The sequence below is a fragment of the Cydia splendana genome, chromosome Z, assembly GCF_910591565.1.
Source record: "Cydia splendana chromosome Z, ilCydSple1.2, whole genome shotgun sequence".
Taxonomy (NCBI): Eukaryota; Metazoa; Arthropoda; class Insecta; order Lepidoptera; family Tortricidae; genus Cydia; species Cydia splendana.
In genome coordinates this window covers 14,022,001-14,143,896 of record NC_085987.1, presented here as the reverse complement: position 1 = coordinate 14,143,896, position 121,896 = coordinate 14,022,001, and the positions used below count along the sequence as shown (strand labels likewise).

At 36.4% G+C, this 121,896-nt stretch overlaps 2 protein-coding genes across 2 annotated transcripts; both read right to left on the bottom strand.

Annotated features, from left to right (window-relative positions):
- Positions 1-374: 374 nt before the first annotated feature.
- On the bottom strand, positions 375-86,230 carry LOC134804435 (diuretic hormone 41-like). Its single transcript, XM_063777477.1, has 6 exons — positions 85,810-86,230; positions 36,506-36,553; positions 11,294-11,413; positions 9,906-9,998; positions 945-1,101; positions 375-674 (listed from the first exon to the last, which is right to left on the bottom strand). The coding sequence occupies exons 2-6, from the start codon at positions 36,506-36,508 to the stop codon at positions 631-633; spliced, it is 417 nt and encodes a 138-aa protein (XP_063633547.1). The 5' UTR covers positions 36,509-36,553; positions 85,810-86,230; the 3' UTR covers positions 375-630.
- A 31,778-nt stretch (positions 86,231-118,008) lies between these two features.
- LOC134804609 (uncharacterized) lies at positions 118,009-119,663 on the bottom strand. The gene is made up of 2 exons (XM_063777714.1): positions 119,241-119,663; positions 118,009-119,154 (listed from the first exon to the last, which is right to left on the bottom strand). The coding sequence occupies exons 1-2, from the start codon at positions 119,639-119,641 to the stop codon at positions 118,686-118,688; spliced, it is 870 nt and encodes a 289-aa protein (XP_063633784.1). The 5' UTR covers positions 119,642-119,663; the 3' UTR covers positions 118,009-118,685.
- Positions 119,664-121,896: the final 2,233 nt, after the last annotated feature.

Here is a 121,896-nt window from a genome sequence, read left to right as displayed (position 1 = left end):
GCGCCACGCGCAGCTTATAACTAGCCACCAAAATTGGTGTGGAACGGATGTACTTTTAGCTACCTGTAGCAAAGCGACGAAATCGCGGAGTGAGCCACACCTGCTGTTTCATACATTTTGGCTGGTCCATTTTCTATGCGAGGGTAATTTTTTTTTCGCTATTTCGGGGTTGGGCCCATATTCAAAGTTGCTCAGTATAATCCCAAAACCTCCCTGGGAACAGGAATACAGTTATTTGTTAGCCACCCTGTATATAGATAAAATTATTTACAATCGTAAACAGTTTCTTTAATTTAAATGAGTCAAATCGTTACGAGTATACTTTTTTATACAGTATAACATGTTGTACGACATTGTAGGACAATTATGAATTTTAAAATATATTCATAACTACTATACCTATCAGAACTTATAATCTTGTGATCAGAAGGAAGATCAAAGAAGTATTAAATAATTAAGTCATTATTAATTAAATTTACAATTAATGTTTCTGACATGCGACGCTACATTATTGATGTTAGGTAAAGGTTAATTTGGTTGGTTATACAATACAGTAATATTTCCAATGTACTTCAAAAATACCAGAATTGACAATACATTTCTGTATCTACGACGGCCAGAATTTATAATCTAGTAATACTTCTGCAATTCCAGAGATGAGTCCCATTGAAAACCTGCAACAGAAAATAATTTACGTTATTTTTGTTTATGGTCTGTTTAAATAAAAAAGATCAATGTCATTTTCCAAGATTATTTCGAAAACCATCCTTATTTTTCCTAATGACTATTTATTGTACACAGATACTACGACACTACCTAACTGAATATTGCTAGTTCACTGTTAGCAAAATAAAACGAGCCAACGAAAAACTTTTTTGCTTGTTTTATTTCCATTGTCATAGAGCCGCTGTACGGTACAGTGAAATTGAAGTTCTGTTGCTCACCTCGTTTGCCGATCTCGTTCAGAAAGCTCCTGTTTTCGGCGGCCCGCAGCGCCTGCGCCTTGCGCGCCTGCTCCAGGCCCAGCTTGTGGCGCAGCACCGCCATGGGCAGGTCGATGGACAGCGTGGGCGCGCGGCGCTTGCTGCGCCCGCTCCACTCCTTCATTGCACCGCGATCATTAGTCAAACCATAATTATACTGGGATGGGCAGGTCAAGTCATTTTAATTTGTACTTTTATTTTTTCTTTAATCACATCGGACTTTGTTCTGCCTTTCTAACAGTTTTTTTCATGAGTAATAAAATTATTGGTTGTTGTTAAGGTTAATAGCATTTTTTGTACCTATATATAAATGTAAACTTGTGCTTAATTTTACATGATAATGCGAACATGATCTAAATTCAGCTTAATTTTTTCAAATAGGTATGATCAGTGATATTGAGACAGGAACCAATTGGTTTATCAGCACGTTCATTAGACGGTGGGCGCGAAATAAACCCGCACATCAAAACAAGTCAATCTTGTTTAATATCCGAAACATTATATAATGCTAAAATTTATCTCAACCTGAAAGTGAACAAACTAGCAAGGATTATTTTAGTTTTTTTTTATCTTGACCTGCATCTTCCCTTGACTCTATTTGGTTTTTCTAGAGAGGATGCTTAATATAAAAATAAGCTTAAGGTAGGTATCTATAGATGGTCAAGCAAATCTTGTCAGTAGAAAAAGGCGGCAAATTTAAAAAATGTAGGCGCGAACGGTTATCGTTCTTAGAAAATTTAAATTTCGCGCCTTTTTCTACTCACAAGATTTGCTTGACCAACTATAGTTAATAATATATTGTATACCTACACTAGCTGTTGCCCGCGACTTCGTACCTATGCGTGGATTTGTAAGTTGATGGTTATCACTAATCCAGTAGGGACGGTTAATCATTTGTTAAATTATGCAACGCATGAAATTTGTCTTTCACAAACTACGAAGTTTAAACCTCCAAGTTAGACCAAGAAAAGTCTGCAGAGATTTTGATAGCCCACGCAGTGCAAGTGTTGTAACAGTCAAACTTCTATGAATTTATAACGTATAAATGAGTCGCTTAACTTCAAACTCGGGTTAATCCATAATACAAACTTTTCAAAAACGGTGTAATCAGTTTTCATCTATTTTAATATAATGCCCTTTTACCAAGTTTCAAGTTCCTCGCTTAAAAGATACCACATACATATATAAACTTACATCCCCTTTTTAACCCTTTTTAACGTTGAAATAACTTTTTTGTAATTTTATACAATGCCTTTCTAAGAAGTTTAAAAGCATGTGTAATGGATTCAAACTTTCAACCCCCTTTTAACCCTGTTGAAGAAGGCTGAATTTAAGAAAAAAAATTGTGTTCCAGTAATACGCCCTTTTAAAATCCAGCCCTCGAATATTTTTTTGATATCCATACACGACTGATAATATTTTGGAAGCTCAGGACCGGGGACAAGGTACTATACTCACATTATTGGACTTCTCCACAGCTTTTGATACTATCGACCTTTCGCTCTTGTTGTCAAAGCTATCATATTACGGTTTCGAAACTGATACCTTGAAATGGTTTGTAAGTTACCTCAGTAATCGGAGCCAGCTAGTTGAACTTCAAGCATCTAATGGTAAGAAAGTCGTATCTGAAATACTTTCGGTAACTAGAGGCGTGCCACAAGGTTCCATTTTAGGTCCAATATTATTCATATTGTACAGCAGTGACATAATTAATGTAATCAAACACTGTAATTACCATATTTATGCTGACGACTTACAGTTTCGTGCAGTTCGAGTAACGTGGACTCAGGAATACGTAAGTTAAACGATGATCTCGAGCGCATTGCTGGATGGTCACAAGCAAACGCACTTGCACTAAACCCTACAAAGTCCAAGGTTATGTTACTGGGTACAAAAAAACAAATAAACAGACTTTCTATGTGCAATTTCGAAGTGTTCATAAACGACACCATTCTTGAACATGTTAAAGAGGTTAGAAACTTGGGGCTGGTTATGGACGGGGAACTGAGGTTTGAAAAACATTTACTTAGCACAGTTCGAAATTGCTTTTACAGGTTAAAATTACTTTATAAAATAAGATATTTCCTTAGTGTTGAACTTAGGGTGAGGTTATGCGATGCACTTGTCCTCTCACGGTTTGATTACTGTGACACAGTCTACGGGCCACGCCTCCTGGCGAGTACCCAGAGGTTAATACAGAGAGTGCAAAATGCCTGTGCACGCTTTTGCTTTGATATCCCTCCCCGCTCGCACGTAACACCATACTTGAATAAAAACCACGTTATGAAAATGTCCACGCGTCAAAAGGTCCATTTAGCGTCGCTTATGTTTGGCATTGTGCACTACCGGGTGCCTTCGTACCTTTACGATAAGCTAACCTGGGCTCATAACTCCAGATCCTCAGATGTCAGATCATCCAGGTATCTGCAACTTGTTTGCCCTCGTTACCATTCTACGGCCATTCGCGGCAGTTTTCGGTACGCTGCCACGAAGTGTTGGAATGACCTGCCTCCACCAATCCGTTCGCTGAAGTCGTTGAGTGGCTTCAAGTCAAAATGTCGTTCTCACTTATTACAAACACAAATTGAAACATCACTGCAATATAAGTAACACACGTAGACGTTAACCACTTTATCTCTCTGGAGACGTATGTAGCTGTTTGCGATTTGATACCGTCATTCTATTAAAATAACGATAATTTGTTTGTGGGTAGTTTTTAAGTTTTTAGGTTACAGTTTTTCTTTTTCTTTTTAATATTTTTAAATTTGATGTATATTTTATAATTCAGTGTGGTTTTTTTATATGTTTCTTAGTATGTTTTTTTTTTGTTTTCCTTTTCTTTCGTTGTTGTTCAGTATGTATACATTTTAGTGTCTCTCTCTTTTTTATGTCTGTTTTTTGTGTGTCGCTGGCGTATGTGTTGTCGTCTCATAGTTTTAAGTCAGGTCCCCACTGAAAACCAGCGCCACGGATTGCCGCGGCATTATGCTGAGTGGGGTCCTATTTTAGCGTCCAATGTTTTTTATGTTTGTATGTCTTTGTTTTCTAGATGTAATATGTTGTGGCGTTAAATAAATGTATTTTCTTTCTTTCTTTCTTTCTTTCTTTCTATACAAACATACAACCCCTTTTTCAACACACACGAAGTTTAAAAAGGCCTAGCTTAAATAAAATTTGAACCCCGTACAAACTTTCATCCCCTTTTTAACCCCTTTAGGGGTGGAATTTCTCAAAATCGCTTCTTATCTCTTGTACACTTTATAAATGCAACCTAGAGTACTAATTTCAACTTTCTAGCTTTTGTAGTTTCGGCGCCGCGTTGATGAATCAGTCAGTCAGTTAGTCAGGACACACGCATTTATATATAATATAATATATATATAAATAATATGTGTATATATATATAAATATGTGTATATATATATATAGAAGATATTATATATTATTGATTATTACAATAACACTTCAACTAACTAACATTGTATTCTTGTTTGTATGTATCAGTGTTTCTATATTACGAAATAAAGTCTATATTTATTCAAGTTTTGGCATACTAATTTTTACTAAACTTATTAGGTGTGATAAATAAGGAGGCAATACATAATGAACTAGTTTTTTTTTATATCGGTCTTATATTTACAGTAAATATTTTAGCACAATAATATAATAATTTTAGATCCATTACTAATTAAGAGGGGGCGTAAAGCCAGGGAATTGCGAGTATACTTGAGGTAGGTAACAAAAGATATACCTACCTATAGCGCCGCGTGACACTTGCGACGGAAAATATGGCTGTAATGTTTATAACTCTGAAAATATATTTTTGCTTGCTTACAATTTTTCTCATCACCTCCCTCGGCTGTTACTACAAAAAAATTAAAAATGTCAAATGTAGTGGATAATTGTTTTCCATCGTATTTTCTCGGAAACGTTCGTATTTGTCATGCTACTTCAGTCAACCTCAGTACTTTTTGTACCGAGACTGACTGAAAAAGCTATCTTATACTGAAATTATATACTGTTGTGAAATGCAAGAACATATAATTGAAATGAAATGAAAATTAGACATGTTTTCTTTATTTTTCTTATGTTATAAGAGACCAAAAAGCAGACAAATGTCCTAATAATAAGCGATTACCTTTGCCCATTCGCACAACACCTACAACAAGGGTTGTAAGTGCAAGCCAACTTTAACATAGTGAGGAGTTGGTGGGAGACAGCCCATGCAAATATAATCTTATTTCCGTGAGATTTTTTAACCTTTAAATATTAAAACTACAATTTTGCATTAGCCCCCTCTTAAACAAATACATAAAGTGCGCACAATACATATTATATACACAGAATAAATAAACTACATCGCTGTGCATCTCGCCAGGCAGTTTATTTGACTATAAGTAGAGAGGCGTGTTTGGACGGCAGCTGAGCATGTTTGCGTTTAAGTTTACTTTCCGAATGTTTTCTTAAAGCAATCTTCAGGACCACTCCAGGGGTCTGTAAAATGAGAAAACATTTACTGTATATTATGAAATGTGTTTAAAATTTCGATTAGATAGGTAGTATAGCATAGCAATTACAATAAAAAGTATTATAGATCTTACCTCGCTTGCCTACGCATTTAAGGAGTTCCCTGTTGGCGTGCGTGAGGTGTAGGCGCCGCGCCTTGTCGGCGTAGGCGTCCGTCAGGAGATCCACGGCCGGGTTCACGGAGAAGTCGCGGCGCGCGCGCACACTTGTCACCTTGATTACATGTATACTTGGTTGTAGACCACATTTATATTGACACAACGGTAGATCGAACAAGCCAATGCTAACATCCGTTCATCCAATTTAGTCAGAATTTGGGCAGCTGCAGCCTAGACGCCTACTATTGCTATATATTACACGCTTGACCTGTATATGCGCTACATACATCGTTGCCAGTACCCACCCAAAACACATGCCTTATTGAGCTTACTGTGGCTACTTAGAGTAAGAATGGCTATAATATTTATTTATTGAAAGTGAAGGTTGATCTCGCGCTGTATTGAAGCCCTAAACTCACTCGGCACACAGATGCAAGCACTAGAATATAATTATTTTCTTTATGTTTGGGACAGTAGGTAAACGTACCGTAAGGTTGGGCCACAGTAAGTTAACACAATTTAACCTGTTATTCAAAATACCAGGTGACTTAATGCATTTTCTTGGAAAACATTCGATAATACGCTTAAAGCTAAAAGAATCTCATAAACTGTAGAAACTGTTTCTGTTTAGGGTTTGCAATACATATTTTTAGACAAGGTAAGTATTACACTAGGTTTAAAAGTTGAGCATTAACAAAATATCAAAGTTATTATCAATATATTTGACCCGTATTAAAAACCCGGCACAACGCAAGGAAGATGATTTATTAGTAAAATTATCGTAGGTATAGTATAACGAGTATGTTGTATTGTAAAATGACGAGAAAAGTTTGTTTCAAACGATAACAATAATTTTATCAAAATAGATTTCAACAATGAAATGGGTTCTACCACTCGAAGAAGCAATTGAAATTAATTTCAATAAGCTCTCACAGAATACAAAGTCTCAAGTTGACACTGTAATTTGTTCACTTAATTACTGTCTCCTAACTTTTACTCCAAGTCAAAACGAAAAGGGTATGGCCAAAGTAAATACCGGTTTATAATAAATAAAGTAAATTATAGAACTCGGTATTCATCAATTCCCATCACTCCATTGTATGATGATTTGTAGCCGAAAGAATATTAACATCACTCATTGTCTAACTTAGTTTCTTTAAGTATCATTCTTTTTTAATTATCTATAGACTACTTAAGTCCCTAAGGCTTCTTATGTTTAAATAGGTACTTACCTACAGACGGATATTATGCTTCAGTTAGAGTACCTAAGTAGGTACTGATTTACATACTTAACTAGTCACAGTTCTGTTACGGAAGTTTAAAACCGCGCCTTTTCACCTTATCCTCATAGGTAGTGAGGTAGTGACATAGTTAATTTTAAAAAATCCTCTTCAAATTCATTCATGTGCCTATAATATATTGCTGCATATATATACCGTGTTGCATGTAACACGAACAAATAATTAAAATATATATTATACTCCTCCTACAATAAAACTTTTGTCAAACAACTTTTTGTCATACAAAATAAATATTGCCTTCAATGTACGCTGTCATCAGTGTGTTTGACGTTGCTTGGCACGCTTTAAACATAACAAAATTTGCAATACATTGCGTCTTACAATAAACTTTTCACCACACCAGCTCGGAAAGGCTTACTTTGCACTTCAAAAACTGATAGCAAAGTTGCATTTTATTCACATGTGAGGCAAAGTAATAAAACGCAAATTTTGAGTTGTTTTCTTATCTTTGCTGGTAGAATTGACTTTTAAATGATGATTTTGGATGATACATATTTAATAACATTCATTTGGATTTGATTTGGTTTGATTTTGTTTGATATTTTACATTTAATATTTGCTTCGGGTTGGTGTGGTGAAAAATTTTGTGTTTCACTCGGAGGCAAATTTTGTTTAACCCTCGTGCTTTGAAACCCTCGCAACGCTCAAGATTCAATTTTTCTAACCACTCGCTACGCTCGTGGTTCAATTTTGCAATCTTTCGCTTGCTCGGGTATCAATATTAGCACGAGCGGTTAAACAACAACTTTGCCCCCTTGTAAAACAAATAACTATTAAAGTGTAATAAAAATCAAAACATAAGTTATTTTTAAAGTAAAGTAAAAGTTGCTAAACAAGTGTTGATCAGTGTGAGGAGTATAGCCTATTTACTGTTTAATTTATTGCTCCTGTTACAGGAAACATCCGGTATTCTATTCATTCGGGGTTGAAATCAATCCAGTTATCAACCTTATTCAAATATTTGGAAAGACTCTGATACGATCAACACTGAATTTGGATCAAATGGACCCCTATGTAACACAATAATGCATGATTTAATTTTAACATGTATAGGTACGTAATTTTATTTCCTTTTTTAACAAAGTTGTATTAAATTATTTCATTATTTCAGTAGACGTATTCATTGATTAAAGTTTAATTAGTGCACATTCCTAGACGCCGAGCGTAGCCTGCGGCATTGGTAAATAAACATCATTCTTAGTGGCTATTCAAACTATTCATACAGTAGGCAAGTAGTATATGAGCAAAAAATTAAACTGTAAGCTCTACTCCTCATACTGACCAACATTTGTTCAGCAACTTTTAAAATAACTTGTGGTTTGATTTTTAATACACTTTAAAGTTTATTCTAAGACGCAATGTATTGCGAGTTTTGTTATGTTTAAGGCGTGACAAGCAACGTCAATCACAATGATATGACGTGGCGATGGCGTCCATTGAAGATAATATTTATTTTGTATGAAAAATAGCGAGTCTAAATACTTCATAATTTTTTAAAGTTGTTGAACAAAAGTGTCACCGTTTGAGGAGTACAATCTATGTTTTAATTATTTGCTCGTGTTACAGGCCACACCCGGTATAGTAGGCATATTCAGACAGAAGTCTTTTTGGCAAAATAAAGTCATTGACAAAATAAAATATCGACATGTCTGTTATCGATGTTACCTTCACGTTATACTTATATATTTATTACATATATTTTATAAGAAGATAGCTACCGAGAAATACACAACACATTCGATATCTTCTTCTCTTTTGATATATTGTTGGTTTTCTATTATTTTGGTACTGTATACCTACTACAGTTTACGTTTTAATTTTTAAGTGCTAAATATATGTAATAAAGAAATTATGTACCGGTTTGTAATTGATTTCCACTATTGAAATTTCTCTGTAATTTACCTACAGCAAGTAGAAGTTACATATTTTAAATATTAATCTACCTATGACTTATCGATAACAGATTTATCAATGTTTCATTTTCTCAAACACTCGTTTTTGCCACAAAAACTTCTATGTCTGGGCATATTTCATTTTTTATACTAATCTGAATATATGTATATACAATCCTGAATCATGCTTCATTGTCATATAGAGTTAGACAAAGATAAGTCTGCGACGATTTTGATAGCACACGCAGTGCAAGTGTTATTTTATACGTCATAATTTCATAGAAGTTTGACGTTTAAATAACACTTGCACTGCGTGTGCTATCAAAATCGTTGCAGACTTGTCTTGGTCTAACTCTATTACTCTAAACTTTATATAGGTACAGTGTGTAAATCCAATACGGGCGATAAATTAAACTAGATATAGAATTTATCCTTGTAATCATTAATTAAGATATTTTTTTTATTACACTTAGGTAATTAGATATGGTTACCCCGTAATTAATTTATTGAAAATTTACCGAGCAGCAATGTACTGCAAACATTACGAGACATAACATGACCAGGGAAACTTCTCTCTTCGGGCGAACTTGGCTCCGTTCTGGTCTAAGATCCCACATATATGGTCGACCTTCACCAATACGTCTGACGGATGAAACTTATATTTTATGAAAGAAAATATGTTTCAGAACATAAATAAATAGGGTTGCCTAAAGAAATATGGTCAAGGCTATTTTTAATAAATTTTTGAAAAAAATCTTATTCGTCAAATTTCACCGATTTGTCTGACGAACGAAATAAGTTTCAATGGAAAGTATACAACTTGTACAACATAAATCAACTAGGTTGCCTATCTTTTTCCGGTCACTATTATGTGGTTGCCGTGTTTAAAGAGGTGATTTTACATCGTTAATTGCACTCATCTGTCTGACGCTTGAATTATACATCAAAATGATGGTAATTTTATTGCAAATACAATGGTATAGGGTTGCCTGCAAAAATCCGGTCCGTATTGACATTACACGCTGTATAATAATGAAGTTGATTGTTCTTGAAATAAAAATAATCATGGGAAAATACTGATGAGAGTGACGATTGATGAAATACCTGCGCGTCGCGGGACATGTCGGGCAGTAGGTAGACCAGCGGCGCGGACGCAGCGTAGCGACCTGCCGGCCCCGCGTAGCTCATCAGGCTCTCCTGCCAATAACACAGAAAGATTATACGTTCTTATAATAGTTGAAAATGTACTGAGGTACGAAATTTTTTCGGCTCATACCTTAATATGTTAAACAAAGAGCATTGTTTATTTTATGCAGTGCGGCTAGCTACCCAAAATGCCTTCCACACCAATTTACCTCACGAGTGAAAAGAACGAGCCCGCTTATACCTAAATAAAACAATTTTACAGTTAGAACTGTATACCTATTAGTAGAACTAGAGTTCTACTTACATGGTTCAAATTCATGTAACAGCTTATTCGGAGATAACAAGTTAAGAAGATATAAGTTTAGGAAAATACATATTGACCTAGTAAAACAAAAAAAAAACAGATTAAGTTAGTGTTACCGCGATTGAACACCTTAGTTTTCTACACGCCCTACACGGATCTAAAATTAAAGCTACTATGATGAACTACCTACTTACGTATTGAAGATATATTGGAATATGGTAAAAAACTTCGATCAGCATTCAAACGGCGGAGAGAAGTGCCACTTCATGAGCTCCGTAGGTATGTAAGTACACAACAGAGCCCGTACGAAATGTACGAATAGCCGGAAAATATTTCAACAAACTCCAATTTAACCTAGTGGCCCCTCTTGTCAATTGGTACAGCTAACTATATGCTCGCTAAGCTACCTACTATACAATTGAAGCACTTTTGATGTTAACATTTAACAAAACAACATCGACTTCCGAATTTTACTTTTTTTAGTCGGAATCACGAGGAATATCGATTTAAAAAGGAGAAAGTGTCCGAAAAAGGTGACAGGTGTGTGACGCATTTTCATATACATTTTGTATGAAGCGTCACAAAAGTGACTCCCAAAATTTGCATTAAACAACTGACCAAAACACTTTTATTCTTTCTTTTAATCAACAGTCCTCGTCATTCTGAGTCGAAGTAGGTATTATGTAACCCAACAATTGTTAGCTTTTCGAAAAAAAGTTAATGGTACACTTTTTTCTGAAAATCTACCAAATGTCAATGTTTATCAAGCCAAGCAGTGTTTGGTGTGGAAGGCATTTTTGCAGTTTACGGTAATCTAATATGAATACTAATAATAATAACACTCCACAATTTAGAAGCACAGAAGATTGTTTTTACCATGTGATTAGCGTGACTAATATAAGAATAACATAATATGCCTGTATTTTATAAGGTGATTGTTAATGCCAAGTTTCATGTAATTTAATAAAGTTTTTTGGGTATATTTATACCAAATAAGGCCAATAAAATAAAATAATAATATGCCTTAGAACATTTAACTCACGTCGTCAGGCGTAAGGGAATCGATCTGTGGCAGGTCGAGCGCGAGGGGCGCTAGCGCGTCGGCGGCTGGCGCGGCAGCGGCTCCGGCCACCACCGCAGCACACCATATTGCCCACCACATCTGCAACAATACATAATGTATTTTTTAATACAGTTGCTCAAAAAGTGCTACTTTACGTAGCTGTTTAGCGTTCGCAAAGTTGTTTTGACATTGGAAATGTGTTGGTAGGTTGCTATGAAACCGTTGTTGTTGTAATGTCTGTACAATCAACCGTCAGTCATCTGATTTTATGTATCAAATATATTCCTCGATATTCCACTGCGACTTATTATTCTTCAGGTCATGTCCCAGTTTACAAAATTTTCTGTTACCAAATTAAACGGATTAGAAGATTATACGTCATGGAAGTTCGCAATTAAAATGCTACTCGTTCGCGAAAAATGTTTCAAGTACACGTCAACGCTACCGAAGCAACTAGATACTGCAGAAATAGAAAAGGATCAGGAGGCTTTCACGTTAATATGTCTACACCTGGAGCCGCATCTGTACCCGTATGTGCAAAATCTATCTTACGCTAAGGAGGTGTGGGACGCGTTGGCAGCTATATTCGAAGATAAAGGTATTAACCGGCGGATATCTTTGATGAATAATCTCTTGGATGAAAAGCTAGAAAATCACAAGTCTATGCATGAATATGTTGCATCCGTGATGAGCCACGCTCAAAAGCTGAAAGAGATTAATCAGAGCTTTGATGACGATCTGATAGCCGTAGTGTTATTGAGAGGTCTACCTGATGAGTATAGACCATTGCGAATGGCATTAGAACACTCAGGTATGAAGCTTACCTCTGAAAATGTCCGTCAGAAGCTGTTACAAGAGGATTCCGGCCAGAGTTCTTCGAATGATTCCTCAGTTGCGAATTCGGCGTTAGTAGCAAAGGAACAAGGTCAACATTCAGTATTAAAGCTCAAATGCTTCAGATGTGGCAAGAAAGGTCATAAGAAGTCAGATTGCCCGAAGCTGGTAAAGGAAATGGATGGTGAAGGCGTATCAACGGTTTCTTCAAAGTCGAAGAAAGTTGCTTTACACTGTTCACTGTCGGTACACGATTCCTTCAGCCCCTCGGCATTTTATCTGGACAGCGGTGCGTCGAACCACATGAGTTTTAAGAAGCACTGGTTTAGAGACTTTATGATAACTGATAAGAATGTTGTGACATGTGCGAATGATGACAAAATGTCAAGTGAGGGTAAGGGTGACATTATGGTAAGTCTAAAAGGAGTATTGTTTCCCGTAAAAGATTGTTACTATGTACCCGACTTGAAAGTTAATCTTTTATCGATATCGAAGTTGGTAAAGAATGGGTGGAAGGTTATATTTGATTATAATGGTTGTAGGATGATTCACCAGTCGATAGGCCAAATTACGAGTAAACTTGTGGTGACTGCTAGTGAAGTCTCAGGTATCTATAAGTTGGATGATTGTTTTCCTGTTGTAGAAGGGGCTTTGGCTACAGTTCAAGTTGAGGACTCGTTGGCGCTTTGGCATCGGAGGCTTGGGCACGTGAATCTGAGCGATTTACGGAAGCTTCTACAGATCGAGCTTGGAGGTAAAAGCGTAATGGAACCTTGTGTCGCTTGTATAAGAGGTAAGGCACATAGATTACCTTTTCCAAAGGGTGAAGCAGGACGAGCTGATGACAAACTCGGCTTATTACACGCCGATTTGTGTGGACCAATGTCGGAACGTTCTTACGGGGGTGCTCATTACATGTTTGTCATTGTGGATGATTTCACTAGGAAAATGTTTGCTTATTTTCTTAAGGAAAAGTCGCAAACTTTAAGCTTCTTTAAGGATTTTGTGACGCATGTGGAGAATGAGACAGGTTTGACAGTTAAACAACTGAGAACGGACAATGGTACCGAATTCGTTAATAAAGATTTTAATGCATTTCTTTCCAGCAAGGGAATAAGGCACCAGTTGACAGTTCCCTACACGGCAGAACAGAACGGAGTCGCGGAAAGGTCCCTGCGTTCGATTACGGAGATGGCACGGACCATGCTTATGGACAAAGGCTTAAATAAGAAGTTTTGGGCGGAAGCTTGTAACACAGCGGGTAACAAGTGGGTCTACAAGTACAAGTATGACGCCGATGGAAACCTGACATACAAAGCCAGACTTGTCGCAAAAGGCTTCACGCAGTCATACGGTGTGGATTATTTTGAAACGTTTTCACCCGTCGTAAGAAGATCAACTTTAAGGTTATTGCTAGCGTTGGCTGCAGAAAATGATTTACAGGTACATCATTTTGATGTAAATACCGCTTTTCTGAATGGGGATTTACAAGAAATAGTTTATATGCGACTACCGGAAGGATTTGACAGCGAAGGTCAGTATAAAAAGGTTTGTCTATTGAAAAAGGCAATATATGGCCTCAAACAAGCAAGTCGCTCGTGGTACGAAAAAGTCAATGATGTTTTGCTGTCAACAATGTCATTTCAACGTTCTGAATATGATAATTGTCTATATTTCAAAGATGATATTTTCATTTGCTTGTATGTAGATGATTTCATAATATTTTTTGAAAATATGAAAAGCAAAGTGGCATTGTTGAATGGGTTGCGAAAATTCTTCAAAGTTAAGGATTTGAAACAAGCGCGCCAATGTTTAGGCATGACTTTAGAACGAGGAAAAGAAGGTACGTTTTTCCTACATCAGAGGAAGTTTATTGAAACCGTTCTAAAGGATCATGGTATGGATCAATGCAAACCAGCGAAAACTCCGCTAGAACTGGATCTGGATGCTGTATACCAATTTGCCGATGATACGTGCTTGGTCACATACGGCAGAAACATCAGTGAGGCACAGGAAATGATGCAATACAATTTTGATACTCTGTGTAAGTGGGCTCACGACGTAGGCTTAGTTATAAATGCCAACAAAACAAAACTTTTACACATACGCTCCCCATACGCAAAAAGTGTCAACCCTATAGTTATAGCTCATGCGCACCCCTGCTGGCACGACCCGCGCGCGTGCGCGTGCGAGCCGCTCCAGCTGGTGGACCAACACACCTACCTGGGCCTTGTCATCGACAAACACCTCAACTGGAAGCCTCACATTGAACATGTATGTGACAAATTACGGTCTCTGCGTTCCCAAATGAACATACTTAAATATAAACTCCCTTATAATATATTACGATTACTATACCTGTCTCTGGCAGACACGGTCATAAGTTATGGGCTAAGTAGCTACGGACGAACATATAAAACATACATAGATAACATATATAAACTACAACTTAGCATACTTAAAACTATTTTACCAACATACTTAAATAGATTTGATAACGAATGTGATATTTTTAAACACTGTAAAGTAATGTCTATCTTTGACAAAATCAACATGTCGATAGTTCTCGATGAATATGATAAAATAAAACTACTAGAAATGAAATACAGACATAAAAAATTACGTAGCACAGTTGTTCAATCTAGATATATTCTCCCAAAGTACGTAAACGTGTATGGCAGGAGGACGTGGAAATATATGCTATCTAGCATACTAAATAATATACCAGAAGAAATATATAAAAATACCCTCGAAAATAAAACTAAATGTAAAAACGCTTTTAAGAAATATTACAGATGACAGGTGTTACCTGATACTTGTTTACTTACGAACTTAGTTTTTCCTTTATGTGTCTAGTATATAAGTACCATATACAAAAAAAGCATAGGTATATAAACATTACACATGCAGTTTGAGCGTAGTGATGCATTTGCACCACGCATAAACTTTCACAAGGTTCTGTGGCGCATCTTAGTTTTAAGTTGTTTGTATTATGTTTTTGTGATGTGTAAATAAATTAAAAAAAAAAAAAAAAAAAAGCATAAGGTTTTGGCAGATGGGGGTGGTGAGGAGATGAATCGTCAAGAACAATTACGATACCAGTCTTTGGTTGGTGCATTGAAATACCTAGCATGCAACACGAGGCCCGATATCTCGGCGGCTGTGAGCTTTTTGGCTCAATATAATTCATGTTGCCGATCTGTACACATGAAGGCGGCTAAGCGTGTTCTACGTTACATAAAGGGAACGTGTGACTTAGGCCTTCTATTTCAGAAGTCAAAAGGTGAACGTAACGATCATTTAATTACAGGTTACGTTGATGCTGACTGGGGAGGCGACATTAGAGACAGAAAGTCTTATTCGGGGTATATGTTCAAAGTTGGACCGAATATGATATCCTGGGAGTGCAGAAAGCAGAGCTGCGTGTCACTTTCTTCAAGTGAATCAGAATTCGTCGCATTGTCTGAAGCATCCAAGGAAGCTGTATACCTCCAGAGGTTAGTGAGTCACGTATTCAAAAAGGGGAATTCTAAGAATGTCAAGTTGTTTGTAGACAACCAGAGCGCCATGGCGTTGGCGAACAATCCTGTTTCTCACCGGCGGACGAAGCATATCGACATTAGGTACAATTTCGTTCGTCATTGCGTCAATGAGGGGTTGATTCAGTTGGAGTACATCCCGACTGAAGATAACTTGGCCGATGTCTTAACTAAGCCATTGCCCCGCGTTAAGTTTGAAAGGTGTGTGACTGGTTTAGGTTTAGACTTGAGTGCTTGATGATGCTGTGAGTGTTCAAATGATGATGGATGGTTGCTTGAGAGGAAGTGTTGGTAGGTTGCTATGAAACCGTTGTTGTTATAATGTCTGTACAATCAACCGTCAGTCTTCTGATTTTATGTATCAAATATATTCCTCGATATTCCACTGCGACTTATTATTCTTCAAAATGTCTTTTCGTTCGCTCCAGTATAGGGTCCGATTTCACGAAAAAGTGCGATCCCCTTATATCTCGGAAAGTTGTGAAGATATGATATTAAAAAAAGGCTCAAAAGACGCATAATCACGAGTGCTGTAAGGTGCAAAAATAATTATTCGAGAAAGTCAAAAACGAAAAAAGTTATTGTCGAAATAGTGAAAATAAAATCCAATTATTCTGAATTTTTGATTTTGGTGCTCGATAATTTGGAAACGAAGAATGATATCAAAAATTTGAGAAAAACGGCTCTGGACAATTTAGTCAGCTATAATTTGAGCCTAAAACAAAGACGATCGGGTTAAGGGTTTGCCCTGTAGCCTAACCTTAAAATAGTCAAAAAGTCAGAACGACATTTTTCACATGACATTTATGACTTCATGTTTCGCAGAGTTCGTTATCGGTGTTTGTTGTGAATTATCGGGATTATGACGGCAGAATAACACTTGCACTGCGTGGGCTATCAAAATCGCTGCAGATTTTTCTTGGTCTAACTCTATCTATTCTCTTTGAGACGGGCGTAGATAACGCATTATTCGACAATCTATGCATTCTTGTGGAGGTGGAAATAGAAATAGAGGTAGAGGTAGAGGTAGAAGTAGAGGTAGAAATAGAGGTAAAGGTAGAGGTAGAGGTAGAGGTAGAGGTAGAGGTAGAGGTAGAGGTAGAGGTAGAGGTAGAGGTAGAGGTAGAGGTAGAGGTAGAGGTAGAGGTAGAGGTAGAGGTAGAGGTAGAGGTAGAGGTAGAGGTAGAGGTAGAGGTAGAGGTAGAGGTAGAGGTAGAGGTAGAGGTAGAGGTAGAGGTAGAGGTAGAGGTAGAGGTAGAGGTAGAGGTAGAGGTAGAGGTAGAGGTAGAGGTAGAGGTAGAGGTAGAGGTAGAGGTAGAGGTAGAGGTAGAGGTAGAGGTAGAGGTAGAGGTAGAGGTAGAGGTAGAGGTAGAGGTAGAGGTAGAGGTAGAGGTAGAGGTAGAGGTAGAGGTAGAGGTAGAGGTAGAGGTAGAGGTAGAGGTAGAGGTAGAGGTAGAGGTAGAGGTAGAGGTAGAGGTAGAGGTAGAGGTAGAGGTAGAGGTAGAGGTAGAGGTAGAGGTAGAGGTAGAGGTAGAGGTAGAGGTAGAGGTAGAGGTAGAGGTAGAGGTAGGGGTAGAGGTAGAGGTAGAGGTAGAGATAGAAATAGAAATAGAAATAATTTTATTCGTGAGCACAAACACAAAATAAAAACTTATACAGAGAAACTTAAAAAAGAAAAAGTGCCACGAAATGGTCTCACCTCAGCATGTTGCTGGCGGCTGCTAGCAGATAGCTGATGCTGAACCCTGGCAGTACCTAGTGGAGCTCGGATTTAATACAACATAAGCACACGCTGTTTTGGTCATCGGACTCGTCTCGATGAGCACTTAGGAGAGTAGTACCCAAGATAGAGCTGATGCTGAACCGTGGCTGTACTTACCTAAAGGAACTCAGGTTTGTTGCAACATAGGCACACGCTGTTTTGGTCATCCGACTCGTCTTGATGAGCACTTAGGAGAGTAGTACCCAAGGTAGAGCTGATGCTGAACCCTGGTTGTACCTAGCGGAACTCAGGTTTGGTGCAACATAGGCACGCGCTGTTTTGGACATCCGATTCGTCATGATGATCACATGGTAGAGCATTACCCAAGATAGCTGATGCTGAACCCTGGTAGTACCTATTGGAACTCATGTTTGGTGCAACATAGACAAACGCTGTTATGGTCATCTCTCGTCGCGTCAAACTGCTGTCAAGAAAATTTCATATCTTGCAGCAAATGGGCCGCTGCCGATCAAGACTCGAGTGACGATAACTGCGATGTGGCTACCACTTCTCGAGTTGGCTACGGATTTGCCGTGTAATAATTTTCTTGTACTATGAACATTAATATATCCTGCTTATTAATCCAAAAATTACATATGTACCTATACTTATGCGCCACGGCGACAATTATTCAAACTTCGATACGCGTGTGGAAATTTTGCAATTTGTTTGTTCACATGCGTTATGTCCAGGATACTTGTGTTAATCTAAGAATAAAATAATTATCATTCAACGTTGTAGTTTTATTTTGTAACTTTTTCCTTATCCAGACTTTCTCGTCGCTCAGCGACAATATTTTTTCGAATTCCGTAGATTCATTTCCAATGTGCTCGATAGTCGTGTGAGGCACGAAATCTGTGAATTTTTTGCGAACTAGTGCTTTTTACTTTTCTAGCTTTTTTAAATTTAATTCTGACCTTAAGAGGGCGTAGAGGAGGGTAAATTTTCAGATTCTGTCAAATTACCCCATTTCACACACAAACGCAGCTCACGCACACTACCTCAATTTACTGGGACAGGTCAGTGACCCCTGATGTTTTTTTAAAGGTGCTGTTTCGAGTTTAGTGTTAACGAGGTGTTAACTATTGACCTCCTTTGAGGAATTCAAACTGTCAAAGTTTCCTTTGTGAGAACGCAGAGAAAAAACATTTTATATATAGCTTTCCTTGTTTGTTCAAGTCATGTCATAGGTATGTGACGTATTAGGTAATTAATTATTTTCATTGTTGACTTTTGTATTAAGATAGGTACAAACGGCGACGCTCTTAACTGTCCATCGGTGGACCTTATGCCTTTTGTAATAAGGTTTACGAACTGTCAGTTAACAGTGTGGTGGTGGGCGATGCACAGTGTTCGATTTCCCTCAAAAAATTTCCCTATGCTGTTTATTGCATAAATCAATCAAGGAATGCATTTGAAATGCAAGACTAGAACACCCAGAAGTCTATTTCAAATACTTTTTTTTATAAAAAATAAATTATATTTCATGAGCTTGACATAGAAAAATTACTAAATAAATTCTACAAAAGTATCTGATGAAGAAGTCGCTTTTTAATCAATGTAGTTTGATAAAGAAGCCTTTGGCGCATATTTTCTAGTTCTTAGTTTTGGAATTTACCCTCTGCTTACCGAGTTATTCATATAAATACAAATTTTTTATTTCATTTTTTTTCTCCTGAAAAACTCAAAAGTGCGACTTGTAACTAGCACTGAAAGATGGCTCTTAACTAGGTCTACCACTGGTAAAAAAATCAAGTTCCACTATCGCGGCGTTTGGGAGTTACGTATAAAGGTCAAATTATACTTTTTAGGGTTGTTACTTAAAGGTCAAACAAATATGAAAGGTCGGAGTAATTAAAAAATCTGATTAAATTAAATTAAGGAACAACATAAGAAACTTTATTTATATTTATTTATTTAACCTTTATTGCACAATACAAGAAATTACAAATGGCAGACTTGCCAAAAGGCATTCTCTACCAGTCAACCATTGGGCCACGCAGAAACTTTTAAGTGCAGTGCACTTTGTTAAACAATAAAGTCATTAAATTCAGAAAAGAAAGAAAGAAATTCAGAAGTCAAGTTATAGTTTCTTTTCGCAAGTTGGTCTCAGATTTTATGTATTTTGTGGCTCATACAAATCATTTTTCATTTTCGAGAACTAACGTGCAGTCGTCAACATGGGATGGATTTTCATCACCGTCTATTAACGAAGATCCATCATTAGCTAGATCTTCATCATCGACTTCAGCCTCTTGTAAGTTTTCTTCATGAATCGGCTTCAGAAGTTCACGAACTGCTTCTGGTAGACTAATCCTACTGGACGATTTTTGTAAGTATAAATGAAAGAGGTTTGCACACAATTAAATGTATTCAAACTAAGCCATTTTGATAATGATGGATAAAATTGTTTTTTACTATTAGTCGATTTTTAATTAATCACTAGCACTGGTGCACTTTTGCCCCCGTCAATCCAGTGTTCCTGTATTTTTATTTATGTAAGTACCTGGAGTATGTCTAAACAATATACAGTTTTGTAATAGAGGAAAATTTTGATTTAATTCTGACTAAAAATTAAAGGTCAAGTTGAGGGTCAACCCTAACACTGTATTTTTAAATTCGATAACTCCCAAACGCCGCGATAGTGGAACGTGATTTTTTTACCAGTGGTTGACCTAGTTAAGAGCAATCTGTCAGTGCTAGTCACAAGTCGCACTTTTGAGTTATTTAGGAGAAAAAAATGAAATAAAAAATCGCTATTTATATGAATTACTCGGTAACCAGAGGGTAAATTCCAAAACTAAGAACTAGAAAATATGCGCCAAAGGCTTCTTTATCGAACTACATTGATTAAAAAGCGACTTCTTCATCAGATACTTTTGTAGAATTTATTTAGTAATTTTTCGATGTCAAGGTCATGAAATATAATTTATTTTTTATTAAAAAAAGTATTTGAAATAGACTTCTGGGTGTTCTAGTCTTGCATTTCAAATGCATTCCTTGATTGATTTATGCAATTAACAGCATAGGGAAATTTTTTGAGGGAAATCGAACACTGTGCGATGGTATGCGGTTTGTAACATAGACCGAATTAAACCTAGGAGTGTTTTATTAAAGATATAAGAAATCGTCTATTTTACCTAATCGAAAGAAGTGGACTATATCTAAAATTATCCCTTCATTAGTTATAGGTCTTGTAACATATTTTTACAACTAAAGACGCTTATTATATTTCACTTCTAACTTAATTTTTAAAGCTCTATTGATAATAAATAATAAGGCTTTAAAAACATCTAATAAAATTCAGGTTGTACTACACTTATACTTTTGTAAGTCAGTAAGTGATGCTTACTCAAAACTTATCGAGAAATCAAAGAACTCATAATTACCTAAATTAAAATATTTAAATTTACTATTTCATCTCATACGTTCAATAAGGCCCGGGACCGGGCCTTGTCACCCGCACTGACAGAGGGCCTTTTTAGCCCTACATAATATTAAAGAACTGTGTCCCGGATAGTATGGGTTCTGGTCTATGATGCGTCCCGAAGTAACTTATACAGGGTGTAATCGAAGTGTAGCCAGGCTTTAATTCCGTAAATATAACAGATATCAGAAATCTTCAAATTGATATCAAAAGTGCGTTACCCAATGAGTAAAATTACATTTTGCGATAATAAACTGTAATAAAATAATAAAACTACCGTTTATGAAATAATAAATCTAACATTTATTATTTTATCATCATTAGATAGTTCATAGCCTATTTCGATAGAATATATCGTTTATATGAGCGTATTTGGTGGGCATACTTTGTTAGCAAAAAAGTCTACTGCTTTATAATAGGGTAGCACTGGTGGCAGAAACACATTTTATTTATAAAATTATCGCCTTTAATTTATCTGTAAAATATTAAAACATTGTATTCACACTTTTCAAATGCCAGATTCAGTTTTGTTTTTTACATTTTTAATGTTTGTCTTTGGCCATAATTCAATTTAAATAGAAATCATCACCGCCACGCGCTACTAATTATTATTCACTAAAAATATATGAGTGCCTAAATTATACAAAAATGATACATAACTTGCGCTAGTTGCTAAGAGAATGAAGAAATATAGCATAGATTGGACCTGGGGAGCCCGACCATTTCCCCTCTTCCCTTCTTTTGGTACACGGTACGATCTCGTTGCTACCGGGCCAAATCAGCCCATTATTTGGTAATAAGGGTATGCAAGGTATCTAACACAACTAATAAAACCTCCATGAACAGAAATGGGAGACATATTTTATAAGATTTTACAGTATCCATGAAAAATCTTCAGATTTATAAACGGCAACTAAGCCGCCAGTATTGGGTTGCCTATAATCATATGCCCACTTCAATTATCAATGAAACTATTCTTCCGTGAATGTACTCGTAAACCCCTATCCGTTAGTATGCGATTCATTAATGGACGCACCATGGCCCAAATCGGGACATGGTTCTTTAACACGTAATGTTAATAATCAGTGAACATCATTAATTTTATTACGCTCAAATGCTTAAGTTTCAGTACAGGTAAAAGTACATATGACCTGTAGTTTTAATTGTTAGTACAATCGGCATCAAATAGATAGTGACGGCTAAAGTGACCAAATATAGCTATAGGATCTAAATGTGAACGAATAAGGTCAGGTGAGGCATATAAGGCCCACCTTTATTTTAAATGAAATAGTTTAATAAATAATCAGGATATGATTACCAATTGAATTCAATATAGGTTTCTCATTTGTTCATGTTTCTTCATATACCAAAATAGTCATAAAAATATTCCGGCGCTTTTGAAAAATACACGTTTTATAAAAAAAACATACCATGTTGGTTCGGAACCGGGCCTTGTTACTTGCACTGACAGTGGGCCTTCTTAGTCATAGTACAAGTTCAAGAATAACAGAGAATATTACCGGGCCTTATTACCTTTTATCATGAATTAATTTCATCTTCAATTTAAAATGGTCTATAGTAAAATAAGGCCTACATGAGTAATGGAAAAACAAATTGTATTTTATTTAGAAAGTACCTATATGTTGTTCATAATCTTCAGTAAGCTGACCTCTAGATAAGAGTCTATCTATTATAATTAATGTAGATTGACAGTTTACTTAGCAAATTGTACTTTTACCTTTAAGTTTTATGTCGGAAATATCTCACCCAATTTGTACTGAAACATAAGCATTTGAGCGTAATTAATGATGTTTACTGATTGTTAATCTTAAATATACCTACTTAATATTATGTAGGGCACTTAAACTCGCTAAGACTGCAGGTCGAGTCTTGATTTCAATTTTTTGATGATATATTCGTATCATTGAATTAACTTTCAAAGCACGTGATAGCTCTTAGAATAGCAACAAAACTGGTTGAAACTACGAATATGATTGCTGAAATTATGTGAACAACATTGCTTCGTCTCTTCATAAATAAAATTTTAATAATTTATATTGTATACGTTAAAATGTGATGAATTTTGTTGATAAATTGTCTATCTAGTATATTGACATTATGTCATATATGTTTTTAAAATGACGTAATATGAATACCAGCACAATGAAAATTTATTCCAATAAGAAATAACAAATCTTCAAACTTTTTCATTTAAAGTGAATTAGGAAGAAGCTAATTACACTGATTTGGTTGTATTCATATATTTTATTAAATAATTTGTTATATTTTTTAAGTATTATGACTTGTGAATAAAAATAAATCGAAATTTTAATGACTTTATATCTCCGTGTGACGTTATTTATTTACCCTATTTATTTTGAACACAGTTTTTCACTGGTATCATCATTCGTATACGGACATGAATTTCTGTCAATATATATGCCAATCCGAAATGTCAAACTGGGACGTAGAAGTACGCGACCGCTCCGGATGAGCCCCAGCGGGCATCTGATTAAAAGGAGAATTTGACAGATATGGCGGATGTATGGAAATTTTACGAAAGTTTACGTTTACGATTGAATTTCTCTGTTGCCTTTAAGAGAAAAAATAGGAAAAGCCTGATTCGTTGTAGTCCAGTTATCTGGCTTTCGAAATCACTCGGTTTTATAGCTTGAGCATCGATTTTATTATATAAATTTTACTAAACGGTGACACTCGTTCATCTCATTTTAGGTACAACTTTGCATAAGTGTATTTATTATATTGTAAAAGATTTCAGATTTTCAAGGGTAATTCGTTGTAAACACACTCTTTGGGATAATAATGACATTTATTATTTTTTTTTATCAAGAGATGTGAACGCTATAGCGACTAAACGGTGACTGCCTTTTTCGCTGATTTTGCTCGATACGTCCACACCAAAGAGTTTGGATGTTCAAAAACTTTATATATTTTTATTATAAATGTCTAATGAGACATTTATTACGTACAAAAAGTATTGTTACACGATGTAAAGTAAATATTTATTTTTTATTATATAAATAAAACGTTATAAAATACGATAATTCACTAAAAAAAATATTATTATTTGGCTGAATGGAACTATCATTGCCACGTTGGCTGACGTTAACAAAAAAAATTAAAAATTAAAAAATAAAACCGGCGCCCGCCATTTTCACTTGAAATTTATTAGTTGTATCAAAATAATCGAACGAGCGAGCGAAGCGAACGAAGTTCTTAAAATAGACTTGGGACACGCGGCTGGCTAGGGGCACGTCCCGGCATTTCGATGTTTTTAAGCTGAACTATCAGAGGATAGTTTGATACTCAAGAACTTAAGTAAATTTGTTCTAATTTAAATGAAATTGGGTAAACGTATAGTTGAGGGCATTATATTTTAGTCATTAAATTATGAGCAGGCTCGATCAAGGGGTTATTGAGCTAGAAGAGCTTAGAAGACTAAAAAGCTATTTGTGAGGGGTCTTGCTATTCTGGTCATCTTTTTGCAAGAAAGTATGGTCGAGTTTGGTATCAAATGAAAGTGCTCGGCTTGCACTTTTATAATATCGTTTTTAAATTTACCATTTTGAAATAATTAGCAAGATAAAAATAAACATAATATTGGTATGTATTTGACATTTGACAGGCAATATTTCGGCTTACCACAGATACAGTGTCAGTTAAGGGCTCCACAGACCTTGTAATATATCCACGCGATTTTTGATCGATTGCCGCCTAAAGTGGGACATAAAATAGTAGAAATTAAATAAAATGGAACTCTAAAATTTCCATACTATAGTCGGTCAAACAAGTTTGTCAGTAGAAAAAGGCGCGATGTTCAAATTTTCTATGGGACGATAACCCTTCGCGCCTACATTTTTTAGCCGCTTTTTTCTACTGACGAAAATGGCTTGACAGACTATAAATTGTTGCCATGTGTAAGCATTTTACGTCAAAAGTTTGACAGCTACGTAGAAAGTGGCGCCCTCATTTATTAACCGACTTCCAAATCTCAAAAGGAGGAGATTCGATTGTGATTTTTTTATGTTTGTTACTCCATCCATATCTCCGTCATTACTGGACCGCTTTTGAAAATTATTTTTTTGAGTGTATGTATATGCATACAGATTGGTCCCGTTTTTGTCAAAACCCAGTTCTGATGATGGGATCCATGAGGAATCGAGGGAACTCCTCAAATCTTAAAGACATACATATAGTGATTTATGTGTTTTATCCACAAATTAAGCATATACATTCAAAAAAGTGACATTTGATGAAGTGGAACTGCTGATGATGATCAGAACGGAACTCTTCAACGAAGCATAGTTCACGTTTGGCGATTTGTCCTCTTCGTTATGTTTGTTAAGTTTTTGTCAAGCTCGAGTTCTGATGATGGGATCCATGAGGGATCGAGGGAACTCCTCAAATCTTAAAGGCATGCATATAGAGATTTTTGTATTTTCATTTCGGGGCGAACTACTAGTTATCTTAAATTGCAACTGTAAGAGTGTTTTTCTATGAAATGAGTTAATGTGATTAATTTTGGCAATGTAAATCAACGCTGAACGTAGTTTATAGTGCTGAATATACAATATCATTCAAGTTCAAGGGAAAATTCGTAACTGTAAGTGCAATGTTCATGTTACCAATATTTGTGTTCTTGTGATTTTTTCGCAAATGTATTAAAAAACGTCGTTCAATGTACGTGTGAAGGTGTTATTATTTACTTGTCCCGTGTCTTTTATTCGCCTACGGCTCATAAAAGACATCTCGGGACGCGTAAATAATAACATACTTTCCCCACTTGCATTGAAATGTACTATATTAACACGCCAACAATACATGGCTACGTGATGCCATGCCAACCCTAGAACATAGAAAAGATAGTTGTTGAAGGGATACAGAAACCAAAATTCACCAGTAAGATGAACCGGTAAACCGATGGTACGATTGAAAATAATTTAGGTATCCTAAAGCATCTGTTATTTTCTATCCAATTTACGCTTTAAACAGTACTTACTTTTAGCGACACCGCTACTAAAAGTAAGTATGTATATAATTATTAATTCTGAATCCCAACCGCGATTCATTTCTGCGCGTAGGATAGCTGACTGTTCAGGAGGACCCCATCAGGTAACACCCAAAACCAAAGCGTTGCTCTTCCCGCTCTGCATAGGCTCCTGACACATGCTTTCAGTTACCTCATTTCGTACCTACACATGTCAAAGTTGATCTACAGTAACGAGTTTCGTGTGTGATGTTCAAAGTTAACAACTCCAAACCACGGACTGAAATTAAGTTTAATTCTAAGTAGGTACGAAGTTATAGGACCGCATGAAAGCCTTGCCGCTATATTAGAGTAAGGGAATTATATTAATATTTACGATTGTAATATTCATATTGCAGTTGTTGAAACAAACATCTCGTTGAAATTCGTTCGAACAAATGTTTACCAGCTTGATAAGCAATAAACTCCGTTATACAGGTAAATAGTTGAATTATTAAATCTTACATTTTGCTTAAAACGTCTATGTCGTCCTTTCGTAAATAATATAAAATAGATCCCTGAGCGTAGTGAGGGATTCAACGCCTAAGGTAGAAATAATTTAATCTATCATGTAACACATACTGCTTTTCACACCTACGAGGAAATTACTATGTTTCAAAATAATATGCACGTAATGGATTATAAAAAAATTGTAATCGACTATTTTCTTATTTTATTATGTTAATATTTTATATTGGCAATAAAATGGCCTAAAACAGTAAATTGCCACTTTGATGATCCCTCTTCGCAGGGAAGAAAAAGCCCATTTCCGAACAGATGATGTGAAAAATAATAACACATAATTTATTGTATATTCACCATAGCTATTGTCCTTTCGTTTGACTATTTTCGAATTTTTGTTTAGGCATTATAAGAATAATAAATAAAAACAGAATCCATTTATTTAAAAAAAAAACAACGGGTTGCACTTCGGGAGTGCCGACAGAAGTGAAAACTCAATGACTAGTCCAAAATGTCTGCAGCACTATCTATGTATAATTGACCCATCCTCATTTCTATTGAAAAACTTTTTCAAAAATTGCTGGCCAGTGAGCTTAAATGTGTAGCATTAATTGTTTAAAATTCGAATATAAATTGTAAAGTTATCTTGCAGACCTCGCATCTAAATATATTTGGTTATGATATTTTGAGTTTTATTCACCAATACTAGAGTTCACTTTTATTAGCGATTTCATCAAGATGTAGCTTTATTGAATTATATTTGAGTGATATAAAGTTAGAATGTAACTGTGAGATCCTCGTATTTCAGCCCGTACAAGATTAGAACATTGAGCTTTATTGCTTAATATAAAAGTCCAGTTTTAAATAATTGCCCTGATTAAGATACGTTATGACTAAAGTTCTTTGGTGAATAACATTGTCCGTGACACATGACGTCAGCGTTACGTTACGCGTTACGCATTACGCTGAATCGAGTTTATCATTTTTTCCCCACCTCAAAAAGTGCTCAGCGCCGCTAAAGAAGTTTTCACTTCAAAAAACTCCTAACTCAGACATTAATTAAAAAAATTAAAGACAATCTACGAAACGAACAAGCATAGCTACAGGTAGGTACCTACCTAATATCTGACAAACACAAAATGCGATTTTTTCCAGAGATAAAACCTAGCTAGATCGATTTTGCGTCCCCAAAAACCCCCATATAGAAAATTTCATCGAAATCGTTAGAGCCGTTTCCGAGAAGCTCGAAATACATATACTTTTACATAAATATATATTTATGTATACTATACAAGAATTGCTCGTTCAAAGGTATAACATACATCAGATTGTGTAAAAATATTATCCAATATATCAATATCCAGAGGGGAAAGGGGGCATACGCGCGCGCGAAATTTGCTTTGCATCTTGAGGTTCTTTTTCTTCGCTTGCAGCAACCGTTCTTCAGCCACGTGGAAACAAATCGATTGCCGTCTATGACTTTGATGACTATGGATCGGCCTCAAAGCGCCGTGTGCATTTTTATAAGGTGATCCTATAAATATTCATAAGATCTCTTTTATTCTGATCGTGTTCCCGCTCGACATTCTCGGTGAATTTTCGTATAACCGCGGTGTTTGCTTTTATCGTCCGTTTGTATGGATCGGCGTGTCTGTCTAATAATGAATACGAACAAAATTCTTAGATATTTATTAGGGATAAACCTATTTATTTCGTGTTTGAAGGAAAATGTTATTCTTAGCTACAGCCTGGCAAAAAAGAGTAGAAATAAATAAGTGGCAACACTGTACTGTTGTCCCTTTCAAATCAATTTATATAAGAGAACGGGACGAAACTACAGTGCTGCCACTTTTTAATTTCTACTCTTTTTTGCCAGGCTGTAAGTAGTATCTTCATTTTGGATGCCTCACGCCGCTTCGGTATGATAGCAAGACATCGCAGTATAATAGAGTTATACCAAGAAAAGTCTGCAGCGATTTTGATAGCCCACGCAGTGGAAGTGTTATTTTAAACGTCAAACTTCTATGAAATGATGACGCGTATAAATAACACGTGCATTGCGTGGGCTATCAAAATCGCTGCAGACTTTTCTTGGTCTAACTCTAGTACACATTCATAGCCCTGTCTCACTTTATACTCACTGGAGCAGTATGCGAATCCACAACAGTGCATATTAACCGCGTAAAATTCCGTATAGTAGGTATCTCAAATATCTCAATCACATTATAAAATGAATGCGCCCAAATTCGTATGTCACAATGTCATATGTCCAAACGTCTTATAAATTATAAGATTCTGGTGAATTTTTGAGTAACCACAAACTACGCACTTCGCGACTTAGGTATTTTTTAACCGGCAAAGTCGACTTCGCCGTCCATTTTTGAGAAAAAGAATTTTAATATTTAACTGTCTCGGGCGTTACTAACAGAACCTACAAAGAGTATCCTTATTGCGTAAAAAAATAAATATCAGCCATCGTGCAATATTGTGAGAACCCACAAATAAACAGTAAACACCCTCGATATTAAGAATGTTCACTGAAATCAAAATGGCATTAGAGTAATTGATTCCCAATATGACTACCATATGTCGAGATCAGTTACATGTATTAATGTTTCTGTCCGTTTTCATTTTATGGGCATGGGATTAATTGACATTAACTTAGAAAGTAAGATGATCCAAAGCTAGATTTTCTTGTAGATATTTTCATTATCGGGCCCTACGAGACGATAGGTAGGTATATTAGGTATTTATTTAGAAGGTGGGCAAGCGAGTCTTGCCCGGCAGAGCCGACAAGACGACAGGTTTTGCGCCGCGCGTCGGATATTCGTCGCCTATGGGATTACTAGTGGCAATTCGCAGACTGCTCTTTTATGAAAATCCATTTGCAATTTACGAGTACCTACTTAGCCTCGAAGTTGTTAACAAAAGTTATTAGTAAAAAAATCAGAAAGGGATGGGAAGGTTTAGAAAACTGAGTGATATGAGTAAAAATAAATTATTAAATTATTATCCACTTATGTGATATTAGCATAAATTTAATTTATGTAGGAATGTGTTCATTAAATCATAGACGGATATACTCTGACCTATACAGTGTGTAAATTCAATACAGGTATTTAAAATGCAATCATATTTAACGCTCAATATTTTTGAGCGTCGAATTCCAAATGGCTTTAATTAGTTTAACTATTAGGGTCAGGAGTATTTAAAGCAGTTCTGGTTTAAATTTAAATCTAACAGCTACATCGTAGCTAGCATTATCTTTTCCAAACATTTACTACATGTAATAAGTAAATCGGCGTTTCGGTTAGGATGTGGGCTCAAAACAAATCGACGGAAGTGCGTTCGTAGTAAAATGTCTATTTGCCCAAGCCGAGGGCTATTAGGGTTCGTATAGTTTCTTTGGTGAGTGAACGATTCTAACGAGAGAGCTGTTTACTCAGGACCCTCTTTATGTTACTCGACAAACTTTCGTTGTTTATGTGTCGCCCGTCTGTTGTCGTTGTCGGCGAGTGTCGAGTCGCGCAGGAACGCGCGCGTCTCCCGGTAGCCATGCAATAACTACGGCACGACACCTCCTCGAGTCCTCTATGCGGAGGAATGTCTCACACTCGATTAATCCTTTACTCCCGTGTGACACTGAGCTCCGTTCAAATACCTTTCACATTACCATATGCAGATATATTTAGACCGCTGTCAATATTGATTTAAACATTTCAAATATGTAGTAAGTAGCTTTACTAAGTATTTGAAGTCAATATTCACAGCATATCAAAATTATGACTTTAGTTTACAAACAACTAGATCAAGAGGTGAATTAATTCAGCTTGCTAAAGTGTCCACCAGAATAAGATTAATTTTAATTCTTAAATTATGATCAAGAAGGTTTGGGCTATATGTAGTTCTCTACGTTGGCCCAGTTCGGGTTGGGATATTCATATTTAAAGATTTCGTCATTAATGTGGCCAACTATTTACCTTCTCACCTAACGTGTAAAAAAAGTTATGATAAAAAATAATTGAATGCGCGTGGATCGACGAAGTGAAGTTCACCTTTGAACTTCTTCGCAGATGTAGGTTTCCTCACGATATTCTACTTTTCCAGAAAGCTATTGGTAAGAAAAGATGTTCCGTACATAAGTTCTGAAAAACTCATTGATAAAACCCAGAATTTCAACCCGCGACCTTAGGGTTGAAAGTTGGGCGTCGGTATCACTCGGCCTCCACCGATTTTTTTAAATAATAAATTTAATAACGCGATAAGTAAGTAGGTAGTGGGCCACGTAAATGACGAACCATTTAAAACTGTATTAAAATACTATTATATAATCTGTGACATAATAGAGAGATTATTACCTTTACATACTTAGTCTATAACTTCCTCTTTCAAAATTTAACCAATGCGTTTCGTTATTAACTATTAAGATTTGTTTGGAGAATAAATTATAATAGTATTTACACTTGTTACACGCGACATGGGCAACATTTTCAACAAGAATATCAAATACAAAATCCGAAGGTACAACCTCACCCGCCGCGGGCAGCAGGATTTCTCGATATTTGGACGAAAATTAAAATGAGACTAGCAGAGTCGGCGCGGCATCAGGCATTAAATAGCAACCAGATTTATTTGTAAAAGGTAGAGCAATCGGCAAATCCCTTATTGTTAAGCTATCTCGGTCTCATCACTACCTCTTTTCAATTTTGATAAATTTATAATGCAATATGCTTTTTAGAACCTGATTTTCTCATTTCGCGCATCTTTACCGGCGGCGTTCCTTCATATAGAACCTAAATAAGCAAGTAAGCCTTTAAAAAAAGACCACTTTTGTACTTTACCAACCAATGTAGGGGCACGCGCAAGGGGCCGATTTTTGAATTTCGACCGCTCGATTTCGTGTATTTCGTTAAATAATAAATCCACTACTAGGCATTTAAATTCTACTAATAGAATTGAAATCGAGTGGTCAATACCACTTGATTCCAAATTTCGATCGCTCGTATTTCAAAAATTTGCATTTTACCGTTTTCCACCGGTTTTAGAGTGACGAAATCGAGCGATCGAAATTCAAAAATCGGCCCCCAGATCCCGAATATTTGTCATTGCAACTGATGGACCACGTAAGGCATTCCCATATTATTTAATCATTTATTTACCATTAATTAAAAAAAGGTTATGAAAATGTGGAAAAGCTTTACATTCTTTTCAAGAGTTTTATTAGCAAATAAAAGTTCCGGCCGTAGCCAATACTTATAAATAATGAGCATTACCTAAAGACGATGAAGTAGAAGCGAGATTCAATTGAAATGTAATTCATCCAGCCATGGCGGCAACACGAAAACATAAAGAAAATAAAGTTTCAGGAACATAAATGTTTCAGAACCTTTGTTGCAATCATTTAAATTTATAAATGGATTCTTAAAGCCGTAGCAACTTGAGTTTCGTTTTTTGGAAATACCTCGGAATACCACTCCATGGTTTTGCGAATTTCAATTATTGTGATAGTGATACTCGTATCATTTCAATTAAATAAATTAGACTAAATTAAGTAGAATACTTCAGCTTATACATATAAACCTTAATTATTATTACATTTGTACTATTTTTAGAACTCAATGCTTACTTGAATTGTTTTTTGATCCTAATTATATAAATTACGCTACCTTCCCATTTCCGTCATCGGGGAATATAAAACTGTTTTGAATATAAAATTGGCGGAGCGGTATCGAGGGGTACCTACTCTAATTGGTAATCTACTTTTAAAGGGCTACATCAATCATTTGATGGATCCATCTATTGCTACCTTCGGCGGGACGTCGAAACATCACGATAGGTGCGAAGCTGTCCGCCGTGCTGTGATGGATGACCTACTCGATAGCTTACAATAACTTTTATTCACTTTAAAGGCTTCTTTTGTATCCCTACTGATTATATAGTATATATACCCATTTTTCATTGTTGCAACATTTAAAAACTAAAGGCCGGTTGCACACGGTAACTCGGGAGAGACCTGTGAAACTTTCCATAGACCAGGTACAAGCAACTAGCAATACGTAGGAACTTAGGTACCTATTTAATATTAGACCTTTTCCTGACAAAAACGAGTTATTGGCAAAATAAAACTTCGAGATATCTGTTACCTTTTAACGTCATAGAATAAAAGCTGAAGTTTTAAACTGTAATACTCTTACGGTAGATGTGTTATGGTGTGATATGGTGCATAGAAATAGTCGCTGCCCTTGAATGAGGTCTCAGTAGCTAAGTCGGCAGAGAAATGGGCTAGTGATCCAGAGACACGAGTTCGAGCCTCGCCCTAGGCAGTGAGTTTTGACACTTTACATTTTTTTTTGCAGCAGTTTCTGCTTAGTTTAATATAAAATTAATTTTTAAAAGGTTATATTATTAAATAAGTTAGCTACCGTAAACCGCTACAGAACAGCTTTTTTAATGTAGGTACTTAATAGCAGTTTACATAGACGTTAAGACAGGGATTCCCAAACTGTGCGCCGCGGCGCTCTGGTGCGCCGTAGACAATAAGGGACGCTGTGAGGCAATTCTCCTCACCATGTTACCTGTCTATTTCGAATAGCCTGCGTTAGTGTAATGTAAGTATGTATTGATATGTATTGATTAATGTATGTAATATGTAGGAATAGAATTGAGTTCCTTAAGAAAGACCAAAACATGTGATTTGCATTGCAGTTTTTAATTACTGCATGAGTTACAGAACATTACCTAGCTATGATATTTCCTATTTCATATATTTGTCTTTGACCTTAAGGGGCCGTAGGTTCAGAGAACGGAGTTTTTTTAAATATCGTAGTGCTTTTATAGATCACAATGAGGTTGCTGAACATTTTATTAGCAATTTTGAGGCCTACTCTAAATAGTAAATTTATCGATTCTGATCCTGACTTTTTGATTTTCGCTCAATAGAAAAAAATCTAGAACATAGGTCTAAAATTAAACTTACATTTGTTAAAAAAAATTGCTTCATGGTTTAAAATGTGAAAGTTGCTTCTAAACATGAGCAATATTAAGTTTGCTCGAAATCATTTATTACTTTTTTCACTTCTCATACTCAAAAAGTGCACCTTTATGTCGTGCGTAGACGACATAAAATCGCATTTTATGCTCTAGACCTAGAGCATAAAAGTAAAATTTTCTTCTAAGACTAAGGTAATCGGTCTCAACAGCCAAACAGTTAAAACATATTGCACAATTGTACTGAGCAATAAAATTGTGTAGATGACAAAACTTATTATATTATTTTATTTTTGCTACAATTTATTAGAAATCCGTATTTTCTGTCATTAAATTTAGTAAATCACGTAAAATAGGAGTCGATTATCGTTCAAAAATGCTCCGAAATGTTTGACTTGGCAGAAAACCAAGCGTCTGAAACTCTAATCACATGTTGAAAATAAAAAAATAAAAAATAAAAAGTTAGTTGGCGGGAATTGCTTATGTATTACTTACGCTTTACGACAAGTTCGTGGTGTAAATTGCCGTGAAAATGTGTTTTATTTTCCTCGCAATCGAAGTGAAAAGCAGAGTGTACAACAAGGGCATAAATTTAAATTTTGACCCTCGCCTACTATTTTGGTCTTCGCTACGCTCAGACCAAAAAATTGCCTCGGGTAATAATGGGTCACTTTATGCCCTTGTTGTACAATGTACTATTTATTTATTTAAACTTACATAAAATTAAAATTCTAAAACATCATTTCCGCGAAGTCGGGCACGCACATTGTCGCACACGCTCACGATGACGACGATACGATAATTAGGTATAGACGGTAACTAATATTATAGATGGTAGTACCTATTATAAATGCGATAATAACTCTGTCTGTTTTTTTTAGAAAAAGGGTAGGTAAACAATCTTGGCGTGTCTTTTTTAGTCCCTGATGTATATACGGCAAATTATGGTGATGGAATTTCCTTTTGCAAAGTTGCTCCTTTTGACTCACAGATTGATTTAGGAAGAGAAGCCAACCGAATTTTTGATGCAAAGTTTTAACTTAAAAGCATTTATTCGGAAAAAAATAAAATGGCTTATTTTATTTTTCATTTTTTTTATTATTTATATGAAACGGTATAAGTTAAATATCAGAAATAAATTTAGCATCCTTGATTTACCCGAAAATGATACCAAACTTGAGCACATAGTAAAACTTTATTTTTTACAAATTTCAGGGGACACCCCTTAAGTCGAATTTTGCATCAATAATTCGGTTGGCTCCCCTTTCTAGTCTGTGAGTCAAAAGCAGATACTGTGCAAAAGGAAATTCCATCATCATCATTTCCCGTAAATCGCACTTTTTTGTCGAGAACATCACGGACTATTTATTGAAAAACGCTTAAAAAAAACAAGTTCAGTAAAAATTTGGTACGAAGCCAATTTGGGGCCCTGGAGAAGGTCCTAAGGAAAATCCTCATTCTACGCAGTCGAAGTCGCGGGCAGAAACTAACAATAAGTAGTAGGTAAGTAAATTATATAATTTTAAAACGGATACGAGTATCTACGCCCGTTGTAAAAAAAATCTCATTGGAACTGACGTAACGCGCAGCAGTAGTAAGAAATTAGCAGAAGCACAAAAACATAAACCTATCGTAATTGCAATGCAACAGGTGCTCTCCCCGGCGCGTGTCGGAAGCGGGCAAATATTGGCTCCGCTGATCCCTCCGGATACACCCCGGCGGCGGGCGCCAGCTCATCGCGACACTGGGAATCTGTGATACGGCGGCCGATACACAGAACGGTATTTAGCGTTATAAGCATGCTGCAAGTTAGAGTAGCAATAAATATTCCCTTCACATTTTTGTGGTTCTGCGTCTCTCTTATTTTCACTTGGTACTGATGGAGAGACGCAATACGAATATTTAGATAATAATGCTGATTGCCGCCATTAGATTCATTATTTCGTCATACCATTGGATAAAAAAACCTGAATGAGCGCAATTTGCAATTAATAAAGACTTAGAATTAGCTTCATTAAGCCTCATATCTTATTCTTAAATAGTATTCCTTTAAACGAGCAATTCTTGTATATATTCAAATATTTCGGGGAGATCCCCGAAATAACAACTAGTAGGTAGAGATCTACCTACTAGTGGTTATTTCTCGGAAACCGCGCATTTTTTAGTTTTTATGTTTTTCGAGCAAAGCTCGGTCTTCCAGATATTTGACGTTATGTTATTTGTTATCAGCAGATTATTGGAACAATCGGGTAACAGATGCAGATGTGAATATCCAATAAGATATATGTAGGTGTCTCTAAAACAGTACCTTCATAAATTTCATAATATTATTACCTTGGAGCCTAGTTCCATAAAACCGACGACCGCGACCAAAAATACTATTTTCCTCTTTTTCGCTATTATAATGATTGGGTAAAAGAGCGATACTGAAATGTATGAGTACCTATTCACCTTCTAGGCTTTATTATTCTAAGGGCATATATTTGCAGTATCAAATGTAGATAAGTAATAAGTACCAATTATCAAATCACCCCCCTCATTTTCATACAATTTTCAACAAATCAATAACCGCGATGAGTCTAGCTAAGGTTGCACCGACACGGACCGCCACTTGGCGTGCAGACTTAGCATTGATGATCTCTATGACCTTATTAAAATGGCAGTTTTTAAACTTTCAGAGTCAACAATTCAAAGAGTTTTTCATCACACTTGCCCGAAAAAGACCTTATTTCATGCAGGACAGGCCTTTGTCCTGTATTGTTCCAGCGGGAGTTATGGATTGTGAAAAATAAAGCTATACCTAACTCCCTAGGGGTTTATAGCTTTTATTTATTATGTCACTAATTTATACGAACCATGTAGGTTATAAGTAAAATACTTTGTTGAGAGACTTATAGACCTCGCTTACAAAATCTCACTTACCCCCCACGTTGCACAAAGTACTATTTCGAATGACGGTGCTTACAGAGGTTGGACAGATGGACAGACAATCTGGACGACACTATATGGGTTCAGTTTTTGAAATATTGGCTACAATTAAGGACTGCTAGGTACATGTTTTTGAGACAATAATGGCCTTAATAGTGGAAAGACACACGAGTGTGACACAACACGGAACTATCGTTATTCTTACCATTTTGTAGGTAGAGTGTCGGGGGATGCTCGAAGAATCCAAAATAATCTGAAAAAAAGAATAAATTCGGTTATTATGAGTAAATGTAACCTGCAGTTGCAGGCGTCCATAGGCTACGGTGACTGCTTACCATCAGGCGGGCCGTATGCTTGTTTGTCACCGATGTGGTATTAAAAAATGCCCATTTAACAACATACTTGTGAAGTATCCCATTTTCACATCTCTAAAGTGTGTATGATAACACATTTAATTAACGTCGGTTTAGATATTGCCCAACAAGTTATGAAATTATTTGGGTCAACGTTTTCAATCATGGCCGCTAAGGGTGGACTAGCGCTTAATTGATCTCGGTTAGCCCATTGAAGGTTCAAGTCCTTCCATACAAGAACGCACTTCAACATGAGATTGTCATGACTAATAGTCCACAAGATTCGTGTCATAGGATTGGAGGTAGGTACCAGCCAGCCTAGCCAAGGTGCCAATCGCTATCGCTTCGACAACGAAACGCTTTGTGTCTCTCTATCAATCTTCCATATTAGTGCGACAGTGACAGTTGCGTTTCGATCGCTACGGAGCGTAAGCGATTGGCATGTTGGCTACGCGACCTGTTCTACTATCAGGTTTACGAGTGAACACGTGTGTTCTGTCTAGGTACCTATTAATGTAGGTAACTACTTAATTAGGTATTTCTAGTATCGGCCATTTTATGATCTATCCAGCCGGCCTAGCCAAGGTTACAATCGCTGTCGCTTCGACAACGAAAAGCTTTATGTCTCTCTATCACTCTTCCATATTAGTGCGACAGTGACAGTTGCGTTTCGATCACTACGGAGCGTGAGCGATTGGCATCTTGGCTACGCGGCCTGGTTTATAAGAAAAGTAGGCAGTTCGTTCTAACTAAAAGGCCACATTATAATCTTAATCTGATTGGTCTGATTAATAAATTAGCGTATAAAAAATAGCTTCGCTCGGCGACAAACAGTTTATTATGTGGGTGAAATTATAGTGAAATATAGCGATATATGTACTAACTACGTACACGAAACTCTTTTTAAGTATTTAAAGACCATGCTCCAACTTGTAATCGGCAATAGGCAGGTAACTACGTATCATCGGCCTACTTCATGTTAAAGTTAAATTGTATGTAAATGTTTTTCAAACACTGTTAGAAGTAAGGTCTTACTTGCCTAACAGCCTTTCGAGAAGAAGGGAAACTTTCACTCCGGTTGTCGTTTACTTGTTTTCATCAGACTAGAGGTCAGTCTTTTTAAATCAGGAGATTTAACACAATAATGTTACGTTGATAAGAAAACAAAAGTGTAAGGTACCTAATAGTGATTTATTGGTTACGAAGGTATGCTAGATCATTAGGCAAATATTCTAAACGGAGGTTTCATGGGGAAATTCCACATTTTGACATACTTCATGCCATATCTAAATGCCAGTCGATGATTTGATTGGATCCGTGATATAAATTACATAACTTCGACTAATCCGCTTGGTTCACAAACTAATCTAATCACTCAATAATTAATATGTAACAAACAGTGAAAATTGCCGCCATTCAAGGCAATACAATCTTGATGATAGGGATGGTACGTGCTGGTCGAGCGCACCAGAACAGAGCCGGTCTAAATTCATCGCACTAATCCAATCTGCATCGATATTCTGTATATCTAACTGATTTACCAACCTACTGTTGTGAATAATTTGAATTATAGCCGCCAATTCTGATTAATTTACATTAATGAACTGATTGGCAAGTAAACCGCATTACGACGTGAGCTGATTACAGTCACAGCCACAAACAAGAAATTACGTTATTTACGTGTAGCATGTAGGTACCTACCTACCTATTTATGTCCATGGTAGGTATCTAAACGCATATAAAAATGGAGTTACCTTGGAATCCAATAAACCAAAGGCTGCATGCTAAATGCTAACAAAGATAATTTGAAATAGATGTATATTGTCAAAGTGTCAATTATGTAGTCAGTAAATTTACTGCCATCTTTCGACACAAATGATTAACAATTTTAGAACGACATTTGACTTTGATCCTTATTATTTCACTGATATGTGTTAAATTTGTTAAATGTCAAAAAGTATCGCCATCTACTCGAGAGTATAGGCTAAAGGTATGGCCGGTATGGCGCCATCGCTCGAAAAGATGGCAATATTCCTCTAGTCTAAATTCTCTTTGATGCTAAGTTCCTTGTCATCCTTGTCCATTTCTAGTAAGTATATGGATTATAACCAAACCACAGAATAAATAATAGTACTGAGTACAGAAGACTCACTCTCTAACAAAACGCGTCTGTTACGATTAGCACAGATATGGCCGCTAGGTGGCGACAGCGCCACGCGCGGCTTATGGCAAACCCCAAAATTGGGGCCGAACGTACTTCCGAATGTACTTTTAGCTACCTGTAGCAAAGCGACGAAATCGCGGAGTGAGACACGCCTGACCAAACCTAATTTATCATAATACAGAATATACTACGTAAAACACCGTGTACCCAAAATATGCAATACCAATAGATCTACGGTATACAAAAAAAATGAAGTTGAGGAGTAAATTTTATGCTTTTTCACATTGTCCGATCCGATATCGGCTCTACAGCCGATATCTTACATCCGCGTAGTCAGGCCACGGGGCCGCCCGCTTTAGCGGTCACGCACACAAGGTCCGACAACTGACGGGGGCTCCGACATGGCTGAAATTATCGGAAGCGCCTTTCCGGTATCGGATGTCAGAAGGCGCTTATGAGAAAAACGGCTGCAGGAGAATGAATAAATAAAAACCGAAAATCACATAATTATGTCTTAAATTTTACTTCCATCCGACATCCAATATCGGATCGGGCAATATGAAGTCTCTTAAGAAGGCCACTTTTAAAAATTGGTATGTATGTGATTATGATTATGCCTGATCACAGTAAATGTCATGTAACTGCTGTTATTATTTACCTACTTAACACGCTACATATACGAAGCTATTGATCAAATGATCATTGTACAAATTGGTATGTTTAGGCATATTTGCTTATTTTATGACGTAAGTACAAGGTACAAGACATGGTTTAACGGCCCGATTCGAACAATACTTAGGTATAAGATGAATGTACGTTATTTGCCTGTTATATTTAATTTGTATTCCCTTTTCCTGCATTCATTTTATCGCTCTGTGCATTCTCTTTATGGGCAAGAGAGCGTAAAGATATGTGCCACATTGTATAATAATGTACACTGTACAGGCGTTTATAGTGCATAACAGTAGTCATCATATTTAATTATATCAAAGCTCGCTTTTGTAGATACTCGACAAGCCGGATAATGTACATATATGTAGGTTTGAAAAGTTAAATTAACTTTTGCATTTCGGTTTGATGCATGTTACCTGTATACCTGAAACTTACTATTGAATCATATTACCATTTCAGGTTTACAGTATATGTTACTGAGACATACGATCAAATGAATATAATATATCATATTTTTTCGTTATAGTCATATTTCCAAGTTTTCCAACTCATTCTTATAAAACGAATCCCAAGCTTAACACCGCGCTGCGCGACCGTGAATAAGGCTAGATATTATTTCAGAAGAGTAATCTCAATAATGATACTGCAAATGTAGCCTGCTCTGAGTAGGAGGCCATTTGAACATACATTTTGACATCAAAATGCTATCTTAATGATGTCATTTAGTTGTCTTTCGCTTCGTACTTCGTACTTGGCCGTACCTATTGTCAGCGTGTCTCACTCCGCGATTTCGTCGCTTTGCTACAGGTAGCTAAAAGTACATCCGTTCGGCCCCAATTTTGGGGTTTGCCATAAGCCGCGCGTGGCGCTGTCGTCACCTAGCGGCCATATCTGTGCTGATCGTAACAGAAGCGTTTTGTTAGAGAGTGAGTCTTCTGTACTTAGTACTATTATTTATTCTGTGCTATTGTTCGTTTTTAGGGTTCCGTACCCAATGGGTAAAACGGGACCCTATTACTAAGACTCTGCTGTCCGTCCGTCCGTCCGTCCGTCCGTCCGTCCGTCCGTCTGTCTGTCACCAGGCTGTATCTCACGAACCGTGATAGCTAGACAGTTGAAATTTTTGACTTTCAACTGTCTTGTGATGTATTTCTGTTGCCGCTATAACAACAAATACTAAAAAGAGAATAAAATAAAGATTTAAGTGGGGCTCCCATACAACAAACGTGATTTTTGACCGAAGTTAAGCAACGTCGGGCGGGGTCAGTACTTGGATGGGTGACCGTTTTTTTTTGCCGTTTTTTGCATTATGGTACGGAACCCTTCGTGCGCGAGTCCGACTCGCACTTGCCCGGTTTTTTAGTGTTCCGTACAAAACTTTGTTCACGGAACACTTATAGGACCACTTCGGTCTTGAAAATCAGTTAAATGCGTTTTTCTCAGAGACCGTTTGACGTAGATACCTAAAATTTGGAACAGTTATAGCAATTACCACCACTCATATTGTAAATAATTCAAAACTGCTTTTTTTTTATTTAAGGGGGAAATTTAGGGGGTTGAGAGGGGTAGGCTGAAATTTTTTTTACTTGTAAGAATCGTGTGTTAGAAAGCTTGCAAAAAATTGAGTCGATGGACTGATTTTGACTTCATTTTAGAGTGCAATAGTTTCGATAAAAAATGCATTTACTTAACGTTGCAAGTTTTCATACAAAAATGTTCACCTCTGTCCTGGCAATTTTCGCGAAAACTATAGCCAACAGGCAGCTGACCAGTCAATACCCAACTTAAAGAAGCATGGAGACGGCGGGAAAATTATCAGCTTAACTTTATCTTTATTAGTTTTTCAACTGCTGCCTGATCTTTGGTTGCTTAGGGCTAGCTAACTGATGCTTACACTGGTCATTTCATATTAGGAAGTAGTTTTTGCGAGAAAGATCCTTAGTAAAACTTTGTCATTGAAATTTATGACTTATGTCTTTGACACAAAGTTTAATTCTGCTTGCTTATTTTTGTGGGATATATAATTTTATCTGAATCATCATCATCATCATCATCATTCTAGCCTTCAGTCGCCCACTGCTGAGCATAGGCCTCTCTTCGTGTACGCCACTTATCCCGGTCCTGGGCTAGTCTTATCCAAAAGTGCCCCGCGATTTTCCGAATGTCATCCACCCAACGAATAATAAGTATGAGAGAGATCTACAAAATACAACCTTATTATATTGCAAATAAGTTTAAATTTCGAACGGGCTTTCCTAGTAGGGTTAGTAAGTAGACAAATATATGGAAGTGCATGCATTTTAGTCTCAGACGATGCCGCTTGGCACGAGTGTTCCTTAGGTCAAACAAAGTTGATCTGGCCCGGTAGCCAGGAGATCGTACCATGCAGACCCCCTAAAAAGGGGGGGTGGGGTGAAAGGGTCGGCTCCCCAGGTCTAATCTATGCTATATTCCATCCTAGTCTTAGCAACTAGGGCAAGTTATATATAATTTTCGTATATTATTTTGAAATAATTACTATACCTTCTCATACAAAAAAAAATGGTTTTTGTAGAAGAAATGAAAATGTTATGTAATTATTTGTGACTATATTGGATGTTACAATCACAGTGTGGCGATTTGCACTAAATAAAAAATTGGACGATGTAGCCCATGTATTCTTTATTCTGAAAAATATCACTTTATAGTAGGCATTCATACATTTTTTCGTAATAAAAAAAATATTTATAGCGCGCGGTAGTAACGCTTTCCATACAAATGGAATTATGTCCAAAGTCAAAGATTAAAAATGTTTACAAAAACACTGAATTTGGCATTTTAAAAGTTTAAATATAATGTTTTAATATTTTTTCCATGCGTTTTTGCCCTTTTTGGTACAAATTTGTTGATTTTATTTTTCTTCCACACAAACTTTCTGCCCCCTATTCCCCCCCCCCCCCCCTTAAGGGTTGATTTTATAAAATTTTATTTTATCTCAAACTTAAACCTGTTGCATTTAATTGATGTTGAAAATTTCAGCTTCATATCTTCAGGGGTTTAGATTGTATGACGTCTGGAAGTAAGCAGAATTTCGTTAGATATTATAATGTATGGGATATTATGAAATAAAATGTCTTTAGCTCAAACACATGTAGATCCTAAACTACTAAACATTTTAACCTGAAAATTTGAACATCGATTAATTAAAAAAGATATAAGTTAGTAATAAAAACTAATTTAAAACTATCTACCCTTAAGGGGGGGGGAATAGGGGAGAGAAAGTTTGTATGGAAGAAAAATAAAAACAACAAATTTGTACCAAAAAGGGCACAAAACGCATGAAAAAAAAATTAAAACATTATATTTAAACTTTTAAAATGCCAAATTCAGTGTTTTAGTAAACATTTTTAATCTTTGACTTTGGGCATAGTTCCATTTGTATGGAAATCGTTACCACCATGCGCTATAAATTATTTTTTTATTACGAAAAAATGTATGCATGCCTACTTTAAAGTGATATTTTCCAGAATAAAGAATACATGGGCTACATCGTCCATATTTTTATTTAGTGCAAATCGCCACACTGTGATTGTAACATCCAAAGTTGTCACAAAAAATTACATAACATTTTCATTTTTGTACACAATTTTTTTTTTGTATGGAGTGGTGGAAATGATATATAACTTGCCATAGTTGCTAAGACTAGGAAGGAATATAGCATAGATTGGACCTGGGGAGCCGACCCTTTCACCCCCCCTTTTTGGGGGGTCTGCATGGTACGATCTCCTGGCTACCGGGCCAAATCAACTTTGTTTGACCTAAGGAACAATGGTGCCAAGCGGCATCGCCTGAGACTAAAGTGCATGCTAAATGACCTTACTAACCCTACTATTCCAACCAATGGACTATTTCAATGTACATGTGCTCAGTAAGAATCATATTTATTATTGCAGTTTATCTGAAAAAATCAAATTAAGAATTCCGTTCTTCACTGTCCTTGTGTTTTTTTTTTCTTCACAATAGGACACATTAGAGTTAATAAGGCGTATAGAGATAATAAAGTAATTTAATATTTATTAACAGCTATGGCCTCATCTATAGATTTTATTGAGAGTATCTGATTCGTCGAAACAATATACACAATATTCCTTTTCAATAAGTACCATTACACTTATGTATTATTTGTATATGTCACCGTTAAATTGTAAAAGGCGTTAGTTTATAATCTAACTAGGGAGATTGTAAACTGTCGAAATATTGTGTACCATAACATACTGCTTACAATTTAACGCTTTATTTTTCGGTAGATTATAATCTATCGAAGTGAAACCGTCATATTGTGAACTGGCGTACGAAGGAACGCGCCTCGAACGCTGATTGGTTGAACGTCGTGAGCCGTGCGCCGCCATATTTTAGTGTTAATAAATACATAGATCTGTTGTCGAATGTAAACAGTGTTTTGATTACTTTAAATTGATTTCGTGTTGGAAATTACTAAATACCAACTTTAAAATTAGTTACATGATATGTTGCAGAACTAAAATTAATATCTGATTAACCAAAGAAATGATATGATATGATATGAAATGATAATAAAGAGGGGAAATATTGCTGCGTTTCTGATTTTTTATTTTACGTATTGTTACGTTTATGAGTCCATATAGTCTTGTTGTAGCGGTGGTGGCCAAGTGGAAATGACGTCCGACTTACAATCTGGAGGTCGGGGGTTCAAATCCTGGCTCGTACGAATGAGTTTTTCAGAACTTATGTACGAGTACTAAATATCATTTGATATTTACCACTAGCTTTTCGGTGAAGGAAAACATCGCGAGGAAATGGTAGGTATATGTTAAGTCACCAATCCGCATTGGGCTAGCGTGGGGACTATAGCCATAAGAGGAGGCCTGTGCCCCGCAGTGGGACGTTTATTCATCATCCTTCGTAGGCTAGGTGATTTATAATATGAATATAAGTAAAAGTAAAATATAAAAACACTTACAAAACAATAAAAAATACATATAATCACATTATAAAAACCTAAGCTAGGATGCCGCCAGCAGCGGGGCAAGGCCCAAACTGCCGGTGGTCAGGGCTGCAGAGAGAGGAACCGGCGGACTATCCGCGCCGTGTCCAAGATCACCGCCTTCTGAATCTGACCCTTGATCCAACCACCTAGTGAGGGTCTCTCAAGATTTTCGTCGAGACTCTTCGCTATTAGACCGTTCACTGAAATTATTATTTGTAGTTCGGTTTTAATACTCTCGGGTCTTTCGAGCTCGGTCATTTATAAGGTGTGCGTGGGGATATAGATCCAACACGTGGAGGCCATTTGGAGAGGTTTGATGTCATGTAGAACGCCTGCTGAAACCCATTCACGGGTACATCAATAGATACCCTTGAACCGGTTTCAGCAGGCATTTGAAGCTATTGTAGAGAATATGGACATAGTACTGGTCTATGGTTTAAGGTTGGGTGGAAAAAAGACTGGGCTATTGCAAAGGAGGCCGGACACCTGCCATAACATTGCTCGCACAAGTTATCGAGGCAGGGGATGACTCGCCACTAGTTAGATGGAAACCTGATGCGCCGTCGTAAAGACGGCCAGGCGCAACACCGGCGTGAGTGGCTCAGGGGTGTCGTGAGGTGTGCTGCGCTTTTCCGAAGTTACTCGGGGCTTTATGCCCTTTAGCACTTCCACCCCTGGAGCATATAGCTCTGACGACTCCCCTCTGGACGGCTAATGAAGGCAAGCCAGAGCTGAGAGTCCTGGTCCTGGGTCCCCTTGAGGTCCACTCCGACCGACGAAGACACGCCGGAGACGGAGACCCTGACCGACTCTCTTATTATTATTGTATAATTTTTTCCTTTCACGAGAAATTGACGTTACTGATTTTATTATTTTGTTACTATTTTTTCTTACATAGTGTCAGAATTATTGATTCTCTACTTAATAATAAATACATACTTGATAACACAATATTTGAAGCGTATTTGATTTATATGACTGATACCCGTGTTTGATTCTTAACTCTATGGACACAGAACAGCCTACCGTAAGACCGACCAATCAGCGCACGAGGTGCGTTTCGTCGTGTGTCGGTTCACAATTTTACGGTTTCTCATCGATAGATTATAATCTACCGAAAAACAATCCGTAAAATTGTAATCACTAAGTTACGGTACACAATCTTTCGACAGTTTACAATCTCGCTAGGTAGATTATAATCTAACGACTTTTACAATTTTACGGTGACATATATATATTTGAACGGATCGGTGAGCAACCAGATCCCGTCCTGTTACGAGAAAATAATTCTGGAAGACGTTTATAGTATATGACAATTAGAATTCACAGTTTTTGGAAACAAAGATAAAGTTGACGAAATATAAAGTAAGCCGATCTTGTTCAAACTTGTTTAACTTTATATTTCGTCAACCTTACAGCCAGCGCAGATACAAAATGTCAGTTAAGATTTGGTACTCATGAATCCCAGTCTTCGAGCAACACCGGCTTCCGACACATCGGAAGGGAGGGGCCCAAGCGATATCTCGCCGTACAAATCTTTCTGCCATTTTTCGCGGGGGGAAAGGTGCACACAGTCGCACTTCTCACACACTTACATACAAAATCCAATCTGTAATGATGACACAAATACATAGAAAATGACACACGTCAAAGACAAATCTTGCAAACCTCGATCTCTTTTTGTGTACGGACGAGTGACAAGTGTCACAACACGCACACTAACACATTTTCGTTGAAGTATGTTATTGTATTCTGAGAGATGAGAAGTCGGATTTGTCGCTCGACCGATCCGCAATTTGTACTGAGCGAGCAAAATCGATAAATCCAACAATTACATGAGACTAAAATATAATAATTGTGTTTGAATGTAATTAAACGTATGATATGTAAAAAAAAAATATTACATGTGAAATGTAACACTTTCTTTTTGTAAATTTGATGTCCCCGACCTCTTATTATAACAAAAAACCGAGCAAATAGGCATTTTTGTGTAGCAGTGTTCACGCGCGCGTCTGGACTCGGTCTAGTGAAAAATCCAAGTGCAACTAGTTTTATTACCCGCGCTAGATTAGATTGACGCGCTAATCTTGTACCTCGGCAGAGGGGAAATAGTGCGAATGCCGCCTCCCTTCCGTGTTGCTCGAAGATCCCAGTACTACTAAAATATTTTTTCTTTTAAATCACTGACTTAATATTAGAAATAGACACACAAAAACGTCAACAAAATGTGGGTCAGAATGACATTAGCGGCAAATTTGCATCGATGATAAAAACGCTTACGTAAATTTTGAGTCAAGATAAATATTTTGTACGGAAAAGAACTTAATGTCGTAAGCATTCAGTGTCAAATTTGTAAACATTAGTACCAACACTATTAAAACTTTAGTTACAAAAGTCTGATGGCACTAAACGTAACGTCACCATTGTATTTACGTCAAAAAACGTCAAACGAGAATAATGAACGAATGGAGTCCCTTTGGTACATTTTAATAGGTATTACTGTACAGAAAAACCAAAGTAACAAATGAAACAAATTTAATTTGATCGGGAGTTCGAATAAAATTAATTCATGATAACAAATAACCCGTGTAAGTTATCATAAAACAAATTTATTTTTAATAAGTAAGTATACGTCTTTAAATACTATTTTCCTTGAAATAAATTCAACTTATTAAATTTATGCACGGGGACATTTAGCTCGCTACTGGTACTGATTGGTTATGGTCTTTATCAAAAAAATCCTGTGGTTGTCACAGTGTTCTGATAGGTTTAGCATTTACAGTTAGTATGATGTAAGCCCTTATTGGTCGTGTATATGTCGGAAACAGGGAAATGGGCCGAACACACAAGTGCCGTTTTGCCTTGTTTAAAACTGCATCACCCCTATCTCTTGCTACAATAGCAGTCCACTCTGCACGTCCCATAGGTTTTCTTGGAAATCTTGAATTTAAACATACATACTTTAATCTTACGAATTCCATATAGAAAAAAAGTATTGACCTCCCATCGACTCATTAGATTTTTGTTCCTTCACATTCTTCATTCTTCTTTGGCACTATAAAAATAATTTATTCAAAACCATGAAATTACTACCAGATTACATAAATTATGTAATGCTATCCAAAGAACTAACCGAAAGAAATACATTCCATGCTTTTTGCATATTTTTACGACCATTGTACGACATTGTTGGCAACTTCACATCAGTGGCGTGACTCCCATACAAGCCCAAAAGCCGGGCTTGCCCTAAGGCAACTAATTGCCTTACCGAAATTACGTAGTGATAAGATCAATAAAGATTATTTTAAAATCGCGCGCCAAACGAACCCGTATTATTAAATTCAAGCCACAGCGGCCTCGGACCGCGGCACGAGCGTGTTGCAAAATTTTGCCGCGGCGTGGCGCCTCGTCCGCGCGAAAGAAATCAGGCGTAGGATGTTCTAGCTATCCTGCTCGTACTCGCACTCGTTGGCTTGCAACCGTGCTTGCTTTTTCGTCCCGCTCTGGGCACTATCAGCCTACAAACCGCCAAAGAACGATGTAACTATTTGTTGGTATGTATAGCAATTTTATAAGGCGATTTAAGCTTGGCTTTTGTTTGGAGTGAAGTAAGCTGCATAAGTTCGCAGGAGCGCGCGTTCGCGTTTACTTCAAGTGTATTATTACTTATTTAGTCGGGCCGAGTCAGTGGTCGAGACGAAAGTAATGAAAGTTTGTTTAAGTGAATTTGATTAAATAGTGAATGTGGATTTGTTCATTGTTGTGGCGTTTAGTTTAATAAGTGTTAACAATGGATCAAGAAGTGGTTCCTTGGGACGGTTTGAAATGCGTCCACGTTTTAGTCAACCAAAACAAGGTAAAGTCTTTGACCTTTGTCGAAAAACGGGACATAATTTCCGCGGCAAAATCAACACCCGACTTGTGTATTTCTCAGTCAAGTCAGTCGCGTCAGAGAAATATCTGCAGGGCCGTCTACAAAACTCATTGGATTGTTGGTTGTTCCCATACAAATAAGATGTATAGCTGGTGTTGCATATTTTTTTCGAACGACATTAACGTTTGGAATACTTCTGGCTATAACGGATTTAAATAATTTATCTGGAGCGATAAAGAGGCACATGAATTCCGGTAAACATATGTGTGCAGTGATTTCTTTTAGCAATTTTGGGAAACAAAGGATCGAGGCCTCTTTGTCGCGCCAATTATCAGAAGAAATATCATATCATAACATGCGTGTTGACAACAATCGTAGTGTTTTTCAGAGGTTAGTCGATATTGTGTGTCATTTAGCACAGCAAGAACTTCCTTTTAGAGGACACGATGAGTCGAACACTTCATTAAATAGGGGCAATTTTTTGGAACTTGTATCGTTGCTATCAAAATATGACGGCGTTCTAGAAAAACATGTTCAAAGCGACAAACCAAGCTCGAGCTATTTGTCTAACAAAAAGATTGTTCTAACCGCACAGCACAACTGTATGTAAATTATTATCGTGTAAATTTGTTAATATTGTATATACAAATGAAATTCACTTAAATAAATTAAACGGCTTTTATCAAAGCCACCGGGGGTATGCAATTGCTTATATGTTTGTAATATTCTATCTAGTAATAGTATGCCCTCAGTGCGCTATGATTAGCTCGCCTCGACACGTTAGCAGATGCATTTGAGTCCGAAGAGTGAAGATTGGACAGTTATTACGAAAACATATCTTTCGGCTTGCCCTACTCCAAAACCCTAGGCACGCCACTGCTTCACATTAGAGCGGTCCATACAAGACTAAACGAAAAAGTAACGTGTGATCTTATTTTACTAAGGTCGAAATTTTTTTGTGTGTACCTATGTATATAATTTATGCACACCTCCTGGGATTGAGCAAACTCGGATTACACGCATTTAGGACCAAATGAAGGTATTAAAACGATTTCCAGCTTGCTGGGAATTAATCTTCGAAAAAATCTAATTTGATTGGCCTACTAAACCAGACTGAAAATATTCTTATTCCTACGTACCTATCTACATTTATGACTTATTTAAAAGAATGTCACTTTACCATCTTCGTTACCAGTTACAGTGATAGTAGACTTTGCATACTGAGATTATGATATGATATATATTCACATCATATCAGACTTGGAAGTCTTGGGAGCACTCTACTTAATCAAATTACCCGAATGATATAATTAACCTTAAGTTGCCCCGCATACCTTTTGACTCTTATGAGTTTAAGGTATAACATCGAAATAGATTAAAGGATGAGTCACCTCATGGTAGTATAGTATAGTCAGTGCCTTGCTCGAGCTCGAAATAAACTTCATATTTACTCCCATGTTTCGAGCAAATCGAGCGAGTCATTTCGTTCGTGGTCCCGGTTGAAACTTCGGAATCTTACGCAATTAACCCTTTTCCAGCCCGCATCAATTTACAAGGTTTGGGTAAAAATCCAAATATATGTATTCCAATTAATCCAGCATTTAAAGACAAGACACATTTCCCGAAAGTGCGATCTAATTTGAACCTTAAATCGGAATGCTAAAGTTGAAATTCTATTGGCGCGTATGTAGTCGATAATTCGTACTTATTTTTCACACCACCAATGCTAGGAAAATACTAACTGTAAAACATTACAAATAAAACCCAAATTTTATTTATTACCGTTATTAAATATTTATCATTCAAAATCATCATTTAAAAGTCAAATTGTACAGCCAACTTGACGAAACAAACAACTTTTTGACACTCTTGTGGATAAAATCCAACTTTCTCAACAGTTTTTATAGTATAAAGAGAGCCTTTTCGACATGGTGTAGTGAAAAAAAAAGTTTTTATTAAACGGCTTGGCCGATTAGGTGAAGGTTACGAGAAAAATCTATGCAATGGTACGCAGTTTAATCGGCTAGAAGTGATGTTATAATTATGTCGGGGATTTTAATATCAATGTATAAAAATATTGACTGGTGTATATTAAGTGAGGTTACAGCTATTAAACTTTATACCTTTATTCTGGTATTAAAAATGAGATTTTAAATTTAGTTTTAAGTATTTATTCCAATAAAACGTCCCTGCGACCAACATGTTGAAATTCCTAAGGCCCGTAAATTGATGATTACCTACCTTTTAATTAGGTACCGCCATGGTGTAATACAAATCAAATAGTTACGAACTTATCTAGCCGAGAAAAGCAATGTTATTATTATTATTTAATAGAATTCTCATTAGGGCCGCGAAGGCATGAGACTACAGCCGCTAACTCTGTGGGCACTCACGATTACGGTAACAGATTAGTTTGAGGCGAGACCTGACGTTTTGTGTGTTGGAAGAAGCTTACACACACATGAGAGCTATTTTTCTGTTATTACAATACCTGCATACCGAATTAATAATGAGCTTTTTGTACGTTCTACTTACACATTAATTCATTTATACACCAAAAACACATTTACAACATAAACAATATTACGATTACGTACTTAGTACTTAACAATTTATGTTCAATAAACCTTGTTATCCGATTAACATCGGATGCTTCATAATTGCACGCGTTACGAGTTGGTGCAAAATAATTACTTCACACATTTAATTATTTGGAATGAACGAAATGTATGCTGAATTGATTAAGTAATTAAGTAGGTACCATCGAACAGCGTAATCCAGAAATGGGAATGCGATCAATTTCGATTTACCTACATACTTACTCCAAAATGCTCACAATTTTAAATAGATATTTACTCTACACCTCATAACAAGTCTTATTGTATTTAAATATGCATTACAATTAAAATCGTTCTTTTTTAAAGTTCTGTCTGAAGTACCGCCTACGGATTTCTACACTGAGCGAGCTGAGCTAGCAATAAGTATGTGATTGGCTTGAATGAAATACAAACTACGTAAATAAATATTTAAATATATAAACATGAGTTAACCCAAGTCTAAGTAGCTGCCTAAGCTACTACTAGAATACTACCGCGCGTCACTAACCGTTAAGGTGACAGTCCATTTCCAACGACAGCAGCACTACCATTCATTTTACTATGGAAACTGACAATAACACCGACGCGTTCGTACTAGTAGTGCAGCTGCGGTCAGAAATGGAATGTTACCCTTAAGAGGTGGGTAAGGGACGTGCTGTCAGAGAAACCACCAATTGGTCAAACATATGACCTTTAGATATATTATTTGTAGAACGTGCAAATTTGTCATACGAGTAAGATGTCGCATCCTCGTCATCTTAACATTAACAATGCTCCCAATTGGTTCGGTAAAGTATGTAAGGACGCTAAGCACAAGGAATTTCGTACATTGACCCGTTTGTTCCTATCTCTATCGCACGCGTATAATTATAATGCTGTCCCGCTCGCACTCAATTACCGCGGGCCATCATGGAAGGGCCGGACAGCAACATAATTACACGCGTGCTATAGAAATAGCGTTTTTGTCGAGTTTATTTTTCCTGCTTCCTATTCCTTGCATGTGCCGATGTAACAAAATATGTTCAATCGGCCTATTACTTTCTTCAAAAAATATATGTAATAGCCCGCGGATTTCATGTTCAAGACGAACATTATGTTGTGTGCCAAATGTCGAGAATAAATACCCAATGTGGCCTATTAAAAGAAACATAGACACACAAACGGTCTTTGTATAGCAATAATCCACCAACAAATACTAGTTTTTCAAAATATTATTTTAAGCTTAAGCAAATTTATTTACCTATAAGCCGATTACCAATGTTTCCGGGCGGTACCTTCCAGAGATCATTCACTTTTCAAGTACTCAGACCGGTCAGCAATAGCATAGCGCAACCCGCTGATGAGTAAAATAAAGAACTAGAGTAGGTAAGTAGCATTCCAACTTTAAATGTATTTACTCGAAGCGCATAAGTAAATATCAGTGTTCCATCAAATTGACATGTTATAAATAAGTGTTATCGGCCTTTCTGAAAGATGTCTCCCGGAATGAGTTAGTATACGTGAAGCCTTTAAAACTTACTTTACCTAGTGTTAACATGAATCACGATAGTTTCAATTTGTTTAAAGGCACTAACAGTCACGTGTTTAATATGTTTCACAATAATGATAATAAATAGTCGTGTAATATGGTTTTTACCAACATTTAGGGTAATGGGTTTCACTCGTAGTGGTGCGCCAAGGCGTGGAATGAGGGCGGTGCAAATGCCAAATTTGTTGCTTATTCTCTGCCCATGTTATGCTTTATCAAAACAATGTAGAACCACGCATCGACTTACAAGGCTTACAACGTAGGTTTTTACTAAATGTCTGAAAAAAAATTGAAAAAAAATCAAAAAAAAACTTTTTTTATTCAATTATTTATCAAAACTAAATCCTAATAATTCGTTTCAGAAATGCGTAAATCGGGAATTTATATTGGAAGCGAATGCTTAGGATACACTAATCCGTCGAATTGATGAATGGATTGAGTTTTAATCTTGTGTCGAAAGATGGCAGTAAATTTACTGTGACTATAAAATTTACTTTGACAATACGCCTCTAGGTATACTAAATTCTCTTTGGTAAAAGTTACTATTACCGTATGTGTCTCGTCAATTTATTGTAAGAACTTTCAACAAAATTATCATAAGCTTAGCTTTTGGCCACTGCCCATTGGGCAAGCAATTATGCTAGTGCTGGTTGAGAATCAAATTTACTGTTTTACTAAACGATTTCACCATTTACAGTTTACGTGCTGTATTGGTTGTAATTATGTATACTAATGAGTAATTTGGCTTTAATCATTGCATATGGAATATGTATAACTTTTTGCTTGTCCACCAAGTTATAAGCAACCCAATGCTAACATCAAGTAAAAACAATTTTGATACTCGTAATTGTTTTCTAAGCAGCGAGGAAGCCCATAATGTTACGAAATGGAATATACATTCCTTCTTTTCTTTGATGTCGAGAGAAACCTGTTCAAATAAAATCAAAGTTAATACAAACAGTTTTACACTCGATATTTTGAACAATACATAAGTGGGTACCTATACAGGTAAGGTAAGGTACCGTACATTTCTACAAAGAGTAAGGTAGGTACTAAATATTTATTAATATTTAGTAGTACTTATGGGCAATGAGGTTAAAATAGAATCAGCATACTGAACACTACAAATTATTTACTAATCATTAGTTAGATTTGTTCGTATTTATGAAATTCACAATGAAATTAGGTAGAGTAACACAGAATTGAATTTAATGTTTATCATTCGAAGTAAAGATGAAAAATCATTTTTAATATAAAATCTTAATCGTAACCCATTATGTATATGTATAAAAGAATGACGTTGGTAAATCTTGTAGTATAACCTACCTATTAACTTATTAAGTAATATCAGCCCGGTATGTATTAAGATGTTTATGCTAAGTTTTATGAGTCAATATCTCAGAACAATGTAACCGTTCAACGATATACTTAAACGTAATCACGTCGTAGCTGATCTGATAAAGGTTCTAAAATAATTTTAATTAATCGCCCGTCAAAGCTGACATCACATCACATCGCGCCGCGCCCGCCCGCTCTGTCTCATCTTATACCTCAGCGAAAGCAATATTTGGCAGCTCCTGACCCTGATAGGATGCTCATGCCGACCCTCTGCCATGCCGACAAGTAGCCAACTCGAAACAACAAATGAGCACAATACCAACACAAAATCCTTTCAAGTTTTATTTAATAACTTGCCTATTACGAGCGTACGGTCGACGGTGTTATTAAATTTAAATTAAGGTGCGTTGGGTAAAGTTGAAAACAGGGAGAAGACAAAAAGTCGTCTGTAATGGGGTTGGCCGGTCGAAGTGTTTTACAGATGATTCTATTTTTGGTTTTGGAATTTTATGGCCTGAGTGCTAGCCCTTTATACCAAATCTCATAGAACAAAACTAGAGACAGGTAAAACCTATGCTGGCGCCATCTAACAACAAATAAGATTGGTACAAATCAGAATCTCTTAGAAATCACTAAATTGACTGACGCCTTAATATTAGGTTCGGTTTCCGCTTGTAACGCTCGGATCAGGATCGGGTATTAAACGGCGCCGCAATTAATACGCAATTAATCATATCGAATAAATTTGTGGAATAACTGCTAACGAGTCCGGCCGGTTAATGAAGTGCCTTCTGCAGCTTCAGCTCGTGATCGAGTGCGTCGGCGCCGCACCGCCACCTGCGTGCAGCGTCTCTTTGTTAGCCGAGAAACAGAAGATAGTTAACACCAATAGGGTTGTTGACACATGTTGAATTTTATAACTAAATCTAATTAAATAAATAGAAAATGGGCAATTTATTACAATAAATTGGAAACTTAAAAAAATATATGGGAATAATAAAAAAATACAAGACCTCAAAGTTTCCAATAAAAATATTTTTTCAACTTCCAGATAGGAAAAAAATAAAGGTACCATTCGATTCCTTACATTTTGTTTAAAAAAAATTGTATGCCAACAATATACGAGTACATAAACGCAATATTTCACCGACTAAATTGCAACATTTTGACGACCGGTCTGGCCTAGTGGATAGTGACCCTGTCTGCTAAACCGATGGTCCTGGGTTCGAATCCCAGTAAGGGCATTTATTTGTGTGATGAACACTAATATTTGTTCCTGAGTCATGATTGTTTTCTATGTATATAAGTATGTATTTATCTATACAAGTATGTATATCGTCGCCTAGTACCCATAGTACAAGCTTTGCTTAGTTTGGGGCTAGGTTTGACCTGTGTAAGATGTCCCCTAATATTTATTTATTTATTTATTTATAATCCCATAAAACATTTCATCCTCAAAACAAACCTGATCGATTGATAACATTCATACAAAAAAATGTCAAATACCCTATTACTCCAAACAAATATGAGAGTGATAGCACCTCAGTTACAATTGTTGTGCAACTGAAGTAGATATCTTATTTAGTAACCATGACTGTTTATAGGGTTCCTTAGTTAACTAGGAACTTATAGTTTCGCTATATATGTCCGTATGTCTGTCTGTCCGTCTGCGGCTTTGCTCCCTGACCGTTAGAAAGCTGTAATTTTGCAGGGCTATATATATATAATATAACACGCGGCCGGTACGTCGCCAGTTTTCTTTTGACTTGGCTTGATACGCTGCCGCGTGTCGAGATTTAAACTTTGATCAGAATTGTCAATGATTTTCTTACTAGTTCATTTCCATTCTCCACGTCTAATGAATAATTGAATCCGTAAAACCTAGTAGGATTGATTTTGTTTGAATGACAAGGCAGTTCCAAAGATTAATGATCGGTAGCGGTTCGGGAATCCGGAGAAAGTTGCCTCCCAAACCATTCGTATCAAAAGGTGCCTTTTGTTACTTACTTAAATGCGCAACCAACTGCCTAGCTTAGATAATCTGTAATCGGCGCTTGCTTAACAATGAGCCGTGGGTCCAACTTAAAGATCGGTTTGGAGTTTTTCAGGATTATACGGAAATGTTGCTATATCCATATGTACGAGTATATCGTCTTTAGAGTCCAATTTCTCTAAACGTCGCAGCATCATAACTATAAAACTATTTACGTCTAGTATCGCTTGTTATGTCGAACATTTGATTATACTTCTGTCAGCAAATTCACATATGTATGTTAATTTTATTGTTATCCGTACAAAAAGAGTGGTAAAAGTGCAAAGTATCGAGAGCGGGCAACATTATGTTAACAGTGTATATGTATAAATGTAGACGCGTGTAATGTCCCCGCAGAGCGACCATTTGTATAATTTTGTGATTTTACAAAGATTCTAAAAGCGCGCGCTCAGAATAATTGAGCACGAATAAAAGTACGAGTACAGTCACCTGCAATAACATGTTACACAACGAAGGCCGCAAAAACATCTGACACGATCGTATTGGTAGAGCCATAAGAGCGTGTCACGTATTTTTGCGGCCTTCGAAGAGTAACATATTATTGCAGGTGACTGTACCTCCCTCCCTACTTGTTGCATTACGTGGAATAGTGACTCTCGGGCTCGTCTGCTATTGTTTATTTCGAAACAATTACCCTTTATGTGAACAACAAAAACATCTCATATAAACATTATTGTATGTGTCTATCATAGAAAGTCTTATTGAATTCACCGCTTTACCTGTTCATCAGAATACGTAGGTAGCTATGCTATATACCTATGTGATATTATTTTTTCCTGCCTTTAGCACAAACTTTCTTTGTAGGTATCTAAACTAATACATATATGTCTTTTTCTTCTTATCAAAGCTCAATTTACGTAAATACTGTTGCAAAGAAAATAAATATGTATTAAATGTCTGCACAACATTGTTATACTAAAAAACCGGCCAAATGCGTGTCGGGCCATGAATAATTTGGAAAAAACTCAATGGCTCAACCAATTATATTTAAAATAATTTTCGTGGAAAGTTTTTATGAAGCTTTACACCCTGCTTTATTTTTCAAGTTCTTTCACGTCCTAATCAAAACAGGGTAAGGGGATACAATATTTTTGACATTAGAAGCGATTATTTCCGAAAGTTTTCACTAAATCAAAAAACGTTTTTAGCAACCTCAATGTTGTTTTTAAAGGCCTACTATAGAATAATATGCTGTGACATACGGGCAGACAGACCGACATCAGGAAACTTAAGGGTTCCGTTTTTGCCAATTTGACTACCTACCCTAAAAACATGGGAGTATTTTATTTACTCGTTGACATCTTGGAACAGTGTTAGTTATCAAAGCGCTTGACGCCAGTACAACTATTAGGTTATAGTGATGGACACCGCTATTGAGCATACCTATACCTACCTACTCGTATATTCATTATTCAGCCGAACAAGAGCCAAACGTAAATTGAGTTATAGTATTAAATTTTATTTAAGTTTTAGTACCTATCTTATATTCATAGAAAAGTATCGAATGTATCGTAATAAGTCTTAATTTTTAAACCGTTTCTGGAGACTTTTTAAACTGTCATAAATTTGCTTTTTTTGGAATTTAATTCAGTTGCAATAACTACTCGTATTTTAACTATTTTAAGTAAGCTGTTTATATTTTGTGAAAGTTAAATGTTATCATGTTATGATGTTCGTTGCCCAATTACGTAAAATAAACCGCTATGTAAGTAGGTACTGTATTTATCTCGGTAAGGATCTACAAAGACAAAATGACAGAAGCAAGTTACCTATAAATAAAGAAGCTTTTTTTAAATACGCATTTGTGATTTATTTTTAAACTTGACTTTTTCCGTTGTTGCGGAAAACATTTATCTCCGATGCCTTTTGTCAGCTCTGTGCGAGCAATTTGTCGCAATCCGTGACTCTTTGTAAGTCGCATCCTTCAAAGCATAATCGTCTGTGACGGATCTTCGCAAATATCATCTCTGTCTGAATTGCGGCCTTTCCCAGATTCGTTAGCCTCAACAACGTTGTGTAAAATACTCTAAATGGTTTTTCTCAAAATGCGCAAAAATATAATTATTCATTATTTTTGTAATTAATTTATTGAGTAAACTCTAACCACCATGTCACGGACAAATTAAAACTACATTGGCTTGAGCCGCACACCACGCGTCGTGCAGCACATTGGTACGCAGGTATTATTACTGTAGGTATTTGGTATAATTGGTGGTCTTTTTAGGGTTTTTTTTTATAATAACATCCTTTGCCGAAATAGCAATTTCCAATCTGACTCCACCGTGTATTTTATTTATCATTCGCGGGCGAAATTTGCCTTTGTACAACTACGAGTAAAACATGTACTTTTTATTTAATTGTTTTCTTGAGAAATTTAGAAAAGATCGTAGAGCAAAAAATTGTACTTACAAAAAAAAACTAAAATAATGTTTAAAATTATGTACAAGAAAGAAATAATTGTCAATATTTCTTTCAAGATATCTTTCAAACAGGGTAAAAATTGAAAGTTGATGCAACTGTACATACTATCTCAATATTTGTATTTAAAGAGATTGATTACATACATAAATGTTTTTTTTGAGTTCCCGGACATTCATCAAATGATCAAAAGCTGCTGATCCCTCTAGCCTAAGACCATTAAGGAGACGTTCTGAAGAATGATGTTTATGTCATTAAAGTTCGCGACTTTAAATAGGCTGTCGTCAGGAGAATTAATGGAGGACGTAAAACCTCATCGGGCTGCCATCCGGTCTACTAGGTTTGCGTAGAGGTAGGTACCTACTCTCATGGCAAACAGTAAGAAGTATAGCCCGGCTGTAAATATCAAAGTAGAAATACTCGTAACGGCTACAGCAAATCATTAAAAACAACAGAGACTAAAAATCGATGATTATTACCAAATATACTTACTTACTAAATAAAATAAGTAACATATATATTGCGAACTTGATTTAAGGTACATATATATGTAGGGTTTTTGCAAGTAGTTTTCTCTGCAGATAGCCTAGGTTGATAGATCTCGAATAGATACAGCCCGAAGCAAAGGTTCTTTTCTTAAACTATCGAATGTAGCCTTATTACCTACTCTTGTAATACTGTCTGGAATAACATACAAATTGTAATCATCAAACATGTAATAAACTTGAGTAACTTCCTCGTATTAGATGTGTCATATAATTATTATGAGCTATATAAGAAGAACGGCAAGAGGTGATTGAGTTTTTACGTAAAAAAATAAATTGTACACGACGTCAGAGAAACATTGACATCAAATGAAAGTCTAATTTTAAATGATATTATGTTTTTTTGGCCTTTGAGTAAATTAAGGGCAGCTAAATTAGAGGGCTCCGTTTCTTGAGAGACTTTTATTGTATGGTTGTAAACCAGTCTTACGTGACTCAGGCTCGCGAATATTTAAACATAAAACGAAATCTACAAATACATACCAACACACACATTCATTCTTGCCGTTAAGTTACGGATATACGGTTTTTTTTTCCGTTAGGCGTTTGGCTAAATACTTATAAGGAAACTAAATGGCATAATAAAGTCTTTTTTGCGGTTATTTTAATATGTATATCCATAATATAATAGGAGGATGTGTGTGTTGAATATAAATCCAATATTTTTATATTTTTTCGTAGTATTTTTTTTTATATTTATTATTATTTAATATTCGAATGTTTAAACTGATTGACTAAAATGATATAAACTGATAGTGCATAAATTTGTAGCGGACTATACGAGTAATGATATTGTATAGGCAAGTGTGCACTCTCGATAATGCCTTATCAGATAAACATCCAAACGAAATTGATTTACTTCAAAACGAAGTTAATTAGAATACCAGTGTATTTGATAATTCAACTTAATATACCCTCAGGAATATTGAAATAAACAGAGTTCCAAAAATACAGTGTATTCAATTTGATAACATACTTTATGAATTGGGAAATGTAATTAAATACATAAAATAACATTTCATATACATATTCCAAGTAACAATTGTGTGACGTATTAATAATATTAATATCAATATGTGATACGTGAAGGACTAATTAATTATTAATCATCGTTTTGGTAAATGAAGCAGTGGCACAAAACTGCAATAAAATGGGAAAGGCTCCAAAAAATAATTTTACGGACACACAGTTCATTATAAAAGAGGGCGTTTTATACATTTTAACCTGAATAAAAATTTAGCAGAAAAATTGGAGTACCTACACGAGTACTTGTAGTTAGGGAGGCGAGGTAGCTAAATGGCGTAATTCAACGGCGCCGTCGAGACCTATCAAAATCGAAAGATAAAATAATTTCGAAAAGAAAAGCTCGTATGGCAAAAACCATTTTAGCGGTGGGTTTGGCGTGTACGGTTTTTCAAAAATGTTAAAAAAAAACAGTTACTTGGGCATTCTCGAGCGCGTCAGATATTCATACTACGTATGCCCCGAGTGCCTCTGATAACAACGGTATACTAATCTGCCGGTTTGCGTGGTGGGGGTAGGCATATAAAGTAGTCAAAAATGCAAAAAAAAAAAATTTACTCGAGCGCGTCAGATTTTCGGAAGGGGTGTTAAGTAGGCCCCAAGGAAGCTTCCTTTAAAAAAACTGACGATTTCGTCGTGACGATAAGTTACGATGAATTTTTGAAAATGCAAAAAAAAAAAGTTTTTTTGAAATACTCGAGCGCGTCAGATTTTCATAGGGGAGGTTTATCTCGGTATCCTAAAAGCATATTTTTTTAATCTGACAAAAATGTTGGTGGGTTCTCTTAATCTGACCGAAAAAGGTTTTTTGGTTTCTTTTTTTTCCTTTCTTTCTCCTTGATAAAACGGGGAATTTAAGAATGACAATAAAATTACCTTTTTTGTTTATTTAAACTTTTTTTTTGTAAAATGTATCGTTCGCGACTTATATGCCGCAACGCGTTCTTAGGAAGACGAAATGGCTCCTCCACACTTCCGGTCATGCGGAAACCGGCAGATTTTGTATTTTTAGTAAGTTTTAGATTATATTCTTCAAAATAAAAAATAAAAAAATCGCGCTCGAGAATGCCGGATTAACGTTTTTTTTTACAAGTTCGCGACCCTATAACTCGGCGGCGTCAAAGACTTATCGTCAGATTAGTTAAATTTAGTCTTTAAACACTAAAATCAACCCCCAATATCTTAATCTGAGGCGCTCGAGTATTTCAGACTATCCATTTTTTTTTACTAATCTGATCGTCTATCCTAGGCGCGCGTCACTACATATAGAGCTAAATACTTTACAAGGTTGTTCTATTAGGTCTAAGGTATCTCTCATATCTTAAACTGCCACGCTCGAGTATTGCCGAAAATTCCCCTATTCGCCTCCCTAACTATTGCTAATTAGGAGGGGGAGGGGATGTCAGCCTAGCAACTTCTACGCGGACGACATCGCGGGTAGCGAGTAGTCAAAACTAAAGGGAAAATCCGTAATTACCAGGTTCCCCCTAAAAGCAACTTATTGATACTTATTTTATTACTACTGCGTTGATCAGTTCATCTAACGATACGAGTACCTGTCATGTAAACAACCCACCAAGGATAAGTTTTGGCTGAAGGGTGTCAAATTCCGGCGGTTATGCGCCCGACTCCCTGACTCTGAAAGGTTGCGTCATAATGCATCGCAGCCATAGGGGAGACCGAGGTGAGTTTTGACAGAGGAGAGTTGTGACATTGTCGATTTTTTGGAATCCAATGACTGTTAGCGAGCTCGCAACAGTGTGCGTTTGTTAGCTCGTAACTTAACCTAACAAACGCGCGCTATTGCGACTTTGTTTTTAGTTAATAGATTCCAAAAAATCAACGATGTCACAACTCTCCTCTGTCACAACTCACCTCGGTCTCCCCTACTTAGTGTGTGTGTGTTTTTTAGAAATATTTTATAATATGCTAGTTTTAAGGTAACTAGTTGCCTGAAACTTAACTTAGTTGCCTGAACTTAGATTATTAAGTTTCGTTTATTTCATAAACACGAGTCAATCTTTAAACGCTTAAAACAGCAGGTTTCAACATCGAGCCGTGATGGGTTGAGCTCTATTCCCCAGACACGGAGCTAAATGTCACATCACATCTTCCTGGTTTCGAAATTAGCGCAACGATTCTCATCAACAACCGACACTGTCCAACCGTATCAGTACTTTATAAGGTAAGTACCCCTATTAACGACCCCATTAAAATTGGCATTCATTACCGCGGTATGTACGAAATAGCGTTTAATAAGAAAGCTTATTAACTTTCTTTGAATCTAAGAACACAGAAATAAAGCCTTATCTTTTGACTGTCGAATAAGTATAACATTACTACGAAAACATCACGCAAAAAGTCGAAAATCGTAAACCAGCGCATCAGGAGCGCAAGATTTGGTTGCTCCATACTAACACGCAACACCTCAAGTAAGTAAACGCGTATTCTATTTAGTGATTAGCGTAATAATAGTAAATATTATGGAAAGACTAAGACTCGAGATTGATTCTTAGTTATTATCTTTATGATTCCCAAATACTTTATTTGTGATATTTGCTCGGCAATAGGAAAAAAAATGGAAATTAAAAACCTCGGTGTTAGGTTCCATTTTCTTTGTGTGACACCTAATTTCGAGGTATACCTCGGTAATAACCGAAACAGTATTTTAGATTCGAGCGATCTTATATTCATATATAAATGCACATTACCTTGACTTTTGATGTTATTGAAATATTTAACCACCTATAAAGCTAAAGAGCTATTAACGTGATATGAAATCTATGCAAGAACTCTTAATTTTGGTTACAATTTTAGACACCTTCTCAGACGTTTTCTTAGAAACCCTTATATGAGAAACTCGTTCAAGTATTCATATAAAAACAGAAGTATGGATATAAAGTTTATTTTAACCATTGTTTTGTAATATTTGAAATCATCTATACTGATTGTATTAAAAAAATACGAGATAACTATTTATTTTTATTAATCGTAAATGGGTTTTTAAATTATTTGAATTGAACCGTTTAACGATGGTTAGAAAAGACATCACTCGGTAATAAGCTGTATGAGAACCTAATACAGACCCAAAATTTTAATGTAGGTACCGTTGCACACAATATTGTTTCAAAGGCAGCAAACATAAAAGGATATATGTAATTATAAATAAAGTCAAAGTAAATATTGGTTTTTAGATCTTTGCCTAGAAGTTAGCATTTTTTTATACAACACTTGGCTATTGTGATCTTATAGACAAAGGAATCATATAGGTAGTATTATATAGAAGTGCTGGAGTAGAAAAATAAATTTTATGTTATTTTAATAACAAAATAGACACACAAACATACAGCATTAACATTAACTTACACAGATCTTGTATATTTATATTGTGTAGAATATAATTGTGATAGCTTAAACTTTTTGGCGCAACTTGCCCTCCATGTCCGGTTGAAATAATTAAGTACCTATTTATTTAACGTAGATAGGTAATCAATTAAACAAGAATTTCGACAGCATCACACTTGCTCGTAAAGGGTAGGTAACCCACGATGTTATTAGCGTTAAAGGAACCAACTATTTTTAATTAAATTCATTAATTAAGTCTTATAATATGAAAAGCGTACTGTACTGAATACCTATACCATTTTTTATCCATTATTGTCAAATAAATATTATTTATCATAATTATGGAACTAAAAATGTGACGGGTTATCCACCCTCGTAAAAAGGAACCCACATCCGCGGTATTTGGGTCACAGTGGTCCATTACCACGGTAATAGGCGATTCCGACATGTTAGTTTTGATAATTATTTTTTCCTTTATAAGTTTCTAAAACAAGGCCAGAAGCTAAAATAATATAAACTTTAATTAACAAACTAACATAAAAAAATATGTCTTGGTTCATACACCGCCGGTTTATGCTTAATTTTTGGCTCTTTTTGGAAAACTTGCTTAACCCCCTCGTTAATAGGGGTACTTACCTTAAATCCCGGGGATTTTCAGGCTAACATGGATATCGTTTACTAATTTAAAACTAAAATACATTAAAATTATTAATTTAAAATTAAAGTAATTTTAGATTAGTGTACCATTGAAACAGTAATTTCAGTAAATGATTCAAGCACTATAGCCACATAAAAATTACACAAAAAAATACACATTTTGCACTAAAACGCAGTTATCTCAATAAATACTATACCGGCCGAGTATTGTTTTTAGTAACTGTAGAAAGATTAGATAATTAATAAAACACGAGCTCCTACCCGCAACTAATTCTGAGTGATTATATACCTATATATGTATATAATAATATACTTATACTATCTGTATGCCAAATTTCATCAAAATTAGTTCAGAAGTATAAGGTTACAGACAGACTTACAGCCAGGCAGGCCTATACCTACAATGTATGTAGTTGATTGTCAACATAAAGCTGATGCAACAGTCACTTACAAAGCGATAAAATCTGTTTTTACTTGGTATTATTTATGTGGTTCTCTCTCTGAATTGATATTAAACTTTCATTTAACTGCATGTTTTCCAGTTTTCTAGAGTACGATAAAAGTATATTGTTCCGCAAACAATGTACTTAGGTACGTATACAATATGGTAGTTTTATTTGTGAACCAAAACAACTGTTCTCAGCTAGGAACCTACACAGTTACACACTCGTATACATACAAAATGATACAGATTTGCTTTTATATCTACATATGAAACATACATAATTGTATATGTACCTACTCGGTAAAATTGTATTTCTACACGACTACAGGAAGGGTTATGATTTTAGCAATCTATGTATCGGCGATGTTCAGCCGTAGCGTCAAATCTGCAGACCTGTGGGCGCAGCACGGTTCCATTTTTATCGTCTATCACTATGCGCGTCCCTTTCGCACTTACGTACTTGTTAGAACGTGACAGGCATGGTGACAAGGGATAAAAACGCGACCGTGCTAAGCCGCCTGATTTTGGTAAGTGTCAATGACGCAGGTAACATAAGCTACTTGTAGTGTAAGAAGATATTACTTGCCAAATTTCACAGTTCTAGGTCAACGGGAATATGATTCCCTTTGAGAGTGTCAAAATATACTGCAGACCTGAGTATATGGTTTTAATTTCAACTCGACGCGTTCCCGAGATTAAGGATTTATACTTCTAATATCACTAACGACCCGCCCCGGCTTCGCAAATTATACACCTAGACCTTCCTCAAGAACCACTCTATTGATAGGTAAAAACGGCATGAAAATCCGTTCAGTACCGTAAAATGGGGTGAGTAGGGTTCGCGGGAAGAGTTGGGTTATGAATGGGGTTGGAATTGGGTTATGAGAGAAGGGATGAAAGGGGGGTGAGATGGGATTTTAAGGCTATTGCTACAAAAATAATGTATTCCAATTTAAAATGGAGCTATAGTAATACTCATAATAAAAAAAAATCGATCCAACAATCTTCCAAAATCGCCTTTGTATGAAAACCCAACTCACCCCAAATACGAGAGACTACGGGGTGAGGTGGGATTTCCTGTTTATCGTCAAACTACCCAACATAAAATCGTGGAACTACCCAATATAAAATAAAAACTAAAGTACAAACGTCCGGAACACTTATTATATACACCATTCAGTTTGCATATGTAAAAATAAAATGTTATCGAGGTTTATATGTCAGTTTTGCACCTACTCACCCCATTTTACGGTAGTTTTTGAGTTTATCGCGAACAAACACAAAAACGCGACGGGGGACTTTGTTTTATAAGGTGTAGTGACTATGACTAGTGATGGATGCGGAGTGCGAGCGAAAAGCTAAATAGATTGATTGCATTTCGTTAGCACCAATCAGCGGACTTGATAGGGCCGATATGTACAATTGTATAAAGGTCCTGTTAAATAATACATAAATAAAATAAAAAAAATCAGCGTGAGCTGTGAACGCAGATGCTCACGGTCAATGTCGTATCAGACAAAGATGGAACTATATAAATACAAAATCTTAAATTAGAATTGGCCTCATGAACTAATAGTTATCAAGTTCAGATTTCTTCGCTACGAATGATAGGTAGGCAAGCTACGCGCTGGGGGGCTCAGTTGCGCCAGAATATCCTTGAGGCGTATTCTGATTGTAATAACGGATTATGAATTTGATCTAGATTTGTTATGGATATGATCTGTCAGAGCCAAAAGTGACGTTTCTGGTTAAAGACAAATCCAGAAAAAAATCATAACCTGTTACATAGTACAATCGGAATTACGCCTCCTTAATAGTGGTGCCGTTATTAATTGGATATATTGATCAACGCTTTATAAAAGCACCGTTTAAAAAAATATTGGGGGTTAGAAATTATGTGTTCAAAAAGCACAATGTGATAAAACCACCAAACAAGTATTACTAGCGTGTGGAGCGAATAAATATTTAAATAAATAAATAAGGAATTTGAAGTAATTAATAAGCCCCAAATTAAGCAGAACAATGAACTATGGGGATCAAACAACAACAGTGAATCCCATTTTGTAGGATTCTAATTATCTTAAATATCCATATCCATACAGGGTGATTGGAAATTCGCCGTATTCCTTGAAAGGGGTTACTCTATGGGTCATTTGCAATGATTTATGTCCAGTCAACCAGGGGTCAAAATTCATTGGCTTTCAAGTTATTTGAGTTTTTTGTTTAAAAAACCCGCCTTTCGACTAAAAAGTGGTAATTGTGAAAAAACTACTCAAATAATAAAATGTTACAAAGTTTGGGGAAAATTACAAAAAATTGTGACTTCAAATCCTTTTTTTTGGAAAATTTTGGAAAGTTTTGGTAATCTTTTTTTATTCCACGTAATCAGTAGTTTATTGGCTATTAGATGAATGCTTTTATAAATTCCAAATTTGAGTAGGTTTTTCACAATTATCACTTTTTAGTCGAAAGGTGGGTTTTTTAAACAAAAAACTAAAAACTCAAATAACTTGAAAACCAATGAGTTGACTGGACTTAAATCATTGCAAATGACCCATAGAATAACCCCTTTCAAGGAATACGGCGAATTTCCAATCACCCTGTATAAATATCCATATTTTAAATACATAGAACCCTACATATCTCAGGAACTTTCGTCATAATCATAAATGGCCTAACCCGGATTCGAATTCAGGGCATCCAGCTTAATCAACATCGACTAAGCTAGAACGCCGTCGTTACGCTACAAGATAGTGTAAGAAGATAATTTAGGTTTTTTAAAACCTCGTTAACTATACCACCACTCCAATTCATTTCAATTATTACTAAATATGTGAATGTATGTCAGGAGACTTATAAATTAAAGAAATCTTAAGTATGATACATATATGTAACTTTAAGGCAAAAATTTCTTTTTTGATACAAGCTTTTGTCGCTGACTATACTTTTCTTTCCACAGGCAACTAATACTCATCGAGACAATTCTAACAACCCTTAACACAATTAGTTTGCTTTGTTTTATCACAGAGTTTCCATGGCCACCTCCTGTCCCCATCATAAGACCAGCTTCGTGTCATCATAATATTGCATTGTCATCTGATTTACATATTACAAAATTTCAGCTCAATCGGAAATCGGGAAGTGGATCAAATTCAGTTTCTAAGATTTGACCCACACTAACAAAATAACATAGGTACATAACATAAATACTAACAGGGTAAGTTAAATAAAAGCTTGTTAAAACTAGTGGCTCTGTGAGCTGTAGACCTCGCGAGCATTTCTTATTGGGCACGATGAAAATATCCCTTCAAGTGGCGCCACCGAAAACCCGAAAAGTAGTCAAGTGGCGGGGCCCCGGTGGGTGGTCAGCGCAGATTAAGAAAATTTTACAAAATCATCGATTTAAGCTTTTCTATGTTTGAAAGTATATTAAATCATATATTGTTAGAATCAGCGTTATATAGGCTATTTGAATATATCAATTAAATTATTCTAATGTTTATTTATACATTTGGCCAGACGTAATCAATCTCCGGAAGAATGACAGTTTTCCAGCTTCCTTGTTAAAAATAACTACCACCATAAAACTAATTGATTATTGGAGGTAATTGCTATTTAATAATCAAAGGAATACTTTTATCTTTAAGATTAAATCAATAAAAAAGAGCTAAGATACAATTTCTTTTACAAAACAACCTCTTAAAAAACGAGACTGACCTCGGACTAGGCGGTCGCTCCCGAATCAATGGTCCTCACCAACAAATTTTATACCAAGTGTTTTTGTGTTTCTTATGGTATGCTATCCTTCTCTAACTCGCTACCTAATTTTGGGCGTTAGAAGAGCGTAACTATACTTAAATGCGTTCAATTTCACCTCTAAATACGTCAACACCTCATTTTCACCTCAGGTTTTCGCATCGACCATTCACGGGTTGACCGCCACTTGAAGGGTTATAGTAAAAAAAAACAATACGAAAAGTGCAAAAAAAATACAAAAAGTTATATCCCAGCATATAATTACTGGGGATAGAACCCAGACCTTCTGTGCAAACAAAAAAAGCGAACGTTTGCAAAATACGCCATGATGGTTCTTACTTAAGGTGACGAAATTTAGCTACTCATTCTCAAGTAAAAACTAAATATCTTAATACCTTCAAAACCAGCGAAATAACATTTCTGAATTTTTGGCCATTTAATCTGTAAACATGTCTCAAAAAGAATACACTCTTATGATACCGATACGACTATTTGTTTAAGCGCGAGCTATCACAAGTCTTCCATTTTGAAAAATTTCCAAAAACTGGCTCGACAAAAAAAATTATCGAATCATAGAATTTGGTTACAAAATTTCACGAGAATCGGTTAATAATTGCGACCTGTAGAGGAGAACATCTGGACATACTAACTAAAATATCTTAATAACTCCCAAACCAGCGAAATATTTTTTTTTTAATTTTTGGCCATTTAATCTGTACCTAAACATGTCTCAAAAAGAATACACTCTTATGATACCGATACGACTATTGGTTTAAGCGCGAGCTGTCACAACTTTTCCATTTTAAAAAAAATCCAAAAACCGGCTCGACAAAAAAAAATTATCGAATCATAGAATTCGGTTACAAAATTTCACGAGAATCGGTTAAGAATTGCGACCCGTAGAGGAGAACATCCGGACATACAAAAGCAAAATGCCCGAGTCAAAACGTAGACCTTCGCTACGCTTCGGTCAATGAATGCTTATTATTAATTATCTCCAAACTTTAATAAAGCCTGAAACGCTTACCATAGTGCAAATCAAATTTTCCGGCACTCTCAGAAAACTCCAAAGAACGCATGTCTGGGGGCCGATTTTTGAATTTCGACCGCACGACTTCGTGTGTTTCGTGGAATAATATCTCCACTACTAGGCATTTAAATTGTACTAATAGAATTGAAAACGAGTGGTCAATACCACTAGATTCCAAATTTCTATCGCTCGTATTTCACAAATTAGCATTTCGCTGTTTTCCACCGATTTTCGAGTGACGAAATCGAGCGACCGAAATTCAAAAATCGCCCCCCTGTTTCGAATTACCAACTAGGTACCTTTATTGTTTTCACAGCTCATGGCGTTCACCCACTATATTCGAATTTGAATATCGCCATTATTATATTATCGCTACGTTTATTACAATCTAATATAACATTTAAAAAAATGAGTATTCTAGTGGCACTCGTAATTATAATTAAATATGCTAAAGTAGCGTTGCTAAGCTGATTAAAAACAACAGTTAGTTTAATTCTGTTATAAATTGAATACTCTCTCGGTCAGAATTCAAAATAAGCTTGCTAATTACTAGTTGTCCATTAGTATCTGGGTCTTTTCTATCCATAATTGAGTAAAAAACATTATTTTATTCTAATATTGCTGACCGATGTCGAGACATTTTGTGGCCTTTATTTTATAAAGAAAGCGATGTTCTGTACCAAATCTTTTGGAATGACTGAAAAAGTTAGGTACTACTATGTGACGGGCAACTATTAAGAAATCAATCGCATGTAAAATAAAGAACTAACTTTGCCTTTTCACTTTCCATACGATTAGTGTTCAAGCTCTGTACTTCAGAGCAAAGATCCGGGCTGAGGAACAAAAATATGTGAACACCTAGGTACTTTATTTTCAAATGTATTCATGTCGTGTAGATAATTTTCTTCTTTGGCAACGTACCTATGTTAATGACCTTGCATGTGAAAGGACACATTACACTAGTATAAATCAATTAATAAAATTAAATGTACTTAATATTTTTATTACACAAAAAAATATGCGAAAGCGTATGGTTTGTCGAGCTTAAAGAGCTCTTGAATATAAATAAAGGCGACAAAGGGCGAGATATGCTAACAAGCCTACAAAGCGGGGAAATCTCAACCTGTTGAAGACTATTGTATGATTTCAAGAAATTTAATTCTTTGTGTTATCTACTCCGCCACAACTATCCTACCAAATTTGAAAATTAAGGTAGGAATCTGCTCGCAGAACGTCTTTAAGGACAGCTTTATGAAATACTTAAATATAGAAGGTAAAAAGTGAAAAAATTTAAAACTCAAACAAGCCTTTTGCAGTAAAACTACCTTACTCAACTTTGTTTTCCCTAAAACTGTCAACGCAGGTATGTTTTTAGGGTTCCGTAGTCATCGAGGAATCCCTACAATTTTGCCATGTCTGCCTGTTCGTTCGTCCTCAGCTTAGCCCAGTGACAATTAGTACTAAGTGAAAAGCTGCAATATTGCCAGGAAAAGCATTTAAATCCAGCCGACAATGGGGTGAAATAAGACTAGGTTAATAAGTTTTAAAATATACAGTAAACTATTTTTTGTTTTAGTGAATGTTTTCGGAATAAATCGCTCTCTGAAATCAGAAAAGAGTGTGTCATTTTAATTAAAGTTTAGCAACAGATATTTTTGCTCAATACAAGCCCAAATAAAGCACCGTCTCAAATTTTACCGAGCAAGGTAACAATTGAGACCAGAGACTGTGCTTTATTTTGATAGTATTTGAAAGGAAGTTCGATAGGTACTCTTTGCCGAAGAAGTTGCTGTAAGTGTTTCCTGCCGCAGTAATATTTAAATTTTTTATAATATAATTGGTATGTTTATTTTTTCAGTTTTGCCTCTTGATAAAAAAAAAACTATAGTTTCGTAACAATCGTAGCAGATTGAGATAAATAAAATTGTACCTACGTACTTATATTACATCTACATTTTTATTTTTAAAGGGTCTAAGCTTTGCGTGTAGCGTAAAATCGAAAATGTTAAGTCTTCAAAGCTATTTTTGAACTCGACAATGTTATATGTTACTGGGCCTGACTAAATATAGACTTAACTGTTGACATGAAAGGCTTACTTAAGTACCTATATACAATCCAATTTCCTGTCCATAGTTTGTCCTCGGATTGGTGCCGTCGGCCGAACCACAATCAACAAGTAGCAAGCTTAATTGGCTTACAGCGGTAAGCACGGACCATAAAATGTCACCTTTTTTGTGGCCCGATGCGGATACTTGGCCACCTGGGTCACTCTGAAAAGACGACGGTTTCACAGGGATCGAAGTTAGAAAACTTCAGTATTTACTTCTATTGCCACTTTAAAAACAATTAAGTACTTATGATGAAATATTAATAAAAATACAAAAAAAACTGTTTCGGTTTTTAATATTGTTGGTGAAGGTGAGGAACCTTTGTAGTGTCCTGACACGCCCTTGGCCGGTTATGATTTATTCAATGGCAGGCGGTGAAAAATTCAAAATTACGAAATGGCTCATCCAGTGAAACGCAGCGGCATAACTGCCCGCCGCAGACCCACCCACTTGCCTATCTGACAGCGCACAGTCCGTTATTGTTACAAATAAAACATTTCAAGGTATCTTTACGACTATATTATGTTTTAATATTCATAAAACATGTCTAAATATAAGTCAAAGAATTTAATGATAACTTCATTGAAATTTATATTTAAGCAGAATTATATTGTTAAGCCCTAAGGGACGGTAAGTTGGCGATAGTCGGGAGGAGGCTTTGGTTATACCTAATATATCAATAATACTGTCCAATCGTTCTCTGTTAGATTTAGAAATATATGAAGGAGGCAAAGTATGTTCACTAAAAGCATTTTCATCAAAGTCCTCTGCTCCAGCTATTTATAAAACTTATATAAATGCCAGTCATAAGGATTGTTTAAACGTTGACCGCAAACAATAAGCGCGTGGAAAGCCAGGATAGATATCACTACTTGAACAGACACCATAACGAGAGATATATAACCCAGCAAAAAGCAAACATTTTATTGTAAGCACGTTCATATAACTTTAAAATATTATCTCGGTTGTATTTATTTACTTATGAACATACGTTGCTACATTACTAACCTAAAATGTAAAGTACCTAAAGCATTATTAACTGCTAACACTATTATTGCAATAATTAGGTATAGCATACTTAATTAAAATACGTGTAATTTTTAGCTGCCGGGATGGAACGGATTTCTCTCAGATTCACGTCTAAGTATTTAATTAATTGTGTTATATTGAAGTTTTCTAAAATGAGTTCATTTTAATAAATTTGGAAGGATAATAATCTTATTTAGATACTTTAGGAATACTTTCAAACAACGATGTAACAAGTTGTTATTAAAAACATGACAATCATATTAGACGCCAGATATTTTGACGCCAAGGGCCGAAAGGTTACAGTTGCTGTTAGAAAAGTGTCCAAAGCTGACCGAGGCAGGATAGCTAGTTAAAGCTCACCTTAACCGCAGCGCTAGCTAACGTCCTTCCAATTACCGTAACTGCCGCGCAGTTCAACTTAAATAGAAACTCACTATAGATTAGTGATGTGCCGTGAGTATAATCTACTTATTAGGTATATTTCCCATAGGGATAGTGTCGGGAATATTCCATAATCCAGATAATTTTATTATTGCCCAATACATCGAATTTAAATTCGACATGATGTAACTGTTGATGAATTTAACGGTAAATAAGTCTTCGCAAAATCGTCGTCTGTAGATAACATTATTTCCGACTATATTCGAAATAAGTAATAATAATTATCGGTAACCTACATAAAAACTATGGTATTTAATCACAAAAATTTTGCTGCAGCGAAAAATCATTTGATAAAGAATAAGAGCATGACTTGGACCGAAAAGAAAAGAGAATTCGCTATGCCAATTTTAGGGTGCCATGTGTTTCTATAACTTAATTGTAATAACTATGTACCATGGTTTGCAATAAACGACTTCTGATTTCATTAAATATTACCATGATAAACTGTTAAAATACGTATAGAAGTTTCGCTTTCACATGGAAACCTTTTAAATGTCAATCTCGACAATCAGCACGATAGGTACCTTATAATAAATATTCTTGTGTGGGGAATATGAGCGCATCGGCCCGTCACTATGTACTGGGAACACAAGCGGGACACTAGAATAAATCAACAGAACTGATTTATTGTAGCTAAGCAAACAACGATAAATCAAACGGCGGCCAGCATACAATTCACTGACCAGTAACACCAAGATTAAAAACTAACCCAGCTGTTGTCGAGCTTTCGAAAACAGCTGGTTTAGTTTTTACATAGATCCGCTACCAATAATTACCTACAGTACGTATATTTAGTAACGGTTACTTACCTACTCAAATAGGATGAAATACTTGTTTAAATATATATCTTAAAAAGTATCTAACAGTCTTTAAGACACTTGCTTAATAAACGAAATGGTGTTCGGCTCTCTATATAAAATTAAAACTGATGGTTGAGAATTGATATTTACCTTTAATTTCCTCCGAAATTATAAGCAATACAAGGAATTTATACAATGTTAATGCAAGAGCTTAAGTTAATATAGCATAGCTGTTTACTGTAACTTCGTTTATGTAATTTCATAGTGTTCGTTTTCTGCCCGCCTGAGGCAAAAAGAAGACTGTAACATACTCACTCACTGGTAAACAGTTCATCGGGAAAAACACGGATAAACCATAATACAGGTTCAATGCATGGTTATTTGTTTCAGACGATAATAAACTACCTCCTCTGCCTTCTCTGGCATTAGTACCTAATATCACAGGTTTAAGTAAACGTAAGATACAAATGAAGAGACACTCATTAGAATACTATATCACGATTTAATTATGTTTACGAATGACCATCGGACCATGTGGTACATGATAGCTTCATAGCACCTTTGTATACTAATTTCTATGCATGGGGGGGTTCCTTTTCTCGGCACCTAACTGTGGTGACTACGACAATGCGAGTAGTGGTGGCGCGCGTTGCGGCTGATTGACAGATAGTCACAACTGTCACAAGCTACCTACATGACGATGTTTTTTTTGTTTGCACATAGTCGCAATTACTTATTTACGTGCGCCCTGCAGCTTCTTTGTGCGAAATAGTTTTTTGTTTTACAACGGGGAAAAGTTGTTGTTTAACCTCACGTGCTAATATTGAGCGTTGTGAGGGTTTCAAGGCACGAGGGTTAAACAAATATTGCCACCGAGTGAAACACAAAATTTTTCACTAAATACACCAACACAAGGAAAATGCTAACTGTAAAATATGAAACTAAATCAAAGCAAATTGATTAAAACTTAATGTTATTAAATATTTATCATTCAAAATCATCAAAATTTGCATTTGATTACTTTGCCCCACATTTGTTTATATAATATGTCTTATGAATTTTTAATTTCTAAGTGTAAGTGCTGCATCTGTAAATGACTGTGCCTTTGGACACTGTCAGTATTTAAAAAGAGAACTGACAATGTCATCATCATCAATATTATTTCTATTTGGTATCAGTTGTTTTGTTTGTATTAGAAAAACATTTTTCTCATAATAACGACACGAACAAGTCGCCGTAATTAAAAATATTGGTATGAAAATGTTTTATGCCAAAAAATAAATTATAGCATTAAATTTTTTTTGTAAGACCAGTGAATCACTGGTTACCTTCAAACGTTTAGAAAAATAGGATAGAATAGAATAGAATAGAATAAGCCCTTATTGCAAACCAAAAATAGAATCATTTTCACATGGACCCCTTAATTTAATAGTAGTTATGATAGAACCTCGTTCTTCACTGCGTATTTCTTTTTCATATCATAAGGTTTAAGAAGGTAATAATAGGACGGTTCTTAAGGAACAGGGATGCAATTCTTTCAACTCTTGTTCTTATCAACAATATATAAACATTCGTATAGGTACTTAAGTAGAGGATGTAAGAGTCCCCACTCGTTACGACGTTTATCGCGCATGCATCTTCGAACTTCTAACGAGCGAGCGGTGCCAAAGAAATCGTGAATTTCAGATATACAGGGTGGAAAGGCACGACGATCCTTCCCGGAAGTATTAGGTCGTTTAAGTGATACAGAGACTATTGGTAATGGTAAGAATCGTTAATTGAGTAAAAAATAAAAATTGCAAAAATACTACTTTTTAACTGTGGTGATAACCCTATAGCATGTGCACATGACGGCTAGATTAAGGATCTCCGTCGGGAAAGCTCGGGACTTTACACTTTTTTCCGATCGTTGACAGTATCGCAATGATGTATGAATGACGCATAAATGTCAAATAAATCAAATGCATGCAAAAATATTACAAACAATTTTATTACTTTCTTAGATAATTACTTTTTTCCAATATTTAATACTATCTTCTTTTCACATACGGTGTTCAAATGTACCTCCGTGTATTACAACGCCGCCGCAGCCCGTACCCGAGTATGTCGATGCACATGCGATATAGTGTATGCTCTTCGTCATTTATCCTCCGCAGAAAGCACCAATTAGCCTTTGTCTCATTTCGTCCGCAGTTTCACATTCCGTTTGGTTTGGTACACCATATCTTTTACACAGCCCCACAAATTTAAATAGCCACGAGCATCTAACATTTTTATTTGAAGAATATGACATTCAATAAGTATAGTTCAATGAAAATTTAATTTCAAGCATCAGACGTCTTGTCTATTTCCTACCACGCAAGAAGGTTTGTTAGTTTGGTATTGAAGAAGTATTTATTCTTGATTTATTCTTAGTATTTAATTTTTGCAAGTTCATTTGGTGCAAACACAACCTACTTGTTATTTTTAATTATTTTAGATAGTTTCCAATTATTCGAAAATAATTTTGTGAAACGTGTTAAGAAACTAAAACCTTTTTATCAGTCAAGGAAACCAGAGATATTTATAAGACGATTGCGTACTTTTGAGTGGTTGTCAATGTCACCATTTGAACTGTCGTTGTAAACAATGTTGTGGTTAGTATTATTAATATTAAGGAATAACATAACTATTTCATTCAAGTATTGAACAAGTGGAACCACTAAGAAAGCGAAAATCCTGCAATGATTCTTACCGTGCTGTAAGCAGACCTAAAAATGGTTAGATGGCAACAAATTAGCATAATTTCCTGTCGAATACTGATTGTTTACAAGTAAGTTCATTGACCCTGTCACCTGTTAGGGTTAGAACAAAGTAGTTTTTTGCGTGGATGTTTAAAAGGTCATAATTTAGAAACGGTTGCCCATATTAACATAGTTTCTATGGAGAAAATATAGAGCTTAGGCTAAACTATCTCCCATTTCCGGAAAGGATCGTCGTGCCTTTCCACCCTGTATACTTAAGTACCCGTAGTACTAGTGGATAGAGCTATTGAAATGGGGCAGCGAGGGATAGTTAGTAATATTAAGGTATAGGTGAGTATTTTTTTTAGATCTACGAAGAAAAACTGTAACTACTTAATCAATACTGAATTTTGACTTTAACTGTATATAAGACCAATCTGTAAGTAGGTATATACTTTCATTCAAAAAAAAATCAAATCGGTTGATATACCTATGCCCAAATTCTGAGGTTGTTACTCACGTTAGACCGGGCCGTGTCCGGGCTGGAGCTTCCGGCGCTTACTTTTCTATGACATAACAGGCGACCACGTGATGCTTTCCATAGAAAACGATGAGCCGGAAGCTCCGGCTCGGACACGGCCCGGTCTAACGTGAGTAACAACCTCAGAAATTGTACGTAGGTATATCAACCGATTTGATTTTTTTGCGGACATACCGGTCTATCGTGAGTCATCCTTTAAAAATAACATTAACCATAATAAAATAAAACATATACAACCGATTTGAGAACCTAATTTTGTAATTTTGAAGTCGGTTATTATTTTTTCCGCTGCTGTTATTTTTGGGGCCTAAATAGGTAGGTATTACAATTAATACGTATCTAAGAGCTGATGGCATTTTTATATAAAAATGTATTCAACCAAATCTGAATATAAAGGCGTCGCGTTATTTATTACACATAAGTAAGTATAGTTTCAGTTTAGAACATGAGAACAAATGTATGCGTGGCCATATGGTTCTAATCTAATACCATTACATGAAATTTTCTTGCAGAACTGAGCCCCTGAGTTAATATTGTCAGATTGAGCTTTAACAAGCGTCATCTCCATTGCTTTTACGTCTCGGCCTTCATAATTACGTACTTAATGGAGACTCTGCTTTTATTACGACAATTTCCTTTAACATGTTGTATTTCGTAATTGAAGCGAGTAATTAGTAAGTACACGAACATATACATGTAAAGCGTAGGCACTTTCAACGACGGATGTAATAAACAATACGGGCTAAGGAAGTAAAGATGAAGCCTTGTTGAATTCAAGTGTACAGATTAATAAAATGTAATTTTATCACTGAACGAATTTTAGAGGAAATTTTAACTCTTCTACGTATCTGGCGGCTCATAGCTCTCATAAGGGTACAGATTACATTAAGACTATAGAATACAAAGCTCAAAAGTCAAAAGTACTGCTTTATGTAAAACCAAATAAAAACAGAAAGTACCAGCCAGTGTGCACACAGTATTTTTTTTAACGTATGCGCAGAGTTTCAGTTTTAACCCTTAAATGCATAGTGTTGCCAAATGTCTACAAACCATTAGACAGCTCACAGTTTTAAAATAAAAAGGCTTACATTCTTGAACGCACCTTTATGCCAAACGTCAAGTAATAGGGTACTGATTGGGTTAAATTTACGCAATATTTGTAATTTATAAAAATTACATTCGTTTTAAGACGAAAAGTCGGCAAACTTGGAAAAATCCACAAGTTGATAATTTTTAGTAAGTATGTGATTTTGAACGGTTTTTTCGGGGTATGTAATTATTTTATATTTAAAAACTTTATCATAGGTATCTCACAAATGTGTACCTTTCTAATGGTAGTAAAAAATTTCATTTATATATTACTGAAAATTACATATTTACATAAATATGATTTAGCCAATTCAAATTCTAACACTGATTTCGTAGTAAAAATCGAAGTTATATTTTTTTTACAATTTTTCCTAGAATCTACAAACAATTATGTGATACATACATAAATTTCGGGCAAAAAGAAAAAATCATGCATTTAAGGGTTAATTTAATTATTTGTATAAGTACGTAGGTACGGTCCGCCTGATGGTAAGCAGTCACCGTAGCCTAAGGACGCCTGCAACTTCAGAGGTGTTACATGCGCTTGCGCGTTGCCGACCCTAACACACCGGACCCTCGCAGGGGTCTGCAACCTTACTCACCGGCAGGAGCACAACACTATGAGTAGGGACTAGTATTATCTGGCTGCGGCAGTTTTGTTAAATGATATCCCATGTATGTTATTGTATCCCATTAAAAAAGAATGTGTTTAATTTACTGTGGCATTAAGTAGGTACCGACGACCAGATATACTCGAACGTAATCGCCGCAGAAGCTATAGTGAGATACCTAATAGAGGTACAAAGTATTTGATAGAGTGCCAAAAGCGAGTTTGCACTAATTATTCAATTATTGCTAGAAACCTACTCATTGTTCCTATCGTTTGTTCGTGTTCTAGTCCTCAGCAGCAACTTTACCCGAGTTATCAATATTTCATGATATTTCGACTTAGTTCTTAAATATTCAATTCAATTCAATCTTATTCGTTTATTTACACATATCTAATGTCCTGAGGTTTGCCCACGTCCCACGGAAATCTCGTCAGTTTAGGATCATGCGTTTTAATAAGGGTCGCTCGTGATATACATATTTGTAGCGACAATTCATTCATGCCGTGAAATTGGATGATTTAAGTTTTGGGATTTCGGTAAGTTAAATTATTATTAGTTGAATATTAAAATATTTTTATAACAATCACATTTAACCCATTCTACAAGAAAACTGTTATGTGGAAATTACTGTTCACCTAATATAAAAGATTTAAAAATGATATTGTTATAACAGGGAAGCTAATAGAGTCGGATCAAGCTAACTAGCTAGCTAACTCTGAAGAGCCTCTACCATCAGTTTTAACATTGACATAACGCTCACGTCTACGTAATTTACTTTCTGTACATCTCGCTTGCACTATTGCTCGCATATGCGAGTACGAGCGAGATGCATAGAAAGTAAGTTACGTAAACGTGAGCGTTATGTCAATGTCAAAACTGGTGGTAGCCGTACAGTACGGCTACCACCAGTTTTGACATTGACAGATTAACTCGCGTCTACGTAAATTACTTTCTATACATCTCGCTTGCACTAATATGCGAGTACGAGCGAGATGCATAGAAAGTAAGTTACTTAAACGTGAGTGAATATGTCAATGTTAAAACTGGTGGTAGTGCTTCAGGTGCCTTAATGTTAAATTTCTTTGAAAATATGACGTTTATAATGACACTCTTTTACTTTTACTTTGTTTTATTTAAGTCGGTGCATAGTTATTGTAATAAATAAATAAATATATTTCAAATAAAATAAAATGATCCTTTCAGTCGGCCCAGCCCTGCCACCTAGGAGAAATCGAGAAAAATATATAATTATGTTTTGTATTGACATGTATTTTTTTTATTTGACTATAATTATGAGATATCCATGCTTAGCTTAGCCATATTGACATTGTTTTTTCATTTTATATTATATAACATTGTTAATAATTTAGTTATGTAATTGATTGCTTATAATGGTTTTTAATTGTGTATTGCTTGACATTTGTATAATTGATGTATATTAATGTATAATCAATTGTTATTTTCCTACTTGACGATAATAATATAAATCCGTATAGATTAATGTAAAATAATTTATATTGTAATTTCATATTATGAAATAAATAAATCGAAATCTAAATATATATACCTAAAAAGAAATCCCGACGAATTGAAAAGTTTAACTTTTAAAGTTTGATGAGTTTAAAAATACAAAACACTTAAATGTGGCCACCACTTAATGAGAAGATGAGGTGAAATTATAATACTTTTATTATTTACGTACTAGCCTACTTTTATTTTTTAAAAATACCTAATCCATTGATATTCATTTTAATAATATTGTTTTGATAACGTTTATTTTTATTGGAAACATTACGAAGAAAAATTCACATTCACGTGGCAGCGTCGTCTAGTTATCTCGCAAGCTTTTATACTAATGAAACTTCGACTGTTGTTCGTATTTAATGCAGTGACTTGCGCGTGTTTTTCTGCAATTTCTACGAGTATGTTTATTAAGTATTTCTCTTTTATTCTTGCTTGCACACATCCACTGCTCACTTAATAAATAAAATATCTGGGAGATCGAGCATTGCTCGAAAAACATATAAAAACTCAAAAATGCGCGTTTTCCCAGAGATAAAACCGAGCTAGATCGATTTATCGCCCCCGAAAACCTCCATAAAGCAAATTTCATTGAAATCGTTAGCCGTTTCCAAGAACCCCGAAATATATATATAAATAAATATACAATAATTGCTCGTTTAAAGGCATTAGATAGATACATATATACATATGGAGTAAAATAATATGTCCGTTAAAAGGGAAATTTTAAAACAATTAAAATAATGCGGATTAGTTTCGTGCAGTAGGTACGTGTAATCAATAGTGTCGGCGCTACTACCTTCAAGTTACATATTTCCTACCTACACTATATTTAATTTATGTATATCCCTGACCTTCATAAAGATCAAGTTTCAGTTTGAAACATTATATTCCTCTCAAAATTATAGTTAATTAAATGCCTCGTCAAGTTTACGGTGTCCTAACCTCCGTATGAAAACTCGTCAAAGGGCTGGATTACCAAACTGCGTTATAATCGATCCGTGTCCAGTCTCGCAGTTTGCTGGACAAAACCAGCACGAACCGCTAAGTAGAGTAGGGCAAATACCTAAATGTATATAAGCTGAAAAGTCCAGTAGGTAAATACCAATCTAGAATATGAAATATTAAATTTGTCGATACCTTTTTCCGTAACTGAGCAGAAAACGTAATAAAAATCTAACGAAGGTAACAAGCGAAGTTTGCACATTATATTGTCATACTCCGACCCCAATTTAGGCACTAGAGCTTCAAGTCAAAAAGTTGTTCGCTATTATATATTCAATTACGAAATCTGAATGGCTAGAAATCTGAAGATAGAAAGCTAGCAATTTCAGATTTGGCGAATAACTAATAACCACTAATAGTTAATTAATAGTTTAGCCTTCATGTTACATTAATAACTAGCTACACAAACAACTATTTATATTTAAGAAGGTACCTATTTAAAATAGGAATGATTACACTTTCCAAATACCTACAATCCAAAACAAAGAGTAAAAATATTAGGTATTTATTATGTAGGTACTAGTAGTTAAGTATATTCGCTGAACTATGTTACAACTGTACCTCTGGTAGATTTAACTTCCTGAATACGCAAACATGTAGTGTTTTATAAAAAGTACCTACATTCTTAAATTTATGTTACTAGTTTACTTGCTCTTTTTTTAGAAACATTTCAAAGCTAGCCCGTCACGTTCACGCACCACACGTGACTTTACGCGGCAAATTGAGAAAACTTGACATGTACGTGGATAAACACGTAGCTAGGAGCGTTGTATTTCTTTCGGCAGGTTACTTAGTGTTTTGATTCAAGAAAGGAAAAGTGCCCCATTAAATTTTTCTATGGTTTATTTTTTTTATCGTGATAAAGGATGTATACTTTATATAACCTAATAATAAAAAGCCCCATTATTATTTTTTTCCTTTCTTGAATCAAAACACTACGTACTTAACCTGCCGAAAGAAATACAACGCTCTAAGTCACTACTTAGTGACTATTTGACTAACAACTTTTTAATGAAAGATACATGGTCGCCTTACAACAGCACAGCTTTCGAGACGGAATATCTGAAACTTTAAAAATTGTACTTTATCCGCATTGTTTCGCTCCTGGAATTTAATCATCACTTCTAAGAATGAATTCTTGTAACTATGTGCATTTACGTGAACAACACAACTAATTAAGTATCTTGCGACGTAGGTGTTATGAGATTTTACGCAACATCTAGTATCTGTGCGGAAAGAGAAGAGTCGTGGAATGTAAGAGAGGCCATACATTCTACAACTCTTCTCTTTCCGCACAGTCTACTGAATTTTATTAGATCTAGATTCCAGCAGCGCCTAATTACTTATCTCAGATCTAGATTTCAATTTGTAACGCCGCGTTGCATTTTCCGCAATACCTGCAGCCTTTAGCAAACAGGAGGAGGCCTATTCGAACCATATACGTTTTGAACTCAGTTTTAGGGTTCCGTACCCAAAGTGTAAAAAGGGACCCTATTACTAAGGCTCCACTGTCCGTCTGTTTGCCACCTGGCTGTATCTCATGCATGAACCGTGATAGACAGTTGAAATTTTCACCGATGATGTATTTCTGTTGCTGCTATAACAACAAATACTAAAAAGTACGGAACCCTCGGTGGGAGAGTCCGACTCGCACTTGTCCGGTTTTTAAATCTCGTTCGTGCAATCGTTGCATCTCGCGCTTATATAATGGTGCGACCGAAATGCCAGGGAGAAGCAAGTAACAGATTTTAAGTTCAAATGGGCCTCGTATTTTTTCTTTACATCGAGTCCTTGTAAAATTCTACACTAGGGATATTCTTAACCACTATCTAGAGAGATGATACGTCTCGCTACTTTAGACAAAGTTCGCCTTTATGCGTACTCCTGTTGCGCAAATTTCAACACGGTATATGAATTTATAAACTATTATGATCATCGTTTTAACCTGCAATCAAAAGTTAGGTAGTAAATTTGCTAGAGGTACATTAATGTATAAAAGCGTAGGTAGTCATTTAGATTATTATAAATCTTACTGATTTATATATATACATACATACATAGGTACATACAAGCTGATTTAGACAAAAGCGCGTGCAGGGACAAAGAGGAATATCAGATGTGTTATTGGGATTTCCCGATTACTGACGATGTTATCACGTAAGTAGCTACTGAAATAGGACTGGAAAGTATCGAATGGTATAATATAGATAAAACAAGCGCTGGTGGCCTAGCGGTAAGAGCGTGCGACTTGCAATCTGGAGGTCGCGGGTTCAAACCCCGGCTCGTAGTTTTTCGAAACTTATGTACGAAATATCATTTGATATTTACCTACCAGTCGCTTTTCGGTGAAGGAAAACATCGTGAGAAAACGGGACTAATCCCAATAAGGCCTAGTTTACTCTCTGGGTTGGAAGGTCAGAGGGCAGTCGCTTTTATAAAAACTAGTGCCCACGCCAATTCCTGGGATTCGTTGTCATGAGCCGGGGCAAAATGCCAGGACAACGCGAGGAAGATGGTATAGCATATGGATAAAAGTAGGTACCTACTAGAAACTCATAGGTACGATTACGATAAGAGTATCCACGACCTCTGAGCTCTGGTCTGAAAGTCATGTAGCAACTAGCGATTGAAGGTCTCGACTCTGTTTAATAGTACGGGGTAATACCTATAAATAGGTATGTATTAGTACCTACTTTTTAGTGCATTTTATGTTTTAACATAATATTTAGATCAAATAACTTACTTCCATTCATATGCCAGCCCAATACTTGTAGATTTAGTCGCATTAGGTATAAACTTTTACTTCAATTTGATTAATCCAGACCTAAAAGTTTTTACCAAATAAACCAAAACGGGAAACTCAAATATGTATTTAAACGGGTTTTGGGAATTTTGAACTCGTTTTAACTTTACATCTAATTCTAATTTTACATCTCTGCGCTATGAGTTACTTACTTGGTTCATTCGTGGTAACGTGGTGAACACCGAACTATAGTACTTTATAATAGTTCAGGCAACACGAACTCATGGTGGACTTGGCACAACTCATAAATTATGTAGAAGCTTTTAGTAGTTCTTTTACTTTTACTATTAGAGTTATTTATAGACCTACACTTAGGTTAGCTATGATGCGTTAGCGCGGAGCTATTACTATCCCACTAACGCCATTGTAGATCGTAAGGAGACGCGGAGGTATGCTTTTTATCATTAAAAAAAGTATAATTATTTCATTTGAAGCTTAGGCCTAATCTGCGACTCGCGACGGCGTCCACCCTCAGGTCCTGTAGTAGTATGACCCGACGGGCAGCAATGAGTAACAACTGTACTTTCAAAGATTAATAATTAGTAAAAATACTATAGCTCAAGAAAATTTAAAAAATCAGCGGGAATAATTCGTGTACTTTTGAAAATTGTCGGTGTCCAGATAAAAATATTAAAAGTCCTTGAGGGACATTTATTCGTACACTATAGACTATAGTGTGGGGTGTCATTGGATAGGTCTTTTAAAACGGTCTTTTAAAATAGGTCTATAGAATAGACTATATAAAGTGGGGATTAAAAAAAAATAATCCCCAATTTTCATGTAGGGGAGCTACCCTAAAAAAATATTCTAGTTTTTATTTCACGACTTTGTCAGTAGAAATTTGGCACGAATATATAAATCAGTTACCTACACTGAAAACTTAGTATGTATATCTGGACACCACAAGGTACAACTGTACCAATTTTCAAAACTACACGAATTATTTCGCTGATAGCTCATATTCGGCTTAATTTGACGTGGCTAGGTACTACAGATCTCTTAATTAAGTTAGACACTGTGAAGGAAACCTATGTATCTTTGAGCCATCAAAGAACTTTCGTATTAAAAAGAAACTTGTTAAAAAAGCTACGCAAAAAGAGCAGAATTCCTATTTTATTACTGTAATAAAAAAACGTCTCAAGTCTGATTTAAATTTTTTCAAGTAGGTTATAATCTTATGATTATGCCATTTATGACTTATGACTTTATCTTATGTTAAATCTGCTTGTACCTAAATAATGACTAGTATGAGTGTATATATTTAGTGAATGAGTTTTTGTTAAATATAGTAAATATACCCTACCCTGTTATCTACTTCAAAAGTTTTGGTTCACAAATAAATTATTCACAAAAAAAAATTCGCTTTGCGTTGAAACATGATAATTATGATCTAGTCAACTGCCAACCGGCTGTTTTAGACAAGACTATCTCACCTTTGTTAACCCTTCCTCGTAGACTAATGGGCTTCATACTTATATTTAACCGCTTTGCGTTACATACACGCCATAGGTATAGGTGTTATTTGTCCTTCCTTTTCCCTATAGTTAAAAACGCGGGAGCATTTTCACATATTAAACTGCTAACCGACGGCGGTCTACATCGGCGTAGGTAGGTATGTAGTTATTTATGTACTTTACAGTTAAATCTTATTCTTTGGTCCTTAACTTTTGGGAACAGGAGAGCCAATTTTGTTTTGTCTATGTGTAAATTACTTCTTAGGGAGTACATCGATAACATTTTCTAAATAACAGTTACATAAAATGCAAATAAATTAGTATCTAAGGATTAACTAGTTGACGTCTATTTTTCATAAGTATTTGTGATGTAGGAACTTAAAATGGTAATTTTGTGTGTACAAATGTTTTGTAATATTGAGTGATTTTTGTAAATAATTCAACCAGTAAATACAGCCTCACAGCCCATTACTGTGATAAATAGTGCGATGACACCTGACTTAATATGTGAAAATGGCACACAGCTTGCAAAAAGAATATATCGTCTATTATCTATTCATAATATAAATAAATAACTTACCCTTTCCAGTCAACTGTTTAATGTTGCGCGCCGAAAAACTTGGCGAGAACTAATAAAAGTTTTTGCAAATAGTAATAAATAATATATGCACTGCGGAAAACCTAGTCACAACTCACAGCGTAAATATTTTATAATACGAGTGTTAAAACATCGGAAGTGGTGTAGTGATGATTAATGGGATGCGGGCTTCGCTGTTCTCTGCGAGATCGTTTGCGAAAGTTGTGCGGTGCGAGGATGATTTCGCTTGCTTATATCTCGCTGAAAACCGGCGCAAAGCGCATGCGTCAAACCATTCATTTCATATCCTCAATGACCACCCCCGTAACTGTCATCGTCTTTTAATTTTTATGACGGGAACACAATGATATCAACATTTTCAGAGCATGACGCACGAATATATGTAAGTAAATCAACGCAACGTCAGATAATTTCGTTTCATATTTATTTTTGCTTTATTATTTTATGTCTATTTTCATATCTCGGGACCATGGGGAGGCTTACGTGAGGCCGAAGCCAACAACGCAGAGGCCCTTTAAGACAATTTAATCTAAAAGCAATAAAGGGACACACGTGGCGGATACCATCCCCGAGTGCACAATATGATACATCCGGAGTTGGTCCCAGCCAAATGCAAAGACTATTGCAGTGCAGCACTTTTGTGCTGCGACGGAATCTAAGGTCATAGGCTATTGATATGCAAGTTGGATGGACAGGATAATGGGCTATGGGAGGAGACTAGCGGACACCTACCGTGACAATTAGTCTCAAAATTGTAAAAGACAGGTGGTGACTCGCCAACTCATTAGGTGGGCCCCGCAAAGGCCGCACACACAGTGCGACAACAGGGCAACACTTTGAATTTCCTCCCGCGGACGCTCCGGCTGTGGAATGAGCTCCTGTCGAGGTTTTCTTGAGGGGCTACAGTATGGGGTTCTTCAAAAAAGGAGTGTAGGTACAGGTTTTTAAAGGGTTGGCAACGGGCATGTAACACTTCTGGAGTTGCAGGCGTCTATAGGCTACGGTAACTGCTTACCATCATCAGCGGGCCCGTTAACGTGTAAATAAATAAGCAGCCGTTCATGCTGCACTCTGGTAGGATTAATACTAGTAATGTTTGATGCATTCGTCGAATATGAATGAGCCTCGTTTTAATGTGCCTGTATTGTAAAAATCACGAATAAAATGCGTCGAACATACCTACTTTGTATTTTGTATAATATTTTCAATGAAAATGATAATGAATTATTCTAGGTCAGTGAGGGCAGCTACCACCACGGAGTAGGATGGAGACGGCAAATGGGTGTTCCCGTAAATCCAACATTCTGTAGCGGCCGACTCACTTTATGCACAGACTATGATCAGTTGTTTTGAAAAATACATACTCGAATGACGTTCATGTGACTCGTATGCTCGTGTAACACACATACTGTTTATTAAATTAAAATTACTGTATTGCGCAGTATCAAGCTGCATAAGTTTAATAGTAGGTAGTTCTTCATTCGCTGACATAAGAGCTAGATATGTGACATATTTTTGTACTCAAAATACTTCATACTCATAGTGCACCTATATTTTTACACTTGACTGTACTATTAGGTAACGTTTTTACACGCCGTTTTTTAAAGAAATCACTTGTTTTACGATTAATGGCAAAACTGACCATTTCCTTATATGTAGAGACATCAGAACTTGATCCCTAGGAATGGGGAACATCGAAATGAACATTTTTCTACTCATCGACTATAATCTGTGTATTACAACTTCATATACAACTCTATAAACTCACTCTTTTTAACGTTGGATAGTCTATGGCACTTCCGACTCAACTAATATAATTGTATCGATACGGTTTAGTCAATTACAAAAATGTTGAAATTAGAACTTCATACATTTCGATAAAATATTGCTTGTTTAAGGAGACTCGACTCAATGCAAATTAGCCAATGATGGCGTTTCGGAACTAATACTATCGCGGCATCTGTCATACTTCCGTCTACTTAAACACGCTGCTGCGTCGCGTCTGCTTTGTGATTGGTTGGCCAACTCAAACTTTTTTTCACAATGGACGCCCACGAGATTTTCTCTGCATTGAAATTTGAAAACTTGTAAAAGTAAGTTTTTGTTTTGTGAGTGAAACTGTGAAAAATACTAAATGAAAATGAGTGACAGCGATGAAAATATGTTGCCCACTACTCAGGAAACATGATTATTCATATTCATATTCATTTTATTTATAATATTAATAATATATTGAGTGTTGCATTATTCATTATTCAGTAGTAGAACTAAGTATTGCATTGGGTTAATTTTGGTAACACTATATTTTTCTTTTTTTTCTCGTAAGGTAATTACGGGAAAACAATGCACCTTAAAAAATGTACGTAGTAGTTTTTCATATTAACTGTTGTACTATTTCTGTTAACTTGAGTAAAATAAGTCAGGTAGTAGAAGTAGAAAGTATGGTATTATTCATTATTTATTTTAGTTAACTCGTAGAAAAAGTATTGTATACAATAGTGATATAATCAAGCTTTTCAATCTCGTACCTTACTTAGGCAACTCAGCAAGCTTCGTTGCCTAAACACGGTACTCGACTGAAAAAATCTCTATTATATCACGATTGTATAAAATACTATTATTCACGAGCAACGTGCCCTCACTCACTTTACACTCTCACTCACTTTGCGAATCTCCTCGTTTGTAATTCGATTTTGCAGGAATCAAAAAGCATAGCTCGCTCCGTTGTCCTTTGAGTAACTTTAGGCATCATGATGCCCATAACATTGTTAGTGTTTAAATTTCAACCTTGAAAAACGATACACTACGGTAATTTAGTTGAAAAATGTTTTACTAGTCTACTGACTAGTAAAACTTTCTCTTTCCTGGTAGGTATTTAAATAAGGGTCTTTAGGTAGGTATTTAAATAAAAGTAAATAAAATCTACCCTCAAATGGCTCCTTAACCCATTTGAGGGTAGATGAACTAGATGAAAACATTACATGATCAATTCATGTAGGTTAAAGTCAGGTCGTTCAGTGACAGATCCAGGCGGTTTTGTATTTGGTTGGTTAACCAATAAATGTTATAAATACCCGAAAATGTACAAATTATTTGTTTACTTTTATTTAAATACCTAAAGATACACGGCCCGCGACTTGGCTACGTCGAATGGTAATGACGATAGATAAAAACCGGACAAGTGCGAGTCGGACTCGCCCACCGAGGGTTCCGTTCTTTTTAGTATTTGTTGTTATAGCGGCAACAGAAATACATCATCTGTGAAAATTTCAACTGTCTAGCTATCACGGTTCGTGAGATACAGCCTGGTGACAGACGGACGGACGGACGGACAGCGGAGTCTTAGTAATAGGGTCCCGTTTTACACTTTGGGTACGGAACCCTAAAAACTACCATGTCCTTTTCCAAGGCTGAGGCCCGAACCGACGATAATTGATTTCATGAATATTGCAATCTACTTTCATTACGAAAAGGGTTAGACTTCTCCAAATATGCAAAATCTCTGATTACAAATAAGTCCTAAGGAAGTCATGGCCGTCGGTCTAATATGTAATTTAAAGATAAATTGTTGGGAATGTGGTAATACCAAAAAAGGTACGCGAAGACTACCTAAAGACTAATATGTACATAAACAGAGGACACATTTTTACCTATGCCGATGATACTGCCATTGTCTTCACTGGAGATACTTGGGAAGACGTGAAACACTCTGCAGAGTTAGGTTTATCAGAAGTTGCCTGCTGGCTCCGCTCTCGTCTCCTTATATTAAACACAACAAAAACAAACTATATTTGCTTCACAAACTACAATAGCTCACAACCTGGCCCCATTTATAATATAAAAATCCACACATGTAATAACAATATACAAACCTGTGCCTGCTCTATTATAAATAAAGTTGAAAGTGTTAAGTATTTAGGGATATTCGTTGACCAACGCCTAACATGGCACTTACAAACAGAGCTGCTCATGAGCCGAGTCAGGAAGCTTATATGGGTCTTTAAAAATTTAAGACATATCGCTAATTCACAACTTCTTAAACAAATATACTTAACCCTAGTTCAATCAATTATTAGTTACTGCATACCGGTCTGGGGAGGCGCCACTAAAACCAATTTTTTAGAGCTCGAAAGAGCCCAGAGATCACTATTAAAAGTTATGCATTTTAAACCATTCAGATTTCGAACCGTACACCTATATAAGCTTTCTGATGTATTAACAGTAAGAAAACTGTACATATTATTTGCAACTTTAAAAATACACAAATCTAAACCATATACACCTACCATACGAAATACAAGGAGAAACGGTAACATAATTCCAACCACTTCAATAAATACCACATACGCTAGTAGTCAATTTGTCTATAAATCTGGCAAACTATACAATGTCATACATAAGCACTTAAATAATATATCACTTACCATTTTATGAATGAAAAAAAAATATAACAGACTGGCTTAAATGTAAGAGTTATTATGATACAGAAAACTTAATCCAAAATGTTTTAGGATTGTAAACACACACACACACACACACACACACACACACACACACACACACACACACACACACATTTGGACTTGCAAGTCCATATTCTCATTAGGTTAAATTAAACTTACTTATAAGTAATTATTTTTGTTATTCTCGGTGCGTTAATTTTATTTCATTTAATTTCTATGTTAATTTAAAAATATACATAATTATATTGTTGTTCAATTACCAACTAAGGAAGAGCGGTGCCTCTTAACACAGGTATTTGTTACTTAAAAAGAGGCGCCAACACTTACAACTGTATAAGTAATTCTTAAACTGAATAAATATTTTTTCATTTTCATTTTTTCTATTTCATTTCAGAGTTACGGGGATAGGTGTTAGTTACCAGAAGTATCTGCCTATTTTATTCTAAAAGCATATAGTAACAAAATGTTTAAAATTACTCCTCAGGAGACTTCGGGGCCCATTTTTCTTTTTCAACCGGTTTCATACTTAAGAGTTTTTAAATATTTCAACGAGGATTAAAGTTTGGTCCTTTTCGCTCTCGTCCAACGTGTCGGATTACGTGGGCATTGGGAAGTGTAGCGATTAAGGTGATTTATACAACGCGCCAACGAGATTTAAAAAGTTGAATAGCTAAGATGTGAAATAGACCTTTCATGATTTATGTGTTTTAGTTCATGGGTGCTAGAATGATAGCTTATTTTTACACACTTTTATTTAACTTCACTGCGTATATATATACCTACATTTATCTCTTTGTACATATATATGGTGCTTCAAATCTTGTAACTTAAATTTGAACCACTTCCGGGTGTCTGATTGAGCTGAAATTTCGCATATAGGTACTTCCAGATTTCCGATGACAATGCAATAATACGCTAACATGGAACTGATCTGATGATCAGTCCCAGATGAGCAGTCGGAAGGTAGCCAAAGGAACTCTTCGATGGAAAAACATAAACACATTGAGTTTAGGCTCATTTGAAAGGTCTCGAGAAGCGTAGGTACTCAAGAGCAATGACAACAATTTAAACAAAGTATATAATTGTACTATCTATTTGAGCTGACTGTTCCAACTACGTAAGATTTATAATATTTAAACTGGGCCTATATTACTCGTACCTCCATATCAACTGTAGCTTCTGCCCACGACTTCGTCTATGTAGAATGATGATGACGATTGATATAAACTAACCTATGCCCCAACCTAAGCGTATAGAAGTAACTGACAGTCAGACAGAGTTATTTTCGCGTTTATCTATTGTATACCTTTTAAAGAGCAATTCTTGTTTATTTATTTGTAGTGACCCTGCCTATTTGACGACCGGTCTGGCCTAGTGGGTAGTGACCCTTCGAATCCTGGTAATGGTAAGGGCATTTATTTGTATGATGATACAGATATTTGTTCCTGAGTCATGGTTGTTATCTATGTATTTAAGTATTTATTAGGGCGAGCGAAGCGAGCCCTATCACTATTCGACAAACTATGCATTCTTACACTTTAGGAAAAACTATCGCACTTATAGGTTTGAAATTTAACATAGTAATTTAAATTCATGTGTTATCAAACATAAAAATATAATTATATAAACCTAAAAAAAAGGAATAACACTTTGTATTACTAGGTACTAGCGCCATGTGTTAGAAAAATTGTGAATTAAAATTCGTGCTAATGTACTATATGCTAACAACGATGAATACAAAAAAGGGTTAAAAGTTTGGATTCTGACCCATCTCGCTTCGCTCGGTTTGATTCCCAATTTAGCAATTAAGTTTCTGTGAATACTGGGAATATTCAATCTTGCTGTATATTCACTGAGGAGGTCAATTTACTCATATGTTCTGTTCTGTGACGCCGATGAACTGATCAGTCATGTTGTGTTAGCAAACTTAAATCGTTTTCAGTTCGAGAAACAGTTTTAGTGTTACTACTTATTGCTTGGAACTGCCAAAATTATTACTAAGTTGTCTGTGTCTGTGTGAACTACTAAGTTCAATTGGAACTACTTCCTAATGTCTGATTAAGGTGAAATGATATCCTTCAGTAGCAGCTGCCAGACGCCTGGATCTTGTAATAAGAATATAGTATAGCCAACTGTTTATAGTTTCGGTGCTCTCGAAATAACATACCATTTTCCGGAGCTGCTCTTAGTCTCAGAGTTGTACCTACTTACCTATATTTTAAAAGGAATAAATATTGTTTTTGTTACGGGTAAGTATTACTTATTTTTATTGTTTAGCCTTTCGTATGTACGTGAAATGTTACGTCAATGTTAAGCCAGTTGAGGGTAGATGAAAACATTACATGATCAGGGGGCCGATTATTGAAATTCGACCGCTCGATTTCGTGTATTTCGTTCAATAATATCTCCACTGCTATGCATTTAAATTCTACTAATAGAATTGAAAACGAGTGGTCAATACCACTAGATTCCCAATTTCTATCGCTCCTATTTTTAAAATTAGTATTTCGCCGTTTTCTACCGATTTTCGAGTGACGAAATCGAACGATCGAAATTCAAAAATCGGCCCCCAAATAATCGAACGAGCGAGCGAAGCGAAGTGAAGTTCTTACATTCGACTTTGAACACACGGCTGGCTAGGGGCACGTCCCGGCATTTCGATGTTTTTAAGCTGAACTATAAGAGGATAGTTTGATACTCGATAACTTAAGTAAAAATGTTCTAATTTAAATGAAATCGGGTGTACGTATAGTTGAGGGCATTATATCTTAGTCATTAAATTTTGAGCTGGCTCGAACAAGAGGTTATTGAGCTAGAAGAGCTGAAAGTCCTAAAAAGCTATTTGTGAGGGGTCTTGCTATTCTGGTCATTTTCATTTCAAGAAAGTATGATCGAGTTTGGTATCAAATGAAAGTGCTCGGTTTACACATTTATTATTTTAGGTTGTATTGTAGGAACAATTGAGTCATAAGTCAGAAACGAAACTTGACACCCTTAATATATATCCATAGACTACGAAAACCGCTTAGCGTTACTTGTTAGTCTCCATAGGCTACGGTGGCTAAAATCGAGAAAAAAACTGTTTAAAAATTGAATTTAGCGCGGAGCAAGTACCAGGGCCTCATGAGTTACGAGAAGGTGTCGTTGACCAGCCCGCCGTGGGGCGTGGGGCGCGGCGGCCGGGGCGCGTACCAGCAGTATGAAGGTATCGCGGCTATATACTCGCGTATCTTTGCTGTATACTTTTGGTTTGGTTTGTTTGTATGATTCTACTAGTTTAAAGACTTTAAAGTATTATTTTTGTTGACTTGTAGCTTTTCAGACTCGTGACTACTTGGGCAACTCAGCAAGCTTCGTTGCCTGAACACGGTGCTCGACTGAAGAGCTCTCTATTGTATCGCGATTGTATGAAATACTATTATTATTATTATTTTTTTAATGATGAAAATTTTGGAATCCAAAATGGCGGCCATGCTGTATGTCATAAAATTCGTCATGCATATCGTTTTATAGGTCATCGTCATCGTTTTCGAAATCTGCACACCTGTTTCAAATAAGGTATAGATGCATCCTAGTAAGTCAACAACATCTATATCTTCTATCGAAATGTACTTTTGATAGTAGTAGTACGAAATGTAATCTGAAAGGAATCAAGAAATGTATTCCTGTAATGAGGAATCGACATTGATTCCAATTACTAGTAATTATAATATTTGAAAAATGTATTCCTGATTCCTCAAATTGAATTGTACTTAGTAATTCGGTATTGTTAGATTACAAAGTAATCTGGGAATCGGTAATCAGATTGCAAAGTAATTTCAAGTAATCGTGGAATTAGGAATCAATTACGAAATGCCCATCTCTAAGACTAAGTAGGACTGCATTCAATTGATCTTTTTGGCGAACCGCGAGTTCTCAGTTCGGGGCGAACTACTAGTGTAGGTTAAAATCAGGTCGACCAGTGAGAGATCAAGGTGGTTTTGTATTTGGTTGGTTAATCAATAAATGTTATAACTACCCGAAAATGTACTTTTTTTTCCTTTTATTTAAGTACCTAAAGATACAGAATATAAAGAATTTCTCATTAACGTTCCCTGTATGTCGCATAACAATGAACGTCCTCATGCAAACGCTGTAAACATTATATTTTTCCTGTATATTAAAAAGCTTCAATGTAATTGAACTGCTGACGCGCGAGCACTTTAGCCAGAATTATATTTTGTATCCAAATTGCTCTCTTCTTGATGCGTAAGTACGATACTTCAGCTTGATAATTTTTAAAAACCTAAAAAGTGTTGTTGCAAACTTTGTGTTTGATTTCATTATGTCGACGCTTAAAAAGCTAAGACTTTAGTAGATATATTAGTAACGGATTTATTTTTGGTGAGGTATGATGAATTCAGTAATAGTAGAAATACTAAACATCGAATACCACCATCATTTATCAGTCTTTTATCTGACGGCAATAATCGACATCGATCGACAATATTATATTATATATATAATATAATCGAACGAGCGAGCGAAGCGAAGTGAAGTTCTTACATTCGACTTTGAACACACGGCTGGCTAGGGGCACGTCCCGGCATTTCGATGTTTTTAAGCTGAACTATCAGAGGATAGTTTGATACTCAATAACTTAAGTAAAAAGGTTCTAATTTAAATGAATTTGGGTGAACGTGTAGTTGAGGGCATTATATTTTAGTCATTAAATTTTGAGCTGGCTCGAATAAGAGGTTATTGAGCTAGAAGAGCTGAAAATGCTAAAAAGCTATTTGTGAGGGGTCTTGCTATTCTGGTCACTTTAATTGCAAGAAAGTATGGTCGAGTTTGGTATCAAATGAAAGTGCTCGGTTTACACATTTATTATTTTAGGTTGTATTGTAGGAACAATTGCTTCATAAGTCAGAAACGCGCATGTGACACCCTTAATATATGAACATCCATAGACTACGAAAACCGCTTAGCGTTACTTGTTAATCTCCATAGGCTACGGTGGCTAAAATCAAGAAAAAAACTGTTTAAAAATTGAATTTAGCAAGGAGCAAGTACCAGGGCCTCATGAGTTACGAGAAGCCCAAGTAGCACAGATAGCTCTATAACTACTCACTTTTAGTTCTATCTAACGCTCTGTGCGTATTAAGACACTTATAAGAGCACACTCGTGGTCCTACAGCTGTATAATAGATCTCAGTGATATTTATATAGCTTAGGGCTGATTAAAAGCTGCATTACGGCTCTGAAAACTACCATTAATACGCAAAGAGTGATATAAAGGTATATTTGCTACGACCCTATACAGCTTTAAGGGTTATCAAATGCTTTAACCGTTATAAGGTCTGTTTAGTGGATAAAATTACGCCATGTGCTGTATAAGGAGGTAATTGTGGACTTTTATTATCTTGACTTATTAAGGGAACACAAGTGAACTATTATGAAGCTAATAGACGTATAATGGAACACATGTGGCACATAATACAGCTTGTCGCTTAACATGTTTACCACTAAGCAGCTTTTATTACACTGACTTTTAAGGGAGCACGAGTGAACTAATATGAAGCCAATAGACGTATAATGGAACACATGTGGCGCATAATACAGCTTATCGCTGAACGTGTTTACCGCTAACCAGCTTTTATTACGCTGACTTTTTAAGGAAGCACGAATGAACTATTATGAAGCCAATAGACGTATAATGGAACACACGTGGCGCATAATACAGCTTATCGCTGAACATGTTTACCGCTAAGCAGCTTTTATTACGCTGACTTTTAAGGGAGCACGAGTGAACTAATATGAAGCCAATAGACGTATAAATGGAACACATGGGACGCATAATACAGCTTATAGCTGAACATGTTTACCGCTAAGCAGCTTTTATTATTCTGACTTTTTGAGGAAGCACGAATGAACTATTATGAAGCCAATAGACGTATAATGGAACACATGGGGCGCATAATACAGCTTATCGCTGAACATGTTTACCGCTAAAGCAGCTTTTATTTCGCTGACTTATTATAAGGGAGAACGAGTGAACTATTATGAAACCAATAGACGTATAATCGAACACATGTGGCGCATAATACGGCTTAGCGCTGAACATGTTTACCGCTAAGCAGCCTATTATACTACCATTGGGACTGTCTGCATAGCGGCTGTTAAAACGTTCATAAGATGCCTTATAACTGTTTAGAGGTTCACTAGTGTATCGAAATAACGACTTGGACTTTATAGTGGGATATATAACAGTCGTATGCTGCATATAAGAATTTTAACGGTTCACGTTGCTTTTTAACATTGACCGCCATTTTATTGTATATAACCTACAAAATTGAAATTGCTTTTCCAACTTTTAAGGGTAACAATATGGTTTTGTGCCTGAGTTCTTAACCTAAATCATTAGTTTAGTACTTCCTATAACGTATTATTAACTTTTTATCTCATAATTCTGTCCGAACCACTGAAATAGTTTTTACACATAGCTTATTTATATCATTAATTTAAATAAATACTGATTATTTTCGTGGCGCACTGAAATTTTCTTAGATAATGTATATATATAATGTCAATAAACTTGCATTCCCAAACATATTTCTCGCATTAATATATAAAAGATCATGTACAAACATTTAACTAAACACTTTAACAAAATGACTTATCGTGTCGTTGCGCTTAACGTTTTTGCTTCAATATAAATATGTTCACCTCTGCGTTCGTCGTCACTATACTAAATATAATAGCAGATTTTTAAGGCAGAGGTGTAATAGTATGTTATTAATTATCTTTTATTCAGCCCAACGTCAATCTTTCCCGGTATTAGGGCGCACATGTGACATATTAGCTGAATAAAGGGTAACTGGTGGTCTCTTACCCAGCCAATATACACCTCTTATAACTCCTGTTACCCCTTATAATTCCGTTAAAATGCTGCTACAACGCTCTTAAGTAGCTATGTGAACTTAAGGCTGCCTAATTTGTGCCCATTTAAGAGTTATAAAAGCTGAAAAGACGCTTATACAGCTCTTATGCAGTTTTTATAATCCAGCTTCAAGCGTATTCCTACTTCATTATGCGGCTGCTATACAGCTAATCTGTGCTACTTGGGAGGTGTCGTTGACCAACCCGCCGTGGGGCGCGGGGCGCGGCGGCCGGAGCGCGTACCAGTATGAGGGTATTGCGGCTACTCGCGTATCTTAGCTGTATACTTTTGGTTTGGTTTGTTTGTATGATTCTACTAGTTTAAAGTATTATTATAAGATTGTATAAAATACTATTTTTTATATGAAGATTTTTTTAATGATGATAATTTTGGAATCCATGATGGCGGCCATGCACTATGTCATAAAAGTCGTCATGGATGTCGTATTATAGGTTTTAGGGGGCGCAGATTACGAAAACGATGACTATTTTGGAATCCAAGATGGCGGCCATGCACTATGTCATAAAAGTCATCATAGATGTCGGCTTATAGGTTTTAGGGGACCCCGATTTCCAAAATGATGACCATTTTGGAATCCAAAATGGCGGCCATGCAGTATATATGTCATTAAAGTCGTCATGGATGTCGGCTTATAGGTTTTGGGAGGCACAGATTTCGAAAATAATGACCATTTTGGATTCCAAGATGGCGGCCATGCACTATGTCATAAAAGTAGTCATGGATGTCGTTTTATAGGTTTTAGGGGGCGCAGATTTCGAAAATGATGACCATTTTTGAATCCAAAATAGCGGCCATGCAGTATGTCATAAAAGTCGTCATGGATGTCGTTTTATAGGTCATCGTCATCATTTTCGAAATCTGCACACCTGTTTCAAATAAGGTATAGATGCATCCTAGTAAGTCAACAACATCTATATCTATATCTAAATGTACTTTTGATAGTAGTAGTACGAAATGTAATCTGAAAGGAATCAAGTACTTAATGCATTCCTGTAATGAAGAATCGACATTGATTCCAATTACTAGTAATTATAATATTTGAAAAATGTATTCCTGATTCCTCAAATTGAATTGTACTTAGTAATTCGGTATTGTTAGATTACAAAGTAATCTGGGAATCGGTAATCAGATTACAAAGTAATTTCAAGTAGGTAATCGTGGAATTAGGAATCAATTACGAAATGCCCATCTCTAAGACTAAGTAGCACTGCATTCAATTGATCTTTTTGGCAAACCGCGAGTTCTCAGTTCGGGGCGAACTACTAGTAATATATAAAAGACTGATAAATGATGGTGGTCAATATTGAAAATAAAATACTTATTAAAAATGTCCATTCCGTTTATGCGCGGAAGAGGTGCGCTTCACTGATCTGATGCGTCGCCTGCGCGGCAGCCCCAACAGCATTCTGAGCGTGTTTATGGAGCGCAAAAACTTTGGCAGAGACTGCATGCGCCGTTGGCAGAGACTGCATGCAGTTATAGTTTAGTTTTTAGTTTTACTTTAGTCTATTTTTATGTCATACTAACACTAGTAATAAGATTTTAATGTTCATTAACCATGTATGGACCTTTAGTCTGAAATAAATGATTTTATTTTTTATTATTTATATTTATGTCATTTTAGCTACGAAACCCTAAAAAGTATTGATGGATGATGACATATTAAATAACTGAGCACTGCAAGAGCCTTATCTTATTTTACTCGAAGTAAAATACATGCACAGTACTAATGATATGACTCTTCTAATTATACACCCAGGTATGAGCAGATCACGTAGGACTTAATAATTACAAAATTTGCTCAATACTAGCATAATATAATTAATTATAGGTTGGCATTCTGCATTTACTTAATTGAATAATTATGAGTAATTTGCAAACCAAATTCCGGATAATTTAATTTAAGTCGACTGTTATTTAATTTAATCTGGAGGTAGTCTACAGTCTATTAGGTAGATTAGATACTTATTTATGTGTTTAACCATAAGTTGGTCAAATTTAATAATCTTGCAAAGGTTTTCCATCTTAGAATATTTTATTACTGAGGATATTACGTATTAGTTCATACCTATAAATAAATGAATAAAAGATAAAACGTGCACGAAGGACTAAATAAAAATGAAAGTACCTATTGAGTAAACGCGAAAGGTTAACTGGTAGAGACTGCCGTTGTAGCATTAAGTCCGCCTTTTTCACTATATATTTATAACTGTGTAATAAAGTTTAAATAAAAAAAAATAAACGCTGAATTGATTTCATTTTAGTGTTATATACCTGTAGCCTCAGTACGACGAGCACGAGTCAGTACTCGTGGTAAGGCTACAGGTGGTAAGCAAATATGTCAGTGTTGACACTGCCACTGGGCAGTGTACAAGACAAGGGGCCTATTTCTCGTACGTTACAAGTTCACAAGTCTACAAGCTTACATTTAAAATTTCATTGTACAAGTGTGTTTTAATTCTGTTTCTCGTAGGAATTATTACTACAAGTGCTACAAGGCGGCTGTCTAAAGTTAGAAAGTTGGTTTGTTTACTATGCAAAAAGGAAATGCAATGGCCATTATAAATGTTATCTTAATGTCAATGTCACTGTTATGCATCATAATCTTAATAAGAGGAAAATAAAATGGCTGACTTGTGTTTTCGGAATATACAAGCGTATAATAATACAAGTAGTCATGAAAAGCGTTTCTCAAAATTATCAATTACAAGTGTAAAATCAAACTCAGTTTCGTCAGTCACTCTATGAATGTTTACAAGCTTCAGGGTGGGTCAGTTTTTTTTATATAATACGGGTGTATTCGTTACAAAATTATTATGTTATTGGTCATTTACTGGTTCTTTCCCAATTATAATAATTTCATAGGAATGAGTTTACTGTTTTTTTTTTTGGATAATAAAAGCTAAATTTAAATAATATTACTGATTTTAACGAAGTGCATTCAAAACTTACACGTTTGAGATCTTAAAAATGCAATATATTAATTTATTTTTTAATCGATTTTTACCAAAAACGCATATTAGCAGTTTATAGAGACTCCTCATTATTTCGTGATAAGTCACAAGCTACAAGTATAAAGTACAGCTTTTGAGAAACGAAATTACTATTTTAGTATATAATATCTACTAGTGTTTGTCAACTTGTGAAACAACAACACTTGTGAAAACTCTTTTATCCCCGCTCTTGTAACAATTATACATTTACGTGAAACGGAAACTTGTAAAAAATATTGAAATACAAGCGTTACCATAGATACACACTTGTATTACAAGACTTGTAACGTATGAGAAATAGGCCCAAGGTCTTTCTAGAAGGCTTGTTGTACGAGTATTTACCTACTGATACATGTCACTGATTGTCTCAGTAAAATGTCATGTCGGTTTCTACCTTTTGTATGACTTGTATGAGTTTGCAACTTCTATGTGTGTGGAAATTCCTGGTGCTTACTGAATATGTCTAATAAAAGTTATATTCATACTGGCTAGGAATGTATTGTAGATTAATGATGCCCCCTAGTATCTGTACTACATTAAAGAGACGTCGCGTCGCGTTTAGACGAGTTAAAAACAATTAGGCTTTTTATGCTGTTTTTGTGCGGCTAGGCGACTTATCGATTACCTGTATTGGCAATGACCCCTCAAGGACTCATCATTTGCAGAATCTTGCCGCAATAACATAGAAAAAGCAATCAGCGAACATTTCAGCTCATTTCATAACGATTGAATAGTAGATTGTTAGCCAAGGGATGAAAGGCACTCATTTCAGTAGAAGTAGTAAGTCCGAGACTGAAATGGTGCTTTTCACCCGAGTTAAACACTCTACTTTTCATTTCGACGATGAAAGTAAAATACATAATATGTAAGTATTTCTTGAGGATACTTTAAATTAACAATTAAGGTAAAAGTATCGTTATTTATGGAATGTGTTATTAAAGCCAAATTTTAATTGCTTATCGTAAAAAAAAGTACAAGGAAAGTAATCCCTAGAGCAGAAAAGTATCACTTTCTGCACACTTCATTGAACAACAATGGCACAATGATCCACTTTCAGAGCATGATAAATGAAAATTATTACGAGTAGGTATACTCAATCGTTTCGATGCGTTTTTGAAACTACCTTTAAAAAGAACTGCTGAATCCTATGGGGTATTTGAAAACATCAAATAGATGTAATTTTTAAATGTAAATAAATTGAAAACATTAAATTGCGCTGATAATGAGCTTGATATAATATATATGTATTACCTAAGTACGATTCATAAGTGCTTGTTGCTAGGCCTACATGAATAAAGTATGAATAAGTAGTTATTTAATATCTATTTAATACCTTTAAACGAGCATACAAGAATTGCTCGATCGATACCCCCCGAAAACCCCCATATACCTATCGAAGAAATTTGATATATGAGGTTATCGGGGGCGAAAAATCGATCTAGCTAGGTCTTATCTCTGGGAAAACGCGCATTTTTGATTTATTATATGTTTCGGTCTCCCAGATATTACATATAGTTGGTCAAACCAATTTGTCAGTCTGTAAGAACCAGGAAAACTATACTCATCCTTTTCTTTTGGGTGCTAGTACTAGTGTAAGACAAAGTAGTATGATTCTCTCTGTCTGTGATTGAAATGAGACAGTCCTTTGACAAACTATATAATATGTTACTCGAATGTTCATGTCAAATTTCATGTTATTTAGAATGAAACTTTAAAATGAGGGCGTAACTTTATACTAAAATTATACTGCTACACTAAAGGGGCCCACTGATTAACAGTCCGCCGGACGGTATCGGCCTTTCAGTTGTTCGGAACTGTCAAAATTTTTCTTCTAACTGACAGGCCGATACCGTCCGGCGGACTGTTAATCAGTGGGCCACTTAACCTTTTCGACGCCCTGTCAAACACAAAAGCTGTCACGCGGACGCCACGTCACCGAAGTGTCAAAACTGAAATTGAACTTTATGCATATGCATGTAGGTCTATGTTGTTCTATGGTCTGTGACCGATTAATCAGTCTTTGGCGTTCAACCTGCGGTGCGTATATATCGGTCATTGGCGTCCGAAAGGTTAAGCAAAGCAACGGTACATAAGTAGATACAATTGAAATTAAATTAAATTAGACATAATATGTATATGTATTCGTGTTTATTTTCATCGAGCCAACTTTAATCTAAGTAGTACCTAAGGTTTTGGTTAGAGTTTGCCCTTACAAATATAATCTACGAGTATAGTTTCCATGTGAAAATTTAAATGGCATTTGCCTTTGTAAAAACTATAAATAGGTATTCAATATAAAAACTATAATTTTGCTTATGTAGGTGTTTTATATTGGTGTCAACTCAGTGACTTAGCACCTATCTAGAGGCTTTTCAAAACAATAAATTGGTGATAAAGGTGATTACCACACACATTCTCATTATTCTTTACTTCACACCGTTTTATAAAGTTAAATGTAAACAAAGATCATAAAGCAAGAAATAAAAATTGTCATCTTAACTGCGTCCTAAATATTTCATGTCCCCTTGAAACCTTTACGAGGCAAACAAGACAGCAATTAATATTTTTATTGAGGGCCGCCATCCAGCTCATCAATATGAAGCTCCCCTCTAGAATCGATATTTCTTTATGTTGCGATTATCCAATGATCGCCATTTAATTAATCCCGGGAATTTTCCTTTCCATTTACAATTCTTAACTCTCGACTACGCTATAGATGAAATAATTACGGAGTTCGAGCGCTCTCTGATGCGGGCCAGACACTATCAGTTGATAACAATAAGAATGTCATTCCCTCGATTAATTCCAATATCTAATTGTCGTTACATTACTCTGAAAAATCTTTATATTATATTTACAAGATATCACAAAATATCTTACATATTTTAATACCTACCTAGTCTACCTACCCATTATAGTGCAAACAATACTGCCATATATAATGGTCACTGTTATTTTTCACCTTATTTATTTGTATTTTATTGCAATGCACTATGAAAATGGGTACTTTATGACATTCAATGAGCGACAATGGCAAACTTTACCTTCTTGTAACTTGGAAATCACAACAGAAGGAAAAAATAATTCTCGCTTAAAATTAATGAAAAAAAATAACCTAAAGCGGACGTGCTCGCATACCTACTTTTAGATTATTCCTTTGTAAAAAATATTGGTAAAAGGGTAACCATTATTTACATAGCATAAATACCGAGCATCCTTGATACGGATAGTAAACTCAATGACTCGGGCCTAAATCACTGTCGAGTTGCCAACTTTGTCACTACACCTTATAAAACAAAGTCACCCGCCACGTCTGTCTGTTTGTGTTTGTTTGTATGTTCGCGATAAACTCAAAAACTACAAGTACGGCTACCACCAGTTTTGACATTGACATAACGCTCACGTTTACGTAACTTACTTTCTATGCATCTCGCTCGTACTCGCATATGCGAGCAATAGTGCAAGCGAGATGTACAGAAAGTAAATTACGTAGACGTGAGCGTTATGTCAATGTTAAAACTGATGGTAGAGGCTCAGAACGGATTTTCATGCGGTTTCCACCTATCAATGTGATTCTTGAGGAAGGTTTAGATGTATAATTTCTTAACCCGTGCGAAGCCGGGGTGGGTCGCTAGTAGTTATATCAAATAAATAATGAAGGAAAGGAAAAGCTTTCTGCTACCACTCAACGGTTTTATCGGATTCATAACAGAATTCATGGAATTAAATATTTTAAGATTGTCATCGTCTTTAACGGAATGCTAAGATACAAACTTGAGTACATGATGCAGTGGAACCCTCTACCATTATAACCCCAATCATATCAGATAGTTAAGGTGACTAGTCTTATGGAATGTTCGTGTTTGAGGTATCCTGGGTTAGAGCCAACCAACAATTTGAGTAAAATTTAATAGCCAACCATTTCCATTTCATTGTCCAGCATTCATGCACATGGTCTTAGGAACTACGTCGATCTTAATATTCCATTATTACCATTCCAACTTACCCAATATTTTTTGTTAAAAATATATTTTTAAAAGGTCCATTATTTGCTCTTCCCCTGATGAAAATGGTTTAATACAATTATATTTTGTTTTACCTGAAGTGACATATACGCGTATTTACAGCTCTTTCTATAAAACATTGCCTATTAATATCTAATTGGATTAAAAATATGTATGTCATGTAAATGTTAAGATTTGCGCGCGTGTGCTCAATATGAAACAACAAAGTAAGTTCGTTGTGGATAGTGGCTAGTCGCCTTAAACCGAGCGAAGGGTAATGGATAAGGGGTAATGTAAGTATTTGAACAATGTGCCATAGCGGGTGGCGTTATTGTAAATTCAATAATATCCCAACAATGTAGAATGCGTGGTGGATACCTACCAACATACACGTACCCATTTAAGTACGAGTAGATGTCTACGTCAAACTTTCCCTTACACCAATTAGGTCCCTACCTCTCATTAATTACCTGGTCGGAGTGACGTGGGTCTTATGATTAAAGCGGTCAAAGTGCCATGTAAGTAACAATATCAAAATATGTTTGTTGTAATAAGTATCAAATCAGTCCAATAATCAGTCAGAGTGCGTCGCTTATGGTTTGGGTCGATGTCAATCAGCCAAAAATGACAGGATTTTTATCATGGAGGATTTCTTATTATAGGTAGGAGCAGATGAATCACCTCAATCAGCTCAAGAAATGGCTGTTAACAAAAAGTTTCTATAATTTAAATGAATATTTTATGTACATAGACAATTAATAGTTATGATGTTATGTTATTGTTATTGTTTTTTTGCATGCATTAGGTTAGTTTATAATTGTACGCCCGAAATGGGCAAGCTGATAGACTTATGTAATATTTATAAGACCTATGTACCAACACAGCTTTGACAATAAAGAAATCTTATCTTATCTTATCTGATGGTAAGCGATCACCGGGGCCATTGACACAAGCAACACCAGAGGGATTATAAGTGCGTTGACGGCCTTTAAGATGGAAGTAAGTACGTTCTTTTCTTGAAGGTTTGAAGGCCGTATCGGTCCGGAAATAACGCAGGCATTGACATATATCTAAGGACGGGCCTTGCGGGCAATGAGAATAGGGCCAGTACAGCGGTGTGCCGCACACGAATTCGAGCCAATCGTGCAGTCTGACATACATAGACTGATAAATAAATTACCCTCCTCTGCGTCGCGCTGTTGAGAATAAAGAGGTCTTATGCAAATATTGTAGGTTAGTGCAACTTTGTCGATCGTTTATCGCGGAACCGATCTCTCGAGCAACTATTTCTCGCGATTTCAATGTTTCGAGCAAACGTTCATAGAAAAAGAAACTGATTATTCTGTTTTCGATATATCGAACAAACATTCGTCCCGGAACCGTTATGTCGTCCAACAGTTTACCGCAATAGCGATATTTCGCAAATCGTACATCACACGTTTGTAATTCGAAGTTTTAAGTCGCACTCATTGTAGATGTATTAAATCAGCACAAAAGTAGACACTCACCTAAGCGAATTTGTTTCATGCAACAATAATTTTTCCCTAAAATCTCCTAAGTAGGTTGTGAAGTCTGATGATCATCCCGAATTAGGTATTATTAGAATTTGGGCCTTCTTCTGGATTACGCTAATCCCGCCATTCATCTTACCTCCAAGTTAAGTAAAGGAGATTTGCATTTTTCTGTCAACTATTCCCACCCACTTCAGTAAAATACCTACCTGCTAATCAATACGGAACACTTAACAGATTGCTTCAGGTTGGCTCCTTAAGTTATTCTATGCTATCTTTTTGACTACCTATTTACGAAACATTTATTGTTTTTTATAGATAAAAGTGCTTTTATTTTGTATATTGAATAGTTTTTACGTTTTCTAGTAAATAACTTACCTATGTAAGTGACTGTTAGGTATATACAAGGTGTAACAAAAATAGTGAAGATCCGTTTAAGGACAATTTGAGTGTCGTGATCTAAATTAGAAAAAAGTAGAAGAAATATTTTTATGTAGCGAATATAAAAAAAAAATTCTATGGGTCGGGTCGGCCAATCAGGCATACAAAGGCAAAAAAGAGTTCGCGTTAAAAAAAATTACGGTCATGCTTCGATTTTCGAGCTTCAGGCTTCTATACATATTCTAGTGCATACAAAGTTCCACAAATATGTACACACTACCTTATAATGGCTAGCCAATAGGCAAATAGGTAAGAACCTACCATTTATTAAAACCAAAAACATACCTACTCAAATCCTGTAGAATGGTGGAGAAGGAGTCCGAATATTGTCCAGAACCATCCATAACACACATTATTAGGTATACTACGAGTATCAACATTCTAACCGAACAGCTTTCATGCACCTTGTCGATTTTAACTAAACGATTGAAAAAAATTTCATTCAAAAAATAAGTTTAACGTCAAAATAAACTGCATACAAGGCAGGTAAGTAGGTCCATTTTTAACCGACTTCAATTTCATAGAAGGAGGAGGTTCTGTATTCGGTTGTGGCTATGTTTTTTATTTTTTTTTAACCGACTTCGATGTATGGTGTAGGCACATGTATGGTGATTCGGGTATTGTCTTAAGAAAATCAAACATTTCCTCTTGAAAACCACTAATTTGATGGAGTGGACCTGATGTTGATGATAATGATGATGATTTTATAAATGTAGATTACTCTGGAACCCGTGGTCCGATTTGAGTAATTCTTTTTTTGTTTGAACGAAGTTACCTCCAAGGTGTTCCCATAATATGGTTGGTTCTAATCTGATGACGGAATTCATAAAGAAATGAGGGAACTCCTCCATTTTTAAAGGTACGAGTATGGCGTAATCGTTATTTTTTATAGTAACTCAATCATTTCCTCCCGAAAACAACCCATTTGATGCAACTTTGGCCTTACCACGAGTTTGACACTACATATTTGCTAACGTCTTTCGTAACTTACTTTCTATACATCTCGCTCGCACTAATAGGATGCCAGTACGAGCGAGACGCATAGAAAGTAAGTTACGCACACGCTAGCAAATATGTCAGTGTTAGACTTATGGTAAGGCTACTGAGGAGTCGGGAAATGGCGGTTGAAGGGTTGGTGGTTCAGGCTTCAGGGTCGAGGGGTTCCGTGATCAGGGGTTGATGTGCTGTGAGGTTGAGTGATCTGGGGGTTGAGAGATTGGGTCAGTGGCGGGGCGGAGGTTGGATTTTGTGTTTGTACACTGTAGTGACAGGAATGATTACGAATTTAGTGATACGCATCATTATTCTTTTCATTCATGCGTCACGCGTCACTCATAAGCTCATGACAATGCCTTACAATTAAAAATGGAAAAATAAAAACTTTTACAAAAAAAAAGAAAACCGACTTCAAAAAGGATAAAATAAAATATTATCCGTTTTTAAGTATATGCGTTACCAACTGATATGTTTGAAGTCGGTGCCAAGACAAATAGTAACAATACCGATCAAAAATAATCAGCTTTATGTCTATAAATCCCATTACAATTGTACTAATAGGTATTATAATGGTGAACGTAATTCTGTCTGTCTCTTTGTCACCTTTTCAGCTAAACAACTGTCATGTAAACTGGTGAAATTTGCCATGCAGGTAAAAAGTTAAAGCTCTGTAGATGGTTCTTGAATTGTTTTATATTTTGAAATCAAGTTCTCTGGGTAAGAGGCAGGAAATAACTCAGTCCCAATCCTACACCTGAGTACTATGGACAGTTCGAAAATTAGTAAAAATTGCTCTTTAAAAAACATGTCGGCAATCGCATAGGTTTTATACTAGTACCGACAACCGACAAACATGGTACGGACTGCGCCAAGGTGGATTGACAGTGGGTTCTTAGGTATCTACAGAAAGTATGATCATTGCTGTCGTGTAAGGCAATCCAACGTACATACATATAGCCACATTGTTAACGAATCGCCCTAAAATCATGGTATGCTTCAAATTTGGCTTGGCACCGACTTCAAACATATCAGTGGTAACGCATATACTTAAAAACGGATAATATTTTATTTTATCCTTTTTGAAGTCGGTTTTCTTTTTTTTTTGTAAAAGTTTTTATAGTTAATGGGGTTCCAAAGGTAGAAATGAAAGTTCACAAAATATTGCGTTACTTTTTAAGGGCATTTCTCAGGAGGGCCATTTTTACGTGTCCGGGGCAATAAATGGTTGAATTTACTGTTCAATAAATCTGGATTAATTCAAGCATGATCTTCAGCCTAATATAATCTGTCTGGGACACTATCAAATTATTTATTTATAATACAAGAAAAAAAAATCAAATGCGAAAAATTATGTTCGGTGGGAGTGTCCCGCACCCAGATTTTTTGAAACAAGAAAATATTACTGAGGATGGGGCATTAGATCGGAGTTATTATGTATACTTTATATCAAAATAATGTGTTTGTTCAACTCATTGAATAAAACAAAATTTACGATGTGTCCCGGGCTAGTGACTGATTTCGGTGTAATTTGCAAAACATGTCGGTACTCTTACAAAGTTGTAGACCAGAAACTCAGTGTCTCAAACATAGTATGCTTTAGTTGTACCTTAACCGTTGAATAAAGTAGAGGTACAGTCACAGTATAATAAAGTGATTTTTTAAAGGTTTCTCCGTCCTTCGGTGGGTTTGGTCCTATGTTTTTGTGAGGTCGGTGGTGCAATTTACTCCCAAAGTTTTAGTGCATTATGCAAGTGAATAGTTATGCAAGTATGCGTTATGAAGCCCGGTATGCAGTTCCCGTACAGTCATAAATGAATACATTTTACTTTAATAATCGCAAATATTACTGCAAAATTCGCACTTTCGCACTCGCGCAACAAAACGTAAACAAAGCCGGGACAAAGCAAAGCAGTGGCGACATATGTCCTAACCTTTCAGTGTGCCTCCTCATTAACATCGCCAACATCATATGACATTCACATGTTTTCGTGATTTTCATATGTCAACTGCAAACCAACTGACAAATCACCCAATAAAAACTCTTCTCCTTCCTCGCGTTATCCCGGCATTTTTTGCCACGGCTCATGGGAGCCTGGGGTCCGCTTGACAACTAATCCCAAGAATTGACGTAGGCACTAGTTTTTACGAAAGCGACTGCCATCTGACCTTCCAACCCAGAGGGAAAACTAGGCTTTATTGGGATTAGTCCGGTTTCCTCACGATGTTTTCCTTCACCGAAAAGCAACTGGTAAATATGAAATAATATTTCGTACAAGTTCCGAATAACTCATTGGTACAGTCCCAGTGCTCACATTGGAATAAAAACCAGCAGTTCTTTATTCGACTAAACCAGTGATGACGCCGACTTGCCTAAATTAATTAAGGGTGGAAAATTATGATTAGAATGAAGAACTGCCTCTGAAAGTATTTTGGTTCCCTCAACATTTCTACAAGACTATTATGCAAAGTCTTTTACCCAATTAGTGGTAGGTACGGTACGGTAGGAAAGATTTGAAAATTATGTGTCACTTTATGAATAGCAATAGCATACCTACATTTTACAAATAAATTCAGCTATCTGATAAAAGAAAATCCCTTATTTAATAGGGGATATTCCTGCAATGTTCTGCCGCCAGAGTGCAGCACTACCGACTCAGTAAATTCATAGACTAACTTATACATACTGTGCCTTAAACTGTTTTTTGACAAGTTTTCACAGACATAAAATATGACATCAATGATGCATCGAGGCGGTTTGTTAACAAGGGCCTATCGGTAAACGCGAAAATCGAAATTTAGTTATCTGATGCCTCTTTATCGCTAGAATATGCAAGAGTGATAGAGAGATTAGATAACGAAATTTCGATTTTCTTGTTTCGCGGTAGGCCATGTGATTGACGTGACGTGTGATGTGTCAATGTGGTTTGTTTACTGTATGTGCCACAAAGGTGCCACCTACGCAGAGCTTTGCCTAATATTCCCTATTAAAGGTACACATACACACCCCACATACTGAATGTCATGTAATATAATAAACATGGCATAAAACTGGTATCGTACACTGCTACAACCATTAGGTAAATATCAGGCAAATAATTATATGATAAACGTTTTCTATAATTTGTAGATTATTTAGTGCCCTAAGTTGGCCCTACGCTTCGAGCAACACCGGCTTCCGACACATCGGAAGGGAGGGGCCCAAGCGATATCTCACCGTACAAATCTTTCTGCCATTTTTCGCGGGGGGAAAGGTGCACACAGTCGCACTTCTCACACACTTCCATACAAAATCCAATCTGTAATGACGACACAAATACATAGAAAATGACACACGTCAAAGACAAATCTTGCAAACCTCGATCTCTTTTTGTGTACGGACGAGTGACAAGTGTCACAACACGCACACTAACACATTTTCGTTGAAGTATGTTATTGTATTCTGAGAGATGAGAAGTCGGATTTGTCGCTCGACCGATCCGCAATTTGTACTGAGCGAGCAAAATCGATAAATCCAACAATTACATGAGACTAAAATATAATAATTGTGTTTGAATGTAATTAAACGTATGATATGTAAAAAAAATTATTACAAGTGAAATGTAACACTTTCTTTTTGTAAATTTCATGTCCCCGACCTCTTTTTATAACAAAAAACCGAGCAAACAGGCATTTTTGTGCAGCAGTGTTCACGCGCGCGTCTGGACTCGGTCTAGTGAAAAATCCAAGTGCAACTAGTTTTATTACCCGCGCTAGATTAGATTGACGCGCTAATCTTGTAACTCGGCAGAGGGGAAATAGTGCGAATGCCGCCTCCCTTCTGTGTTGCTCGAAGGCCCTACGCTTCGGAGGACTAGAAAGGTGTGTAGTAGCAAAGAGGTTTGTAACAAGGATTTTATTCAATAGATAAAAAAGTTTGGTACTCTGAAATTATTACTGACAGCTGGGAGTAATTAACAATGGAGCCGCCATTAACAGGCGTTCCCCTCTGTCGAAAATAGGCGGCCAATGGTCAACCACATGTCAACCATATGTATGGACTGACGTTTATCTGACATGACGTACCTATACATTTGATGTGCCCCTCCCCCGCAAAAAACGGCAGACTATTTTGTACCGAGAATTTTAGACATGGCGTCTCCGTTGGTTATATCCTCTAAGACTGACAATGACACACGCTTGAGTTAAGTCAAAATAAGTATAATATCCAGGCTCTATCCAAGCTATGTAGTTCGTAGTTCCAGAAACACTCAACAAAATGTTAAAACAAGTAATAAATGTGCCTGATACCACATTAACGCATAGAGCTAGCTACAATACTTATTATTATAGGTACCTAAAATGTTTTCCATATAATAAGTAAGTTTTACTGTTATTTCCTTATTCTATGAATATTGTCCATTTATTCCCATCATATTTTCCCATTCAATGTCTCAGACTAGAAACTAAGCAACAGGTACCTATTGCCTACCCATTAAAACGGGTATCTAGGTTTTAAAACTCTTAAAAGAGTATTTTTTATAAATACCTAAGGATGTTACTGTATCAGTCAAATTTACCACACCTAATTCAAATTAGGTCTGTATGCCTACCTATACCTAACTTACCTAAGAGTCAAAAATAATAAGTTTAAAGTTGATATAATTTGGATGGGACAGGATATTGCATATCTGGTAAATGAAATATATATTAAACTAGTGGCTCTGTGAGCTGTAGACCTCGCGTTATGCTCACAACATGTAAAAATAAAAATACATAGGTACTTACCACAACGTTGAGTGAGTCATTATCACAGCGAAGTCACAATGGTCTTAAGTGCCATAGACCCGACTGGTGTGCTGTCTTTTATGCTAATCACCGCCATTTCAATATTTTTCCTAAAAACGAAACGACAGGAAAATTCTATCTAACTATCAAATCTGCTCACAAAATTTCACGAGATTCGGTTGAGTCATGCGGCCTGTGGAGGAGAACATGCGCACGCGATAACATTTGTGCCCAAACTGGAACGAAGACCTTCGCTAACGCTCGGTCAATAATAGTATATTTGATTAACAACAAAATGATTACCTACAGCATTATATTATTGTTAATGTGAAAACAATCTTCATGACTTGGGAAAAAATCAATATTTTAAACTTTTTAAAGCAAAATCTCAGTAGGTATTCTAGTCTAATGCCAATGGTTTTTCATTTAAAAAATAGGTCTTAGGTACGATTGCAAGTATTTAACTGACCGACAAATTTAATGATAAGTTTGCTATTTCTTTAGACATTATATTATATGTATTATACATATAATTTATATATTAGTGAGTATTGTATAACTTTATAAAAGTCGGTTTTCTTTGGCGCCAATTTTGATGTTTAAGTGCTTTACACAAGCTGACTGACGGTGACAGCTATCATCTCAATACATAGTTTGCCGATTGCTCGCCCTCAAGGTTAATGCTATCATGTCAAACTGCATCAAAATCGTCATCGTAAGAAGAGAGCGGCATTCATTATAAATATTACAATAAATACTTAGCGTCGCGTCGATGATCGATGATATGTAATAGGCCTAGTATACCTACAAAAATGTTTAATTTCCTATGAAAGAGAAAACGGTTGGAATGTATCCTAAATCCTAATATAACCGGTCCTATTTAGCGGAATAGTATGCTACTCGCCATGTGTTATGAAAGTTATGATATAATTCGATGTGACACGTATCGAAGGCAGGCGCGGATCGGTATTAACATTTTAATTGTGGCCACGCCAAAGCATTTTGGGCCCGCTCACACACCGCTAGCGCTGACAGGCCTCCAGTCCAGCCCTCTGGAAAATCACCGACGCTGACAGTTAATCGCTTGTGTGACGGCCGTTTAATAGGTTATTATAATTTGGCATATACGGTAAATTGGAAGAACGGTCAGCGACAGGTCATGAATACAACGGATGACGCGTACTGACCCGTGGTAAATTGCCATCTCAGATATCAATGCCAATATTACGAACCTTTAAATAGATGCATATGTATTGAGCTTATATCCATTCGTCCTGACCTCAACTATATTTTTATTCTCATGTCACACCTTCCTCAAAATGTTAACCCAGATCTATTAGACCAAACTAGTTTGTGCAAATATACGGTCATTGCGCTTGTAATGCGAAAAGAATTCCTGAGACTGTTTTTATTTTTATTTTGACGTAATGTATGAATGTATTATGTATGACTCAATCTCTACACTGTGAATAGGTACCTATATAAATATTTGTTGTGCCCTTAAACAAATTATTATATACCTAACCTATGTTATTTTTCAGATAAATAGCAACAGTCATGCTTAGACTTGGGCGAAATACTGACTTAAGATATGAAAAACCCCAATACTGAAGTGAATATAGGTTGGTCTGGCGAGTTCAATCTTCTGTGGTACACATTGGGCACGTTCTTCGTTTTGCTTGTCATATTCGTGGCCTCCACTGGTTGGAAAAGCTGCACTGCCCCGGAAGAAGTTGATCTGGGAGCCCTCCATGCGTCTCAGCTGCATGACAACCGCACACGCCAATCGTTCTGATAGATTATAATATAATTTTAGTTAAACGTAAATATTATTTTGAGTTTGTAATGTCCCTTTTGACAGTGGGGAGACACTCCTGACTATTCGGTCGAACTCGGCTCCGTTCGGCTCAGCATAGCTCCGAGCAATTGTTAGGGTTGCCACCACTTGACTTCCTTTTACGTGCACGACATAAGATAATGGCGTGAATTTTGACAACCCTAAATAGCCGAAAGGGATAATGCTAAATATTAGAAAGGGATAGCATGATTCGACCCTGAACCGCTGTCAAACTTCGGGTTTGTAGGAAGTGTCCTTTCTGTACGGTAGTACTATTATTTATTCTGTGCTTTTGATAGTCAGCGTTAGTAGGTTTACATACCTATAGCAATATTCATACAAACATAACATGGAGAGTGAAGAATATAAGTAATTTAGTTTAAGCTGTTTTACTCTCACGAGACACAGCCAGAGTTACTTCCACGATTATAAAATTGGTGTATTGTATTTTTAGACATAAAGCTGATTAATATTTACCGGTAGGTATTTTACCGGTAGGACCCGGGTATGTCCTTAAACTACGTCCAAGACCACCGGTAGACGGGCAGCAGCGTCCCTCAAATTCGGTGTACTCGACTGCGATCGCCAACCCGCCTGCCAAGCGTGGCGATTATGGCATTCACCCCCCATCATGATGAGCACAGTAAAACCACGGCCCCGAGGTTCCGGCGACCCCCGGTGCTCTGGCTATGGTAGCGGTCAGGGCATTAGCGGGGTCAGGGGTGCTAAGAATCTCCGGCAAAGATCCGGCGACCCGCCCCGACGACGACTGGCCCTGGTAAAACACAACATACGCACTATGAGGACTGACGAAAAGATCTGCGAGCTGGAAGAGGAACTGAGCAGGTTACACTGGGACATTGTAGGGTTATGCGAAGTCCGTAGAGAGGGGGAGGACACGACAACCCTGAAGTCTGGTAACTTGCTCTACCACCGGGAGGGCGACCAACAGTCCCAAGGTGGTGTCGGGTTTCTCGTTCACAAGTCCCTCGTAAACAACATAATAACCATCGACAGTGTGTCGAGCAGGGTGGTATACCTAATACTCAGAATATCCAAAAGATATTCGCTGAAAGTCATTCAGGTATACGCACCGACCTCGTCACACTCCGATGATGAAGTAGAAGCTATGTATGAGGACGTAAGTAGGGCCATACATACTTCTAAAACCTACTTTACTGTTGTTATGGGGGACTTCAACGCAAAGTTGGGCAAGAGAAGCGGGGATGAGTTGAGAGTGGGGCAATTTGGGTATGGGCAACGGAACCCTAGGGGTCAGAGGCTGGCCGACTTTCTGGAGAGAGAGGAACTCTTCATGATGAACTCTTTCTTCCAGAAGCCGCCTCACAGGAAATGGACCTGGATGAGTCCTGACGGTTCCACGAGAAACGAGATAGACTTCATTATGACCGACAAGAAACGGATATTCAGTGATGTCTCTGTGATCAACAGGGTAAAGACCGGTAGTGATCACCGAATCGTAAGAGGCACACTGAATATCAATATTAAACTTGAAAGGTCCAGCCTGATGAAGTCTACGCTCCGACCTACTCGAGCCCATGTTCAAAACCCCGAAAGCTTTCAACTCGAGCTCTCTAACCGCTTTGCTTGCCTAGAGAACTTGGCTTCAGTGGACGAAATCAACGACGGGCTAGTGGAAACTGTCCACTCAGTAGGGTCTAAGTTTTTTAGACCCCGCCGTAAAGATAGACCTCAGAAATTGACCGAGCAAACCTTAAACCTCGTGGCTGAACGACGCTCGCTTTAGTTGCAGTCTCCCGATGACGCGGAGTCATATAGGCAGCTCAATAGACGTATATCTAAGTCCTTGCGACATGATCTGCGTCTCTTTAATACTAACCGTATTAAAGAGACTATTGAGCGAAACCAAGGCTCCAAAGTGTTCGCAAAGGACAAGTCTATTGGGCAAAGCCAGCTGACAAAGCTGAAACGGGAAGATGGCAGCATAGCGTCGAGCAAAGCGGAGGTTTTAGGTGAGATCGAGGGGTTCTATGGACAGTTATACACTTCGATCGCAAAGCCCGTTGACAGATTGGTAGGAGATCCAAGAGCCAAGCTGTCCCGACATTATACCGAAGATATCCCGGACATCAGTCTGTACGAGATTAGGATGGCCCTGAAGCAGCTTAAGAACAACAAGGCGCCGGGCAAAGACGGAATCACTTCAGAGCTTCTGAGAGCGGGTGGAACACCGGTACTTAAAGTCCTCCAGAAGCTCTTTAATTCCGTCTTGTCCGAGGGCATAACGCCTGAAACATGGAATAGAGGCGAGGTGATGCTGTTCTTCAAAAAAGGTGATAACAACCTATTGAAGAACTACAGACCCATCACGCTTCTGAGCCATGTCTATAAGCTGTTTTCAAGGGTCATCACGAACCGTCTCGAACACAGACTTGATGACTTCCAGCCTCCCGAACAAGCCGGTTTCCGAAAAGGCTATAGTACCATAGACCACATCCATACGCTGCGGCAAGTTATACAGAAGACCGAAGAGTATAACTTGCCATTATGCTTAGCGTTTATGGACTATGAGAAAGCCTTCGATTCGGTGGAAACATGGGCGGTGCTTGAGTCTCTTCAGCGATGCCATATTGACTATCGGTACATCGAAGTATTGAAGTGTTTGTATAGTAACGCCACCATGTCGGTCCGAGTACAGGAGCAGAGCACGAGGGCGATTCCATTGCGAAGAGGCGTAAGGCAGGGAGACGTTATCTCTCCGAAACTGTTTACTGCCGTAATGGAAGACGCCTTCAAGCTCCTGGAATGGGAAGGACTTGGCATCAACATCAACGGCGAATACATCACTCACCTTCGGTTTGCCGACGATATCGTAGTCATGGCAAAGTCGATGGAGGAACTCAGCATGATGCTCGATGACCTCAACCGAGTTTCACAACGGGTGGGCTTGAAAATGAACATGGACAAGACGAAACTTATGTCAAATGCCAATGTTGTGCCCGTCTCAGTCTCTGTTGGGAACTCGGTACTCGAAGTTGTTGACTCGTACATCTACCTAGGACAAGTAGTCCAATTAGGTAGGTCCAACTTCGAGAAAGAGGTCAACCGCCGAATCCAACTCGGTTGGGCAGCGTTCGGGAAACTACGTAATGTCTTTTCGTCCGACATACCTCAGTGCCTCAAGACGAAAGTCTTTAATCAATGTGTGTTACCAGTGATGACTTACGGCTCCGAAACGTGGTCTTTCACTATCGGCCTCATCTCAAAACTCAAAGTCGCTCAACGAGCTATGGAGAGGGCTATGCTCGGAGTTTCTCTACGTGATCGAATCAGAAATGAGGAGATCAGTAGACGAACTAAAGTCACCGACATAGCCCACCGGATTAGCAAGCTGAAGTGGCAATGGGCAGGCCACATTGCACGCAGAGAAGATGGCCGATGGGGTCGAAAAGTGCTCAAGTGGAGACCACGGACTAGCAAGCGCAGCGTAGGACGTCCACCCACAAGATGGACAGACGATCTTGTTAAGGTCGCCGGAAGACGCTGGATGCGGGTCGCTTCCAACCGGCACGTATGGAGGTCCAAGGGGGAGGCCTATGTTCAGCAGTGGACGTCTTATGGCTGAGATGATGATGAGGTATTTTAACTATTTGGCTTCACACCGACTTTAAACATATCAGTTGGTAACGCATATACATAAACAGGATAATATTTTATTTTATTCTTTTTGAAGTCGGCTTTCTTTTTTAGGGTTCCGTACCCAACGGGTAAAACGGGACCCTATTACTAAGACTTCGCTGTCCGTCCGTCCGTCCGTCCGTCCGTCTGTCACCAGGCTGTATCTCACGAACTGTGATAGCTAGACAGTTGAAATTTTCACAGATGATGTATTTCTGTTGCCGCTATAACAACAAATACTAAACACAGAATAAAATAAAGATTTAAATGGGGCTCCCATACAACAAACGTGATTTTTGACCAAAGTTAAGCAACGTCGGGAGTGGTCAGTATTTGGATGGGTGACCGTTTTTTTTTTGTTTTTTTTTTTGCATTATGGTACGGAACCCTTCGTGCGCGAGTCCGACTCGCACTTGCCCGGTTTTTTTAAGAGTTTTATACCTTCGGAAGCCGGTGTTGCTCGAAGTTCGCTTCACTCCATTGATTGATTCAGCCGGAAAGTTGAAAGGCTAAAAAATATTTGATAGACGTGTAATGGAGAATAAATACAATTTAATACAGCAGTAAAAACGTGAATTTTTATAAAAATATATTTATTCACATATTAATTTAATCATATAGAAATTCTAATTTAACATATTTTATAGCTATGGCTGTAACAATACCTGCTGATGTTTAAATTAAAGGTATGCCCATAGTACCTACATATATTTCAGGGAAAGAGATAACTGTCAGTGAAAAATCAGGGCCGTTTTTGAGGACCATTATAATAAGCAATATACCGAGAGCTCCGCAAAGCAGGTATATATTTCCTCAATGGGGCACTTACGTTATTAAAAAAACACGTGTGTAGGTATAGGTGCTACGTATAGGTCTACCGCACCACATAAATCAAGCAGCTGTTAAATAGTAATGCGATGATTTTCTAGTAGAAGGTCTTAGCCTTAGCTAATTTGAGTAATTAATTTATACTTACTAAAAACACTTAGGTACTCATTACCTATTTTAATCAGTCGCACATAGCTAAGCCAGTCAATCAGCCTATAAGTTAACCATAGTAGCATCGATATAGTGGCAGTCCTAAAGCAATTTATGAATTTTGACTTACTGACAATGGATTTACATGGTCGAAAGTTCATTATCCAGCAGTAAAAAAATACTTTTATCTATTAAGTATCTGCGAGCTAATAATGATTAAATTGTTTAAGTTCTTTAAGTTAAGCCATATAATACTTGCTTAGTATATCGTTTAAAATGAAGCATCTACGAATGGTGCTAATTCTCCCCTTACGGAGTTTAAATCAGCGAAGTAAGCCGCCGTGCTCCCCGAGCGATGCACCCCGGTGGACGCCAACCCGAGCAGGCGCCCCCGCTGTGTGAGCAAATCCCCGGCTTGTACTTGACAACGACCGAAATTTGTAACGCAAATTATCATATTTTTATCCAATTTTTGGCTCAACGTTGCCGGTATAGAACAGTTACCTCTTCCGAACACGGCCACTGGCTGCTTAGTGATAAGTGCTCGGCCACTGTGCGTCAATGGCCGCCCGATAATATGAGCGGGCGTCTTCCACTCTAATTCCGATCCGATATGGATAGTACTTCGACATTCGGACAAATCACTTTTGCTCTTTAGTATAATTAATTTTTGGGATAACATGCCCTCATGATCCACCTCAATAATTTCATCAACAGCGTGACCTTTCTTGCAGCGTGGACTGAAATTTAACAAAAAAAGATGTATGAGATTTTATAATATATATATATATATGTATACAATACTCGTGATCATAATTAATCTTACTCTTTGGAATGTCCTACGACTAATATAACTGGTCCGTCTCTAGCACAGATTTCGTCCGCCAACACAGCATTATCACTCAACACAGCCCCGACGCACAGCAGTTCTTTCGACGATAACGAATACACCTTGGCAACAAAGTTATAATATCCTATATCGTTTAAACTAATTAAGGGGCAAGTGTTTTCAACTTTAAATGTCGGAAAAGATCCAGTTGCATAGTGCATCATAATATTATGACAGACGCACATAACTATTAGAGCAAAAATTGCCACTAATAATGAAATGATTCCGATCTTGCTTTTTTTCGATCGATCGTCCCATGGTGTGTCAATAAAATTATTTGTGAACTGATGATCTCCATCGTCGCCTTCATAAGCTTGGTTGTCGTCAACTGTTGCCATATCGTCGAGTGACAATTACCGGAGACCATCTAGAAATGTTTTAAACAGTACCCAAAGGTATTTTTAATGGAAACAACTAAGTTTTCATCAATGTGAATCGGCTAATGAGAGCGCTCCGTAAATAGCTATTTAATTCTAGGAAATAGGTAATCAAGCGACATAATTCTGTTGGAATAGTTGAGAGTTCAAACTGGCTATAGGTACATAATTGTGTGTGGGTTGTGGAAAGTAATTTCGCCAAAGGCTTCTACAAAAATAGATATAGTGCAACAAGAGAACAAACGTTTTTGCGCGAAAGATCCTAATTTTAGCGTGGTTTATTAGTTTATTACCTACCTACTTACAAATGTGACAAGGCAAAAAACTAGGACTAGGTTAGATAAGGTTAGCCTTGGGTTAGCCAAGAAAGGATCGCTTATTTCATATCATCACTCATCACCATCAGCAGATATCTACAGAGGGATAACGTCATTCGCTTTCAAACATCGGTTTGAATACAGGTTTTGTATTAGACAATGAGACATATACGTAGCATATACTATCCAATACTATCCTTATATGTAGGTAACCGTAAAAACCCGTTTTTGTAAAAACGCGTTTACACTAGTTAAAACTAGTTTTTCAAAACGCCTTAGTGCATTTTTCAGTGAAAACTAATTTTCGCAAAGTCTTGGTAAAACAACTTTTCATCACGTTATTCAAAATTATTTTCAAATTAGTTCCCTAGTTAAAACTAGTTTTCATGGTATTCTGCCAGAGTCAAAAAATAGGTGCGATGTCGAGCAAAGCGAGGAGGGGCCGTAACCTAAAACAGCGCGCGAAGCCGAGCAAGCGAAGCGAGCGACGCGACTGCGGCCGACGAGGGCCACAACCGACTTATTTTATAATGTTAGAAAAAAGGCTCTTTTTGTGTTATAACAACAAAACTAGTTTTCACTGAGGCCTTACGGAAAACTACAATACATAGTTTTAACTACAACCAATATCCACGCGAACGAATCGTGGGCTACATCTAGATAGGTATATAAGCCTACGAGTGGTTTACTAACTGTAGGTAATACTTACCTACCTAATTCTAGTCGGTTCTGCATGTTAAAATTGTACTTGATCGTCCACGGAATCCTAAAACGATGACGTAGGGATTGCCATATTATTATCCCGCAGCTTGGGTGTCTCATAAGAGGCAATTGGGCTCTATAGAGTTCGCTGAGAAAGATTCCATTTGGCTGCAATCATCCCGTGATTTCATGCCTGATGCAAAATAGCAACGCATTTCAACGCCCTTTGTCTCCGTCGTGCGCAAAGTGCCAGTTTCCGCCAATCTGACAATTCATTCATAGTCATACTGCGCTGATAAGGTCAAGATAAGGCAATAGGGCATATTATATTACGCAAAACTCTGCGTAGGGGACGCCACTAGCACATACCTACTGAGGGCCTACCGCGAAACACGAAAAGCGAAATTTGCCTCTCTATCACTTGCATATTCGAGTAGGTATTTGAGCGATGAAGAGGCAGCTAACCAAAGTTCGATTTTCGCATTCCGCGGTAGGCCTCAGTATCAAAATCATAGTGAAAATTTCTCAAAACTGTTTAGGTAAGCCGTTTATGGCATAGTACCTATGTATAAGTTACTCTATGGTTTATAATATGTGCTAGTGCTGCTCTCTGAAGTCTCTAGCGGCAAAACATTGCAGCCCCTAAAAACACCCTATTGGTAGGTAGCATCTCAAAAATAATTTAATGGAAATATCTTTATAAATTTATGTGACAGGCAGGGTACAAGTGAATTGAATAAGAAGCTTTGATAAGAAGCTTGTCAACAGCTATGTTCCTCAAACATTCTTAGAAAAGGTAAAAGCATAAGGCGATAGATATGCGCGCTACCTATTTATAACTCTAACTCTATGTTTAATATATATAGGTGATATAGGTAAGAGTACGTTAAGGGGCCGGTATATGACGTTTTCGATTTAGACCTCACTTTGTAACCATAATTTGTTCAATAAATGTTTAATAATTGCATTAAATTACACGTAAATTTGTTCACGAAGAAACCGTGTACCGACTCTTCATGCCATTATATTTTTAATTTGCTGTTATTCTCTACAAATCGACACTAAAAGTATCAAAAAATCAAAATTTGGAGTTCCGTTTGAGACAGAAGCAAAACTATTTTGTCTTTGACAGTAATTGAATTATTGTGTGATTTTGAAAGCTAGATAATTCAGCTACCAATTTATTATCGATTTATA

What these genes read in the sequence shown, in the direction of transcription:
- LOC134804435 (XM_063777477.1), bottom strand. An exon ending in ATTCCCTTACGCCTGACGAC is followed by an intron (nt 9,999 to 11,293) that starts GTGAGTTAAATG and finishes TGTTATTGGCAG; the next exon opens with GAGAGCCTGATGAGCTACGC. An exon ending in ACATGTCCCGCGACGCGCAG is followed by an intron (nt 1,102 to 9,905) that starts GTATTTCATCAA and finishes GGTGCAATGAAG; the next exon opens with GAGTGGAGCGGGCGCAGCAA.
- LOC134804609 (XM_063777714.1), bottom strand. Translation starts at nt 119,641, where the DNA reads ATGGCAACAGTTGACGACAACCAAGCTTATGAAGGCGACGATGGAGAT. An exon ending in GTCGTAGGACATTCCAAAGA is followed by an intron (nt 119,155 to 119,240) that starts GTAAGATTAATT and finishes GTTAAATTTCAG; the next exon opens with TCCACGCTGCAAGAAAGGTC.